Source organism: Astatotilapia calliptera, chromosome 1 (assembly GCF_900246225.1).
Source record: "Astatotilapia calliptera chromosome 1, fAstCal1.2, whole genome shotgun sequence".
Lineage (NCBI taxonomy): Eukaryota > Metazoa > Chordata > Actinopteri > Cichliformes > Cichlidae > Astatotilapia > Astatotilapia calliptera.
The window spans coordinates 2,609,067-2,730,962 of NC_039302.1; the positions used below are offsets into that span (position 1 = coordinate 2,609,067).

Below are 121,896 nucleotides of genomic sequence, written 5' to 3' on the forward strand. Positions count from 1 at the left end.
TCGCTCTCCGTTTTGTAAGATTTCAGGTTTGCTCTTTAGTTTCTCCCAGTTTAGGTTTCCGTTTGTAATTACTCGTGCTTCATTGCCTGTTTTTGCCACTACCACCCTGTAAATAAAACGTCATTCGTATCATCAGTTTGCTGCATTTTGGGTCCTCCTTTTCCTCCACACCACACGGCTCCCTCCCCCAGCCGTGACACATTCACTCTTTTCTGATGTGAATGTGTGTGAGGTGGTGTCCCTTATAATGTATAATGTATCCTTAACCACTCATACTCACACATAACAGGATGTGCTTTTCACTCACTTGCTGCCAGCTAAATAGTACTTAGCTCAGGCTTAGCTGTACTTCTTTTTTTTTTCTTTTTTTGTGTCCCGTTTGGATCTTTAGCCATCAGAATTGTTGTCTTAAGGCCAAGAAAGATGCCAAGCAGATTTATTTTACCAAGTGGATCATCATGGCCTTGCCATATTAGTCCATTTGATTGACCTTTATTATAATTATGAATTTATTTTATTTTCAGTTGCTACAAACGGGACAGACATGACTGGGGGATAGGACAGGGAGAAAGAATGAAAGAAAGAGAGGGAGAGAAAGAAAACCAAAGGGGGGAAGAGACGGTGAGAAGGGGGGGAAGAAAGAGAAAAAACAAACAAACAAAACACCTGGGTCACCTGTATGGAGGAAAAAAACAGAAGAGAAAGCAAACAACAAAGAGCAACATAGTAAAAAAAACAGCACCATCAGAATAAACTAGCTAGCAGTAGATAACAGTAGATACTAAATAATAAACTATATTGTGCAGCACGCAAGATAGACAGCGCACAATGTGCTTTGAGGCAGCAGCCAAGAAAGCTGTAGTCCGTGTCTGTGAATACCCGTGTGTACACCTGTGTGCATACCTGTGTGGATCAGCATGCTTGTATTCCAAAGGTTTCTCCATGTAACGATCTGCTAGGGAGTGTGGGGGAGCCACAGCCCCGTCCTCCAGGGCATGAAGCAGGTATGGAGGAGATCAAAACTCCAGACATCCAGAGGCCCCCAGAACACAAGAGACCAAGGAAGACCAACAGAGGGGCAGCCGCGCCACTGTCCCAGAAAGAGCTGAGGAGAGTCCCAGATGAGGGTTCACTCAGCAGCCACGGAGCAGAAGCCAGGGGGGGTTGCAGTGACGCGCCCGTGAGCTCCTGAGGGAGTCCGCCACTGGCAGGGGAAGTGGTGGTGGGTGGAGATAGGCCTCCAAACCTTGGAGGGCCTGAGATGTACCCAGAGAGGTGGCGTCTGATACCCAACCTGACATATAGACACAGACATACAGGCACACACAGATACAAACATCCATTCCCACCCTCATGCTCTCATATGCACTTACTCCACACTCAACCAACGTGGAGACAGACATAAAGAGACGCTGTACACACGATCACACTCCCCAAGCGTACTCTACAAACCGGGTCTAGGTACCCTTGCCCCTGGAGGGGGGAACTGCACCCAGACCCAGGTGGTGTTACCCTTTTCCCTGCGGTGGGGAGAGGCAGACCGCCCCGACTCCGCAGCAGCAGGGAGGCCCCACATTCCAGACCGCAGTCGGACGGCCAACTCCTCCTCCTAGCCCCCCCGCTCCAGCAGGCCGCAGAGAACGGGGGTGAGAGAAGACTCCAAACCTCCCTCCACCCGCTCATTGTAGTGTTGATGCATGTGTGTTCTAAGGTGCATTTAAAACCCAGGAGGGCATGGAGCTACCTGCCAGAGAGCAGCAGGTAAGCGCATAGTCCCTCCTGCTAGCCCTCAATGTCTACGTGTATTTAACATTGAGAGGTGGGCAACGACGCCAGGCTTAGCTGTACTTCTGCAAAGTGTTTTCCAGTTACTTACCTTAGCTTCTGCCTCTGTGGAATCCATCTGCGGAGTCATACTCACCTTCTGCCCACTCTCCGTCTTGTCCCTGCTTGACCCGTAGATGCATGACTGACTGGACACTACACACTTCCATAAGGGTCCAAAATGACCCGTCTTAGAATCAGTGTGTTTTTATGACACTTTTGTCATTTTGGTCAAGAATAATATTAATATATTATTAATAATTTTTTTGTTTTTTAACAAATTGGAAATTTAAAAAAAATGACACAAAATCAGTAGAACAATGTCAACATCAGTTTTGTGTGTGCGTGCACATGTGCAGGATAGAGAGTACATGCATGTTTGGGTAACAGTCAGGACAGTTTCTTGCTTTGTCTCCTCACTGTTTGGGGTTTGGACAAACCACCTGTTACTAGCTGTGATACCTGCACACAGGTACGCTGCATTTCCTGCACCGACTGCTGACTTTACATTACTTGGATGGGAAATCTTTTCCTTTCGTTGGCCTCGTCTGCTTTCTTTCTGTGGCAGGGTTGTGGCTTTTGTTCCCTCTCACCTTCTCATTGCTTCGGTGATCAGGGTTCACAGTTTGTGGTCATCTTCCATTTAATTCTCATATGTGTTGTGGCTCCTTTGTGTCACGGGCCTGAGTCTGTGGACTCAGTGTTTTTCTGTTTGTATTAGTTATCTTTGATTTCATGATGTGTTTTTATTCTCTTGGGTTTGATTTCTGTCGCTAGTATTCCTAACTCCCTAGGTCCTGGGCATTTCTTGTGTTCTCCTTCTTAGGTCGTGGTTCTGTGTTACTTCTGTTAGTATACAGTCGTCTCTGTCAGTGTGTCTCTTGTTCTGTCACTGTATCCCCTAGTTTAGTCCACGTCTGTTCAGTTTCCTGTTTTACTTTGAAAGTCTGTGTACTATGTCAATGTGTTGAGTTTTGCCTCCCCTTGTCTTGTCATGTCTGATGAGTCCCAGCTGTGCTCTCCTCCTGTTTCACATTCCCTAATCACCTCAGTATGTATTTAAGCCTTGTGTTTTTCCCTGCCAGTTGTTGCCTCCTCCACGTTTGTTGTGTGTGTATCCATTGTTGTCTACCTTCAGCATCTCCTGTCTAGTTAGTTTAAGTTGTTGTTTATGTATCGCCAAGGGTGACTCTCCACCAAATAAAGCTGTCGTTTAAGTTAATGTTTTGTAGTGATGGCCAAATGAAGTTTTCCGAAGCACTGAAGCTTGTATTGAAAAACGGTTCATTACTCGAAGCTGGACAGGTTCATACAAAATATTAGATTAGGCCAATTGTCCTATACATATTTTTGACCTAGGGGTGGGATTGATTGTGAACTGGAAAGGGAAAATGCTTAGGGAGCTGAGTACGGCTGCATCGTCACTGATTTGTAGAATCATTTTGATTCGATACAGGATCCGATTCAATTTGATTGGAATCTGGAAAGTTTTGCCTCAGTCAGAAATATTACAATTCTGGTCATTTAACAGTATATATCCATAATTTCGTATCTATTAAAAGAAAGCTGACACATGTGAGACTTAATTAGAGATGTAAACAGAGAGTTATGAAACCTGCAGAAGCCAGCGAAAAAAAAAGAGGCAAACACAGCGCGGACCCGACGACACACCAAAATCTGACTCTGACGCGTCGGGTCCGCGCTCTGTGTTCACGTTTGTATGCAGAATCCGTAAACCTGCTCCCAGTTACTGTTTTAGCTGTATGGTGTTTGACGACATGTTGTGAGGTTTAACCTGAGATGCTGGCGTTTCAGGCATAATAACGTTAATTTACAAATCGACACGGGATTTTAATGAATCAATATCACTTTATTCAATTTAGCATGGATTGTAATCAGAAAAGCGATAATCAAAACCCACCCCTAATCAAGAACTTGCAAAGTAAAAACATGCTCTATGTCAGGTAGCCCTTTTGTTATTTACATTTAAAAAGAGGATTAGTGTTACTGTGCGCTGGCTGAGTCTGTTTCTTTTCTTAGAAATAGTTTCTCCTGCCCTGGAGAAAATCCACTTGCATGGAACAAAAGAGGCTGTGGAGTGCAGGAACTACACTGCAAGCTGGTAGATATGCAGGTATTCCTGGGTCCTGCAGACTATCACCTAAAAACAATAAACAAAATGATTTTCTAAACTGTAGCAATGTAATGTACGTATAGTGTCAAATACATTGTTGTAGTCTTCATTAGCTTTAATTCACATGGAAGTGTTCCTAAAGTCATATGCTGTCATCATATTTACATTATGAAAACATGATTTTGGACATTTCAAGTTTTTCACTTCGGCAGATAAAATGAATTGAGCAAAATCAACTCAAAATATTCCCACACGCCAGAACGTCCTCTCTTCCTCGCTGGCTCCATATCTGTCAGTGGAATGATCACCTCTTCGCTATCTGTCACCATCAACACACTCCACGAATCCCGTGGATGATTCACTTCCTTATATCTGTTTGAATCAGGTACCGAAGCAGTTACGTGCGTAATGAAGCTTCGGACGTCACTGGTCACGTGACTTTTGCCAAACGAAGCAAGCCTCGACACAGTGCTTCTGAACAAGTGTGTTGTTTTTTTCGACACACGCTCCGGAGCGTCAGCTTCAAGCGGGCCATCACTAATGTTTTGTCTCCGAGTCCTGCACGTGGGTCCAGCCACTGACAGCCACACAACTCATCGTGACACTTTGAGAGCTCTGTGAGGAAGAGCAGTCATGTATTGGTGATACCATTCTTGTACTCAGGGTGCTGAGCCTTGAAAATGGTGTCGTCATTCAGGGTGGCAAGGCGTGAAGTTGTACCACAGCACCATGGGCCATCACTATGTTTTACACTTGCAGGTGTACAGTAAGTGCCATCCATCTGGTCCATAGTTTCCCCCCTGCCTTGGTCTTGTTGTAGAATGTCAACAGTTGGGCTTTTTTCCTTTTTTGGATATTTTCATCCATCATTTTGTCATGTCCATACATTGCATAGCAGAAGTGTGTATCACAAACCCTGAAGATCTTTAGGTCATATTTGACGGGCTTGTTTGGCCTCTGTGTAGAAATCTGAACCTCCCAGCTGTTCGTCCACAGTGACACAATTATTGGGGAAAAATCGCTGTCCGGTTGCTGAATGAAGGTTGTCTCTTATTTCTCGCTGTGTAAAATGGTCTTCTTAAACAGTGGCACTCTTTGTGGTCCACAAAATATATATTTCTGACAGTCAGAGTTAATAAGGATCAAATGCTCCCATGAAATTCAATAGGACATGAATGTGGCTCATTTTTGACACACTTATGAAAGTTTGGGTTATTATCACAAAAATACAAGCTGTGGAAGAGAGACGGAGATTAATAACAACTTGGAACTAAGTGCTGAGACTGAGGAGTCTACTAAAACATCCTGTGCTGGGGCTTAGTGTCGAGAGCAGTTTACTAATAAAAACAGAACCCCCACACTCTTTTAAGAGGTTGAAAAAGTCAAAAATCCCTTGTTGTGAGCTCAAACTGCTGATGGCCTGTATCATTTGAGCCTACATTGACTAGCACTCGAGAAGTAATGAATGGAAAGCATTTCAGCAGTGCAGGGACTTCATCCAGGATAAGAGGGACTGGGAGTGGCGTCTTGGAAACACTGTGTGACTGCATTAGAGAAAGCAAATATTTCTAACAATAGAGTCACCCACGATAGAAGTGGCTGGGAAAAAAGGGGGATAAGCAGGTGAAGGTGTGTGTGTTCATATAATACCAAAGAGCTTGATGTCGTAAACCACCGCCTCTAAGCGACCATCTTTGAACAGAGACGGTGGTTTACGACACCAACTGTCCGCCATCTATAATCTAGTTTTGAGATCCCTTCCCAGACGCCTTAACGCCCACTCACATCCTGGGCCATCTGACCTCAGGAAATCACATGATAGGGTGGGGCCAGGTTTCACAATGAGCTCACCCGAAACCCTGGCTGATTGTGACCCACACCCAGTTTCACACCTTGGCTCATGTGATTAGGTAGAGGATCATCAGGGGGTCCTTTTGTCTCTCTTTGGGGGGAAACTCCCACTGGGTTTAAATCTGGGACTCTCCACCATTTGATCCTTAGGACTGAAGAAGCTTCTCGGATGAGAGGTGAAACATCTTCAAGCAACTCAAAGAAGTCCAGACCAGGGGCGATTCTAGGATCAGAGCTTTGGGGGTGCTGAGCACCCAGAGAGCTGCCCAACCAGGCAAGATAAACCCGTCTCTGTCAGTTCCTGCATCCTTAAATGTTGTCCCGAGTTCTCTCTGACTGTCACTTTGGTGCATTTAAACCCCTGTACCTCCCCGTCCTTGTCGTCTGTTGTCTTCGTCTCCGTTATCAGTCATCATAATTTTACCATCTCTGCGTAAGTCTGCAAATTTCTTTATTAAATCATAAGATTCTTAAATTCATCAAGTCTCTCTGTGCCTGGGTCCTCGTCACAAATCATGACATCACTGTTTTGTGCATTTTAACACAATTTAATCCCACATTTGTGAAAGAAAAGCAAAACACTTTTTTGAAAAGTCTGTAACAAAACCATCAAATCTGATAAAGGTTATTTAAATGCTGCAAAAGAAGAATGGATTGGAATAGAAAAAATGCATATAGTTCCTTAATTACTAGGGGGAAATTATGAATGATGCTCATAGTGAGTGAAAAGTAAACTGAGTGCATTTTTTGGACAGAGATTCACTTTTAATGTGTATGTATAATACAATACAGATACATAAAAATACTCCCAAAACAGAATAAATTATTACAAATAAATTATTACAAAATATTAATAAAAACTATAAAAAATGGAGGCAACTTTGCCTGTGGTAGAATGTATACAATGTATGAAAAAATCTTTACTGCAGATGCTAATTTTACTAATTTAATAAGACTAATTTTGTGTTGTAAGATTTATGAGTTTCATGCTTTCATAGTGGTACTTAGGAGAGCTTGACATTTTTATCAGGTGGTCCACACTGTAAAAAGTGTGAGAAACACTGATAATGTGTGCTATTGGAAAACATTTACAGCTGCTGTACAGAATCTTTGAAACAAGCTTAAAACATTTTTAGAATATAAACAGAGCATCTGCTTCTCTTTACAGCTCCTGACTCCACCAGGGCTGTTTGGCGCTGATAGTGTGCAAATGTGATGTACGTACTGCAGCAGTCATACAGATAACTGGACGGTCCAAAACTTGGCCTACCTATTACTGGCTGAGGTTTTAGTAGAGTTGTGGCTGATTTTATGTTGGAATGTTGTTAAAGAGGGTCAAAAATGTTTCAACCCAGTTTGTTTTGCAGATTCTGTACAGCAGCTTTAATATAGGGAGGACACAACTTCCAGATTGTGAGTAAAATCAGGTTTTTTTTCTTTGTCAGTTTAACAGTTTCTGTTGTGCCTGTCACTGTTCCCTGTCTGTTTGCTTACCTGGTTCTTCCTGACCTTGTACTTTCTCCTCACGTTCCCTCTTTCCTCTCTCCCTCTTTGGACTGACAATCATACACAAATAGATTCAATTAGATGAAAAATTACATTAATATGAAAAAAATTCTATTAAGATCACTAACAAAAAGTCCTCTCTCAGTGTACTTTCAACCAAAAGGCAAATAACCAAACCACATGAACATCTAATAAAAGATATAAATATTGAAACACTGATCCAACATTAGTCTTGATTGATGGATCATTTGATTTTACACTTTTACCTGAATGTGGCTCCTTTTTTTGAAAAAAACTTCCTTATATCCATTATGAACCTGGCTGTCTCTCTGTACACAAACACACACACACACACGCACACACGCACACAACAGGAGTTATAAGGTTAATGGGCATTCAGTCAGTTAGCTAGTTAGTATCCATTTCAAACAGGACAGTGGCAACAACAGCAGGCTGCGGACAATCTGAAGTCTTAGATTTTAAATAGGCTGTATACATTTCAATGGGAGCAACAGGACGGTCAAATGTTGCTGATTTTACTACAGAGCAGGACGGATTGTAGGGTAGCAAACATCGTCGGAAAACACGTTTTCAACACTGCAGGTTACCTGGTGTAATGTTTTTCAGCTAAAAAGAAACATAGCCTGACTCCTACCAACTATATAAAGAGTAACTGAAGGTTAAATGCAGCTAATATGTCCTGTTTTAAGACAGGCACTTCCACCTCCGCTCCGCTGCGTCTCAGACACCATCGCTCTGGCAGCAAGAGCGCTCTTTCTTTCTCCCCTTCTTTCCCCCAGTCAAGTCTGTCCCGTATTCAGTAAGTGAAAATAAAATAAACAATAAAAGGTGAATCAAATGGACCATTATGGCAAGGCTGGGATGGTCAATTTGGTAAAATAAATCCGATGGGCATCTTTCTTTGCCTTTAGACAACAATTCTGATGGCAAAAGAGCCAAACGGGACAGGCAAAAAAAAAAAAAAAAGCAAGAGCGCTAGAGCCAGAGCAGGGGAGAGGCGAGCTGGAACAAGCCATTTTGGGAGGGGGGGGGGGGGGTATCTATACTTTTGTTGTTAAAATGTTACGTCTCAAACAAGTACAGTACTGTATGCTTTTTATATTTTTAGTAGTGTGTCACACAAACAGCAAATATTGTCAAAAAAAAAAAGTAAGAAATCTTTGGGGGTGCTTTGATTCATTTTTGGGGGTGCTGAAGCACCCTAACCCTGCTGAAGCACCCCCAAAAATGGGCTAAAATCGCCCCTGGTCCAGACGCTTTTCTTTCCAAGCTCCAATAACACATAAGCATTTTATATAAAAAGGTGAACATTACCAAATCCATATCCTACCCGTAACCCTAACCCTGACACCACATGGACTGAGAGGTTAGATAATCAGTAGGGTTTCTTGTTTTGCCTAATAAACTGATGAAATGTGTTTTTTAGCAGCTCTGTGTAATCTACTGCCAAACAGACAAATAGAATTGAAGATGCTTGCATTCTTTTTACACATCAGCATGTGATGTTTGACAGACTATTTGGCTTCCATCAGTATCACAACACATCAGTATAACTGGTAACAATTTATCTTTCAACGTATCCATTTTGAACATTCTCTGTATCTAAGACATTTTTCCTTCTCTTTCAAGTTCCTGACTACAAAGCTGTAATCTGTTCCTCTTTAACTTCCCTTTTGCGTCTAAAGAAGCTGATAAAAAAGCTTTCATGTTCCAGACTCTTTGTCTTCATTTCTTTTAAAGAGTTTTGTTTTGTTTTTCTTCACTAATAGATTAGTACATTATTGTAATTTTGTTTGTAACCTTTTGTTGTTTCTTTTCTTAATTTGTGTCTTTTCCAGAGTTTTTACTTAATTTTTGCTCCTGTAACTTTGCACTGTCCACTTTCTGCTGTAACAAAACACATTTCCCACGTGTGGGACTAATAAAGGTTATCTTATCTTATATCTTATCTTTGGGGAATTATTCCATATTGTTTTGTATGAATGTTTGCGGGGACCACCACAAAAACAAACTGGTACATCTCAAGGGGTTTATCCTGCACTCTTTGGAATAACTACACTCACTTTCTGTCAGGAAACATTCTGGTGATAGTTGGCTTGTGCTTTGTTTGGGGGGCCCTTATCTCTTCACTGTGAAAGAACACATAAACACATGTACAGGAAGATATGTGACGGTAATGCAGACAGGCAGCTGTGCTCTTATAAAAAGGTCACGGCCTTTGAAGAGCAGAAAGGAAAATAAACGAAACCTGTCCCATAAATGAAGATTTACTGTGCTTAATAAATTAGTAGTAATATGGATGCGGCAGTCCAATATGGCGGCCAGTCAAACCGGTTTGACAACCTGTTTAACAGGTTTCGTGCGTGTATGCATGCGCGTTCAGGTGTGCTCGGGGTTATGTGTGTTCATGTGTGGAAACACTCCAGTGCGACTGTTGGAGTTCATGTGTTTTTAACTGGGTTTTAATTTAGTCAAACCATAGGGTTTTTAATTAAACTATTTTTATCGCTTTGGCATGTCTCAACATGCAGACATATGTGTTCTTAAAAGCAATTTTTTGTTTTGTGTGGCGGAGTGGAAGCCGTTTTGTTTCACAGTGCACCTTAACAAACCTGGAATGGGTACTTGCTTTTTATTTGCATCTAGTCAAAAGTGTTACTAATTGTGTTTTAATCACACTAATTTTGTCATTCTAATGTCTCAGGATGCTGTGATGCAAGAATTTTATTTAAAAATGTTTCAAAAGGGAATTTCCTCTGTACAGGGTTTCATAGTTTCAGAGCCTGTTAGTTTTAACACAGCAGATGGTCACAAATAACATTCAGCCCCTTTAGAAAATAAACCCTATTGTGGTAGTTCTAAAACACGTTGCACAGGATCTTGTCTTTTGCCGCAAGCAGTCAGTATCATTCTTTCAAAGAAATTGCGTTTTAATCAGACTAATTTTGTGATTCTGATGTCTCAGCATGTATGATGCATGCATTTTTATTTTAAAAACGCCACAAATGGGAATTTCTTCTGTATGGGAAATTTCAGCCTTCGGGACTGTTCACAAGTATTTCTTTTAATCAAACCACTAGTTTTAATTTAACTAGTTTTTACGTATCTACTGGGGTTTCTTTCACGGGGTGATGCGATCATTTTATTTAAAAATAGAGATTTTGGAATGTTGAACTAAGAGGGAGACGAAGCCAGCTAGTTTTTTAACACAGTGGATGGTCGCAAATAACATTTGTAATTTATTTGAACAAATCTAGGGAGACATATCTCCTTTTTAGCTTCAGGGACACATATACTTCACACACCTTAAACTAGATGTTAATGTTCTTAAAGTTAACACGCTCATGTTACCATCGCGTATTTCTAAAACACAGGTATGGCATATGCCCTGCAGACTCTCAGATGGAAACACCAACAATCTAGATATTTACAAATATTCATCAGGCCATCTTTAACGTCTTAAGTTTTGTTGTTTTTATATTTTACATATATCACTTGATTAAATTAAAGTTTTTTAAACTACACAGGGATTTATTTTCTCATCTGATATAGTTGTCATATTGAACAGGCAAGTGATGAAAGCTAGAATATAAAGAAAAATAGTAAACAGCTGGCTAATTAAACTGTTCCTGTGACCCTTAAGCCCCAATCAGCCTTAAATCATCTTTTAATATGTTCGATGTTACAAATTTGAAGAATCACAGAAAAGATCATCAGAAATTAATCTAATCAGTTTCAGGCTTCATTCATATTGAAATGTTGAAATCTTCACTTGATACCACTGAGCATAACATTTTATTACAGCTATTACTGTATTAAATGGAGAGTCGTCTTCACACACACTGATGTTAATTATGAAGCTCCACGGGCTTCTGTGCCAAGACAGTTCTGTTTACATTATACATGCTTTAGAAGGCATAGCATACATTTTCACTGCTATGCAGATGATAACCCCTTTTATTGGTTAAACTGTTTGGATGTCTTAGATACATAATGAGCTTTAAAGCATGAAGTATATGTGTCCCTGAAGCTAAAAAGGAGATACGTCTCCCTAGATTTGTTCAAATAAATTACAATTGCTTTGCATAACTTTGATGCATAATACAAAAAAAAATGTACATGAAATAGTTCACATCAACTATGCAAGAGTTGTTCGGAATCTCAAATGTTAACGTACACTTACTGCATACATGCGCTAGTGTAGGTGCTCTAAAGACACCCTGACTGAAAAAGAACCGTTTGGAGAAGCTGTGCTGTCACTTCACATATTGTGAAGTTTTCTGTCTTTTCTTTGAGAAAACACAGAAGCCATATACTCCTTGCCATGCCGATATTATGTCTGTAATGCACACAGACAACATATGATATTGAAAAAAAAAAAGAAAAAGGAAAAGGTGAGCTTAACAGTTAAGGTACGGCCCCCCATACAGTCCATACATACATTGTCATAGATGTAAGAGCACAGAAAAAGGAGTAATAATAATAAATACAGCCGTAAATATTAATTGAGTCTTTTTATTTTTCTAAATTCAAAATTACTTTCTGTCCACCATGTGTGTGACTAACAGTCTCACTAGCAGGTGACTGTTGTTGTAATTTGGTATGTAGAAATAAAAGTGAATTGAAACTTCTGCTGTACATTTTAAAAGGAGGGCCTGTGATGGGACGCTGTGCAATCACACAAGAAAACAACTTAAAATTCTGTATAACCCTCCCTGGAACAAATCTAGCAAAAGCTACTTCTAACACGCTTTTTATTTCAGATCAGTGTCTAAAAGCACCATTAAATAAATTTTCTCCTGAATCTATAAAAGTAATTCCTGTTGTATAAATTCACACCCAAAAACCAAAATACATACCAGGGTGATAAACAGAATGAACACGTTATTGTCTGCAGGTTACCGAGAAGTTGTTCTGAACCTGTCTCCCAGAATACGGTATGATAGTGCTGTTTTATCTCGGATGAAAATTTGTCAGGTGAGTTGTCTAACAAGATCCCTACTCTGGTAGGCATTGCCTTGAGCCGCTGTTGTAGTGATTTGGCGCATTATCATTAAATTGCTGTGTGTAAACCTTAGATTGAGGGGTGGTCCAACGATCAGTTGTTAAGAACTATAATTTTACACCAATAACCTTTCATCATTCTTAAAGTCAATCATGGATATCATCCTCTTCTTTCTCATTTTATTCATTTATTTATTTATAGTTTGAATATCATTGTTTTGTATAGAGGGCAGTAAATAGTGACTTACTTAATCTGATGGTGAAATGCAGCAATTAACAGTGAGTCTCTGCCCTGCATTCTCTCTTTGAACCAGCTGATCATGTTTTTGTGGATGGCTTCACAGCGATGTAAATAAACCATTGAGCTCTGGAATGTGAAACGAGGGAACCTCGCATGAACTGATGCGTCCTCTTGGTAGAGTTACTGGTTTTTCATTCATCAGCATTTCTCTGGCTTGACATTTCACTGCACCCAGAAACACTGTAATCAAGTTCATCAGTGGACAGTAGCACGTGTAGTGTATGTACACATGTTTATGTTTTTAAAAACATCCATCTGTTTTCTGAATGAAGCTCAATGTGACATAAGCTAATTATAAAAGGGTTACCAGGAACTACCAGGAATAGTTTGTTTTTTGGAGATTTTTTAACCTTTTTTTTTTGCCTGTCCCATTCCCACTGTAGCAATCAGAGTTACCGTCTGAAGGCCAAGAAAAATGCCCAACGGATTTATTTTTCCAAGTGGATCATTATTGGTCCACTTGATTGATCTTTTTAGACATGACTGGGGGACAGGAAAGGGGAAAGACAAATAGACAAGAGAAGCTCAAGAAAAACAGAGGGGAAGAGGGACAGTGAGAAAAGACATTAAAAAGTCCACTGGATCACCTGCTGGGAAAAAAGAGAACATCACAGTAGGGAGACCACAGCAACAACCTAGATAACTATAAGTAACAGTAAATAATAATTATTGATGTTACTGAGCAGCACGCAAGACCAACAATGCACGGTATGCTTTGAGGCAGCAGCTAAGGAAGATATAGTTTGTGTCTGTGCACACCTGTGTGAACGCCTGTGTACATGAACACGCTTGTATTCAAAAGGCTTCTCCGTATAACTATCTGATAGAGGGTGTGGGGAGCCATAGCCCTGCCCCCCGGGACATGAAGCAGGCATGGAGGAGATGCCGGCCCCAAACATCTAGAAGCCCCTCAAGCCCCCCAATGCAAAATGATATTTTGCATTTTGCATTTTGCTCCCTTCACCCCAACAGTAAGGAATATTCTTTCTTCTCACATGTTCATCACTCCTACTCTCGTCTGGATTATTTTCTGGTCAGCAGCTCACTGCTGAGTAACATTTCAGACACTGAGATTCATCCTATAGCTGTCAGCGATCATGCTCCTGTATCTTTAACACTAATACAGAAAAATAATACTACACCAAGTAAAAACTGGAGATTTAATACATCACTGCTCAAAGACGAAGAGTTTAACAAATACTAAAGAATGGACTCTATATTTAGGCTTTAATGACATTCCTGGAACATCAGCATCTGTCCTCTGGGAAGCAGGGAAAGCCGTGATGAGAGGTAAAATAATCTCTTTCTCATCACATAAGAAGAAAGAAGAAAACAAAAATATTCAGGAACTAGAAAAAAACATCAAATTCTTAGAAAAAGCCTATGTGTCACACCAATATCAAGAAATATTAATCAAAATACGCAAGACAAAACTAGAATTAAATGAAATTATTAATAAAAAGACTAAATTCTTTTTTTCTTTTTTTCTTTTTTTTGTGTCCCGTTTGGATCTTTAGCCATCAGAAAGAAAGATGTCAAGCGGATTTATTTTACCAAGTGGATCATCATGGCCTTGCCATATTAGTCCATTTGATTGACCTTTATTATAAGTATGAATTTATTTTTTTTTCAGTTGACTAAAGACTAAATTCTTAGTACAAAGACTTCGCCTGCAAAATTATGAACACGGTAACAAATCCGGACAATTTCTTGCTAACCAGTTAAAAATCAATAAAGAAAAAACAACTATATGTGTCACGGTCCTGGGTCGGGTCGACCCAGCATTTTGAGTTTCTTATGTTTTGGTTTATTTTTGCATTATGGATTGGTTATTCTCTGGTGATACTGTTTTGATTACAATTATATTCTGATTCTTTAGTTATCTGATGATGATGTTGATGACGATGATGATTATGTCTGGTTTAGGTTTTGTTATCTTGCCCTTATGTTTGGTTTAGGTTGCCTGTGCTTGGTCTTCTCTGCCCGTATGTCCCTCTGTTTGTCCATGACGTCATTATGCCTGTTTACGAGTCTGTCTCTGTCTGGCGTGTGCTTCCTGTCTTATTTTGTAGGTCTGTGCCCTTTGTCAGTGCGTTCAGCTTTGTGCTCTCCCTGTCTCGTCAGTGTAATCAACGTCAGCCGTGTCTCCCAGCTGTTTCCTCTTTGCTCCGTTCACCTCTTGTATTTAGTGTCTGTGTCTTCCCCTACTCGGTGTCGCATCGTTAACGTCTGTTCACCCTCACTTGCTGCGTGTTTAGGATTTCCAGTCCTCCTGCATCTCTGTTTAGAGTTTTGTTTGCTTTTGTGAGTTTTATTTTATCTTGATGTTCTGCTCCAGCAATAAAGCTGCATTTTCTGTCTAAACCTCGTGTCCTGAGAATCCTGCATTTTGGGTCCACCACTCCTGCCTGCCTGCCACACAGCCGACCATGACAATATGTGCTGTTTGTCATGGTCTCCGCTCCTCGTCAGCTGACAGCCGTCAGGTGCTTTGTTTTTGTTTACCTTTCTCTCTCACCTGTGCTCTCCCTTTCTCTCTCGCCCTCTTCCATTCTCTCTTTCTCCTGCCGGGGCGGAGCTCAGTATGGGCTCCTGCCCCTGGCCTACGCACCTGGAGGTGATCAGCACATCTGTCGCTGATCATGAAAGATTGGAACCCTTCTTAAGAGGGCGAGTCTGCTCTACTCGTCGCTGGATCGTTGAGCCATCAGCGTCAGTCGTCCTGTATTTTGTAAAGTCAGTTTGTGAGCATGTCTAAACCAGGAGACTAATGTTTTTTTTCTGCCTGTGCATAGATTGCCTCTGGACTTATTCTTCCCCTGTGCCTGGCGACTGAACGGGAGCAAGAGAGAGGAAAGGAGAGGAGATGTGCTAGGACTGAATGGAAACCTTCCCTTCCTGGACTCCTGCCTCTTTCACTCCTGGACCCTGGAACCCCGGCCCCTTTTTTCCGTTGACACCATTATGTGTATATATGAATTCCACTGTAGGAAACACTGTAAATAAATGCACCTTTTGAAGACACTAGTGGTCTGCGCGTGAGTCCGATCTACGAAACTTGACAGAACGATCCAGCCACAACATGGACTCAGCAGATCAGAATACCATCGGTCAGGCACTGGCTGCCCAAGAAGCGGCGCTGACTCGCCACGAACAAATGTTACATCAGCTGCGAGGTGAGATCGCTGCACTAACTCAAGCTGTTTCCGGTTTGACTACGCCAGGGGGAGTACAGCCAGGGACCTCCCAGCCGGCTCGCCCTGCTCCGCAGGAGACACTCGCGGCGGCTACGGCCGGTCCCTCATCGGCAGCCACCCCATCCTCTGACGGTCCTCTACCTTCGCCTGAGCCCTTTTCGGGGGAGACAGAGAAGTGCCCTGGCTTTCTGGCCCAGTGTTCATTGATTTTCCGCGAACAGCGGCGTTTTCATAACAATGACGGGGCAAAGATTGCGTTTTTGGTACAGATGCTTCGTGACCGGGCTTTGAAATGGGCCCAGGTCGTGTTAAACTCCAACCCGGAGATCTCTTTTGAGAGGTTTGTGATTAACTTTAAGACTGTGTTTAATCAGGGCTCTGGAGTCGAGGCTGCGGCGCTCCGCCTCCTTAACTTTAAGCAAGGGAAGCGGAGTATGGCAGATTATTCAATCGACTTTTGGATTTTGGCAGAAGAAACCGGCTGGGGACCGGATGCGCTCAGGAGCACATTGTTAAATAACATCCGGGAAGATCTGAAAGATGAATTGATTATGCGGGACCTACCCACTGCTTTTGACGAATTGATGTCGTTATGTATTAAGGTGGATGAGCGGCTACGAGCTCGTCGGCAAGCACGGAACTCCAGTTCCCAGGAGGCCGCAGGGCCGCGAGGGGCGGAGGCTTCGGCCAATTACCGGTCCTCCCGGACATCAGGGGGCGCCGACGGAGAGGTACAGCCCATGCAAATCGGCAGCTCTCACCTAACTGCTGCAGAACGTCAGCGACGCATCACGGCCGGTGAGTGCCTGTATTGTGGTAATAAGGGACACATGATTGCCTCCTGTCCGTCGCGAGCAAAAGGCCGCGCCCGCCAGTGATGGTAGGAGTACTGGTGGGCGGTTTGAATCAGGATAAATCTCCTCCACGTTTAGCCCTGCCGGCTAAGCTTCTGGTCCACTCCGAGTGTCATTCACTTTCTGTGCTTATTGATTCTGGAGCAGAACAAAATTTCATTGACTCTGAACTAGCTAAACGACTCTGTGTGACTGTGGAGTCACTACCCCACGCCTTACGCGTCACGGCTTTATCAGGGCAGCGCCTCCCCGACATCACACACATCACTGAACCGCTCACCCTCACACTGTCTGGCAATCATTCGGAGGAGATTAGCTTTTTTGTTTTTCACTCCACTCAGACGCCGTTAGTTCTCGGTCATCCCTGGCTCCAGCAACACAACCCCACGATTAATTGGCAGAAAGGAGGCATCACGGGCTGGGGAGAGGAGTGTCATATGACTTGCCTTAAGGCTGCCGTACCTCTTAACAAATCTGTCACCGGCCCAGAGCCACCGCGGTCTTCCGACTTAGCAGATGTGCCGTCTGCTTACCACGATCTCGCTGAGGTGTTTCGGAAGGACCGAGCCCAGTCGCTGCCACCCCATCGGCCCTATGACTGCGCCATAGACCTGCTGCCGGGAGCTCCCTTACCGACCAGCTGCCTCTATAGCCTCTCGCTGCCGGAACGGGAGGCTATGGAGAAATATATAACTGAATCCCTCGCTGCCGGCATTATCCGTGCCTCTTCCTCACCCGTCGCAGCTGGTTTCTTCTTTGTGGAAAAGAAGGATAAGACCCTCTGACCCTGTATTGACTTTCGGGGACTCAATAACATTACGGTCAAGAATAAATATCCACTGCCCCTGCTCACCTCCGCTTTCGAACTTCTCCAGGGCGCCGTCATATTCAGCAAGCTGGACTTGAGAAACGCTTACCACCTGGTCCGGTTTCGGGATGGCGATGAATGGAAGACGGCGTTTAATACCCACCTTGGACATTTCGAGTATCTGGTCATGCCGTTTGGCCTCACTAACGCACCTGCAGTATTCCAGGCTCTGGTCAATGATGTTCTAAGGGACTTTATTAACCGATTTGTGTTTGTCTATCTAGACGACATTCTGATCTTCTCTTCCTCCCAGGCTGAACACGAGACCCAGGTCCGGCTGGTGCTGCAACGCCTTCTGGAGAACCGGCTGTTCGTCAAAAGCGAGAAATGTGAGTTTCATGTGCCCTCGGTTGCCTTCCTAGGGTACATAATCGAGCGGGGAGATCTTCGACCCGACCCTGTGAAAGTCAAGGCTGTTGTGAACTGGCCAGAACCAAACAACCGTCGCCAGTTGCAACGCTTCCTTGGCTTTGCTAACTTCTACAGGAGATTCATACGGGACTTTAGCAGGATTGCCTTACCATTAACCCAGTTAACCTCTCCCAAGCTTGCTTTTCAGTGGAGTGACGCTGTCCAATCAGCCTTTCAGGAGCTCAAGAAACGGTTTGCTTCAGCGCCCATCCTGGTCCAACCTGACACCACTCTTCAGTTCGTGGTAGAGGTCGACGCATCCGACTCAGGGGTGGGGGCCGTCCTTTCCCAACAGAGGGAAGGTAAGATGCACCCTTGTGCCTATTTTTCCCGTCGTCTCACCCCTGCAGAACGTAACTACGACGTGGGCGATCGGGAGCTCTTGGCGATTAAGCTCGCCCTGGAAGAATGGCGGCATTGGCTGGAGGGCACCACTCAACCCTTCGTGGTCTGGACCGATCACAAAAACCTGGCCTACCTTCAAACGGCGAAACGGCGAAACGTCTCAACGCTCGACAGGCCAGAAGGGCCCTGTTTTTCACCCGTTTTCACTTCTCAATCACCTACAGACCCGGTTCCCGAAATGTCAAGCCGGACGCTCTCTCCCGTCAGTTTTCCGCTGCTGACGAAAAGGCGGATCCGGATTCCATCCTGCAGGCAACCTGTACTATTGGGGTCATCACCTGGGAGATCGAGGCGGCCATCCAGGCGGCCGGGAGGCCCCCCGTTGTTAAAGATTTATCTGGGAATACAATATATGATCTTAAAAAAATAAACAAATTTTTTAGGGATTTCTATGAAACTTTATATACACCACAAATAAACCCATCTAAAAATGAAATTGATCAATTTCTCGACAACGTAACTCTTCCAAAATTATTAGACACCCAAGCAATGGCACTGGATATGCCACTGACGCCAGGTGAACTCCAGGAAGCTCTGATAAGTATGCCCAATAATAAGGCTCCAGGTCCAGACGGTTTTCCAACAGATTTTTACAAAGAATTCTGGACGATTCTGGCACCAGTTTTTCACAGGATGTTGCAGGAAATCAAAGAAAATGGTAGACTACCACCAAATATGAACTCTGCAAATATCAGTCTCTTACAAAAACCAGGCAAAGACCCTGTATTTCCTTCAAGCTATCGTCCAATATCCCTCATTAATGTAGACCTTAAAATAATCTGCAAAGCTCTCTCAAAGAGATTAGAGAAAATAACCCCCCTCTTAATTCATCCTGACCAAACTGGTTTCATAAAAGGTAGACACTCATCAACAAATACATGTAGATTACTTAATTTAATAGACTACTCATGCAGTAAAAACATTGAAACCATAATATTTTCTTTAGATGCGGAAAAAGCATTTGACAGAGTTAACTGGAAATTTCTATTTGCAACTTTACACAAATTTGGTTTTGGAAACTCTTTCATAAACTGGTTAAAAAAATTATATAATTCCCCAACAGCTTGTGTCAGAACAAATGACCAAACATCCTCCAGCTTCTCTCTTCTGAGGGGCACCAGACAGGGATGCCCACTCTCCCCTTCACTGTTTGCAATTTTTATTGAGCCACTAGCAGCAGCAATTAGACAGGCTACAACAATTAAGGGCATAAAATGTAAGAATGTAGAACATAAAATCAGCCTTTATGCGGATGATGTGTTACTTTTTCTCCAAAATTCACAAAACAGTCTCTCTGGGGTAATCGCATTGATAAATTCTTTCTCAAGTGTCTCAAATTATTCAATTAACTGGTCAAAATCAACAGTTCTTCCAATTAATTGCTCTTTCCATAATTCTTCTCCTTCCCCACTGCAATCTGGAAATATAAAATATTTAGGTATTAATGTCTCTCCTAAACTTTCAGAATTAACTAAATTAAACCACATCCCACTTTTAAAGACAGTAGAAGGCGACCTGGCTAGATGGAAATCTTTACCCATATCACTCATGGGAAGGGTCGCCGCTATAAAAATGATAGTCTTGCCAAAAATAAACTATTTATTTTCAATGATCCCAAATGAGCCATCACAAGATTGGTTCAGATCTCTAGATTCGTACATGTCCAAATTCCTTTGGAAAGATAACCCCCCACGTATCAGCTTAAAAACACTACAAAGGACCAAGGATAAAGGAGGATTAGATCTGCCTAACTTTAATCACTATTTTTTAGCCAACAGGCTTCAGTTCATCTCTAGATGGTTAAAACATACCCTCTTAGATGAACCTTGGATAGATGTAGAACAGGCACTATGTAATAACCTAGAAATTTCAGACCTACCATTTATCAGCTCAAACATCAAACGACATGAATGCTTTAAAAGCATCAATATCAGCTCTTCTCTGACAGCATGGTGGGAGTTTCTAAAAATGACAGAGTCTTAATTAATCCCATGCAAACGTACACCTATCTGGAACAATCTGGACATATTACAAAACAATAATATGATAAACTTTCCAGATTGGAGTTGCAAAGGAATTAAAGGAATTGGAACATATATTGGAAGGAACAGACTTTATTTCATTTGACAGACTAGTTACACAATATGGGATCAACAAGAAACGATTTTTGGAATATCAACAAATTAAATCCATAGTAAAAAAGAAATTTAATCCCAGTGAAGCTGAATTACAAATACCACCAACTGTGGTACAATTTTCTAGTCTAAAACCCCCCAAATTATTGTCTAAAATATACAGAACACTTTCTAAAATAGATGAATCAATATCCCTTCTATTGCAAAATGGGAAGCAGATTTATCAATCAGCTTAGACCCAATCCTTTGGTCTCAGATATCCTTAAAAACCTTTCAATGGATCAGAAATCCCAGTTTGCAATTAATACAATAGAAAATATTACACAGAGTGCACTATACTGGTCATAGGATGTTCAAGATGGGCTATACGCCTTCCAACAACTGCTCACACTGCACAGCAAATACACCGGACAATTACATCCACGCTCTTTGGTTCTGTCCACCAGTTCAGAAATTTTGGCGTGAGATATGTGAAGACTTATCAAAGTGTCTGAAATGTAACATTCCAGCCTCCCCTTTAGTGTGCTTGCTGGGCAACTTGGATGAGGTCACTGCAGAAATAAACACAGCCCACGTTGTTTTTACGGCCCTATGCATTGCCAAGAAAATGGTCCTCATTAACTGGAAAAATAAAAATAATCTTAATTCTAACCAATATAAAAACCATCTAATAGATCACATTAGTCTTGATACAACCTCTGCCATCACATTTGATCAATCCCTTTGGGCTCCTTTGATCGGCTTCATCACCTAGTGGGGGTGGGGGGTCATGGTTTGGTCCTGCCTTCGTTATTGTGGTTGATATGGGGGTAGGGCCGGCCTTAGGGCGTCTGGGGAGTCCCTAGGGACGTTTTCCCTGGAGGGCCTAACCTGGGGGATGTGGCCATGACCTGGTTAGGGGCTCTGGTGGCTCTTAGATGGTGTTTTCCTTGTGGCTGCGTACAGCAGAGATGGGGGAGGGTCTGTGCTGGTGGACGTTGGTTACTGGCCTGGTAGCCTGGCTGCCCCTGGGTGGGTCCGGGACGGGCGTGGAGGCTTGGGGGTCTGGGGGTGCTCCGCCCCCGGTCTGGGGTTCTGGCTGGGCCTTGGGGGCTTGGGTCCTGGCTGTTGTGTCGCCGGAGCTGTGGGCGGGTGGGTGCAGGGGGGCTCAGCCCCAGTGCAGGGGACCTCTGGTGCATCGGCCCAACTAGGGGGCTCTCTAACTGGTGGGGAGGTTGTTATATCTTTGCAGGTGGTCTCCTCACTACAGGAGCTCATTCTGCGGGTGGGGGAGAGATATAGGAGAGGTGGAGAATGAGCTCAACCTGGGTGTCTATTGTCTTGTGTAGTTTGGGAGATGATTGGATGATGGGGTGGGTGCAGTTTTCTCTGGGGTGGAGTCGGGTGGGCTGCCCCGGACTCTGTGGGGCTGGGCGGTGCTGCTGCTGCGGGCCCCGGTCCGGATGGACCTGGGATATAGAGTATGTTTGAGGAGTGCGACTGTCTGTGCAGTGTCTATTTGTGTCTGTCTACACGTTGGGTGAGTGCCGAGTATTTGGTTGTGTATATGGGGGTGGGAATGCACGTTTGTGTCCGCGTGCGCCTGTTCGTCTGTGTCTATATGTCAGGTTGGGTCTTAGACTCAACCTCTCTGGGTACATCTCAGGCCCTCCAAAGTACGGAGGCCGGTGGCTGATGCCCTCAGACGTTGGTGTGTTGGTGGTTCTTGTCGACTGGGGCTGGGCGCTCATGAATGTACCGGCTCACTCCTGGTGGCCGATTGGCGGGGCCTGGCGCCTGTGGCCCGGCTGGGCCCCTTCCAGGGGGTGGGGTGCTCTCTGGCCTCTGGGCCTGAAGCTCGGTCCTCTCTGGCACAGTTGGCTGCCGGCAGAGCCCGCGTGCACGCCACTGCAACCCCCTCTGGCCTCTGCTCCGTAGCTGCTGGGTGACCTCTCGTTTGGGGCTCTACTCAGCTCTTCCCAGGAGGGTGGCACAGTTCCCCCCCTTTGGTGGTCCTCCTCGGGTCCTCGTACTCTGGGGCCTCTGGATATCTGGGGCCTGGATCTCCTCCATACCTGCTTCATGCCCTGGTGGACGGGGCTATTGCTCCCCACACTCCCTAGCAGATCGTTACATGGAGAAACCTTTGGAATACAAGCATGCTGATCCACACAGGTATGCACACAGGTGTACACACGGGTATTCACAGACGCGGACTACACCTTTCTTGGCTGCTGCCTCAAAGCACATTGTGCGCTGTCTATCTTGCGTGCTGCACAATATCGTTTAATATTTAGTATCTACTGTTATCTACTGCTAGCCAGTTTATTGTGATGGTGCTGTTTTTATTATGTTGCTCTTTTTTTTGTTTGCTTTCTCTTCTCTTTTTTTTTTCTCCATACAGGTGATCCAGGTGTTTTGTTTGTTTTTCTTTCTTCCCCCCCTTCTCACCGTCTCTTCTCCCCTTTGGTTTTCTTTCTCTCCCTCTCTTTCTTTCATTCTTTCTCCCTGTCCTATCCCCCAGTCAAGTCTGTCCCGTTTGTAGCAACTGAAAATAAAATAAATACATAATTATAATAAAGGTCAATCAAATGGACCAATATGGCAAGGCCATGATGATCCACTTGGTAAAATAAATCCGCTTGGCATCTTTCTTGGCCTTAAGACAACAATTCTGATGGCTAAAGATCCAAACGGGACAACAACAAAAAAAAAGACATTTTTGAAAAATTATTGCCCCTGAAATCTAAAAACTGTTTGTGTCAGCTTTAGCAGCAAGCACTACAATCGAGTGTTTGAGTCCTTCACATTTCTGGGGAGGACTTCTTTACATAATTGTTTTAATTCAGCCACATTTGAGGGTTTTCCTGTATGAGTGGCTCATGCAAAAGCATCAAAATCTAATTTAAGCCTGGACTTTGATTAGGCCACTCCAAAACCTTTGGGGGGTTTGTGTTTCCTGTTTTATTGTGAAGAGGTCTGGCGTGTCTGTGTTCATCATGTTCAGTTACTCTCCCCCTGTGACGTAATTATGTTTATGTGTCAGCTGGGTTCCCATGTGTTGCCACTTCCCTCATCCTCCTGTGTCCATTTAGTCTGTGTGTTCTCAGTCATTCTTGTCAGGTCGTCCGTTGTACTGCTCCGTTGTCCTATGTCTCCGCTCCAGGTATCCCTGTCGTTTCGTTATGTTTAGAGTTTTGTATGTTTCGTTTTAGTTCACCCAGTTTAGGTCATTGTTTAGTTTTCATCGATTCCCTATTATTTTGTACCCTCGTTTCTTGCCTTAATAAACGGCTTGTTTTGTTATTCATACCTCATTTCGGTCTGCGCTTGAGTCCTTCCCTGCAACATACGGTCTACCTTAGCCAGACCGTGACAAATAGATGGATTGGAGAGTTCCCTTTTACTGTTACCTGCAAGAAGCACTAAAAACTCCTTGATTAGGCTGAGGGGCTGAAAACTCTTGGGTTAGGCTTAGAAAAAAAATGCAGTTTTGGTTAAAATGCACCCTTAGTGCTGCACTTTGAAAAAAGATGCTGAACCAGTGCATTTAAATGTGACGCAAAGGGTCTTTTCTAAGCATTTTTTATGACATGTTGAAAATAACAGACGCACTGAAGCAGAAAGCTGGTGTTTAGATGCTAACATGAAATGACACAGGCAGGGTGTTGTGTTAAGGATGATTATTACCATCTGGGCAATGAATCTGCACATTTACAAAGCATATGGATATCCATAAATACAGCAGACAAAGCTGAAGGCAGTGAAAGGGATACATAAGAATGAGACGATACTGAAGCTGAAGCGGTGTCCTTCTCTTTATTGTTATTTTTTCTCTTCTGAGTCTGTGAAATGTAATGTATGTCATGAAGTGGGTGAAGCCGTTTGCTTAGAACATTGCTGAGGCACGGCCATCATGAAAACTGCATCAGTAGAAAACTTTGCTTGTCCATGGCAATCAATCTGGTTGGATATTAGGAATTTTGATCCCTGATAAAATATGAGGGAAGAGGAGGGGACGAAAACTCCACCCTGTCGTAGAAAATCTGAAACATTCTGACCGTTTACAGGGAAATAACTACTCAAACTGTGTTTTAAAAGCATATGTCAGAAACATTAATCTACATTGTATGTTTGTGGCTTTTTTTTGTCATGGAGAAGAGCAGCGGTACCCATATTGAAATTCACAGCAGTCACAACGGCTGCAGAAAACCCAGCACAGCAAGACATCAAGTCCAAACATGCAAAATAATGTTTCACACCATTTCTGTACAGTAATCTACCTCTCACCAAGCAACTGCCTTGGGCCACAGAGCTGTAGGTCCATTGGGTGTTAATGGATCTGTGCTAACTTAATTTAGCAATGAATTTCAATCAAAATACCTCACAGCAAATCTGAGTGTAGCTGGTATTTTACCACAGCTGCAGACACACATTGAACACTGTTCGAGTACCAGAAACTGGGGGCTAAAAGGAACACAACAAATTCTACTGGAGGCTGTAGCAGCTTAATATGGATTATGTTCACTTGTAATTTTATACATACACACACATATATATATATATGTAGATATATATAGATATATATGTACTGTGATCTATAAATCAGTTGTTAGTAATAACCTCATCTGAGACTCTAACGGCTTCAGTTGCCATGTTAGAGTTGCATCTTAACAAACAACAAGATTTTTGAAACACTGAGATCAAATAATAATAATGGATTGCATTTATATAGCACTTTTCGAGACCCTCAAAGCACTTTACAATTCCACTATTCATTCACACACTGGTGGAAGCAAGCTACAGTTGTAACCACAGCTGCCCTGGGGCAGATTGACATATCGCACCATCGGCCCCTCTGGCCATCACAAGTAGGTGAAGTGTCTTGCCCAAGGACACAACGACTGAGACTGTCCGAGCTGGGGCTCAAACCGGCAACCTTCCAATTACAAGACAAACTGCCAACACTTGAGCCACGATCTCCCCAAAGTGGAGAGTTTTGGCTATAATACACAGTGCCATGTCAGCACAACTGTCCACTACCAAATTTCAAGCATGGTGAACAAGGGGTGACACCTCAGCATCTTGAACTCATGGAGTTACGTTAACTTTCATGAGTGGAAAAAAGTTAGCGTTCATCCTCCAGCTTCACTGTGTTTATGTTATGCTAACATAGCTGTGTAGCTAGCGATCGCGTTGCACATCATTATATACCAGCTAGCCCAACTTCAGTAACCCTACAAACGTCACTGCTGTTTAGTTTTCTGTCTTCATTTATGTTGGAAGTGATAGCAGAGCTGTACGTTTGAATTTTTCAGAAATCTCTCAGTCAGAACATGCTATATCATGTTTAGGTGGAAACTAGTGACCTAACTTCCTGCTAACCTCTAACTCTGTTACATTTAATAAATCCTGTTTTCATGGATGCCTGGATCCATCCATCCATCCATCCATCTTCTTCCGCTTTAGCCGGGTCATGGGGGCAGCAGCCTAAGCAGAGAAGCCCTGACCCCCCTCTCCCCAGCCACCTCCTCCAGCTTATCCGGGGAAACACCAAGGCATTCCCAGGCCAGCTGAGAGATATAATCTCTCCAGCGTGTCCTGGGTCTGCCCCGGGGCCTCCTCCCAGTGGGACATGCCCGGAACACCTCACCCAGGAGGCGCCCAGGGGGCATCCTTGTCAGATGCCCGAACCACCTCAGCTGGCTCCTTTCGATGTGGAGGAGCAGCGGCTCTACTCTGAGCCCCTCCCGGATGGCCGAACTTCTCACCCTATCTCTAAGGGAGAGGCCAGCCACCCTTCGGAGGAAGCTCATTTCCACCGCTTGTATCCGTGATCTTGTTCTTTCGGTCACTACCCACAGCTCGTGGCCATAGGTGAGAGTAGGGACGTAGATCAAACGGTAAATTGAGAGCTTCGCTTTTACACTTAGATCCCTCTTCACCACGACGGACCAGTGCAGCACCAATCCGTCTGTCGATCTCCGGCTCCCTTGTCCCGTCATTCGTGAACAAAACCCCAAGATACTTGAACTCCTCCACTTGGGGCAGGAACTCATCCCCGACCCGGAGTGGTCACTCCATCCTTTTCCGGCTGAGAACCATGGCCTCAGATTTGGAGGTGCTGATCCTCATTCTCATGCTTCACACTTGGCTGCGAACCGCTCCAGTGCGAGCTGGAGGCGATCATCTGATGAAAAATGTGCTTTTTTGGAAATCGAATTTCCCAGAGGAACCCACCCGAGGGATTAATAAAGTTCTATCTAATCTAATCTAATCTAATCTAAGCCAACAGAACCACATCATCCGCAAAAAGCAGAGATGAGAGCCACCGAAGTGAAAGCTCTCCGCCACTTGGCTGTGCCTACAAATCCTGACCATAAAAATTATGAACAGAATCAGTGACAAAGGGCAGCCTTGGCGGAGCCCATCACCAACCAGGAACGAGTCCAACTTATTGCCGAATGCCTGGATGTTAAACTCAATTGTTCCACCTGGTAAAGCAGCAACACTGATCATTTTATTAAAGATGAAAGAATTAGGACAGTTTTTAACTCTCAGTGTGCCACAGTGTTCGTTTGACTTTGGGACCTGCAGCGGACTTTGGACCCGGACACGGCTAATGATGACAGACTTAAAGACCAGATGGTTGAACTGCACTGGGGTGTGACATACATTCACTTGACCAATAGAAATACAGGGAGTGCAGAATTATTAGGCAAGTTGTATTTTTGAGGAATAATTTTATTATTGAACAACAACCATGTTCTCAATGAACCCAAAAAACTCATTAATATCAAAGCTGAATGTTTTTGGAAGTAGTTTTTAGTTTGTTTTTAGTTTTAGCTATTTTAGGGGGATATCTGTGTGTGCAGGTGACTATTACTGTGCATAATTATTAGGCAACTTAACAAAAAACAAATATATACCCATTTCAATGATTTATTTTTACCAGTGAAACCAATATAGCATCTCCACATTCACAAATATACATTTCTGACATTCAAAAACAAAACAAAAACAAATCAGCGACCAATATAGCCACCTTTCTTTGCAAGGACACTCAAAAGCCTGCCATCCATGGATTCTGTCAGTGTTTTGATCTGTTCACCATCAACATTGCATGCAGCAGCAACCACAGCCTCCCAGACACTGTTCAGAGAGGTGTACTGTTTTCCCTCCTTGTAAATCTCACATTTGATGATGGACCACAGGTTCTAAATGGGGTTCAGATCAGGTGAACAAGGAGGCCATGTCATTAGTTTTCCTTCTTTTATACCCTTTCTTGCCAGCCACGCTGTGGAGTACTTGGACGCGTGTGATGGAGCATTGTCCTGCATGAAAATCATGTTTTTCTTGAAGGAAGCAGACTTCTTCCTGTACCACTGCTTGAAGAAGGTGTCTTCCAGAAACTGGCAGTAGGACTGGGAGTTGAGCTTGACTCCATCCTCAACCCGAAAAGGCCCCACAAGCTCATCTTTGATGATACCAGCCCAAACCAGTACTCCACCTCCACCTTGCTGGCGTCTGAGTCGGACTGGAGCTCTCTGCCCTTTACCAATCCAGCCACGGGCCCATCCATCTCAAGGTTCAAGGTTCTTTATTTGTCACATGCATAGTTATACAAGTATAACACACAGTGAAATCAGTGAAATGTAGCCTGACACGCTCTTCGACATGTGCAAAAATTGGGAGGGGGGGGGGGGGTGTAGAGGAAGAACATTATATATATATATATATATATATATAAAAACACCCAGCACGCCCCTGCGGGCGGTTTATCCTTCAAGCTCGGGTCCTCTACCAGAGGCCTGGGAGCTTGAGGGTCCTGCGCAGTATCTTAGCTGTTCCCAGGACTGCGCTCTTCTGGACAGAGATCTCCGATGTTATTCCCGGGATCTGCTGAAGCCACTCGCCTAGCTTGGGAGTCACCGCACCTAGTGCTCCGATTACCACGATTACCATTTTGTCCGTCTGTATCTGGAAGTCCCACAGGATCTTAGCTCGGTCATTCTCCACCACCCTTGGGGGCATCTCCCATTTTGACCTCGGGACTTCCAGGTTATACTCGGCACAGATGTTCCTGTACACTATGCCGGCCACTTGGTTATGGCGTTCCATGTATGCCTTGCCTGCTAGCATCTTGCACCCTGCTGTTATGTGCTGGATTGTCTCTGGGGCATCTTTACACAGCCTGCACCTGGGGTCTTGCCTGGTGTGATAGACCCCAGCCTCTATGGATCTTGTACTCAGAGCTTGTTCTTGTGCTGCCATGATTAGTGCCTCTGTGCTGTCTTTCAGTCCAGCTTTGTCCAGCCACTGGTAGGATTTCTGGATATCAGCCACCTCCTCTATCTGCCAGTGGTACATACCGTGCAGGGGCCTGTCCTTCCATGATGGTTCCTCGTTTCCCTCCTCTTTCTTGGGTTTCTGCTGCCTGAGGTATTCACTGAGCACTCGGTCAGTTGGGGCCATCTTCCCAATGTATTCTTGGATGTTCCTTGTCTCATCCTGGACTGTGGTGCTGACACTCACCAGTCCCCGGCCCCCTTCCTTCCGCTTAGCGTACAGCCTCAGGGTGCTGGACTTGGGGTGAAACCCTCCATGCATGGTAAGGAGCTTTCTTGTCTTTATGTCAGTGGCTTCTATCTCCTCCTTTGGCCAGCCTATTACCCCAGCAGGGTACCTGATCATGGGCAGGGCGTACGTGTTGATGGCCCGGATCTTGTTCTTACCATTCAGCTGACTCCTCAGGACTTGCCTGACCCTCTGCAGGTACTTGGTGGTTGCAGCCTTTCTAGCGGCCTCTTCATGGTTCCCATTTGCCTGCGGGATCCCCAGGTACTTGTAACTGTCCTCTATGTCTGCAATGTTGCCTTCTGGTAGTTCAATCCCCTCAGTTCTGACTACCTTCTCTCTCTTTGTTACCATCCGGCTACACTTCTCCAGTCCAAACGACATTCCAATGTCATTGCTGTATAGCCTGGTAGTGTGGATCAGTGAATCGATGTCTCGTTCACTCTTGGCATACAGCTTGATGTCATCCATGTACAGGAGGTGGCTGACAACTGCTCCGTTCCGTAGTCGGTATCCGTAGCCAGTCTTGTTAATGATCTCACTGAGGGGGTTCAGGCCTATGCAGAACAGCAGTGGGGACAGAGCATCTCCTTGGTAGATCCCGCACTTGATGGTGACTTGTGCTATGGGCTTGGAGTTGGCCTCTAGTGTTGTACGCCACATCCCCACTGAGTTCCTGATGAAGGCTCTTAGGGTCCCATTGATCTTGTACAATTCTAGGCATTCCAGTATCCAGCTGTGGGGCATTGAGTCATAGGCCTTCTTGTAATCAATCCAGGCAGTGCACAGGTTGGTCAGTCTGGTCTTGCAGTCTCGGCTGATTGTTCTGTCTACCAGTAGCTGGTGTTTTGCGCCTCTGGTATTCTTGCCAATTCCTTTCTGTGTCCCGCTCATGTATTGACCCATGTGCCTGTTCATCTTAGCCGATATGATGCCTGACAGGAGCTTCCATGTAGTACTGAGGCAGGTTATTGGTTGGTAGTTGGAGGGGACCGGTCCCTTCTTGGGGTCCTTGGGGATCAGGACCGTCCGGCCTTCAGTTAGCCATTCCGGGTGTCTCTCATTAACTAGCAGCTGGTTCATTTGTGCTGCCAGATGCTCGTGGAGTGCAGTCAGCTTCTTCAGCCAGTAGGCGTGAACCATGTCGGGCCCTGGTACTGTCCAACTCTTCATACTGGAGACCCTTTCTTGGATATCTGCCACTGTGATGGTTACTGGACCCTGTTCAGGGAGGTCGCTGTGGTCTGCCCTCAGATCCTCTAGCCACTGAGCATTGCCGTTATGGGTTGCGTCCTTCTCCCATATGCTCTTCCAGTATTGCTCCGTCTCCAGCCTTGGTGGTGCTGTTCTCTTATTGTTCCCTTGCCACTGAGAGTACACCTTTGCTGGTTCTGTGGAGAACAGCTGGTTTATTCTCCTGCCTTCTATCTCTCTGGTGTACCTCCTTAAGCGGCTGGCCAAGGCTGTGAGTCTTTGCTTGGCAGTTTCCAAGGCCTCAGGTATGGACAGCTTGCTGTATTTCTTAGGCACCTTATTTGTCGCACCTTTCTGCAACTCCGTTAGTTGGCTAACCTCCCTCCGTGCTACTTTGATCTTGCCCTCTAGCCTCCTTCTCCATGGAGGGTACTGCCCCTTGTCGCTGTTCAACTTGTAGCCAAGCATCTCACTGATCACTGCTGCCGTATTGTAGATCAGCTTGTTAGTGTCGGTAATCGTGGTTGTAGGTATTGCCCGTAGTGCTGCATTAACATCATCTAGCAGACCTTCTGAGGGTACTTCACGTAATCTTGGTAACCGGCTACGGGGGATCCAGGTTTCAAGCTTGGCCATGATCCTATTTTTCAAGTCAGTTCCCTTCGCACTCAACGATCCTTCTCCTATCGCACTTGGGGCTATGTACCCAATCTCGGGTGGGGGTGATGATATCGCCCCCCTGACCTGGCGTCCTGACTCCTCCTTGCCGTAGCATTTGTGTTGTACCTCGTCAATCTCTAGCTGTGAGAGCAGTCCCTTCTTTCGAATGTTGGAACACTGAGCTGCTAGTTGTTTCGCCGTCATTGTGGATGTTGGGTATCGAAGAATCCATAGGTCCCTCATCCTATTCATGTAGCCCCTTCCGCCGGGGTTACTTGCGTAGTAGCATTCCAACAACGCCCTGTTTTCGTCTCTTGCCCACCGATGCCTTCTTGTTCCAGTAGCCCACTTTTCGTCAGGGTGCCCTGGTTCCTCAACACCTGACGCGGACCTTGTTGATCCGGGCGACGTCCGAGCCGGCATGCCTTCATATTTATTTGTCTCGCTCATGTCTGCGGTAGGCTCGCTTAGCATAGGGGTCTAGCCTTAGGACCCTTACTGGATACAGACGCCCCAGGCAGGAATCGAACTTGCGATCCTCTGTTCCAAAGGCGTGTAGTCTAACCACTACGCTATCCAGCTGCATATATATATATATATATATATATATATATATATATACACACTCAACAAAAATATAAACGCAACACCTTTGTTGGGATGTGCTTGACCGGCGTATACGACAGCGTGTACCAGTTCCCACGAATATCCAACAACCTCGCACAGCCATTGAAGTGGAGTGGACCAACATTCCACAGGCCACAATTGACAATCTGATAGACTCCATGCGACGATGTGTTGCACTGCATGAGGCAAATGGTGGTCACACCAGATACTGACCGGTTCTGGGTCCCCAGACCCCCAATAGCGCAAAAAACTGCACATTCCAGGGTGGCCTTTTGTTGTGGGCAGTCTGAGGTACACCTGTGCACTACTCATGATGTCAGATCAGCATCCTGATGTGGCACACCTGTGAGGTGGGATGGATTATCTCAATATAGCAGATGTGCCCACTACCACACATTTGGACTGATTTGTGACCACTGTTTGGCAGGGATGGTTATATTGTGTATCTGGAATGAATTTTAGGTCTCTACGTCCATCCCATGGGGAATGGGAGCAGTAACAAAAGTGTTGCGTTTATATTTTTGTTGAGTGTATATATATACATATAGTATATACACTGGGTGAATGTGCAGTAGTAGCAGCAAGCAGGTGAATTCTGTACATTTATATGAATAGACATCTGACTATTTTACAGGATAGACAATATAAACATATTTAAAATTAAAGGAATTTGAAATGTACATTGTGCCTTGGTTTAGTGTCTGGAAGAGTCCTGTCTCAGTCAATTATAGATGATGTGAGAGGGCGGGTGTGTGTGTTTAGGGCACGGATGGCTTGGGGATAGAAGCTCCTCTTGAGTCTCTCTGTCCTTGCCCGGATGATGCGGAACCTTCTACCAGATTGCAGAAGTTGGAACAGTTTGTTGCCAGGATGGGACGGGTCCTTCAGTATCTGCGCTGCTCTAGTCCGGCATCTCCTGGTGTAGGTGTCCTGAAGCGGGGGGAGAGCAATCCTGCAGCAGCGTTCTGCTGTACGGATCACTCTCTGGAGAGCTTTTTGGTTCTTCACACAGCTGTTCCCGAACCACGATGTCATGTTCTGTGTGAGGATGCTCTCCACAGCGCCTGTATAGAAAATCCTGAGGATCTTTGGAGAGACCCTGAACTTCCTCAGTTGTCGTAGGTGATACAGGCGCTGCCTAGCCTTTTTGGTCTGGACCTGAATGTGGGCAGCCCATGTCAGGTCTGAGGAGATGTGGACACCAAGATACTTGAAGGACTGCACCCTCTCCACTGGAGCTCCATTGATGATAATGGGCTTGTAGTCTCTGTGCTGTGCTGTCCTTGGTCTTGCTGACGTTCAGCTGGAGGTGGTTGTCCTGGCACCACGATGCCAGATTCTTCACTTCATCCATGTAGGCCGCCTCATCGTTGTTGGAGATGGCACCCAACACCACTGTGTCGTCAGCAAACTTCACAATGGTGTTGGAGCCATGGGTGGCCACACAGTCTGAAGTGTAGAGGGAGTAGAGCAGTGGCAAGAGGACACATCCCTGAGGTGCTCCTGTGTTGATGGTGATGCTGTTGGAGAAGCACCTGACCACCCTCACCACCTGAGTTCTGCCAGTGAGGAAGTCCAACACCCATGCACACAGACTGCTGTTAAGACCCAGATCCCTCAGCTTTGTGAACAGTCTGCAGGGCACTATTGTGTTAAACGCTGAACTGTAATCAACAAACAGCATTCGCACATAGTTACCCTGTTTCTTGTCCACGTGGCTGAGAGTGGTGTGTAGGACGTGGGCGATGGCATCCTCTGTGGATCTGTTGGATCTGTAGGCGAACTGCAGCGGATCTGTGGTGTCTGGGATGGAGGAGGAGATGATGTTCTTCAGCAGCCTCTCAAACACCTTCATTACTACCGAGGTCAGTGCAACTGGCCGGTAATCGTTCAGGGATGAGGGTTTGCTGTTCTTGGGCACAGGGATGATGGTGGATCTTTTGAAGCATGTGGGGACCACAGACTTCGCCAGGGACTCGTTGAAGATGTAAGTGAACACACCTGCTAGCTGGTCAGCACAGCAGCGCAGCAGACGGCCGGTGATGCCGTCTGGCCCCGCCGCTTTCCTTGTGTTCACTCTCCTCAGTGCCGCTCGGACGTCATGCTCCGCGATGCTGGTCACCGGTCTCTCGCTGATGACGTCACTGTCCTCGGTAGTCAGGCGGTAGATAGCATTAGCCGTCTGGCTAACCTCGAAACGGGTGTAGAACCGATTCAGCTCGTTGGTGAATGCAGAGTCGGCGTTGATCGGCGCAGTGTCCCTGGCTTTGTAGTCCGTAATGGTGCGTAGTCCGTGCCACATACTCCGTGTGTCGCCCTGGTGGAAGCGGGACTCCACACGTTCCCGGTACCGGTGCTTGGCATCTCTCACCGCGCACCGCACGCCGTATGAGGCCGCTTTGTAGGCGCTCATATCGCCAGTGGCGAGACCCGCGTTGTAGGAGACGGTCCTGGCGTTTACTGCAGTGCGGATCGATCTGTCCATCCACGGTTTCTGGTTTGGGAATTGTCAGGGTCCTGGGACTGGGCGACCCAGGATCCCTGAGCAGTCATGTATCATATTATTATTATTATGATTATTATATGTATTTTGGTATTGCTGCTGCTCTCCTCCATGATTGTAGATGTGAGTGTGTGTGTTTATGTCTGCGGGGATGCTTGGAGGATGGAGCTCAGCCACCTGCAGGCCTGAGGGGTGTGGCCCTGCGGAAGGACTGGCCACACCCGAAGCCACACACCTGCCGCTGATCAGGGCTCGTCGGGGGAGCTACTTAGGAGAGTCTTGGAGCTCCCACCGACGCGGGATCATTCCATGAGACTCCACGTTAGTCTTCTGCTTAGCTAAAGTCTGAGTGTATGCCTACTGGAATTAAGTGTCTTGACGGCTGCCTCTGTCATTTTCCCCTCAGGAGGAGCGTGGAACCTCGGAGGGCAGCAGGCACGGGGTGTGTGTGGACACACGGCAGTGGAGAACACGGAGCACGGACTTTTGGGAAGACACGACACGGGAGTCACGGGAGAGCACGGGGATTTACTGTTATTGTTTCCATCACTGTAAATAAACGCACTGTTTATACACAGAGGACCGCGCCTGGGTCCTCCTTCCCCACACATCCCCACGGTCTGCCAGCCAGACCGTGACAGGAATGTGGTGACTCTCGCAGTGGGGATAATCTCCTCCGCTAGCATATTGACGAAGCATACTGCTACTTCCGTAAACTCGTTGATGTCGACTGTGCATGCTCTGAACATGTCCCAGTCTACGTCGTTGAGTGCGTCCTGTAGCGTAGCTTCTGATTGGGCAGTCCACCGTTTTACTTCCCTCGTGGTCACGTCTTCCCTCCGTATGCTTTGTTTATACTGGGGAATGAGGAAGATGGCGTTGTGGTCAGACTTCCCAAAAGCCGGGTGTGAGACAGCTTTGTAGCCCTGCTTGTATGGCGTGTAGCAGTGATCCAAAATCCGATCCCCTCTCGTTGGACACGAGACATGCTGGTAAAAGTTTGGCATGACTTGTCTGAGGTTCGCTTTGTTAAAGTCTCCTGCTACAATGAGGGCTGCGCCCGGGTCCTTGTTTTGAAGCGAGCTCAGCACATCATGTAATTCGGACAAAGCCATACCTGTGTCCGCTTGGGGTGGGATGTAGACCACCGTGGCGATGACCGAGGTGAACTCACGGGGCAGATAGAAAGGGCGGCACTTAATACTCAGGAACTCCAGATGTGGCGAGCAGCCGCTGGAGAGAGTAGAAATGCTCCTGGCATCACACCACTTTCTGTTTACCATGAAACACACTCCTCCACCTTTGGTTTTGTTCGACTCTGCCGTTCTGTCCGCGCGGAGCACAAAGAATGAGTCCGACGGAGTTACGGCCTGGTCCGGCACGGTGGGGGTCAGCCATGTCTCCGTGAAGCACAGAATATTGCAGTCCCTCATGTCACGTTGGAAGGTGACCCTTGCTCTTAGGTCATCGAGCTTGTTCTCCATGGATTGTACATTGGCCAGTAGGATACTGGGCAGTGGTGCGCGATGCGCCTGCTGTCTCAGTCTGTTCCTAATACCAGCGCGTTTTCCCCGGCGCTTCTTTGTTCTGCGCCTCGGATGAGCGGCCCGTCTTTGTTGTTCTCCGCGCCGCGTAGAATCTCTGGCGGCCAGGAAGGGTCAGGTTTAAAAGTGTCCAAGATTAGATGTGCAACCTTGGCACCGATGTTTACACGTGATCCGCTGTCGTATACTATAAGACTAGAGGATTTTGGGATGTAAACCAGAGCAAAAAATAAGTAAAAAACAAGAAAAGTGGATAGTCGGAGCGGAGCGGTCAGGAAGGCGTCTGGACGTGGCCGCGCCATCTTACATCTGGCCCATCAAGACTCACTCTCATTTCATCAGTCCATAAAACCTTAGAAAAACCAGTCTTGAGATATTTCTTGGCCCAGTCTTGACGTTTCAGCTTGTGTGTCTTGTTCAGTGGTGGTCGTCTTTCAGCCTTTCTTACCTTGGCCATGTCTCTGAGTATTGCACACCTTGTGCTTTTGGGCTCTCCAGTGATGTTGCAGCTCTGAAATATGGCCAAACTGGTGGCAAGTGGCATCTTGGCAGCAAATAGTAGACCGGTAATCAGCTGATCGCCATCAGCTGATCGCCAACAGCTGTGTGAGCCAAGGGTGGGAGCCAGCTGTGAGCTCCGCCCAGGCAGAGAGGTAGGGGAGAGAGAGAAAAAGCAAAAACACAAGTGTAGCCTTGTGAGGCCGGCTGGGCAGGCACAGGGACCATGACAATCTCACTATTTTTGACTTTTCTGAGCCTGTCAAGTCCTTCTTTTGACCCATTTTACCAAAGGAAAGGACGTTGCCTAATAATTATGCACACCTGATATAGGGTGTTGATGTCATTAGACCACACCCCTTCTCATTACATCACCTAATATGCTTAATTGGTAGTAGGCTTTCGAGCCTATACAGCTTGGAGTAAGACAACATGCATGAAGAGGATGATGTGGACAAAATACTCATTTGCCTAATAATTCTGCACTCCCTGTACAAAAGGACAGTGGATGGGATATTTAGAAGTAGAATGGGAGACAAAGCTTTCAGGTTCCTCTTTTGTGGAACCAGCTCCCAGTTTGGACAGACGCCATCTTTACTTTCAAGATTAAGCTTCAAACTTTCCTTTTTGATAAAGCATATAGTTGGGGCTGGAACAGGTGACCCTGAATCCTCCTTTAGTTTTGCTGCAATTAAGATGTTATGATGCACTAAGGTCCTGCTAGACCTCAGTGCAGCATTCGATACTGTCGACCATAATATCCTATTAGAGTGATTAGAGCACGCTGTAGGTATTACAGGTACTGTGCTGTAATACCTACAGCGCAGTATCTATTAGATAGATAATTGGAGTCTATTATCTATCTAATTATTATACTGCTGATTTATAAGAAATACTGTTTTCAGAGCATTACCTTGGCCTCCAGTAACACTGTGAGGAACCTTGGAGTCATTTTAGCTTCCAGTTTGGATTCAGGAGACAGACACTATCTCTACTTTTAAGATCAGGCTTCAAACTTTGCTTTTTGCTAAAGCATATAGTTAGGGCTGGACCAGGTGACCCTGAATCCTCCCTTAGTTATGCTGCAATAGACGTAGGCTGCCGGGGATTCCCATGATGCATTGAGTTTTTCCTTTCTAGTCACCTTTCTCACTCACTATGTGAGTCGCCTTGAGGTGACTGTTGCTGTGATTTGGCACTATATAAATAAAATTGAATTTAATTGATGTTATCCCTTACGATGTTTTGCCTTGTCAGAATCAAGCATAAAGATTTTTTTTTAATTAATAAAATACATATGTAGTAGATATCCATCTACACTTACAGAGAACATTGCCATCAAATTTGCTGTTTGTGCCATAGCCAATCAGCTGCTCAGCAGTGACACCTCCAACACTGATCAATACAGAGAGGAGAATCCTCTCCAAAAACGTCAGTAGTTATGTTGCTGTTTACCAATGGTCTAATTGGATAACTCCTGCTGATCTGATGTTTGCTATTCTGTTCTGCCTTTCTTTACCTTGCTTGGTGTTTCTTACATAGATTAAACAAATGATGTGCAGGTCAGAACAGTGATTTGATTTCCTAGCTGACAGCTTCTTTTTGTTTGTCAGGTTAGATTACTTGGCAGTCTGTGTGCATGTGCTGACTGTCCAGCTCTGTCCATCCAGGTATTTTCTTTTGCTTTGATCTCCTATAATTGCACAACAACCGGACCTGCGGCTAATTTAGAACCACGCATTAATCCAACGTGCGTGTTGTTGAATTGTGTGAGGATGCTCAGACAGGCACATGCAAACTTCACACAGCAGGCTCCTTGCCAGAAATTAGGGATCGTCTTGCTGTGAGCCAGCAGTGCTGCCCATTATGCCACTTTATAGTTGTTATTCTAAGTAGAGGACATTACAGTGCACATGGCAGCGATGAGTCTGAGAAATTGTGGTAATAACAGGTCATTTGGAAAAGTGATTCCACTTCAAAGGAAGCAAATCCAAAGTTAATTATGGCATCTAACAAGTCACTTTGAAGACACTGCATGTCAGTAAAATGTTCACAACATAGACTAAAATGACCTTTTCTGACAATAGCAGATATTTTTGTGACACATAAAGAAATAATTGAGCAAATTATTAGTTCTTTCAGACACCTGAATAAAGCACTGCCAGAAATGCAGCAGATCAGCCGATCTCATGCATTGTCTGATTGCTACCGAACACCAGCTGATAACTGCAGAGTTCAGATTTCCTCCTTTTTACATTTGCATTGCTTTACTGAACACAAGCCAAAAGCAGAATTACAATTTCAGGAAGCAATATTTCATTACAGGTTCAGCCTTTTCAAATTTCCTTTGTGCACATAAACAGTCAAGGAAAAAATAATTGCAGGAATTGCCTCTGACTGGCTCTCCAGCTGTGGATACTTTTGAAATTCATCCAGTCGGCCCAGTTTACAGCAGCTGATGTCAGAACAGTGCACAGGTGTGGAAGCTCCAGCAACACTTGTGACATAAAGATCAACTTTATATCTCAGTTTCCAGCCTGTGGCCTTCGTTTGCTTCGTGTTCTGTGTGTTTTCACACCAGTGCAGGCTCTACAGGGTCACCACCAGCTCTGTGTGGTGCATGCAGGCAGCTCACTCTTCAGATGACTCTGATATACAACTGAAAGCAACGTTTTAAATATGCTGTATAATTAACTGCCAAGTACTTAAGTAAAAGTGCTTATGTGTCACTACAGTTGGGTTTAGTCATCAGACGCACTCATTTTGTATGAGTGCAGTTAAAGTACATGTATTGTAGTGTTTGCAGAACGTTGTACAACAACTCTTTGTACTATAACCATGAGATGAGAATAAAACTATGAATTTAAAAAATGTAGGGATGCTTAAATTCTCTTTCAAACAACTTTTCTGCTGATGAAAGATGGAAGAAGGTACTGTAGGTAAGATGGCTGATGCCACGTTCTGATATGGTCTTTGTAATCCATTGTTTCAGTTATAAATCTGTTTTCTAGTCTCTGTGATTTTGGATATTCATTCTTGGATTTCGTCGTATTTCCTTCTTGTTGTTTAACGAGCGTTTTCCCTTTTCATTGGCTTCTTGTAACACCCCCGGCTGTTTGTTTGAGTTTCTTCTTTGTTCCTCTTTCCTTTTTCTTCGTACTTTATTTTGAAGCTTCGTTCTTCATGTGCCTTTCAACATTTTTGGTTCTGTCCTTTCTATTCATTGTTTCCTTTTTCTCATTAGTCTCTTATCGGCTGCACCTTTTCCTTCTCCTTGCCTTCTCTTCGCACAATGGAAATTGCCCATGCATTTACATTGTGCTTCATTTCCTAGGTCAAGTAAGCTTTTGTTTGCCCCAGCGTCTCACACTAGCTCTCTCTCACACACACATTTTAAAAAAACTGTTGCAGAGCTCATTGAGTTTTAAGCTTGACTGTGCTCTCTAACGCCTTACAACTTTGGCATTTAATAAAAGCGATTTTCACAGAGGCCATTGTTGGAGTTCTTTACCTGGATTAATAATCATACCATGTGTAAAGTACTTCACCTCACCTCTTCAAGTAGAACAGTCTACCCAATGTCCTAAGACATGTTTTTCATTGCAACAGCCAAAGAACTGACTCTTTTGTTATTGTTATTAAAATTATTATTATTATTATTTAGGAAATATAGTTAGACTTTCATGTTTAAATGTCCAATGCACCAAAACCTTTTTCATGTGTATGGCTGATTTCTAATTTTTATAACTGCAAACTGCACAGGGATGAATTTGTTTATCATTCACTCATTTAAACTGTATTAATGCAAAACATTTTGCATTATTATAAGTGTTGCATTGAGTGACTGGTGAGTGTTGTTGTGTGGATGGACAAATTAGCAAATTTGAGGCTTCAAACCAGTTGACAAAATCATAGGAATGTCACAGTGCCTGTGTGTAATTATTCTACAAAGTGTCGTCCCCAGTTTGCCCCACCTGAACCTAAATTGTATTTGCGTCCCCTTGTGTTATTGCTCTAACCTACTACCCAGCCTAGGATTTATGTAAAAAACAATTTCTTTGAGAAAATATGCAAAAATCTCTGCTTTTTTCTGGCATAAGATTAATCACTGTATGTTTGAAATACCTTGGGAGCAAGCAACTGTGCTGCAAAGATATAAAGCAGTGTATAATAGTCCTGCTTTTCTCAGATCTTATCTCTAAAATCACTGCTGTCAGCACGTTTACGTTTTCATCTGTGTATAAATTTCTTCAAGCACCGAGGACAAAGAGCAGACATCTGGACATGCTATATGATGTACGGTTGGATGAGTTGGGGGTCTTGAGCTCATAGCCAGAGAAGACCATGTTGCTATGGTAACTAATTAACCACACTGAGAGGGAGGTCATGCATGTAGCATTAGATCTCTGCTAAGATGCTTTAGTGGGCCATTTCAGTATTTGTAATAAACCAACTGTTAGAGGAGCACAGCTTCTTATACAGGACGTAATAGAAAACCAAGGTCAGAATGGAGAGTTATTTAGATGACTGGATCACAGGTTTCTGTGTATAATGGGACTGGTGACTTGTAGTAGAGGAGGTACACAAAGGGAAGCAGAAGAGAAAGAGGAAGAGTTGAGAGAGGCATGACCAGCTCTCGAGAGAATGGCAGGCGGGGTGTCTGTCAGGACATGTCTGCAAGCGAACCCAATTTCACATGCAACTAAAGGCAGTCTGAAAGTTTAGAACAGCGCGAGGCTGGATCACAGATGACCTGACAGACACACACACGCACGACAATCTGCAGCACAGACGAAATCTCCATCTAGCTGTTCCTCTCTGTACAGCAGAAGCAGACCTAATTGCAAAGTGGGACATTATATAGGGCACACTGGAAAAAATGTTGGGCTAAAAAGAGAATAGGAGGCAAGCGGGAGCGGTGCAGTACAGTCCTACAGAGTCCAAACAACACAAGCACTCTCACTCACCCCTGACATTTACAGCGTGGGCCCAAAGGTGCTCCATGGTGTCAGCATCACTGTCATTACCATTATCATCAAATATGATGCTGTTAGGGTTATATTGTTGGATTGTCATTTATGCTTGGAAACATATACTCATTTATGCTTTGAAGTATATAATCGTTTGTAGATGGAAAGAATGTCTCATCCTAGGAGGTCTGCAACAACCCTGTGTACCGTGAAGAGGGGAGTACGTTCACTCCTCTTCAGAGGATCACACGCTTCCTAGGGTCATGAGAGAGGTTGTATCTTCTCTTTTGATATGTGGTATAGCAAACACGCCTATATCTGTTTGAGTGTAAGTGAACTGCTGGACTCCCTGGAGCCAGCAGGTCTGGGGAGTCTTCACAGGGTCACATCTGTGACACACACACACACACACACACACACACACACGCACACACACCTACACGTACATACAGACTATACTTTATATGCATGCCTGTGTAAGATGTCATATGTTAGTATACTCATGCATATTCATGCATCCACAATAAAGAGCAGTGCTATGGGGGAGCATACTGAGAGTGACTGGGGTTCAAGCGTCAGGAACAGCGCTCGTCAGTTCTCTCCCTCGTGCACGAGATTACCCAAAGAGTTCAGCCTGGTGTCTAATGCTTTTGCTGTTGTAGTAGAATTGTCTTGGTCGTTCCAGCAATAGGTCTGTGCCAGCAAACCTATCAGATGCACATTTAAAACTCCCTTTATCCTGACTGATTGGTTCATAAATTGCATTAATGTGTTACTTCAAAACTAGTAAAAATCAGCCTGGTATTTCTGCATTATCATTTCATTATTAGTTAATATGCAGGTCTCATTTGTTCATTAGACAGAGGATGTCCTATTACTCCTGTTGTTGTTTTTTCCAGCTTGATATGTGGTTGATTGCTTTGATTGACTGCCTGCGAATTAAGTTTCCCCCGCAGGGACGTTATTGTCTGAATTACACTGATGACTGATCTGCTTACATCACAGGAGTCGTGTGTGGGATTCTTCTCTAGGAGCATAAATTATAGTTTTTTAAAAATCTATTTAAAAAAGGTTAGTTGATGTTTAAAAGCTTGGCTTTCAAATTTAGCTTGTAATAACTGACAAAACATGACAACGATTATAACGGTGTAATCGTACTCATAAAACGATGATGCATTATGTAGAGAGAGAGTAGATTTTTTGAAAGACCCCTCCAGTCACCAATACACTAATGAGGAAAAGAAAAAAGGAAAGCATTACAAACACTTATAGTGCTCATGGTTTGAAGACAAAACATGACTTTGGAGTCGTCTTCCACGTCACAGCGTGTCCAAATCCTAAATAAAAGAAACTGGACTCGCTCGAGGTTATTCGAGATCCTTCACCTTACCTTTTCTCCAATAGGCTCCTTCAGTTCTGACTGGTGAGGAGTCTCCAAGCTTTAATCTTCTCCTTGGGTGGTTTGAACCTTAAGATTTGCTACATCTAAGTTACCAAACCACCCAGCAGTGTCTGAACTGCTGCAGTGAAACTGAACTTTTTATGCTGGATTTTTTATCCGATGGTTTTCTATCCTGATACTTTTTGATCATTTATATTTATTTCATTTACAAAAATCAAATAGAAAACTAGGAGGAGATTATTGTCATGTGCTAATTATTATAGTGGGCTTACACGGCATACCAGAAAGACCTGTCACCAGTACACTTCACTGTAGTGTTAACACAGTACTGCTAGCCTAGATCAAGTGTTACAGTCAGATGACTCGAGCTGTGAAATGGTCCACAGTTAATCTTGACTTTTTAAACTCAACAAACCTGACAACACCCGACTAAAGGTCAATGAAAGTAAACAATTTAGAACGGAAACAACTTAATAGGTAATAAAATCATTAAAACTATTCAAATCATCTATTATCTATTCTGTTGAAAATGTTGAAATTGTAAAAAAAATAAAACATTTTGAAGGAGATATTAATGACATTTAGAAAAATCCATTTTTGTATATATAAAGGAATAATAATGATGATAAAGTTTAAATGACATTTTCACTCGGTTATTTTATGAATATAGCTAAAGGTGCTGAATTGGCAGATGCTACATTTACAACGCGGATTTGATTTGTGAAAAATATTTGGTGTAATATTGAATAAAATAATGAAAGTTGTTGTATGAGTTTGTACTGTTTCCACATTTAATCTATTTGTACATATTAACCGGCTTCTGTGTGCGGACAGCAGAGAAAGTATTTCATTGTACAGAGAAATGTTTTTTCTTTGCATGACAATAAATGCTTTGAATCTTGAATTGACCCTGGTCTGGATCACTTCGAATCCATTTGACAAAACCGTCTTCAAACTGTAGAACACTTTAACGATGTTGGTCAGAGGAGCAGTTATTTAACGTAAATCATTAAAACTGTTCCATAAGCTTATCCTGGTTGAATTGTCAGCATGAACCGAGGATTCTGAGGCACAAGTTTTTTCTTTGTTGTAAGCTTCAAAGATCACTCAATCCTCAAAACATAAAGGCTACAGCAACTGTTTATTTAGCCAGGAAATAAAAGTAGTGGACGATGATGACTCACAGCAGAAACATACTGAAAAAGATTTCCCTAGATATCTTAACATCATTGAGATTTGGTTAAAAAGGCAAAGATGAAAAGTCATCTCAGGTGACACAAAAGACATCCTGAAAACGTATGTCCAGACATCTACACGGGACACTTTCCTTCTGTGTAAACTCTTCAAACTCCTCATATCGTGTTGCTGTAGCACACTCAACAGTAAATGGTAAATGGCCTGTATTTATATAGCGCTTTACTAGTCCCTAAGGACCCCAAAGCGCTTTAGATATCCAGTCATCCACCCATTCACACACACGTGATGGCAGCTACATTGTAGCCACAGCCACCCTGGGGCGCACTGACAGAGGCGAGGCTGCCGAACACTGGCGCCACCGGGCCCTCTGACCACCACCAGTAGGCAACGGGTGAAGCGTCTTGCCCAAGGACACAACGACCAAGACTGTCCAAGCCGGGGCTCGAACCGGCAACCTTCCAATTACAAGGCGAACTCCCAACTCTTGAGCCACGATCGCCCCAGTACAGAAAAACACAACTTACTTGTACAATAGAATAAACATGATTTTTAAATCTTTGATTTAATTTAATTTAAACTTTAAGAATTTATTTTTAAAAATTCAGTTAGACAAAAGAAGGAGCTCGGTTAAACAGAAATACAAAAAAGTGAAAAGCTTAATAGCCCAAACCCAAATGTGGTGCAATGAGGAGTCTAACAGCTCAGACAGACAGTAGTAGGGTCAGGATCCAGTAATTATCCAAAGCCATTCACCATGTCACAGTTATTTTCATGGCCTCTAAATCCAAACAGCAATTGATCAGTTGATCCAAAATTCTGCAGCAAGGATACTGATGGTGACTAGAAACAGAGAGCACAGTTTATTGAATTGTATTTTAAATCCTGCTCCTCACATACAAGGTCTTAAATAATCCGGCCCATCTATCAGAGCACTTCGCTCTCGCACTGCAGGCTTACTTGTTGTTCCTATTTAAAAGTAGAATGTGTTTATACACATTCACACCCTAAGTGATTAATCATGGTGATTAATCATTAGTTAATGTTCATTTTTGGCTCTCTTACACCACGTATCTTTGGCCGCCCCTCCCTGAGCCTGGTTCTAGAAGAGGTTTCTTCCTGTTAAAAAGGAGTTTTTCCTTCCCACTGTCGCCAAATCACTTGCTCATCGGGGGTCAAATGATTGTTGCAGTTTTCTCTGTTCTCTCTGAATTACTGTAGGGTCTACCTTACTAAAGTGCTTTGAGGCAACTGTTGTTGTAATTATATATATATACAAATTGAAGTGAATTGAATATGGAACCACTGCGAAGCTTTAAATTTGAAGTCTCTGAAGAAGTGATGCTCCAGGTTAGCGTACTGTTCGTCAAAGGTTTTATTAACATTTGGAAGAATCAGAATTGAATCGACCCCTTTCTTTGTGGTGCCATTGATCTTCTGGTATCAAGAGGATAAAACCAGGGTATATTATAAATCACTGTCGTACCTGTAGAGTCATTGGGGCATTCACATTTCTGCCTTAATGGTCATCAGAAAACACACAGGGAAAACAGGCAAAGTGGAGTTCTTATCCAAGAAAGAAAATCGCCTGATGTTAAGCTATCACTCTGACTTTGCAGGTATAATTCCTGCTGAATTGGTGAGGTAACAGCATCACCATCAACACAGGAGCACCACAGGGGTGTGTCCTCTCACCACTGCTCTACTCCCTCTGCACTTCAGACTGTGTCACCACTCACGGCTCCAACACCATTGTGAAGTTCGCTGACGACACAGTGGTGTTGGGCGCCATCTCCAACAATGATGAGGCGGCCTACATGAAGTGAAGAATCTGGCATCATGGTGCCAGGATAACCATCTCCAGCTGAACGTTGGTGGACTTCAGAAGGAGTCAGCACAGAGACTACAAGCCCATTATCATCAATGGAGCTCCAGTGGAGAGGGTGCAGTCCTTCAAGTATCTCAGTGTCCACATCTGCTCAGACCTGACATGGGCTGCCCACATTCAGGCCCAGACCAAAAAGGCTAGGCAGTGCCTGTATCACCTCTGACAACTGAGGAAGTTCAGGGTCTCTCCAAAGATCCTCAGGACTTTGTATACAGGCGCTGTGGAGAGCATCCTCACACAGAACATCACATCGTGGTTTGGGAACAGCTGTGTGAAGGACCAAAAAGCTCTCCAGAGAGTGATCCGTACAGCAGAACGCTGCTGCAGGATTGCTCTCCCCCCGCTTCAGGACACCTACACCAGGAGATGCCGGACTAGAGCAGCGCAGATACTGAAGGACCCGTCCCATCCTGGCAACAAACTGTTCCAACTTCTGCAATCTGGTAGAAGGTTCCACATCATCCGGGCAAGGACAGAGAGACTCAAGAGGAGCTTCTATCCCCAAGCCATCCGTGCCCTAAACACACACACCCGCCCTCTCACATCCATAAGTAACTGAGACAGGACTCAGGACTCTCTTCCAGACACTCTAAACTCAGAGGCACAATGTACATTTCAAATTCCTTTAATTATAAATATGTTCATATAGAATAGAATAGAATAGAATAGAATAGAATAGAATAGAATAGAATAGAATAATCCTTTAATTGTCCCACAAGGGGGAATTTGGTTGTAATATTGTCTATTCTGTAAAATGGTCAGATTGTTTATTGTTATTTAATTCACTTAATGTACAGAATTCACCTGCTTGCAGCATACATGCCACTACTGCACATTCACCTAATCTATATATTATATATAATGGTGTCAGGTTTCATTTCACTGTGTGTTATACCTGTATAACTATGCATGTGACGAATAAAGAACCTTGAATTACTTTTATGCTTCACAGTTTCACATGGATGCATTAAAATGAAGATAGGATCATTTATTTGTTGAGCGTACCTCACCAAAGCCTACTTGTTCTCTCTCCACCATCACCACGTATCACAGGTGCCCTTGTTCTGCTCTCTCTCTCTCACTCTTTCTCTTGCGCTTTCTCACTCTCTCACTCACTCCAGCTCTGAAAGCACATTAATCATAGCAGTCTCCCACATGTTTTCACCTCTACCTCCTCCCCGCCCCTTTTCTCCTACTCCTCCGGTTCTCTTCCTCTGGTGCTGTAGGCAAGTGGGTCACCGGCAACTGGAGGACTGTTTTCACTCTGGCTGAGAAAGACAGAGATAGGGAGGAGAAGGCTGCAGGAGCAAAACCGAGATGCAGATTTCCTTCTTTTATTAGAACATGGTCGGAGCGGTTTCCTCCAGAAGCCACGAGATTCAAACCGAGCTGACTTTGTGTCAGTCTGACTGTGAAATTTCACCGTCCAGTCTTTAAACGTGGAAATGAATGAGTCATCGTCATCAGTATCAAAATGAAACGTCTACCTCAGACGGGCCACATTTCACATAAAAAGACAAACGTAGTATTACTAAGAAATGTGTCTCTTCAGTAATGAAAAATCTGCAGGAAGGCAAAGAAGTGTAATCCCTCTGTGATCAGTGTTGTATAGAAGAGCACAATAGCGGTCGTAGATTGATGTCGCACTGAGAAAACTTGGTTCTCAGTGTGGTCCACCCAATCACATATCTGGCCCCGTGACTTAAACAGGACACCGCAGTTTAAAAGATGAGATCCTGTCACAAAAGGGAAGAAAGGGAGAATTCTCCATGAATATTTATGAGACTGGACAGGCCTTCCAGGCAATAAATTAGCCACAGTATTGTATTCCACAGCTGAAATAACTCCAATAGAATGAGGAAAATGGGCCAAATTCATGAACAATGGCACATATAAGGACAAGATACAGAACCCACCTCTCTCATCCGTCCCTTCGTGGTTATCTCAGATAATACCAAAGTACAGCGCAGTTACATAAAAGGGTTGTTCTGCACCTTAACAGACTTTGCCATCTAGTGGCCTTATGTTCACATTACATCAAACATCAAAAACGTAAATGAAGAAGCCTGCAAGCCATTGCTGTTAAATGTTACATTCACCATCCACCTTATCAGGTACATCTTGCTAGTACTACTGTTAAGTCTTTTTCTTCAAGAACTGCTTGAATTCTTTATTGTCAGCAGCCTGACTGCTAATGCAGTGTGAGATAGAATGAATATTTGCTTTCATGTTCACACCAAGTTCTGATCCAGCCATCTCTCTGTCACTGCGGGAATCAAGACTCAGACCAGGTAATATTTCCCCAAACTTCTGCTGTCCAGTGTTGCTGGGTCCACGTGAACTGTACCTCAGCATCCTGCAGGAGAGCCGCACAGAGAGCTCTGCTGCTGCTGCTGTAGCTCATCAGTATGGTACCTTGGGAATAATGAGTGGCTGTTTGAGTTACTGTCTGGTTTTCAGCCCATTCTCTGTAAACCCTACAGATAGTCGTGTGGGAAAATCCCAACAGATGAGCAGCTTCAAGTACTCAGACCAACACGTGGGACCAAACCATGTCTGAACAACCATTTAAATACCATTTCTTCCTCACACTGATGCTCAGTCTGAACTTTTAACCATGTCTACTTGTCAGGATGCACTGAGTTACTGCTGTGTGATTGGCTGATTTGTTTTCATGAGCAGTTGAACAGGTTACATAAAGAGTCTGAATAGTTTTCAATTCTTTTAGACATATTTTCAGTTATTTTATTTTATGTGTTTTGGTTAAATGAACTAATTAATAAACAACTATAGTAATCAGTTTACTTTGAGATAATTTCAAATGACTTTTTTTTATAGCCCCACAGCCACAGTCATTTCATTGCACACAGTACAATGTTAGAGACATAACCACAGCAATCAGGTGATACTGTGAGCAAGCATTTGGCAACAGTGAGCAATACCAACCTCCAGAGTTGAAAAACAAATTCAACACTGAAGTGCCAAAACTTGCAGTTTGGCCCCTTCGAGCTGGCTCCAAAAGTCCCCATGGACTCCATGTTAAATGTCTACATGAACAAACCCAGTGTGGCCCGTTACAGGAATCCTAACACAGGCAGCTGTAGCCAGCTGGTGTGTGCTAAGCCTCAGCAGCCTCAAGAAGCCTGTGCTTCAACTGCGTGCACGTTTTATCAGTGCAGCTGGTTAATCAAGTTAGCTAGTGGTGGATGATAACGCGGCACTCCACTCTTAGCCAAACATTGTCACATCTGACTGAAAACCTAACATGGGGGGCAAATAAGGTTTCAAAATGTGCATTCAAAAACCAGTCGGTGGGCTTCACAGCAGTCGTCTTTCTGTGGAAGCCTGTTTCCGCCACTAAATAAAAACAAAAAAGCTAGTATCCATAACTCGAAATTTCGAGTTATTTTCTCGAAATTTCGACTTATTAACTCGAAATTTCATCCATGAGCCAACCCTCATTAGAAGAGAGGGACTCTGCCTCCTGAACCCAAAGCAGGTGGTGGTTCCAGACAAGAGAAGCCTGATAGTTAAAAGATTTTAACCTTTAAATATATTGACCCCTCCACTTCTTGACTTTGTTCCCAGGCTTTAGAAAATCTAGCATGTGATAAGACATTACATGAGCTATTATGGCCGATTTTGATCCTCTAGCATGTAAAAAGCATGGATTAGATAAAGTATGGCAAGTAATTCTAAACAGTGTCACTTAGTTGTTTTAGTAGCAGTAGTAGACTGGCAGCCTGCTCTGTGCAGTAAGATGCTGCCTTTAAATTATTCCTACTCTCAGACTGTGGATCTGCTCCTTATCAGCAGTGAATTAAGTTTCAGTGAAGCATTGTTCCTGGTTGGCCAGCAGAGGCTTGCACCTAGCATACATTACCAGCCTATACAGTAACTGAGTATAGGATCTGTAATTCAATTCAATTCAATTTTATTTATATAGCGCCAAATCACAACAAAAGTCGTCTCAAGGCGCTTCATAGATACAGAGAAAAACCCAACAATCATATGACCCCCTATGAGCAAGCACTTTGGCGACAGTGGGAAGGAAAAACTCCCTTTTAACAGGAAGAAACCTCCGGCAGAACCAGGCTCAGGGAGGGGCGGGGCCATCTGCTGCGACCGGTTGGGGTGAGAGAAGGAAGACAGGATAAAGACATGCTGTGGAAGAGAGACAGAGGTTAATAACAGATATGATTCAATGCAGAGAGGTCTGTTAACACATAGTGAGTGAGAAAGGTGACTGGAAAGGAAAAACCCAATGCATCATGGGAATCCCCGGCAGCCTACGTCTATTGCAGCATAACTAAGGGAGGATTCAGGGTCACCTGGTCCAGCCCTAACTATATGCTTTAGCAAAAAGGAAAGTTTGAAGCCTAATCTTGAAAGTAGAGATAGTGTCTCTCTCCTGAATCCAAACTGGAAGCTGGTTCCACAGAAGAGGGGCCTGAAAACTGAAGGCTCTGCCTCCCATTCTACTTTTAAATACTCTAGGAACAACAAGTAGGCCTGCAGAGCGAGAGCGAAGTGCTCTAATAGGGTGATATGGTACTACAAGGTCATTAAGATAAGATGGGGCCTGATTATTTAAGACCTTGTATGTGAGGAGCAGGATTTTGAATTGTGGATTTAACAGGAAGCCAAAACAGGAGAAATCTGCTCTCTCTTTCTAGTCCCTGTCAGGACTCTTGCTGCAGCATTTTGGATTAGCTGAAGGCTTTTCAGTGAGTTTTTTGGACATCCTGATAATAATGAATTACAGTCGTCCAGCCTGGAAGTAATAAATGCATGAACTAGTTTTTCAGCGTCACTCTGAGACAGGATATTTCTAATTTTAGAGATGTTGCACAAATGGAAGAACGCAGTCTTACATATTTGTTTAATATGTGCGTTGAACGACATGTCCTGGTCAAAAATGACTCCAAGGTTCCTCACAGCGTCACTGGAGGCCAAGGTAATGCCATCCAGAGTAAGAATCTGCTTAGATACCATATTTCTAGGCTTTTCAGGGCCGAGTACAATAACCTCAGTTTGATCTGAATTAAGAAGCAGAAAGTTAGCGGCCATCCAAGTCTTGATGTCTTTAAGACATTCCTGCAGTTTAACTCATTGGTGTGTGTTATCTGGCTTCATGGACAGATAGAGCTGGGTGTCATCTGCATAGCAGTGTAAATGTATGCTATGTCTTCTAATGATGCTGCCTAAGGGAAGCATGTATAATGTAAACAGAATTGGTCCTAGCACTGAACCCTGTGGAACTCCATAATTAACCTCAGTGTGTGAAGAGGACTCTCCATTTACATGCACAAACTGGAGTCTATTAGATAGATATGATACAAACCACTGCAGTGCAGTACCTGTAATACCTACAGCATGTTCTAATCGCTCTAATAGGATATTATGGTCGACAGTATCGAACGCTGCACTGAGGTCTAGCAGGACAAGCACAGAGATGAGTCCACTGTCAAAGGCCATAAGAAGATCATTTGTAACCTTCACTAAAGCTGTTTCTGTGCTGTGATGAGCTCTGAAACCTGACTGAAACTCTTCAAATAAACCATTCCTCTGCAGATGATCTGTTAGCTGTTTGACAACTACTCTTTCAAGGATGTTTGATATGAAAGGAAGGTTGGAGGATTGGCCTATAATTAGCTAAGACTGCGGGGTCTAGAGATGCTTTTTGAGTAAAGGTTTAACTACAGCCAGCTTGAAGGCCTGTGGTACATAGCCGATTATTAGAGATAGGTTGATCATATTTAAGATCGAAGAATTAATTAATGGCAGGACTTCTTTGAGCAGTTTTGTAGGAATGGGGTATAAAAGACACGTTGATGGTTTGGAGGAAGTAATTATTGAAGTTAACTCAGAAAGATCAATTAGAGAAAAAGAGTCTAACTTAACATCAATGGTACTAAGAGTAGCTGTAGATAATATTACATCTGTGGGATGGTTATTGGTAATTTTTTCTCTAATGATAAAAATTTTATTTGTGAAGAAGTTCATGAAGTCATTACTAGTTAACGTTAAAGGGATTGTTGGCTCAACAGAGCTCTGACTGTTTGTCAGCCTGGCTACAGAGCTGAAGAGAAACCTGAGGTTGTTCTTATTTTCTTCAATCAGTGATGAATAGTAAGATGTTCTGGCTTTGCGGAGGGCTTTCTTATAAAGCAGCAAACTATTTCTCCAGGCTAAATGATGATCCTCTAAATTTGTGACACGCCATTTCCTCTCCAGCTTACGAGTCATCGGCTTTAGGGTATGTGTTTGAGAATTATACCACGGAGTCAGGTACTTCTGATTTGAGGCCTTAGTTTTCACCGGAGCTACAGTATCCAGAGTCGTACTGTAAGACTGGTACTGTCATGTTTCTTTGTAGAGGAAATGGTAAAGACTGCACATCATAAATATTATTAGATATTTTACTCCTTACCTGTTAGAAGACAGCGTGCCTTTACTCTGTTTATTTCAATAAAATGTCACATTAGGGTCCAAAACAACACCAAAGACCAGAGGCAGTGCTCAGACTGCATCTTGCTACTTCAAAGCAAAGTGGGATCTGTTCTCAAGACTGCCACAATTTGAATGTTTTGCTCTTTGACGTTCGACTATCCTTAATTTGGATGGTGTCAGTGGCCATGTCCATCTTTCATATACAGTCTTTGGGCTGATTTAGTGAGTCCTTAAAGACGCAGGAGAGCCTCTAATGTGAAACCAGAAGATATACAGGCTACAAAGTGGACTTTGACATGTACAGTACTCAACACTCAAACAACAGCACTGACTGGAAATGTTAGAATTGATACTTCTGCTATTGTTAAGAGGACGCATGCAGTGAGGGCTTTGGCGTTTATTACTCTGTCTTGATTGTTAACTCCACCTTTTGTTATTGCAGTGGTCAAATCACCACAGATTTAGTAAAAAACAATTCATGTGGGCAGAAAACTTCAATGAGCTTTATTAAAGTCCGTTCTAGATGGTGAAAGGCGATCAGAAAAGGTTCTCCCCGACACAGTATTGCATGACGTCAAGCCTCATGAGCCTCAAGGCCAACTGCTTTGCTAACGTTTAAAAATAGAGGCAGTAGAGAAAATATGCCATCTGAACATTTTTCAGTAGTTTACCTTTTTATAAATAGATTTCGGTCACTGTTCGTTGATTGAACCCTTTATATACAGATACTTATAACACAAACATGTGCAGAACTGCATTTTTCAACAAAAATGCATCAACTAACAAGCCAGAAAACAGATCCTGACGCTCATTTGCACTGTTTGTGTTTTTTTAGTTGAACCCACACAAAGAGAATTCTGGCTTGTTAGTCGAAGTTATTTTAGAAAAAAAAATTCTTACCAACCTGTTTTTAACCTCTGAACAATCAAGAAGAAATTTACAGTCAATAAACATCAAGCAGACAGGATAAAAATCATATGTACAGAAATGTGACATACTGTACAGCGTGCATGTGTGGATGCAGACATAAATACACTTAAATACAAACAACTCGTACCTGCTACTGCGTTGCAGTACAATTTCAATGGCACACCATGATACTGGCGTTAACTCGAGAATATTATGTCTCCCACTAGCTTTTACAGGCATGAGGGTGCTCGCCAAAGTAACAATACAGACACCTTTGGCTTTACAGTTTAAAGGGAACAGAGTGGGAGAGGTGTAGTGCTTCGGAGCTTCCACAAAATGATTACAAACACATTTGGAGTTTCAGTGCATAGTTTAAACTCAGCATTTTGATTATGTGATCATGTGCAACACACAAACTCAGGCAAACAAGAAAAGCAGCAGCTGGTGTGTGCAGGAGATTTCTTAGTGTTAAGTACGGGTGTATATGGCTTTCTGCAAACTGTGCAGCTTTTCCCCGAGGGTCACATCAAACAAACTCTTTTCTCGTCTCCTGTCCAGTGTGGCTCTTAAAAAATGAAAGAAAAGAAATTGAAGGCAAGCAAAACCAACGGCTTTAAGGCTTGGTCTACTTACAAACATAAGAAAACTTAAATCAGATGCAAACAAACTGTCGTCCCCGCCCCCCCATTACCATTACATTTAAAAGAGAACAACGTGTCAGTTTCAGGTTTTACTGTGTATGCACAAAGTTATTCACTGAAATCTCTGTTAGCTTTCATATGTACCCTTCAGCCAGTTTGTGTTTAGTCCAGGAACGACTTTGCCTACAGGGTTCCAGTGAGGCACATGAGAACGAGCACATGTACGGTGAACAAGTAAGCCAGAAAGAAATATCGAGAGCGAGTGCGACTCGTCAGCAGCCTGGAGAAGTAAAGGCTCCGGCCTCGGAGCCACCGTCGACACGCCACCATCCCTCCTTTCATCTGCGAGGAGAAACAGAAGCAATCAAAGAAATGCTTACATTTGCACTGGAGAAGCTCCAAACACGGCTTTAGTGCACTGGCCCGAATATATGGTGACCCTAATTAAAAGACTAACAAGACTTATTGGGGGCAAGAGTCCTCGTCATTAAGCCTTTTCTGTAATGGGCCACTGTAGGCAAAGTAGAGCAAAGAAAAATGTATCTAAAACTCTTTATTTGATCTCAATGACGTTCTAAAAATTCTCAGTCTCAGACAGTTTGATCCATATGTACTCCATTTTCTTATTTGTTTTGCATGTGCAATAAGTGACAGTTTTCACATCGCTGTGGAGGAATTTGTACTCATCCTCAAACCACACTGGAGAGTTCGGAGCATAATGGCCGGTTTATGGTCACGGCAAAACATCCCAACTGAATTTGAGTCCGGACTTTAAGCAGGCCACTTCAAAACTATAACTCTGGTTACTTTTTTTATTAGTTTTATGGTGGGTACGAGTTCACAGGGTCGGGTAGGATAATAAATGTAATCACCTTTTAAAAACTGCATTTTGTATTTACTCAGGTTATCTTTGTCTAACATTAAAACTAAGCAACCGGGAATGGGATTCATATTTTCCACAGCACATCCATACATTACATAGCTACATACAAATAAGTTTCCATACTTTTCTTTCATAATAAAAAGTCTGTCACACTCACACCTGTCAGGCTCACTTTTCACTGATCTTTGTGTTTCATTATCGCTGCACAGACCTAAACAGCCACTATGAACTTGTTTTCTCACGTCATCGATTTATATGACTACTCCACGACAGCAGTAAGGTTACGCTGTCAAACACACCGTTCTGCAAAAGCCAACTCGAAAAAGCTGTGTCATAGATTCACGCTGGATCTGTACAGTAAGCAAATCAAAGGAAAATAAAGTGTACCGAGTACCTTTCGAGTTATGAGAGGCTGGTTTGGGTTGAGAGTTAGAGCTTCCCACTCCTCTTCAGCTTCCATCTCGATGCTGAAGTCTCTGTGACTGTCCCTGGACAGACTGGAGGCAGCACTGCACAACAAAAAAACTCATTAAAGATCTGCTGTGTTGACGAATAAGAGTCAGGTGTACGGCTGAGTGACTGCATCTGGCTCCAACCTCTTTACTCTGTCCTCAGCAAGACGCAGAGCCTCCTCGGCCGTCTCTCTCCTGGCTCTCTCATCTGCCAGACTCAGCTCCACCTCCAGCAGCCTTAAAGACAACCACACCCAGGGATAATGTTAGCATGTCTACGACTTCAACCGACCGTACGGATCTCTCCAGGACAATGTGGAGATTTTTGCAGGGATCCAAACTGAAGGCTGTTTGTTTTTTTCACCTTTCTCTCAGCTGACTGGCTTCAGCACTTTCACTTAACATGGAGTCGTTGCTCTTCTCCTGTGGAGCCCCTGGTGCAACTTCAGTGTGAAGTAAACCCTGGTAGGAACGAGTGCAGGATTACAGGTATAAACACGAAAGAGCATACAGAGACAACGCAACTGGATTCAGTGGCAGCTCGGATTTGAGTTTTTAAAGCACATGTATATAGAGCTTTACCTGCACCCGGCCTTGGCTTTCCAGCCAATGACATCGATTCTGGGTGTCCCTCAGAGTCTGGGAAACAGCCCTTAGCTGAGCTGTAACAGCAGCTTTCTCCTCCACTGCCTCCTGCAACTGTGAGTATTGATAACCCAAAGAGGAGGGGCAGATGGCTGTTTGACTGTTTTGTACATTTAGAGTTATTCAGCATTCAGTTGCTTTTATATTTGTATATTATTTTGTAGGAAATGGGAAACAAAAATCATGAAATCAAACCTTGAACATTTGAAGTTTATTGTAGTGTGGTTTAATTAGACAGCTTGCCTACACTGTCTGTATCCTCAGGACGTTTTTGCCTGCTTACAAAGGGCTAGCTGAACTCTGATGGGTTTGGCTTTAAAGGACAGTCACCTGAAGCGTTTTCATACCTTTGTGTTGAGCTGCTGGAAGTACTGGTCTCGCTGCTGAATCTCATACATACAGCGCTGCAGATCTCTGTGAAGCTGCCTCCTCTCTGCATCCAATCGACTCACCACCTCCTCCAGACCGCTTTCCTGCTGTGTCGGAAGGAAGAAATGGGATCGTTTGGTGTCACAACTACCAAAGAGAGAAAAACTGGTTTATCAACCAGGATATCTAAACAGTTTAACTTAGGTAGGATTTCCTGTTCTGTGTGCTGGTTATTGTTTGTTTACATATGCAGATACATTTTTCAAAACATACAAAGTCAAATCACAGTCAGACATTAGCCAAGAGTTTTCCCTGCTTTGCTCTCCTCTCTACTAAAGCTTAAATATGACTCGTGAATAAAGAGCAATGTCTACAGATTCTACATATTCATATGCAGATATCTGTTTATGATTAGTCTCGGTCGTTGTGTCCTTGGGCAAGACACTTCACCTACCGCCTACTGGTGTTGGCCAGAGGGGCCGATGGCGCGATATGGCAGCCTCGCCTCTGTCAGTCTGCCCCAGGGCAGCTGTGGCTCCAACTTGTAGCTGCCTCCACCAGTGTGTGAATGTGAGAGTGAATGAATAGTGGAATTGTAAAGCGCTTTGAGGGTCTCGAAAAGCGCTATATTAATGCAATCCATTATTATTATTATTATTATTAAATTCACTGTGACCGTGAAGGTCAAAAGCTGCACAAGTGCATCCGTGAGTCACAGCCTCCCAACAAAGGAGGACGACTGAGAAGTGTAACTTACTTTAACTGGCAGGTCCTTCGGCTCAGCATCAGATCTACATAACAAAAAATGTGTTAAAAATTGAAGTAAAATGAATTTAAGCTGTGTGCATAACAGAGCTGCAGTCAAGCTTTCAAGCCTTCACATAGATGGAGGAACTTACTTAGCTTACTAGCAAATACAGTAACACACATTTCCTGTTTCTGCTGTATGGAAAAACCTTTGAGCCGGGCAGCTTTGGGAATACTTTTAAAACTTGAATAGGAAACCGTTTTCCTTCCTTTACCTCTGATCCACTGTTGCTTCCTGCTGGCTTCTCACTTCTTTGTGTGCCATTTGTTGCAGTTCGTCCATCTTCTGATGTATCCCCTGCGATGACAGTAAACAGAAAGAAAATGCATCATTCACAAAGACAAACAATGCATTTAACATTTATGTTATTGAAGTGAAGTTTTAAACAGACACCACAGCGTGAGTATTTAACAAAAAAAACGAAAAAAAGTATGCAAGTCATACCGATGGGATGTGAAACCAAAAACACATCTAAGCTGACCCTGCATGCTGTTTGAACCACAGAACCACAGCAGAGAAAAGGAAGTGCAAGCAACAGCCAAACTTGACTTACCAGCCCATCTGACTCAGTCTCCAAGGCACTGACACCACTTCCCTTTGACTTTTCCACGCTCGCCGTACCGACAGTCTCTGGGCTCGACCCTTGCCTGGACTCAACCACTCTTTTAGCCCCGGCCAATTCGTCCATCAGCCGTTCACGATCGTTTTGGAGACTGGCCATGGATCTGGAGAATGCTGACAGTTGCCTGCTGTAAGTGTTGTTTTCCAAAATGACTTTTTTTAGTTCTCTTTCCTTTTCTGGCAAGACCTCCGTCAGCTCGTCCAGCAGCTTGTTCAGCTCTGCGTGTGCGTCTTTACTCTCAAAGGCTTTTAATTTGCGAGTAAGGATGTCCCTCTCTTTGGCAAACATGGCCAAATCTGACGTGGTGTCCTGCAAACTGCGCTCCACCTTGTTTAAGGCTGCCCGAGTCTCTCTGAGTTCTTCATCGTATCTCTGCCTGAGGACCTTGAAGTCCTCGATGAGCTGGTCTCTGTCATTCTGCAAAGCAGCCATTGCCTTGCACAGGGATTCATTCTGAGCCTTGGTATCTTTGCTTTGCGATTTAGCCTCTGATAACTGCTGCTCTATTTCTAGTAGGTCTTTTGCGAGCTCTGCCACCCTCTGATCGGCAGTTTCTCGCTCATTCCTCATCAGCTCCACCTCGCGCTCAAAGGCATCCAGCTCACTGTTGTACTTTTCCTCAGCTTCTGATAATTTTTTGTCCGTTTCATCTTCCAGCTGCTGCATTTTCCCCTGGAGCTCATCAGTTGAGAGCTTCTGAGAAAGAAGTTTTTGTTGAAGGTCATTACATTCAGATGCTTTGGCTGTAACAGCTTCCTGCAAGTCAGCAATCACCTTGCCCCAGTTTGTTGACTCACTGTCTTTTCTCAGAGTTAACAGTTCCTCCTCCAGCTTGGACGCACGAGCTTTAAGTTTAGAATTCTCTTCCTTTAATGCATTGCTTGCTTCTTCTTCCTTCTGGACGTCCAGCTGAGCCTCTCTGTGTTGCTTTTCAGCCGCAGCTTTTTGGGTTTCGAGGTTTTTGATCACCTCCTGTTGCTTCTTTAGCAATACTTTCAACTGGTTGTCCTTAAGGGACAAAACCTGATTTAAATCCTCCCTGTATCGGACCAGTTGAGCCCTGAGCATCGCGTTCTCAGAATTGAGATCATCCATCTGATGTAACAGTTTTCTAATTTCGTGTTTAAGGCCTTTGGCTGCCCCACCTTCCCCATCGGGAGAGCCCTCTTTGCCCTTTAACCCCAACTGACTCTTTGCTTCCAGTATTCTGTATTCTGACATCAGCCGTTCCCGTTCGCTCTGCAAAGACACCATTGAGTTCTTGAACGACTCCATCTTTGCTTCCATCTGCTCCTTTTCCTGGATAGATCTGTTTACTTTAATTTGCAGACTTCGGACCTTGGCCTCAAGCGCTCTCAACTCCTTGTCTGTCTTTTCCTTTTGGTATCGTGAAGACGTCAGCCTGTCCTCATAAACGGACACCTGGTTACGATAGTTAGCCTGCAGTTGCTCCAGATAGCCTGACATTTGTCCATCTTTGCAGGACAGTAGAGAGGAGATCTCAGCATCTTTGCTCTGAAGGAGCGTTTTGAGCTGCAGACAAATTCCCTCCTGCTTCTCAAAGTCAGCTTGAGTTTTGTCATTTTGAGACTGCAAAAGGAATATCTGAGCTTCCATGTCAGCGTTTATCTTCTCCACTTGCTGTAGACTGAGCTGCATTTGGGAGATCACGTCTTCTTTGTCAGCCAGCTGTCGTTTCACTGCGTTTTTCTCTTGCTCTGTTCTTTCCACCTGAGCGCTGAGCTCCTTCACCTGCACAGTCATGAGCTCTGCGCTCTCACTGAGTTCAGCATTGCTTGCGCTCATAACAAACAGCTGCCTCTGATGCGCAGCGGCAGCTACAGAGTATTCATTCAGCGTCCTCTCCAGTCTCGACTTGGTCACCCGTAACTCATTCACCTCTTTGTCTTTCATTCTCATATCTTCCAGGAATCTTTTAATGATGAAACCTTGCTCAAGGAGCTGATTGTCCTTCTCATGTAAGGTTTTTTGGTACAAATCATTCCAAAGTTTGGTAGCATTAGCCCCGTGTGGTGTGGAAGCTAACGCAGACAGCTTTGCTTCTTGAGTCTCAGCCGCTCTCTTTAGAGTATTTATCTGCAGATCTCGAGAGTCTAGCTGCTGCCTCAGCTCATCAACTGTTTGACTTTCTTTCTCTTTCAAATCCTTGAGATCATCTATCTGCCGCTGTAACAAAAACTGATTCTCTATGTAAGAGTTGATTTTTGCTTCTTCTACATTTTGAGGTGTCAGATGTGATTTCTGATTTTCAGACTGTTTATTTTGCTGTGACACTTGAAGAGCCAGCTGGTCTCTTTCAGACTCGGCACGCTCAATCTTTTCTTTGGCTTCCCGGAGATGACTCTTGTGCATAATTAGCTCAGCTTCAGCTTGTTTACCTCTCTCCTCTAAATCTGCAATCTTCTCTAAGTTTTTCTTCAGTTCTTTCTCCAAGTGCTCACACGTTGATTGTGAGCTCTTCAAAGAGCTCTCCAAATCTAAAATCAGTTCCTGGTATTTGATGCAGTTTTGCTGCAGCTGATTTATCTCCTGATGCTTTTCTTTGAGCAGCTCTTGCAGCTCTTTCTTCACGTTCTTCGAACCCTCGTTGCCTCTCTGAACTGTCTTGAGTTTCTCCTCAAACTCTTTGACCAACTTGAGCTGCTCCTGTTCTTTTTCGTGACGAATCTGATCGTTCATCTCCTTGCTAGCTGCAAGTTGAGTGGAAAGCTGCGCAGTTTGGGACTGCAGGGCACCGACGGACTCGGTGAGTTCGTCGATCCTTTCCGAGTTCTTGAGGATTACAGTCTCCAAATATTCGTTTTCACTCTTCACCTTGTCTGAGATCTCTTGAGCGTTCTCAAGTTCCTCTTGCAGAAGTGACTTGTCATCCTCCAAAATTCTCACCTTCTCATTCAGGTTAATAGTCTCTTGGCGGTGCCTGGTGATAATGTCTTTGAGGTCCTTAACTGCGTCATCTTTTATTCCCAACTGCGACTCATAGTCATTCTGTATGTTCTCAATTCTCTCTGAAAGAGTCTGCTTCTCCCTCTGCACCAAGTTGTTGATTTCCATTTGAGCAACAAGTTCAGTTTTCTGAGCTTCAATCTGAGCAGTCAGTGAACTATTCAAACTGAGTGCTTCGTCAAGTTTGTTCTGCATGTTGCTTGTGTATGTATTGGATTCCAGGTTCTTCTTTTCCAGCAAACAGGTAGCTTCTTCCAGCCTTTCTGCTAGCTGGATATTTTCAGCTTCCATCTCAGTAAGTTTCACTCTCAGAGCCTCGAATGAGTCCTGAAATGGGGCAGTCTCTGCCTCCAGTTGTTGGTTTTTATCATTTAGATCACACATCACCTCCATCACCTGTTTCTTGATTTTCTCATTCTGCTCCTCCAGCTCCTCGATTCTCTGCCTTTTCTCTTTGGAAACTTCCTCCACTTTTTCTTTCATTCTTTTATTTTCTTCCTCCATCTCTCGGACTTGCTTCCCCAGGATCTCCATCTCACTTTCGTGCTTGTGTACTTTTCGGAGGGCTTCCTGCCTGTCTCTTTTAGCTCCCTCCAAAAGCTGTCTCATCTTGTCCATTTCACTGCTGACATTTTCATACGCTTGCAAAAGCGACTCGTACTCTTGCTTGAGCTCTGCGTGTTTCGACTTCCACTTGGTCAGCTCCTCTGTTTGAGAATCTTTGAGCGATTCGAGCTGGCACGAGAAGGCTTGTTTCTGCTGAGTGATGCTTTCTATAGTTAGTTTCAAACTTTCGCAGGCTGCAGATAGGTTGCGATTCTCGTTAAGGATGCGGTCGACTTCAGTGCTCATTTTGTCCTTCTCTTCGGAGAAACGTGACACAGAACTTTCCAGGTCCGTATTTTCTTGTTTGAACTTTAAAAGAGATGATTGCAGAGCAAAGTACTCTGTTTCTTTTGCTTCGTGTTTGGCTGACAGATTTTCTACTTCTTCCTTGAGCGCTGCATTTTCCTTCATGAGTTCTTTCCTAGAAACCAAAGCTGCTTGAAGTTTCCTTGTTAGAAGGGTAACTTTGTTTTGGTTATCCGGATCATTCATCCTGGCACCCTCATCAGGAGATTTCTGAAGCTCACCACCCTCTCTTCTCATCTTTTCAGTAGTGGTTTCAAGCATTTTGCTTTGCTGTTGTAGCTGAATTTCAAGGGCAGCAATTAGTTCCTCCTTTTCTGAAACTTGAGCTTGAGAAACTAACAAGGCATCATCTCGCTCCTTTAGTTTTGCTTCAAAGATTTCTGCACATTTGCAAGAAAAACAGACCCCTTCTTTGTTATGACCCTCTTGTTCAACGGGTGCATCGTGCTTCTTCAGCAGCTGCTCTTTTACCTTCTCTGACTCCTTCGATTGCTTTCTCAGGGAGGTCACCTCATCCCTCAGTTCATTAAATAATTGGACAAAATGTTCTTTTTCCTGCTTCAGCGAATCCATATTCCTCTGTGTTTCAGTAAACTGCTGCTGCAGATGTTTAAGCTCCTTAGCCAAAGATCGGTTGTCCTCAGTGAGCTGCTGCTCTGTTTGTTCTAATGTCTTCTGAAGGGTCAAAACTTCAAAGGATTTCTGCGAAACTAAATCAGCTTTTGTTTCAAGTTCTGCTTTCATCTGATTACTTTGCTCCAAAACAGCCTCCTTTTCTTTCAATAAGGTTTGATGCTTCTCTTCATTTGCATGCATATGTTCCTCTAGTGACGATTTTAGGATGCACAGTTGAGTCTCTAAAGCCTTGTTTTTATCAAATAAAGACTGTTTCTCCTGTTGGGTCTTAACCTCAGCAACTCTGACTGCATCCCGATATTTGTCAACCTCTTCAATTTTCTCTCTTAATTCGTTCTCTACGATGTGCAGTCTTGATTTCAAAGAATCTGCTCTTTGCTCCATGGCTATGAGAGACTCTTCTTTATTGGCCATCTCAAGAGAAATAGCCTCTAATCCGGATTTAGTAGCTTCAAGTTCTGTTTGCAGGCTTGAGAGAGAATGGCATTGGCTCTCTTTCTCAGCCAAAGACATCTTTAAATCTTGAAGAGTTTTGTCTCTCTCCTCGACGAGCTGTCTCAGAGTTTGCAATTCATCCAGATAACAAAAGGAGGTTTTGTTGAGTTCCTCCGTTTCTCTGGTCTTCTCATCCAAGCTTAACTGCACTGCGTTTAGCTCGTTCGTCTGCTGGCAGTGTTGCTCCAAGAGCGCCTTGTAGTCATCTTTTAGTTCAGCGAGCTCTTGAGTTAATTTCTTTTCATTTTCTTGAGCTTTCTTTATTGATTCTTTGCGTGCCAGCAAGGCGGCCTGGGCTTTCTTCTGTAAGGTCACCTTTTCTGACTTTACCTGTGCAAGCTCATTTTCTAAGTCAACAGCACTAGCAGCAGAGGAAGACTTGTCCTTTAACTCATCTTTGCATGTCTTGATTTCATTTTGAAGCTCTTCTAATTTCTGCATCAAGCCCTTCCTGTTCTGCTCAAATATCTCTTCCTTCTCGACAGCACTGGACTGCAGCTGCTCGACTAGTGAGTCTTTCTCACTGAGCATTTGTAATGTTTTTGACAAATGAGCTTCTTTATCATTTAAGATGGTTTGCAAACTCTGTTTTTCTGACTCTAGCTGTTCCAAAAGTGTTTTGCTTTCGGTGTTATACTTAAGAAATTCTCCCTCTTTCTCGAGAGTTTTCTTTTCAAGTTGGGAAATATTTTCTTTATGCAATTCTGCTGTAGCTTGAGCTTGACTTTTGGCTTCCTGCAATTGTTCATGCAACAGTGAAACCTCAGTTTTACTGCTTACGCTCTCTTCTTTTTGGTTTTCATATTCTTCAATCCTCCTTAACAGATCTTTTCTCACAATAAGCACAGCTTGCAGCTTCTTCTTCACTGCATCTTTTTCTTTCGATACTTTTGTGAGTTCACTTTGTAGCTCATCCTTTTCCTTAATTAGCATGAGCTTCTCTAAATTATTTTTCTCAGTTTCACTTGAACTGTGCGAAATCTGTTCTTCTAACTGTTGCAAAATCTCTTCATGTGCTCTCTCCATGCTCTTTAATTGTGCCGAGAGCGAGTCATTTTCCTCACCAAGTTTCATTCTCTCATTTGAGGCGGACTCCATGACCTGGGCAATGGATGCATCTTTTTCCTTTATCTGCTGAGTAATGCCAGCAAGCAATTCCTTCTGTTGACTGATCTGAATGCTCATGCAGCTTATTTGCTCATCTTTTGTTTGCAATTCATCATATAAAGAAGAGTGTTTAACAGTAGCTTCTTTCACTCTTACTAACTCGGCATTAAGCTGAGTCTGTAAATGCTCCACAGCCTCTTGCAAAAGAGCTATTTGTTGACCTTTCTCGCAACTATTCTGCTCTCTCTGATTAAGTACAGTCTGTGTTTTTTCCAATTCTGCAACAGTTTTAGCCAACTCGGTTTGCAAAGCATCTACCTCACTTTGATGACTTTCTTGTAACCATTTTATCATGTCCTCCAAAGAGGCTTTTTCGTCATTCAAAGCAGAAGATTTCAATAGAGAGGAAACTTTGTCCGTTTTTCTCACTACCAGTCTTTGTAACTCGTCTTCCACAGCTTTGAGAGCCTGCTGCAAAATATGGTTCTCGTTCTCCTTTTCCTGGATAGATGCTAACACATTCTCAAGCTGAATTCTGGATGCGGATGCCTCCAGCTCTTTCGTGCTCAGTTGATTAGAGCCCTCCCTAATGGCAGAGGAAGCCTCTGCTAGTTTCTCCTGCAAGTTGTCCATGTCCTGTTTCAAAGCATTTACTTTAACATCTTTAGATTTCATCTCATTTTCAACACTTTTCAATTGTTCTGCAAGAAGGTTCTTTTCCTGCTTTTCTCTATCCAGAACTAAAAGCCACTCTTTCTCTGAATCCTGCAGAATTTGTTCTATTTTTTGAATGTTTTCGTTCAACTGAGAAATTTCTTCATCTTTGGCACTAACCTTTGCTTGAAGGCTCTGCTTCTCGGACGTCATTCTCTCCACGAGTTCATTCACGCTGCTGGATTTCTGCTCCATTTGAACCTGCAGCTCCGCCAGCGTTTGTTGACGTCTTCTTTCTAGCTCTTCTTTCTCTGCAAAAAGTTTCCTAAATTCCTCTTTCAAATGTGTGTTTTCATTACTGAGAGCAATGTGAAGTTTCTGATTCTCTTCCTTTGACAATCCTATCTCCTCATTCAGGCTCTTATTCTGCTCTTCCAACTTCTGCATTTCTGAAACCAGCTGAGATGCATGTTTGGCCTGGGCGCTGTACTGACTATTGATTGCGTGGAGAGCCATTTCTCTCTGCTCGAGGTTTTCTGTCAGTGCATTCATCTGTGCCACGACCTGAAGATGCTGTGATTTGAGTCTTTCTATTTCGACAGTCAACAATGACACGCTCGCTTGATGCGAAGCAAATGCGTCATCTTTTTCCTTTGAAAGACTGGAGTTCAAATCCTCAGCTTTCCCCAGTTTCTCCTGGATCACATGCAAGTTACTTTTCAGTGTCTCTACGGTGGTCTTTGCAGTCTGATATTCGTTATTAGAATCATGCAATGACATCCGGAGCTCAGACACCTCATCTGTCCTTTGAGAGAGTTGCTTCCTCGAGTCTTGTAACTCTTCTAAGGTGGCAGCATATTTCTCCTGCAGGTTATTGAAGGCACTTTGGGTTTCTTCTGCTGTCTTTCTACATTTTTCAGACTCAGTGGACAGTAACTGCATTTGACTTTGCAGCTGTGATGCCAACTCTGTACTTTCCATGAACTGAGTTTTGAACAGCAATGCTTCGTCTCCTCTTTTCTGGAAGTCCTGGAGAGCTTTCGCTTGTTCCAAAAGAGCTGCTTCTTTTTCTTCCAAGGCCATTTTGAGGTTTGTCACTTCAGATGTCTGTACTTCCAGGTTGCTGTTGAGCTTTGAGACAGATTCCTCAAGGTGTGATATCTTTTCTTTCAAGCTCTCACATTCTGCCTCTTTGGCTTGTAGATGTGAAGTCAGACTATCAAAGGCAGCGGAAGAAGTACTTTGATATTCAAGACTTGACTCCTCCTTTTTCTCCAAAGTATTCTTTAGTATGGAAGACTCTGATGTCAGACTGTCAACTTGGCCTCTGAGTGTACACACAGAATCTTCAAGCTCCAAAATGGTGCCTTCTTTCTCTTTCAGCAGCTCCCCCCGCTCAGCAATCTCACTGTTGAGCTGCTGGATCGAATTCTCCTGCTGTTTCAGGGCGTCATTTATTCCTTGGATTTCCAAGTTGAGATTTGCAGCTTCTTCGTTTGCTTTGGCCAGCTCTGCCACTGCTTTCTGAAGTTCAGATTTCAATCGAACATTCTGTTCACTGAGGGCTTGAATGTTGTCATGAAAATCAGTTACCTCTGCTTTCCTCTGGCCCTCGTCCTGGATCAGCTGACAATTTTCTGCAGTGAGTTTCTGCACAGATGCCTTCAGGTTAGTAATTTCCACCTCCATCTCTGAAGCGCTCTCATTCATGGCCCCAAGCTGAGCACTGAGCGAAATGACAGATTCATTTCGTTTATTCAGCTCATCTTTGTGGTTCTGAAATTCGTGTGTTGCTTCTTTCAGTGTTTGTTCTTTCTGCTGTAGTTGTTGTTTGGCCTCCACACATTCTTTCCTGAGCAACTCTACCTCAACCTGCATCTGTGATGCGAGCTCTTTCTGTAGCTTGACTTCATTCAGAGATACACTACATTCCTCAACTTTCTGCTGCAGCATGACATCTTTTTCCATTAGTCCTGACTTTAAAACTGATCCCTGCTCCTGAAGCATAGATACAGTATCCTGAAGCTGCAGCAGCTGGTCCTGCTGGGCCATTATCTGTGAAGTCTGCTCTGACACAGTTTGGTCTTTTTCAACCAAGGACATGCTCAGCTGATCGACCTGCTCTTGTAAACTCTGAAGCTGTTGCTCTTTCTCCCTCAGATTTTTCAACAGATTAGCACATTCGTTTGTTTTCTCGAGTAGACCTACAGAGATTGCCTGTTTGCTTTCCTTGAGGACCTTTTTTAATTCATCTGTTGCTGCAGCGAGCTCCTCTTTCTCCTTCAACAGGCTAGCAACTGTTTTTTGACTATCTGAGATCTGAATTTCAAGGTCCGAAGTTTTTTCTTGGAGAACAAGTCTCTCAGCAGTAAGTTCGGAAACTGATTTCATGTTCTGTGCCAACTCTTCCTGTAGTCTTTGATTATTTTCTGTTAGACTGCTAATCTTCATGCTAAAGCTGGAGTTCTGGTCAAGGGTCGCTTTAAGCTGCCCATCAAGGTCAGACAGAAGCTGCCTTCGTTGTGCAAGCTCCTTTTCTTTGGATTCACATGCAGCACGAAGCTGGCGGTTCTCCTCGGACAAAGCTTGGGTGTGGCTTTTTAAACTAGCCAATTCTGTTTTGCTCTGATCAGCTTCACACTCAAGCTTTCTAGCATTTTCCTCCATGACACTGACTCGGTCACTTAGAGACCTGATAGTTGTGTTTTTGTTATTCAGTTCATCTTTGTGCTTCTGACATTCCTGAGTTGACTTTTTCAACATTTCGTCTCTCTCTCCCAGTTGCTCTCTGAGTTGTGAGCGTTCCTCAATGAGCGATTCCGCCTCAGCTTGTAGCCTGGACGCAATATTTTTCTGGTTTTCAGTTTCCTTCTGCAAACTCTGGAACTCCTCCTGCTTCTGTTTATACATTGCATCCTTCTCCAATAACCCAGACTTCAGACTACTTTGTTGTTCCTGAAGCAGAGACAGAGTTTCCATAAGCTGTGCTTGCTCATTTTGTTGGGCCTCTATTCGTGCTTGAAGTTCAGTGACAGTCTGCCCTTTTTCGGCGATGTCGCGCTGCATTTTGTCTATCTTAGACGTCAAGCTTTGCACCTCTTCCTGCTGCTGGGTCACTGTCTCCTCTCTTTCCCTGAGTAGCTGCTGGAGCGAACTACATTCATTTGTTTTTGCCAACATGATCTCAGAGGTTGAATGTGTGCTTTGCTCAAGAACTCTATTTAGCTCAAGAGTTCGAGTAGTTAGCTCCTCTTTATCTTTTTGTAGCCCTTGAATAATTGTGTTACTTTGTGAGTGTTGCATTTCCAATTCAGATATTTTGACATGCAAGGAATCCATCTCGGCTGTAGCCTGTGAAATATTTTTGACATGCTCAGTTACTTCCAATTCAAGCCCGTCTCTCTCTTTTGTAAGGACTTGCACTTGATTCTCCAGACTGCTGTTGAATTCAAGAGCAGATGTAACCTTTTCATTTAGCTCTTTTAAATTCCTACGTTCGAGTTCAAGCTCCTCATTCAGCCCCTTCAGGTTTTCTTGGAGCTGCTCTTTTTCAGTCGTCATGCTTTTTAAGAGATTTTCAAGCTTGGAGATATTTTCAGATCTGCTTTGAAGTTCATTGCACAGTTTCTCATTTTCAGTGTTGAATTTCTGCCTCTCGTCCTTTAGCTGGTTTTCGAGTGATGCCATCTTTTCCACTTTCTCTTGCATTACTTGCTTGACATTCTCTTCACTCAGAACTTGCTCGTCTAATTGCTTTGATAAGGTCTGAAAGTCATTGTTATACTTCTCCACCTGTGCCAAAAGCTTATTCTGTTCTTCCTTGAAAGACTTGAGCTCCTTTTCATACGTCTGCTCTTTGTCATTAAGCTCTTGCTGTAGTTTCTCATTACTTGCATTTCTATCCTTAAGCTGCAAAACAAGTCCTTCTGACTCCTGTAGTTTCTGTGCAGATATTGCCAGCTGTTCCTTTAGTGAAGTGATGTGCGTTTCACATTCAGAAAGATGATTATGATGGCTCACATTCTGCTTCTGGATTTCTCCTCGAAGGTCCTGAATAGTCGTCTTATCCTTTTCAGCCTGCTTGATTAAGTGTTCCACCTCAACTCCTTTAGACTCTCGTTCATCTCCGGCCTTGACCATCTCCATCTCAGCTTCCTTAAGTTTCTCCACCAGCTCTGTGATCTTATTATTAAGGGCCTGCTGGTCTGAACTCTGTGATTCTTTCATTATATTAGCCTCCCTCTCTGCCTTACTCAGTGCATTTTCTACTTGTACCAGGCTCTCCTCTTTGAGTTTGATCTCTTGTTTCAGTGCTGTGACCTGCTCTGCATACTCAGCCATGTTCCCAACAAGAGTTGATATCTCTTTATCCTTTTCCAGCAGAGCATCTTTAAGGTTATCGATTTCCCGCTCACAGCTTTGAAGGTCATAAATGAGCTGGGCTCGTTCCTCCAAATGCGAGGTGTTCAGTTTGTCCAGCTCCTCGTTTGTCTGATCAAGGTCAGTTTGTAATGTTTCAATGGTGACATCTTGTTTTTGCATCTAAAGAAAATTAGGGAGGAAAAACACCATTGGCACCTTTTTCTTAATCTTTACAGGCAAAACAACGAAAATCTTAAAAAATCTTTATCTTTTCAAGCATACCTTCTCTTTCAGCACACTCAGCTTTTGTGTGAGATCCATAACTTCTGCTTTCAACTCAGAGCATTGTTTCTCTGATGTAGCGTATTTCATGGAAATGGTCTCAAACTGAAAAAAACAAAACAACACATTTAAAGACTGAAAAATGGCAAATCATAACACAACGAAAAAAGGAGCCCAGCTCTTACAGTGTGCTCCGTCTGAAGGAGCTTGTCAGACAGCTCTTTGCACTGAATGTCTTTTTCACTCAGTGATTGTCGAAGGCTGCTGATGAGCTCAAGTTTCTCAGATGTCTTGGCCAAAGTATTCTCCTTCTCAATCAGGGAACTTTGCAGGCACTCCTGTGTGTCAGTCAGCCTAAAGAAAAAAGTGACAATCGATTGAAGGAAGTCTTGAAAATAATTAAAATCTTACGGTTCATATATTAATGTCTTGTGATCTAAACCATCACAAAAGACCAAAGCCATACTCTAGCCAAAACGTAACCATAAAAATAAAGTCTTTAACCCCAATGAAAAACTCATTCACTCATCTTGACTCTTTAGATGTCTGCAACCCACAACCCGCCCAGTCTAAACAACCATGTTTTCCACAATCATTTAGTGAGTGCATGTTCACAGCAGTCCTTTTCCAAACTAATAACTTTATGATTGCCGACATGGCAAAACATGTACTACAAAAATGGATTACACTCTATTTGAACATTCAGTGCACTAGCTTATTGTTAAAAAGTGAAATCCTCTCATTAATAGCCATAAATTAGACTAAATTAGATGATGTGAAGTAAGAGCTAGCTTGTTGACCAAAATTTGTCTGAACCATCTGACCCCAATTTAATCAAGTAGCCACTTAATGGTTTGGTGTAATAAAATCCTCTCGAATAACAATGTTGAACATAACCCAGAAACACCTCCTTTTACATTTACTATCTTTTGTTAAAAACACTTGTTGGTGGTTGAGCTTTATCGGCTAAAACTGACTGTGGACACCATCTGTAACGGTGGTACTAAAAGTATTTGTCAAAGCACTTAGGCTACGTTCACACTGCAGGCGAAAGCGCATCAAATCCGATTTTTTTGACCCTATGCGACCCATATCCGATCATGGTATGACAGTGTGAACGGCACAAATCCGATATTTTCAAATCCGACCTGGGTCACTTTCGTATGTGGTACTGAATCCGATACATATCCGATGTTTTAGAAAGCGACTGCTGTTTGATGGTCATGTCGCATTAAATCCGTCTTTTACGTCACCGACAGAAGACACACTAATTATCAGCACCGGAGAAGACATCGCGAACGCTTCCTGGCCATACGGTGAAACTGCTGGGAAGACAACGTGAACATTTTATTTGTACTGTATAATCTGCAGATTCTGACAGAAATCTGCAACTATCCTTTGAAGCACCGCTCCTCTCTAAAACAGCAATAAGGATCATTATTAGGTTATTTACATTATTATGTAAATAACAAAATAACTTAAAGCAAAAATTGGGAAACGTAAAGTCCGAAGTCTTTATATTAAGGGCCATCAGTCAAACAATATTGTTTGCTTTGGGTCTAAACAGAGCGCGTTGTGTGTGACGTCTTCTTTTGCGCATGCGGGCCGCTTTGAGCGCTCACACTAGAGCGCGTTTGCTGTCGCATTTTAGTTGTAGTGTGAACGAGCAGACAAAAAAAAATCGGATTTGATCAAAAAATCGGAACTGAGCATTAAGACCTGCAGTGTGAACGTAGCCTTTGTGGAATTACTAAGGCGGGAAATATCAAGGCAAAGCAGTCTTGAAGAAAGAAAAAAACAAAAAACAACTTGTTTCGCCCAGTTCTCGAGCTCGCAAAGCAACTGGCGTTTGTAATTAATACACTACATTAATTTAATCCTAAGTTTAAGGGTACTGCAAATTACCAATATTACTGAATCATTTGATGAACATCAAAAATATGTACGGTTGTTTACTACTTTATTAGTTCTATCTGTTCAGCTGCTCATAATGCAAATATCTAATCAGCCAGTCACATTTCACATTTCGTAGGCGTGGTCAAGACAACCTGCTGAAGTTCAACCTGAGCATCGGAATGGGAAAGAAAGGAGATTTAAGCGACAGACAGCCTTTATTTACAGATTTTACCCACACGACCATCTTTAGTCTTTACAGAGAACGGGTAAAATGGGCGAGTGAGCCTCGACTCACATTTGCGTTCAGTTTGTAGGCAGCCTGAATGACCCACTGAGTACCGAACCTGTTGGTTTAACAGTCCTTGTTTTACTATCCGACTCATTGCAGCCAAAACTAAGTACAGGTTATTCTGGATGCTTTAATGTCGTTTATACACTTTGTTGGTGATATTACATTTTTGAATTATTGGTTATGCAACCCTGCAGCTACCTAATTTACCGTGCATTGACCTCAAATAATTTATATAACACTTTACTTCTAACAATTACAGCACATATCACATACAGTCAGATGAACACTTCAGTTCCTTTTGCATGTCAAATAAACATAAGTAAACATTTCTTGGTCAATGAACAGATGAAGAATTTCGATGTAGCACTGTAATCACAGTGAAGGGTTATGGTTTGAATAGTTAACTTACCCTTTGAGCTGTTCATTGAGACTGTTAACCAGCAGCTGATGCTTCTCTGCCTCTCTGCTTTGTTGACTTCTGACACTTGCAAGTTGGCTCTGCAGTTTGTCTGACTCGTTCTGCAGCGGCAGAAAACCAAACATCAATAAATAACACAAAGATCGTCACTGGATGAAGACATCTGCACTGCACACAAACGTGGATGACAGCAGACCTGCTGAAAACAGCAGAACATGAAATCTGTTACTGCTATCATCAGTCATCTATTTGTGTGGACCACGCACGTGATGCAAAGGAACTTTGTAAATGTCAAAAGATCAGCAGTGTGAATACAGACAATCTGTGAGCTTTGTGCTTTGAACGTTACTTGACAAACGTATCCAAGGTTAAATAAGCACACCACACCATTAGCCATCACCGCCAGAGGTGCTCTCTAACGCACACAGACATGAGTGACCCAACACACCTGAGAGACCCAATTTGGCTGCTCATCTTCATCTACATCAAACGTCACCTGTGTTAGAAGGTTTTGTTACAAAATCCCATTCCATGCAGTTCACTCATCGTTTACTCAACAGTTGGTATGTTATACAAATGCTGCTGTCAGTTAACCCTGGGATAGCACATATGGTGTGTTGTTGGATGGAGCTACCTGTAATGCCTCTATACGGGCCTGCAGCTGCAGTCGATCCTCCAGGTCCTGGCAGCGCTCCTCCAGGCTCAGTATCTGCTCCTGTAGTTGGTTTCTTTCCAGCTCCAGCTCCTCCACAACAGACCGCAGGCCATCTGGAATCAATAGGAGGGAGAATAAACACTAGGTATACAAAAACAGGCTGGTAAGGTACAGTTAGCTGTAATGATTCACAGGGTAAATTCCACCGCTCTAATTTTAGCAGCAGAGCAAACTCTAAAAGGAAATGCAATATTTTAATCAATGCATTTTTGACATTTATAGAAATACTGTTTTCATTCACTTATTTTTTCCTTTTTTAAATTTCTGATCAAATATTTGAAACAATTCAAAGCCTAACCCATCGTTGCTAACTAAATTTAAAAACTCTGCTTTAGTGGGAAAGCTGGGAAAAAGAAGGGATGCCCCAGACCAATATATCTGATCTTGACCAAACATCAAGCTGAACTGAGTCTCTCTAGCAAAGGGCTGATTGCAGAGGCAGGAAGCATCCCTGACAGGTTAATAATAATAATAATAATAATACAATGCCACTATTCATTCACTCTCACATTCACACTGGTGAAGGCAGCTACAGTTGTAGCCACAGCTGCCCTGGGGCAGACTGACAGAAGCGAGGCTGCCATATCGTGCCATCGGCCCCTCTGGCCAACACCAGTAGGCAGTAAGGTAAAGTGTCTTGCCCGAGGACACAACGACCAGGACAGAGAGCCCGGGGATCGAACCGGCAACCTTCCAGTTACAGATACGCTTCCCAACCCCCTGAGCCACGGTCGCCCCAAGTTGCCAGTCTATGCAAGGTTAACAAATCTGTTGCTGAGAAATTCCAAATAGTGAAAAAGTTCCTGCAAAAGAGCACAGGCGCGCACTGACCTCGCTTTTATATACAACCAGCTGAAAAACAGCAGATTGAATCTCTTATTACAAAGAGATGAGTCGCCAATGAGTTGTGCTCATCAGCACAGACTGACTTAGATTGATTGCAATGTATGGCAACAAGGTATTTAAAAGTTAGCTAAAATGGTTTTAGTTTGGCTTTGACAACAGAAATAAAACCAAGAACTCGACTTTTGGTTGGTAATTCAGACCAACAGAATACAGCGGTCTTACCCTCTAAACGGGTCTACACAAACAGTAACGAGTACAGCTTCATTAAATACTGGCATCAGATCAGTACTATCAGCCCAGGGGTCCGTACCATGTGAGAACTGGAAACAGTTAGATTGGTGCATCCCTTGGAAAAAGGAGGATTTTCTTCTTATAAAAAAGAAGAATCCAGAAATCCAAAATTTAAAATTTAAGAAAACTGCATCTCCTAAGAGTATAGAATAATTCACTGACAACTTCATTTACTGCAGGGTGTGAAATAGAATTTCAAATAGAATTTCAGTGCCTATCCACAAACAACCAAAAAAGACACCAGTCAGTTTTCCAAAAGTCCTCAGTCATTAATTTTAATCTTCATTATAGTGCTTTTACTTTTGGGTGATCTTTTTTTTCCCCAAATGCTGGTGTATTTTTTGGTTTTATGACAGCAACAGTGCAGAAGACAGGATGGAGAAGAATTAAAGAAAAGGAGGTGATCATGCACACGACCAAAATATAAAAATAAAACTTACCACAGATGGAAAGCATCTTGCCACCTACATTTATATCATGTCACAATCAGTTCATTAAGACACAAACACTAGCCAGCTCAACCAGCATGCACATGTCCCCAAAACACTGGAAACTGAGTCACATGAATGAGAAGCAAAATATAAAAGTGAAGGTGCTCAATGTCAGGTTTTTCTTCATAAGGCGGGAATGAACTTAACTGTAGCTTTCTGTGTAAGCAGAAATATAAGCAAGCTAATCCCTGTTCCTACAGTCACAGCAGTCGGAGGTTAGACGACAAACAGAATAAACCAACCAGCACCAACAATCCAGTGCTTAATAAACTAAGTCATGGTGAAAACACAAAGACAGCTCAGGCCTCCCAAAGTAATGTGCAGGTGACTGTGTGCATGCCAGTGGAAACTGTCCAGCGGGTCTCACACCTGTGTCAGGAGTACTGTACTCGGGCCACCAACCTCCCATGTTCTCCCCTTCCATTGGAGTGGTACTCTCTGAGATACTTCGAGGATCCTGAAACGGGGCCTGCCCATGGAGCTCAAAGTCCTCCTGCCAGTGCAAAAGTTTGTTGTAGCAGGGGATTAGATTTTAAGCATTTAGGAAAAAAAGGCAAACTGTTTTTGCAAGTCTACTGTGTACGAGGCAAACAAGATCAAGCAGGCAGGTAGCGAGATTATTCTTCCTCTTTGAATAAAGTAAGCTTCTTGTTCTCTGTTATTAACCAAAAATAGAAAACTGGTATCCATCCATCCATTTTTTTAACTATATATACATTTTTAGACACTAGTAGAGACTAGTCAAGCACAATCCATAGTTGAAAAACTGATCCGTATTTACAGCAGACCTTGTTACCCTCAATTATTTATTTTAGCTCCTTTTCCTCTCCTCCGGCTTATTGCTGAGGTCTGTGTGCTGCTCACATTAGGGATACCTGCTCTCACTGACATCAAGAGCAAAATGTGAAGAAACTGGGTGAAAAGGGGAGATTATGCTATTCTCAATGAAACTCAGACCAGTGAATATCTTTTGGTGTTTAATTGCAGTTAAATAAACTAAAACTATTATTTTTGTTTGCCTTTCTAAAGGATAACGCTCATTTTGCTGATGATTCCATGCATGTAGTGTTCAGCTCCCTGTAAAACCTCGTATTAATGTTAACATGAAAAACACTTCAAAATAACAATCGCAAAAAGGATTTTAAAAAGGCTGTTGTGAAACTGTTTTTTCTAGAAGGTCTGCCCTGAGCTGCAGGATTTGATCTGAACAGGATTTATTTCATAAAGAAAATGTTGCAAGACTCAGCTTCTGAAAATAACTGCAGACTGGTTGATATTAAGCTGTACAGTTAGCCCCGCTCATTCTTCAGCAAATGTCTGAGGCTGTGCTGGTATAACCATGATACAGCCACAGAAACGTCTATAATAAGAGCCGCCTACCTGCAGACTTCGCTGGGATGGAAGCGCCAGCTTCTTGGCCCTGTGCTGGTCGAGCCCCCGAGCTTGAGCCAACTCCTCCTCCAACTCCTGCTGCCGAGTGACCAGTGCTGGATCGGAGCAGCCAGGAAAGAACCAGTCATCCTCAATCAGTTTTGTGCCACAGGGAAAGGGGAATGATGGGTTGGATTGAGGGTGTATTTACGGATGGGAAGTGAGTTTAAAGTGGACTAGACAGAATTATCATAGTGTGGAACAGGATAATGTTTTTGAAGACAGGATGACAGAGATGGAGAGTTGACAAGAAGTATGATGGCATGAATGATGCTGGTGGTTTGGTGAGACACTTTCAACACCACAAACATACTCTGTGACAAAAAAACAGTTTAATCCAATAGTATAGGCAACGGGAGCGACAGTAAGACTGCAAGAGAAGTACAGCAATGACAAGAACTGAGGATGGAGAAATGGAAAGTTACTCCAGGTGTTTATGCACTTGTGTATTTGCATAAGGTAGTGAACCTGAGAAACACTTCAAAAGCAGCATTCTGGTCAGAGCCATGCACACCTAATTTGCATAGCAAAGAAACACACATTTAAACAAGTGGGAAACAGGGAGGAAGGAGAAAACCCATCTTTATGAGTCACATTCAAAGCGAGTGCTTCATCACTCTGTCTTCGAAATGAAGAGCAGACAGAAACACCAGGCAGGTACATATCTGAGGGGACTCTGATGGTGCTTTGACTTGTATTTTCATTTAGCAGCAAAGGATTCAAGAAGGGCAACGTCAAAATGATTACAACTAAACATGTTCCCATCTGTTTTGTGACGACAGGCCAATTTTTGACACGTTGGGAGGAAAAAGGGGGGCAGCTCGTAGCAAAGGGTGGGGCAGGAAAAGGAAAGGAGTTCTGTGTGTTAACCGCGGTCAGTGTGGGTTCAGTGCACAAGCAGATTTAAACTAAAATGTATCAACCTAATTTTAACAGCGTAGCCAAAACAATCATGACCCTCTGCAGCAGAATAGAGCCAGTCTGCCACATGCTGGGCATTTCACCCACACTGACTACAGCAGAGCAGATTACAGTAAAGCACATGCAAGTTCAGCAGAAACGTGAGCATTATGCATGATTATGCATCAAGTCAAAAAAGTGCTGTGAAGTCTTATTACTAAAAATCAGCTGGTCTCAGGTCGGCTTTGTTTCTAGTGAAAAGCTGTGAAAAACATCAAATTCATCATTTAATCCATAATGTTAAGTAGTCATCTACACAGAGAGCTATCGATGTGAATATGCTAGGTAGGATTTTTTAAAAAGTGAACTTAACTCCCTAATATTTCACAGCAAAGACCTCTTTGCTGTCAAAATCATTGTGCATCATAATCCAACGTTTTAACAGCATCATTGACCCACACAGTACTGACTAACGTCTGCAGCAGACTTTAATCTGCACTGGTGAGCTGATATGTGCAAGTATATAGAAAATCAACTTGCAGATCGTCTTTAATGGGAGATTGGCCAATTTGAAATCTGGTAAGACCTTTTCACATTAATGAGTTAATTCATGGAACTTAACGATCTCACCCTGTAGCCGCTAATAAGCATCAAGTTTGATACTTCTTAATTCAAATACATGAATATGAAACCAACATCACAGCAAATCACAGAAGACCCGCTGACAAAGGAGTATTTGCAGCTCATCATGAGTTAGAGCGCATGCTTCAATAGTAACTTTATCTGAATAAAATGACCAACATTACACCAGTGAGCAAGACTCAGATGAACTCTCTTTAAACTCAGTATGAAAAAGCACAAATTGTTTTCCTAAAATTGATTTTGGTTTTCTGTCACACATGGATGAAATGTCAGTGAAGTGGAACACGCGGCTCGACAAAACTCAAATTACCTTTTTTGCAGGGTTTTTATTGATTTATGAGGTTGACCCTTATTATTTGAGATCACGTCATTATTGTCAACTACACTTGATTGATTCATGAAACTAATACGCTGTGACACCACTAATCAAAATCAGGAGGAACAATTAGTACGTAAGAGACCATCAGCCATTTTTCTTTGAGTATGATGTTGGCTTCATCTAACTAGGATTAAAGAAGACTCTCATTTGCATGTTTACCACTGTGATAACATTCTAGATTATTCAAGCAGCGCTTTGGATTTTATAACAGCAGTATCATGTGATAAAACTGCATTAAAAAATATATACTCCCGTGTTAAAACCAAAAAAAAAACCTGATACGTTTTGTAATAAACGTTTCCAGATTTACAATAATGAGCTTAACTGAAGCTTGATTCTTATTGCTGACAAAAATCCAGCCTGTAATAATGAGGCTTGTGCATATTTTAAAAGCTAACTAACATTTTAGGATCACTCACTTAAAGATAATACCTGCTATGTCTGTCTCTGACAAGCTGAGTGGGACTATGTTGCTGAGCAGTAATACAGATGTTTCACAGATGTTTCACATTTCTGAGTATGAAATGTGCCATCTGAAGCAGAGGTGGCATGCATATTTTCACATTTAAAAACAACAACAAACAAACAGAAAACAAAAACAAAACAAATATCCAAATCCCCAAATTGAAAAGCACAAATACCTACACAATGACCGAGTATCTGAGGGCACTTGTGCATAGCTCTACTAAGCCAGGTGTGTCTGTCTGTATGGAGGATAGGCTCTGGTGTCAGCCTTGTAGCTCTGATGAGGTTATATGCATTAGTCTTTTTAATAGGGTTAGTGCAAACCTACCATCCCACCACAATAGAGCAGCAATTTTCTTTAATTATATTTGAGACCAGTTCATTATTGTTGGTGATTTCAGATATCTTAGCACACCAGAAATCAAAAGTTGAGAAGAAGAAACAGAAAGACAGAAGAAAACAAAAGGGTAAAGAATGGAAAAGAACAACACGGGACAGAGAAAGGAAGAGACTAAACTAAACAGCAGACTCGAACGTGCAGCATGACACTGTACTGCCTGTCGTTTCCACCAGCAAATGCAAAATTCAGGGAAACTCCAGGCAGTACAGTGTGCACGAGCTGCACTGGAGGTTTGGAGGAGCCTGCATGCACAAAACTGATGGGAAACTGTTCTGGGTGGCTGCTCCCATCCCTGGAGCAGGGGCTGGACAGGGAGAGTGGGGAGGGGGTGGAGGTCCATGAGATGGGAGGCAGCACAGAGTAAACCAAATCTCGCCAATGACAACAGTGAGGATGGGGAAAAATGAAGAAAACAAAGTACTGTTCAGTCAAACAACACATGACGAAAATGGTAAAACAAGCTAGCTCTATGAGAAAAACAAAGTGTGTGAAATATATTTGAAATAATTCCAATTAGTCCAGTCCTCTCCAGACTGAAGTTGACTCAGAGTTGATCAAACATTAACCCTCTGGGGTCCAGGGTATAACTGGCTGTTTTTGACTACTTTTGATTTTACGTCTATATTTCACCTTTAAACACGGTTTATCTTGCCTGTTTGGCATCATTCTTTTCAGCAATCTACCTTTGGAGGCTTTTTTGGAGCAACTGTGACATTCACTAGTAGAACTGACACACAAAACAAAACAACGACTACACTACACACTAAGTACACACTAACTATAGCCTCCGAACACGCTAAACATCACAAATCTCTCACATGTGAAAACTCGCTCTCTCTCCTAAAACTTCCCCCTCTTCCTAAACAACCAAGTGCCACATGTTGCCATATAAGTTTTTTTGATTGGTCAACATGGTACACTTTAACACCAATAGAAAAGGGGTGTTTTTACTTTTTTTTTTTTTTAATTTTGCTCGCAAGCAGAGAGTGTTTGCTAGCGCTCTCCTTAGAAAATGACATTTTTACCGTTCTTTCCCACAGTAAACTCCACTGTAGTTTTTATCTTAACTCTGGTTTTACGTGCCCTATCACCACAATTTAAAAACTGGTGTATGGTTCTAAGTCTGCACTTTCGACCCAAGTGGAAATGGAGACTGTGGGTCGCTGCATCTGAACTGAACTAAAGTTTCCCCAAAACCACAGCTACCACTAAGGTAACTTGACTCTGACAGAACCCCGTGATCCACATTTGTGTTAACAAACAAAATGCCAAAAATGTAGACATCAGAGTTTGTGTTTTATAGTAACACTAAGTTCCTTTTTAGATGCTAACAGAGGATGTGTACTCTGATATACTAACGGGTTTAAGAATGACTAAATAATTAAAGTCGAATTTTGAGGAACAGAAATACAGAACAACTTTAAAGTATTAAAGAACAGGTTTTACTACTGTCGTATTAAGTACTGCGAGTCTTTTCTTGCATTTATGAAAAAGTTTTGTTTTTAGGTTCCTCACATATATGAATGTCAGCAGACGTGTGTCGTTATTTCACACTGGCTGAGGATTTATGAGCAGATTAACTGTGACTCTGATGTTCACCCTGCTTCTACCTCCTAGCTATAACTGATCCCACCATCATTAGCTAGTTTGATCTAAATGAGTTTGACTCATCCTCCAGTAAAAGTCTTACCCTCTCTTTCCTCCTCCATGTGGCTGATACGGAGGGACAAGGCAGCCTTCTCCTCCCTGGCCCGGTCTCTGGCACTGACCACCTCAGCTACCATCTCCTGCCACTCCAGCACCTGGCTCTGAGTGTCATCAGCGCTGCCTGATTCACTTGCCTACGTTCAGCAGGTGCAAAAAGGGATAAGAGACCATCCGTGAGTATTAAATGTAAAACAAAAGCAGCAGGTTTAAGAAAGCGTTTGGGTGCTGGACCTGAGAGGCAGCCCTCTTGGTGAACTGCTCCAAGTCTGCCTGTAGTGTCCTCTGTTGCTCCTCATACACCACCAACTTTGCCTCCAGCATTTCTAACGATAACATCGAACAAAAATAATGTTCATTTTTGAACTGAGGATTTCCCTAAAGCATTTTCCAGAAAGTTTAATTTTATTACCGTTTTTTGCTTTAACCTCCTCGTATTGCTCCACCTTCCAGAGGTTTTCTTCTCTCTCCTCCTCGAGTGCAGTGATGCGACTCCGCAGGGCAGTCAGGTCTGGGGGAGCAACTCCAGCCTAAATAGAGTCAAACGTGTCTGTTTACTTGGCAGCTTTGCTTACCAAAGGACTTTCAGCATTTTGACGCGTTTTCGATTTTCACTCTGGATAACAAACTGAAAACGGCGTCCTGCAGACGATCGGCTGATATAAAAGGAAAACGGATAACGTGACGGATGCTGCATCAGCTTTATGGTCATGACGAGCAGCGCGAGCAGTAACGAGCTCAAATCTAAAAACAGGTATCGTTTTAACAACGCCAAAGAGAAAGCGATCTCTCTCCCTACAACTCAGAACAGTGTCATATCCTGTAAGACACAGTGTTACATGATTTAACACTGTGAAATGAACTCTAAATCTACAAACAGTGGTCCCTCGCTGGTTCTCCTGTCGCGGCTTCGCTGTTTCCCGGATTTTTTTGTGCAATTTTCCATGGTTTTTAATTTATTTATTTATTTATTTTTTACAGCGCTTTATGTTCTGCGTCCTGATTGGCTGTAGACCACTGTCAATCACTCTCCTCCGTGCTGTGTCTCCTGTACTTTACAGAACGCGTTCAGTTTGTCAAATCTACATAAATCTCTGATCGCCAGCAGTGTGGCTCTGAAGTGCTGGACTTTTTGTTTGTAAGTTTTCTCCCCAACAAAAACAATCTCGACGAAACGCTTTGGACCGTCAAAGGCAGCTGCTGTTGGTTTCGTTCTATAACACTGGACTTATTTTTCTATGAAGGTTTGAAGTTTGTGTTTAAACAAGAGAGAAAAGTGTGAAAATGTTCATGCCTGTCTGAGAAAAGCGTATAAAGTGTGTAGTGAGGGGTTTAAAACAGCTATAATAATTGTAAAAAACATAAAGTTGGCTACTTTGCGTATTTTACCTGTCGCGGGTTATTTTTAGAACGTAACTCCCGCGCTAAACGAGGGAGCGCTGTAGTATAGTACACCATAAACATCTACATTTCTATGTTTTATTGATAAAGATTGCATACAATTGTAACATTTATACTTGAATAACTGCTGGTTTTATCATTCATAGCTCAACAATTAGTGGCTTCTCTTGACTGCAGGAGTTATTTTCTTCAGCAGTGCTGTGCAAACGTTTTGAACAGCCCTTATGTCTTTATGTTTCATGTATGTTTGACCAAAACAGAGTTGTACAAGCCTGAAACCTGATATCTGGACATCTTTATTCAATACAGCCTGACCTCACTTTTCTTGTTCTGTGAAGGTCACGCCATGACGGTCTTCCACTGGGGGTTTTTTTCCCCTTTTACTGCACTGGCAGTGAATTTGGGATCTTTGCCATAAGCACAGCACAAAAGCACAAAATGCTTTGTTCATCCGACTTGGACAACTTGAAACCCTCACCTGGCTTCTCTTCAGTTCCTCCTCCAGCTGTCTGATTCGACTTTTAGACCAAGCTTTCATTTTTAGGAACTTGGCCTCTGATCTGCTGGCTTCATCTGTTTTCTGCTTTGCTTGTGCTGCAAAAATAACAAAAGAAAAGGTTTGAAGCACTGAAAGAATTTGAAAATGTCCTCATGTTCTGCTGCATTTTGTGAACAAACTAAAAATTCCCAGGATGTACATGGGAAAACGACACAAACTGACCTCTGAAGGAGTTCAGATAAATCATCAAAATGAAGAACCAACCTTCCAGCTCAGCTATCCTCTGGATGGAAGCTGAATCTGTGAGCACATTTCCACTTCCTGATGCCTCCTGACTGGCAGGTGGTGCTGCTGCCTGGGCTCTCCTCAGGTCCTCCAGCTGCCTCATGAGATCCTGTTGGGTTTGATCCAGCTGTGCTTGATGCTGCTCGGTCATTCGCTGCACCTCTGCCTGCTGCTTCTCCATCAGGTCACGGAGTTGTGCTCGCATCACATGCTTCTCTGCCTCCATTTTGGATTCAAGGCTCTCTCGCTCAACTTGTAGCCTCTGCAGCCGCTCTGAGAGTTCCTGCGTGGACAAAGTATTTGTTCCACATAAGTTTCAAGGTGTCATTATTTCAAGAGAGGTTGAAGAATGTCTACGAAACAACAATAGAGAATGTTCTATAGGCTGAATGAAAAGTGTCTGTCTGAAAGCTGTTTTAGCCCCTCCCCCTGAGCTCGCTACATGTAAGCAACATTAGGGATATTTCTTCTCTGGTCTGAAAACGAGTGTTTACAACAGTCTGAAGCTGCGTTTAAGCTCAAAGACATTTATTAAATATGGAAATTGATCTTTTTGACAGAAAACAAGGAAAAACACCAACGTCTTTATTGAGACGCAAACAGGAGCGGCGAGTCTGCTAACCTTTATCTGCTGATCTCTCCCGTCCACCTCTCCCTGGAGAACATCAATGACCTGAGTTTTACCCAGCAGCACTTCCTCTTTCTCATGAAGCTTCTGTTTTAGAGCCTTCAGAAGCTGAAAAGGAAAGCACAGATTCACAAACAACACAAAAATTCCAACTTCTTTTAGTTGCATGAACTCCTGACTGTCTGTGTTACCTGCTCCAAGTCTGCACTGGCATCTGACTTGGCTGCTAGCTTGAAGAGCTCCTGTTCATGCATCTGGTTGATCTCCATCAGCTGGCTGTCCTTCTGAATGATGATGTCTTTGAATGTCTGGATCTATAAACAAGCACACGACTCATTGTGAACCCGAGACAGCTAAATTCTACAAAAGAAGCTGTATTGTCCTCTTTGAAAACCTACATTCTGCTTGTACATGCTCTCCTTTTGGCTGTACTGCTCCTTCTCTGTAGCCAGCAGGTCTTTGAGGCTGTCTGTCTGCTCCTGCAGCAAACTGTAGCGCTCCTCTGCTTCCCCCACTTTCTTAGTCAAGCTCTGTACCAGCAACTGCAGCTCCTGCATCGCCCCGCCGTCCTCAGCCTGGGGGACAGAACACATGAGTGACAGTGACCACATCTCTGAGAAAATGCAAGACATCGCCTGTTGTGACTCAGCTGTAATCCATTTTCTTCTACTTTTCTAACTTTGTCTGCCTATTATTAACACGTGCAATATTTAGAAAAAAGCAGTGAGATGATTCTACATGCTCAAAGCATTTATGACCTTCTGTGGTGGTGCAGGTGTGATGGGCTGATCTCCAGCCAGCGCTGTTTGCAGGTGGACAATGTAGGCCTCTTTTTCTGCCAGTTTCTTGTCCTTCTCTGTCAGCATAGCGTCCATTTCTTCACCACGCTGCCGCTGAGACTCCAACTCCTTCATCTACACAAAGTATTGGTCAGAAAAATTAGATTTCAAAGTGTAAGCGTACACCTAGGGCTGTTCGATATAACGATATATATTGGATGACGATATAAAAACGTCTGTCGTTTGATTTTACGCTATCGTTTGTTTCGTGGTGTCGCAAAATAAACTGTTTACGGTAATATTTCTTCATGGTTCTGATGTCACTGTAGTAAAGTTCTCTCTTTCTCTTATATTTAATATAACCACACTACGGACGGACAAGCGCCTGTTTTTATGCGTTGTCGTTAGCAACAACGACGGTAAAACCATCGCGTGTCCGCTTGTTTATGTTCCACATAAACCTTTCAGAATAAAGCTCAAGATCCTGTTGAGACTTAAACTGAATCACGTGAAAGAGCAGAGTGTTTACGGATGAGAAGTAAACAAAGAGCCGCCAGGTGCTAAAAAATAAACCTTAGACTCAAACGTTAGAACAGGCTTTCCCCCGCAGCACGCCGTGTAATAAATACTCACAAAGAAAACGGCGCCGTTACAACTTCTGTCTAAAAATGTGTCGTTTCATGCATCGGTTAAAACACTCGACTCCAGCTACATGACGCGCAGCTGGAAACACTTCACGCAAGTCGAGATTCACAGAATTGACAGAAAATGTTACATTTCTGTGATTTATATCGTTATCGGACGATAGAATTCTTATATCGGGAGATGAGACTTTGGTCATATCTCACAGCCCTACGTACACCTCAGGATATGTCACAACAGAAAAAGAAATGAATACATCCGTTTGCTCAGTGGCACCATTGTGGGTGCGCATATTCATGGAGAGGATGATTATTCTGTAACTACAAGAAGAAATGAAGAAAAAAATATGGAGCCAGGAAAAGTAGAGTAAACTGGATTCATTTTTCCATAAATGTACTGGATTCATCTCTGTCGATACGAGCTGCGTTTCCTGCGGCCATTTCTTTGTTCTCTGCTGAAATTAGCTGCCGTTGCTGTTCTTCTGTTGTGATTATAATTCAAATTAAGAAAGATAAATGTAATTATAAAAAAATAACTTCAAATAATTAAGTGGACGTGGTGGGGACACAGGGTAAGGCTAGTTAGGCCAAGACTAGCACATGTGTGTGTTCCAACAATACTCCAAGTAACATCAGTGGGAAATATCTCATTTCCCTTTATCTGGTAGGCATCAGAATCAAAGTATGCTTTACTTTGGTTTCCAGTTCCACATCTCTTTGTCCAAGCTGCTGTTCTAGTTCATCAACCTTCTTCTTCAGCAGGACAATCTTGCCTCGACTGGCTTGCTCTCCTCCTTCTGATGAACCCTAAACATGAAGAAAGCACTTTAACAACCCCAATGGAAACAGAGCAGAAACATGATTCAAATGGGATCCACATGGCATGACTGTGTCTGAGCTTATAAAGCCAATAGTGCACTGAATCGCTGGAAAACGTTTAGTATTTATTCATTTCTACGTTTAACCCTTCAGTTCTGGATGTGTGTGCACATCTCCACCTTTTTGCCGTGTGTTGGTGTGCTCGGCCCCTGCTGCTTCTTCAGCTCCTCGAGCTGTGCCGTCAGAGACGTCACCTTGGCCTTGTTCTGCAGACGCAGTTTGGACAGTTTGGCTTCACAGGCCTCCTTCTCAGCCTGAAAACACAAAGAAGAACTTTAACTCCAGTTTAGTGCTTCGTTACGTCATCAGACCAGATGGTTTAACTGTAATATTTTAGGACACGTTAATAAAAAGTGAACTTTGGCAGCTTTAGATGTGTGTGTGTGTGTGTGTGTGTGTGTGTGTGTGTGTGTGTGTGTGTGTGTGTGTGTGTGTGTGGAAGCACAGCAAAGGTTTACAATGCAGGAAATGCTTGCACTCTCCTGTAGCGCGGTTGCTAAATCAAACACATTCCTGTCTTTACTGTGGATTGAAAGGCTTGACTGTTTAATATTTAACACAGTTGATGTTTCTCACTGAAAGATCCAAGTCAGAGAGCAGCTTTAAAAACAGTTTTGACCAATTGTGCCTGCCTCAATATTCCATTTCCCAATCTATGTGATGACTCATAGGATTGAATAATTTAAGCACAGTCCTTATAAATCAAGGAACACCATGCAGAGTCCTGCACACTGGAAAAACTTACTCATAGACTTAATCTTTGAAAAATGTATCCATCTGTGTACCCACATCCCCTTTTTTTGCTTGATTTTCTATCAAAAACTGAACAATGTTTACATTTTTAGCTATATCTGCACGCTACTCAAGAACACACTGACAGCCCAGCTGAGGCCACCATTTATAAATAGCACGTGTCAGTCTCTATTTAAAACTAACAATTGTACCTTTAGAGGTGGAATTTGCAAACATTCATTCAGAATTTGCTTCTAATCTGATTCTAATACAGTTACAGTTGAGTGTTTGGACAATGGCAAATTTGCCTCTGTGTGCACAGGGGATTTTTAATCAAACAACCAAGATGAAACTCAAGATTTTCAGCTTCAACTCGAGGTGTTTAACCAAAGTCTTGTATCAACAGTTTAGGATTTACAGACATCTGTTCCCTCATCATTCCACGAGAAAGTAAGTAGATAAAAGATATGAAATTGAGTGAACTGAGCACTAAGGTTGAACTTGTATTGTAAAGATTCAATAAGAGAAAGCAAAAACTAAATCGATAAACTGGTACATTCAGCCAATCCATCAAAGCCCAGACATGTCCACTAGCCTATCCAGAGGAACACAGACTTTTTCAGGCCGGCTGAGAATCTCTCCACTGTGTACGGGGTTGACCTGAGGGCCTCCTCCAAGTAGAACATGTACAAAACACCTCACCCAGAAAGCATCAGGTCAGATGCCCAAACCACCTCTCAATATAGAGGAATAGCAGCTCTACGCTTCACACTTACCTTGCAGCAGCAGATTTGAGCAGGCACCTGTCTGCCCAGCCTTCTTCAGAATGATGTCAAAGTTCTGCTGGAGGTGGGAATTAAACTTCATGTGGACCCAGGCCACTGCAACATGCTCCCAGCTAGGGCTGGGCCATATCATACCGTTCACGGTAATACCGGTATAACGTTGGGCAACGATAAGAAAATGAAATACCGCGATAGAATATGGGTAAAACGCACATGCCTTTGTTTACACATGGCGGAAAGAGCATGGCGGCGACGGAGAATGAGAAGGGTGAAAGTGGAACTGGTTTAGCTTTCGTCCGTCAGATACACAACAAAGCACTATTTTTAGTAGCGCATGCTAGCGGGCCGTCGTTATTACCGTGTTGTATGGAAAATACGGCGCACTTAAAATCATCCTTTGATTTTTCTGAAAGTCGACAGAGCCCCTTATAATCCCGTGGGCCTTATGTATGAACTCTGGTTGTGTTTACTGACCTCGAAACGGTTTTATGTGCACGGCGCTTGAAAATCTGTCAAATGTTTTAGTGCGACTTTGCTGAGCTACGAAGCCGCAGCGCTCGATGGATTGTTGGAGCATTATGCTATCGTAGGCGTAGACGTACTGCACCTCAACATGATATCACCGTATTGTGTGTGTATAACCTCTTTTTAAGTGTTGTGGATATTATACATGGTTATGCTGAGGATATGTCGGCCAGTTTCCACTGGAAATGCCTTTTGGTTAAACTGTCAGCGAGGAATTTGCACTGTTACATTTTTATATAACTTTAATGGACATAAAAAAAAACAGCTGCTTGTTTAAGTGAAAATACACTGATGGTTTTTTTTTTGCACTAATAAAGTTGTGGAGTCATAAAGTATTTTGTCTAGTGTCAGTTATATCGTCAGTTATATCGTTTTCAAATGTATATCGTGATAAATATTTTTGGTCATATCGCCCTGCTCTACTCCCAGTACACCCTCACTATGTGTTTGGGTGTGTCTAGCCTTTTCAGCACCTTCTGCCAAATCACCCCCAGGTGGTGAACAGGCGACAGTTCAGCTCCTCTCTTCACCCAACTGTCTAACAGTGTAATTCGGTGCATAAGCATAAAGGACAGTCAGGATCCGTTCTCTGACCTGAATACGTAAGGAAATGACTCTCTCGTCCGAAAGACTGTTTCCAAGCCATGTGCTGGGGAGACCCCAACTATATCTAGCTGGTATTGCTAAACCTCACGCACAAGTTCAAGGGGGTTAGGCTATATTCATCCAGGCACCACAAGCTGAGGCCTGCCTAACAGGTTGGGAACCCAGTAACTCGGTCTTGGGCAGAGTGAATCCAACTATTAAAAGCAATCCTTGCATTAAAAATTTTATAAGATTGTCCAATTACTTTTAAACCTGTGAAATGGAGGATGTATGTATGTGTATAAAAATAACTAAATAGCTATAACTGCTACAGTAATGCAATACTTTTGTTAAACCCTTGAATCATATATTGATGGTTTAATTTAAATTCCACTCTGATGATGTTAGGCAAAATTTCAAGAAATATATAATTATCAAAATACTAATGGACCTGACTGTATGATAACAAAAGCTAGCACATGTTTTTCATGGTTTAATCAGAGAAATATGATCCCAGTTTGGCACAACTGGACAACACTGTCCTACCAGATGCACAGCTCTTTATTGAACTAATATTGTAGAAGAAATTGTCCCCACCTTCAGCTGGTCATCTTTGGAGCAAAGAGCTGCATCTTTTTCACGAATCATCTCCTTCAGCTGAGTGACAAGCTGCTCAGTCTGGGTCAGCCTCTCTGCCATTTCTTCCACAGGAATCTCTCCGCCACCAGCATGGCTGGGTGGAGAGCCCGAGCCCTGAGAAGAGACGGACGAGGTGGTGAGTCAGTGAAAGGAACACTGATAATGTTGCAGTGAGTGCCCTCATGTTTATTTGCAACACAAAATGCTGCTTTGTTTAGAAACTGTGTAGAGTATGCAGAGACTGAACATATATATGAGTGAGAAGTATTAGAATGATAATGCAGTAATAGTACTGTAATATTATAATAGAGTGCAGAAAATGTACAATATGATTTGCAAATTGACACTGATTACATCAGTTAGTCAGAACTAATCCGAATGTCAACATATGAGCTATAAAGCAAAGAGGATCCAGATGTGAGGAGCTTTAAGCTTTAACAGTGACTCCGCGCCCTCACAGGCAGCCAAGTCAAAGCCAGCAGTCCCACTGCATAGCTTACACCAGGTTTCCTTTCAGCTAATTTAATGCCTTTTATATAATAATGACACCACGTGAAATGACATGAAATGATTCATCACAGTGTGAAAAATGCTGTCAGGTACATAGAAAGGTTACTCTGTAGCAGCTGTGGTTTTGAAAAGGTGATGGAGGCAAAATCTGGAAACAGTCCAGTGTTCCAGTGTGCCAAAGTCTAGCACTTTAAGGGCTTAATGCTTGTGTAATCTTTCAGAATATAGTTTGTTATCGGTGATAATCAGTGATTACTGAGCCTTCGAGGAATGGGAAACGAGCACATGTGTACTTACTCCAGAGCCGGGCTCTCCCTCTTCACCAGAAAACCATTTAAGCATGGTTACTCTTGGACCTGAAACATCAACACAAAAAGTAAATATTCACGGAGTAACAATGTGTCCTCTTTCAGTTCTCTTCAGTGTGTTACAAGAAGAAAATCTGCATGTATTATTCATCACATCTTACGGCACACACCTCTACATCCCATCCCATCTTTTTTCACTGCTATGGTGAATATTCATATTCAACAATTTGCTCAGTGTAAGTACAAATACTCCCAAGAGGCAGTTTTGTTTTGGTTTTTTATCTTGGTTCTGTATAACGGCAATGAACAGATATTTGTACCATGGTCACCTCGGGCACACCGCTCTGATGGTGAGCCTAAAAGCCCCACCCACCTGCTGTTCAAACTTCTGTTTACAAAGAGTAGAAGAAGAAGGGGTGAACGGGAAGGAGAAGTATATCTTGTTTCAGATAGGATAAAATGAGGGCCTGCATTAAGGCTCAGCAGAAGCTAAATAATGCTTAGATGGAACTGTGAATCATCCAAAGCAATATGCTGGGCTAATTATCTCATTTCTTTCATATCAGCAAGGATTTTGGCATCCAACAACTCTCAAAACAAAACAGTCTAATGAGGATAAAACCATTTCTTTGCATTCACTCGTCACCTCTCTTACAGTGGTGCACTTTTGCCTCTTCAGACTCACTTTTGTTTAGTTCAGGATGAGCCAGGGTGACTCAAAGTCAGCCTTTGTTCAGGAAGGACTACGTGGAAGAAGTACAAGTCATAAGATTTCACTAAGTAAACCTTTAGAAGAACTATTAAAGCCTTGTGGTGATGCAAGTGAGTCAGCTGCTGCCTAGGGTGTGGAGATGGTTGCCCTTATGAAACGGGCTTTATGTCAGAAACGCCATTTAATCTGAGCCTAAAGTTCTCTAAAAAAATGTTTATAATTGACAACAAAAGCCTATAATAATGTAAATGAATTAGAAGGTCAGCGGTCACAGCATTACAGGCAACACAAGACTGTGCTCGCAATGTCCGCTCTTAAAATATTTACTAGCACTCTAGAATATCAGATTGACTGAGGAGTGCAGGAAGGTTTTCAGGTCACCTGAGCTAACAGGATAAAGCTATGCCAAGTCAGACAAGGGGCTGTTTGGATGGTGACCAAGGATAGATTTAAATATAACTGTAAAGACTTTCTAACTTTCCAAAAGGCCATCAGCTGATTTGGAGCAACAAAAGGCATGTCCTTCCTTAAACCCAGACCGACAGGTGTTGATCTTCCACTCAAACCACTGCAAGACTAAATGTAGGCTTAAACTGACCACGACTCGAGGCCCTGTGCTTCACATAGGGCACCAACAGGGTGCATGATCAGCCAAATTCATTCAGCTCGCTGAACCGTCCAACCCACGTGACGCAAGGTGGAAATATCAGGTCAAACTGGTTTTCCGATTCATGCCACAGTGTAGCTTTTCATGAATTTCAGGACTTTTTTAGGTTTCTGCGAATTATACCTACAAACACAAGTTTCAAGCAACAATGAGCCACAAGCAAGAAGAACAACTGAAGTCTGCATGAAGTCTATAACGCAGAATCATTCCCGGTCAGACTGGGAATGTGTGGTATTTTATCCTTAAATCCTCCTAGTGTGCCTAATATATGGAAATTAGGAGCACGGTTTAAGCTACTGCAGGCAAACATTGTTGAAACACAAGCTCGCGTTTATATGGTAATTATACACACACTAAATTCATAATAGAATCGCCATGTTACAGGAGGAAAAATAAGAAATGTAGCGTCTCTAACGTTTGCTCGACATTAGCCGAGCTTGAGTTAGCAACCGGGATCAGCAATTCTTACAACTGACCGTCCCGTACCACAAGTCATCCGACCTCATAACGCTTCGCACTTCGTTCAGCAGCAGGTCTTTAGGGGCTGCCCCGTGCAGGTCGGTCGGGTTTTTTTTTTAAATGACCAGTTATAGCTAACGCTAATCCAACCAGCTAACTTAATCTTGTCAGCTATGCAGCTACATGCTAACATAGTTAGCTCTGAATTTCATCTTGGCCGCACGAGAAATTCGCTATGTCATGCGTCTTATACCCGGTAAAACATTACTTTCAACAGCTCACCGGGTTCACAAAGTCATGAAGAATCCACTTCAAAGATCGCCACGTTAAACAAATCCTGCAATATTACATTTTTATTCTTCTTGACGACTAAAGTGAAACGGGACAGATTGCTCACGTTTGTCAATAGACAATTGGGATGACAATGCGCATGCGCATTTCTGTTATCTTTGCGGGAGTCCGGAGGGTACCCATCTGTGTATAATTATTAACGAGTTACACATTGCATATAAAAATAATGTATTTGTCCACAATAAAGGAGTTAAGTCTTCCATTAGCTAAACATTTAAATTTAAACACTGGAATAGGCATGCTGTACTCTCCAATCCTTATCAAAGAGAAACCAGCGACCAAGAGAATAATCGTCATACCATTTCCGCTTTCGTTTAAACGGCCCTTTGCTGAACCCTAATTTTGTTGGCAAACAGTGTGTCACCACAATAGTTTTATCAAGCACCACTTTCAATCTGATATTTCTTTTTTTCTCCTTTTTTAAACGATAAAAACTAAAATGACTCTTTGCTTTCTCTAAGTATTTCAACAGATTTCTTTCTGTATTTCAAGAAATCAAAACAACAAAATTCAAATTGTCATCACCTTGCCTTTCTCCCCCCAACCGCTCAACCTTGGTATTCACGTGGTTTGGAGAAAAAGCAAGAGAGGTAAGGTTAGGGTGGTTTGGTGCAGAGGAGTAATAGTGGACATACTGGACAAAGGATGGCGCAACTAGTTAAGAAGAAATAAGGAAGACCAAAGAGAAGATTCATGGATATAGCAAAGAAGGACATGCAGAGGTTTGGTATGACAAAAGAGGAGGGACAGGATATGTTGGCAGGATATCCACTATGGCAACCCTTAAAGGGAGCGTGTTGTTAATAATCATTTTTTGGTTTTTTGCGACTAACAGTAAGAACAATACGTTTACATTACATATAAACATACATATAATGTAGGCAGTATGCTGTAACGTATCCAATGCTACATACAACTGGCTATTTTAAAAATGACCACAGAGGTGTGCAACCTTTTTAATCTGCTTAACTCTGCATTTATCAGTAAAACTCTTTTGGCTATTAACCATTGGTTACAAATTGAGTACAAACACCCACATGTACACAGCGTAGATGTGTACATGTGTACAAACTGCTGACCTGAGTGAGTAACTAGTACAGTATGAAAAACGAAGAAAATGCAACATGATGTAAAAAAAAAATTATATATATATATATATATATATATATATATATATATATATATATATATATATATATATATATATATATAACTATTAAAGCCTTGTGGCCACCAAGTACCTGCAGAGGGTCAGGCAAGTCCTGAGGAGTCAGCTGAACGGTAAGAACAAGATCCGGGCCATCAACACGTACGCCCTGCCCGCGATCAGGTACCCTGCTGGGGTAATAGGCTGGCCAAAGGAGGAGATAGAAGCCACTGACATAAAGACAAGAAAGCTCCTTACCAAGCATGGAGGGTTTCAACCCAAGTCCAGCACCCTGAGGCTGTACGCTAAGCGGAAGGAAGGGGGCCGGGGACTGGTGAGTGTCAGCACCACAGTCCAGGATGAGACAAGGAACATCCAAGAATACATTGGGAAGATGGCCCCAACTGACCGAGTGCTCAGTGAATACCTCAGGCAGCAGAAACCCAAGAAAGAGGAGGGAGACGAGGAACCATCATGGAAGGACAGGCCCCTGCACGGTATGTACCACCGGCAGATAGAGGAGGTGGCTGATATCCAGAAATCCTACCAGTGGCTGGACAAAGCTGGACTGAAAGACAGCACAGAGGCACTAATCATGGCAGCACAAGAACAAGCTCTGAGTACAAGATCCATAGAGGCTGGGGTCTATCACACCAGGCAAGACCCCAGGTGCAGGCTGTGTAAAGATGCCCCAGAGACAATCCAGCACATAACAGCAGGGTGCAAGATGCTAGCAGGCAAGGCATACATGGAACGCCATAACCAAGTGGCCGGCATAGTGTACAGGAACATCTGTGCCGAGTATAACCTGGAAGTCACGAGGTCAAAATGGGAGATGCCCCCAAGGGTGGTGGAGAATGACCGAGCTAAGATCCTGTGGGACTTCCAGATACAGACGGACAAAATGGTGGTGGCTAACCAACCGGACATAGTGGTGGTAGACAAACAGAAGAAGACGGCCGTAGTGATCGATGTAGCGGTTCCGAATGACAGCAATATCAGGAAGAAGGAACACGAGAAGCTGGAGAAATACCAAGGGCTCAGAGAAGAGCTCGAGAGGATGTGGAGGGTGAAGGTAACAGTGGTCCCCGTGGTAATCGGAGCACTAGGTGCGGTGACTCCCAAGCTAGGCGAGTGGCTCCAGCAGATCCCGGGAATAACATCGGAGATCTCTGTCCAGAAGAGCGCAGTCCTGGGAACAGCTAAGATACTGCGCAGGACCCTCAAGGACCCGAGCTTGAAGGATAAACCGCCCGCAGGGGCGTGCTGGGTGTTGTTTTTTATATATATATATATATATATATATATATATATATATATATATATATATATATATATATATATATATATATATAGTTTGATGGCACCAGGTGCAAAATAATCTCCTGTCCTGTCCTATGTCCTCCCACATGTACAGTATGTAGTGTAATTTGTACATAAAGTGACAAATCCACAGATAATTATACCAGTTTTAGTATCTCTCAGCTCCTTGTTTTGGTTAGTTTTTTACCGTATTGCCTGGTTTCATCAGAAAGTTTCTTTTAGTCTCTCTTGCCAAATGATAAAATGGCAGAAATACAACTTGCTGTGAACAAAATATGTTTTATTTTGCTGTAAAAGGGCAAAAGAAGTTGTTGTAATAAGTTTAAATGGATACATTATTACACGTGACAAAGATTCCAAGTGCAACAAAGAAACAAAAGTCATGCTCACATTCAGTGTTACGCTGCCTCCTTTGGCACACTCCTGCATGACATAATACAGTGTTATTGTTATCTGTTATTGTCTTTTCTTTAATAATGTTCTTAGACTTTCTGGCAGCACTCTTAGGTGGGAAAAGTTGCATCTGAACAAACTAGACTTCCAGAATGTCCTTTACATATATGACACTAAAGTGGACAAGTTTAACCATAACATACCTCACCGAAGAAGAAACAGCACAGCAGAAACAGTCTATACCAACTGTCAAGCACACAGTGGTGGAGGGGTGATGATTTGGGCTTGGATCACTTGCAGTCATGGAAAACTCTGTGTTCCAAAGTGTTCTAGTGTCAAATGTGAGGCCATCTATCCAAGAGCTAAAGCTTGGCTAAAACTGGGTCATACAACAGAACACGGATCCAAGCACACCAGCACATAAAGGCTAAAAAAGAAGGTGTCAAAGTTTTGACTCAGCACAGTTAAAATTCAGACCTCAGTCTGAGTGAACTGCTGTGCATAAATTATTTACTTGCAAACCTCAATCAACACTATTGTAAAGAAGTGTTGGTCAAAATCCCTCAACAGAGAATGGATAGATTGATAAATTCACACAGTGAATAATTCCTTGAAGTTATTGCTGTGAAAAGAAGACCCGCCTGTGCCTCAATTTTATTCTGCAACCTAGACATCCACATTACTCACACTCTCACATAACACATACATATAGGGCCTTGGGGGTGGGCACATTTTACAGCATCCAGAGGATGGTCGGTGTATTCCAACCCACCTCTGGCGCTGGTGCCCTACCCTCAATTTTAAATGCATATAGACACTGAGGGTTTTTGGGAGGAGCCGTGCTGCTCTCTGATAGGAAGCAGGAACCATGCTCTCCTGTGTTTTAAATGCACTTTAGAACAGCACACAGCAACACTACATATGAGCGGGCGGGAAAAAAAAGAAAAGAAGACCCGCAGGCTAACAATGACTCTATAACTCTACAGAGTCCTATCAGAAATGTCTTTTTCACATGACTGTAAGTATCTTTCATTACATTACTCTGATGATTGAACACTACCAACAGAAGAGGTTCATGTATAATGTCCAAATCAAGAGTATACAGCCTCAGGGAGATGAACGTGGAGACAAAGGCAAACTTTTAAAGCTCAGGTATGTAGATAGCACCACTCTGTCGGCCTCCAAATACATCATGTGGCTGATTCCAGTCTGCCGCAGTTCTGAATGACCCAGCCGGTGGCGTTGACATCAAGCTTCAGTAGGTCCATGACCCATTCGTCCTTCTGAGCTCCCTCCATGAACTCCAACAAGGTTATCTCACCTGTTGGGCACAAAAACACGATCCACACTGTTGACTTTATACCACGGCTTCTATGATGTTTGGGGAAAAGTCACATTTTTGCAGTGTTACACCATTACAGGCAATTTTACATTAAATAATCAAAATGTAACTGAGTTGCAGCTTTAATTCAAGGGGTCTTATTTTATTTTTTTTTTTTGCATTAAATGTTTAAGAATTACAGCTTTTTCTAGAAACAGTGCCCCAGTTTAAAGGCTCAAAATGAATGGGACAATTGACCGACAACCACTTTCATGACCAGGTACGGTCTGCCTCCTTGCTATTTAATGACAAATGAAGCAGACATGATATCTGAAGTTGAATCAAAAAGTAAAATCTGTATTTTATTTGAATTTATAAGAATGAGTGCACAGCTCAGGAATAAAAACTGAAAGAGGGCAAGGAGAGTGCACGATGGCAGAATTATTTCTAGTTAAGAAGAACAACTTCACAACAACTGCTGAAACAATAAAATGTTCTGACATAAAAACAGATTTTAGTTACTAAAAACAAGCTTATTAAGGGTGGATCCACGTCAGACTCTATTACTGTCTGAGTCACCACCACAGATCCATCAGCGAGCCATGTTCTCTCGTTGCTAATGTTCAGTGTCTGTCACCTACAGTTTGTCCTGTCAGGTTAGAGCTGAATACTCAGATTTCAATATCTAATATAAATTATGGCAGTATAAAGAAATGTACATATTTTTTAATCAGATCTTTATTCTGTCTATGACAGTGACAGAGTGAACAAAGCTCATTTAAAAATCCTTGCTTTATATGGCCCACAATGATGCATTCATATTACACAGTCCACTGCATGAAGATTGAAGCTCTGCTCTTTTTGCCACAGTGAATCCAAGTATCAGAGCTCCAGTGATGACGATATACTCAGAGATGATTAAAGAGGCTCTCAGAAGAAGCTCCAAGACTCCATCACCTCAGAGTTTATGATTAGATTCATATTTTACTACACCTGCTTCCTCCTTAGAAGAGACAACTGGAACATCTAAATACTTAAAACTAAAAGTGGGTAGTTAACGATAAACTCGTATTAGGTTGTGGTGATTTACTATTTTGGATGCATTGAAATGAAAACAGAACATATATGAAGTCAGTATAGGAACAAACTACAGTGACATGAGACCATGAGACATGTTACGTCTCATGTCTAAGATATTCAGAACAATCACAGCATATTCACAACATAGTGCAGTGGTTTACACTCACCATCATTATTCTGGTCAACCAGCTGGAAGATTCGGTCACAGATTTGGGATGGAGTCATGCTTATGTGAGTCTTGTGGAGTTTGATTTTGTAAAGAATCTGCATGAGACACATGAAATGATGATCAAGCACACTCACATTCAATTTAGATCTAATCTCCTAAATATACAGTGTGTTGTCCTCCAATATGCTGACAGGAAAGTTTATTCTGTTCTGACAGGGTCGACTCTGCCAAAGTTTTGTTTCTTTGTGATTTGCTAAATATGATGCATAGCTGAAAAAAGATCCAGGTGCAGATAGCATATTGTGTTGTGGTCTGACACACACACACACACACACACACACACACACACACACACACACACACACACACACACACACACACACACACACACACGCACGCACACAAACACTAAAAAAGGCTAGCTGTATACACACTTGGTCTGTTTGCTCACAAATAAGATTGTTTTAACATCAGTTAACAAACTAATGACTTAGAATTACTAAGATTTGTTATTTCAAGAAGAAAACAATAAAAAGTGTTTAAAGTTTTCTTTTACCATAAATGACCAGCATTTATGTCTCCAAATTTAGAAGCTTCTAGTAAATTACAACAGCAGCCTCCCAGAATGGCCTCATTATGTGTTCATCTAATGTCCCGTGAGGCTGCATTACATGACCCCTGGGCCTAATCTGGTGCACAGGAGTAGTACTTTAAGCTGTCTTGAAAAGATCTGTGTTATGAAACCAGGTAACTTCTCACAGTTAAGACAGATTATACACAGATGATCCTCCTTTTCTACAAATCTTCACTCTTAACATACTGTTCAAAATGAAAAGAAAACTTTGAATCACACAGTTTATCTTACCCTGACAAGCCGTTTCACCTCCGTCCTGTCCAGCCTGCCGTTTCCATCACTGTCATACATCTTGAAGGACCACTTGAGCCGATCTTCAAGATTACCTCGTAAGATCAAGTGAAGTGCTGCCACATACTCGAGGAAATCCAGTGTGTTATCCTGTTTAAAAATAACAAAAAGGTACATTTACAGTGAAGTTGTACATTTATTTTTACAAAGACAAACTGTTCTGTCTTTTTACCTTGTTTGTGTCGAACGAGTTGAATATTGTTTCTATGAAAAGGGACTCCTCTACAGAGCTGCTTGGAACTCCAAAGATCTTCTTGAACTCATGCAGGTGCAGGGCACCGCTCGGACACTCCTTCATGAAAATGACACACAGCTCATGAATCCTTGCCAAGTCCATCTCCTCATTGTGACTTTCTTCTTGTCCCATGGCCTCTGCCAGCTTGAAGGAAAAAACCCCAAGTGTGTTTGTATGGAAGTTCTGCAGAAATGACTGCAAGGCGTCTGCTTGCACAGTCAAACTGAAGAGCTTTGGACTGCTGCTTAGCCTCGCTCTCACTAACCTGACAGGGCGTGGCAGGTTAGTGACACGTTAATCTTTTAATTTGCTAATCTCTTGACTTTTAATCAGCAACATCTTGTTATAACACGTCTGAAAGTTTGGCATTGCATGTCATCAATGTGCCAACAGCAGTGAATACTGTGGTGTCTACTTAATGGTAACTTAGGTGGTTAATTAAACCAGCTCTCTTTGATATTAGCAGCCTGTCTGTCATTAGATATGTGCTGCAGCAGAAAGAAACATGGCACTCAAAGAACTGTAAATAGAAATTCTGTAACAGCAGGGAGATAACTCATGGTGAAGGGGTGGGGTTAAATAAGTGTCACTTCTTCCCACTCCTTTTCCATATGTAACTGAATCTGAACAGGTGAAGTAATGTTCGAATGCCCATCCATCCATCCATCTTCTTCTTGACCACTTCTCTGGGGCCGGGTCGCGGGGGCAGCAGCCTAAGCAGAGAAGCCCAGACCTCCCTCTCCCCAGCCACTTTGTCCAGCTTGTCCAGGGGGAACACCAAGGCGTTCCTAGGCCAGCCAAGAGATATAATCTCTCAAGCATGTCCTGTGCCTCCTCCGGGTGGGACATGCCTGGAATAGCTCACCCAGGAGGCATCCTTATCACATGCCCTGACCACCTCAACTGGCTCCTTTTGATGTGGAGGAGCAGCGGCTCTACTCTGAGCCCCTCCTGGATTGCTAAACTCCTCACCCTATCCCTATCTCTTACCTTACCTTATTGTGGTGGAGGGTTTTCTGTGTCCCAGGGATCCCAGGGGCTATGTTGTCCGGGGGCTTTTGCCCCTTGGTAGGTTCTCCCATGGCAAAGACATTGCTCATGACAAAGAGCGATTCAGAAGACCCCTCTGAGTGAAAGGCTAAGTTCACCCTGCCTGGGATATGGTTACCGGAGCGCCAGCCTGGAGCCAGGCCCAGGGAGGGTGCCCGAGGGCAACAGTCTGGTGGCCGGGCCTAAGTCCATGGGGTCCGGCTGGGCGCAGCCCAAAAAAGGTACATGGGCCCATCCTCCTGTAGGCCCACCACCCGCAGGAGGCGCCATAGGGGTCAGGTGCATTGTGTGCCGAGCGCGGCCAGGAGCGGAGGCCCTGGTGGACTGATCCCCGGCTGCCGAGGCTAGCAATTGGGAAATGTTGAAATGTATTAACTTTATTTTGTGTTGCATTGTTTTCTTCTTTTCGTTGCTAAATGAACTTCTGTATCTTGTTCACGTGTTTTGTAATGTTACATGAAGGCTGTTACCTTGACTGTGACATCTACATGTACATCGATGTCCCCGCTGCACATTATAAATAATACGTTTAAGGCACTTTCAATGATTTCACATATCCAGTTTCCCTGATACGTCATGTCTCAAGTCCAGCTGATGCTATAAGACCTATAGATGATGGGTTTCTTTGCGGTGGTTGTGGCAGGAGGTCATCTACTAATAACAATGATGATGGTTCGATCGCTGGCTGCTCCAGTCTGTATGCCACAGTATCCAGAGGTTGGTCGAGTATCCAAAAATTGTACTCAAGTAAGAGTAGCATTACATTAAAATATTAGTCTTCAAAAAAGTTACTCAAATAAGAGTAAAAAAGTACTTGGTGAAAAGACTAATCAAGTAGTGAGTAAAAGGTTATAATGTCCTCTGACAGTATCCTTGGGCAAGATACTGAACACCGACCGGCTGCTGATGTGTTTGTTGGAGTGTGAATGTCATTTAGAGGGCTTAGAAAAAAGTGTTTGCATGACTGTGTGTGAATGAGACATGTTGTATAGAGGACACTGAAGTAGAGCAGCATTATATAAGAATGAGTCCATTTACCATTTCTAGAAATAGTGTTGTTTGCTCCTCACTCCACCAACACAATAATGTGACAATAATGTCCTTTTGAGCACTCAAACAAAAGTTATTGTTCTCCTCTCATGGCTACATCTCAGCAAGACTTACTTCTTGAAGGGCTTTGACGCTACCATGTAGTCAAATGGACTAAAGATGGTGGAACATGATGAGGCTACCCTGAAATATTTATGAAAAGATGACCTCTTTTGTCATTTTTCTCACTTCTACACATTTATGTCAATTTATTATTTACAACCAATGCATGTTTAATACAAATAAACTGGACATGTCAACTCACAGGCCAGTGCCAAAATATTAGGCTTACCTGACAGGCACAGACCTCTCAGTTCAGTTTTGATTTCCCAGGGGAGTGCTTGTCTACACAGACTAAAAGCTTTTGAGTGTCTACGTTCTCTACTGACAAAATAAACATGCCTGAAAAAAACATATAAGAACATGTAATCATAACTGGATTATTACATATGCCAGTGTTCTTCTGGGACTGGCTAATATGTGCTTTAAAGCAGTTTGAGTGCTCCAGTAGAATAAAAAAGCACTGCGTAAAAACTAGTCCAATCCATTTATTATGAAGACATTTACATTAACTTTCAACATTCAGTTAAACCTTCAGCAAGCTGTGATTATTATTCTGCTGTCATAAATTCTGTTTATAAACATTTTTTACTTGCATGTATGAACAGCATAGATAGATAGATAGATAGATAGATAGATAGATAGATAGATAGATAGATAGATAGATAGATAGATAGATAGATAGATAGATAGATAGATAGATAGATAGATAGATAGATTCCTCTGAGGTCAAGGGAAAGCTTCTGGTCATAAAAACATAATATCAAAAAAAATGCCATAAATAGTTTTTAATTCTCAAACATTTTATGAAATACACTCAAATACCAGGTCTCCTCAGCACACTTGCAAATAGTTTTTGATGAGTGGCAGTTAGGCTGTTCAACAACTCAGGATGCTCGGGTTCGTTGCCATGGGCAACAGGTTTAGTGGCAAAATGTTTGCGACCCATGTGTAGCAGGGATTAGTTATCGGCTGTTATACACTTAAGCCTAACATGTCTTATTTCACAAATCTTAACATGGATTCAGTTGTTTTTCTTCACATTAATCTACACAAAGTCCTCAGCAAAGACAAATCTGTGGATTTATTAGCAGTAGGCTGTTAAATGTTAAATAGGGTCCTTTAAATTCAGTGCAAGTTTGCTTGATTTTGTTTTGATAGTTTACAGATCTAAGGTTCCACTGTTTCCTTTCTCCATTTACAGTAGAGTTACAGAGGCTCCATATGACCCTGAGACTGCCAAGCTCAGAGGATGCTCCTCATCCTCTCATTAGGAACCACAGAGATGTTCCAAACATTCACACATGTCTGCTGGTGGGTTTAGACGACGCCAAACTGAGCCAGGTCGCTCAGCTCCATGTCACCAAAGGCCTCCCAGGGACAGACCACTGCAGAGTCTGCAAGGTAAGAAAAATAAAAGCCAAGCATAAGATTTAAACATAAAACAGCTTCATAATAAACATAATAATCACACTCACCTCCAGGCTCCTCCATCCCTGGGACATCATTGTCAAAGCTATTGGAAAGGCAGATGGAAAGTATTCAAAGAAAGTACAAGAAACTGATGTATAAGTGTAAATAATTACTCAACTCACCCCTTCTGTCCAGGTTTGGGAGCTTTGCTCTTAAACTGCCGAGATCCCTTCTGCTTGAACTTAGGAGGAGCAGGCTTGGAGCCCTCCGCTGGCTCGGCTGCTGTTGCATTCATCTTTAAAAAGTTCAAACACGAAAATAGTTTTATCTCTTTTTTTACGACTTCTGTATGCTAATAGTCTCTATTCCAAAACTAAAGTCAAAGGTCAGCTATGACCCATGATCGTGAATCAGCATGCAGCACCCAGGGATCAAAACGTGCCATCAAGTAAAACCTGTTTCAATTTTCAAAGGTGAGACTGAGCACATTTAGCTCCTGATCAGGCCTCATCGCTCCCTCATACTTACGTAAATGGCACAATAAATACAGAGGATTGTTTTCCACCCTCACATCAGTCATTTATTTCACGAGGAACCTTCTGTACCTACTGGCAGTGACCAGCTTGGACGACAGAGCACTTTCCAGCCTAATGATATCTCCAAATCAAACACCATAGCAGGTCCCTCCACCGTTCAGTAAATCTGTGACTTGTATTATTCTTCAGTCACCGACACTGCTCCAGCCACAGCATGTCAGTATCAGCAATGCTGCTGCACTGCCTCTCAGATATTTATACAACGATGTGTAGAGTATAACTGGACTATCATTCACTGTTCTTTAAGTCGTTGCATGAAGTCTTGTTCTGAATTTTTAACACTTTCAAGAGTTATTTTACATCAACGTGAGGATTTATGAGTGTAATCTGAAGTTACATTTTAACACATCTAAAAGAATAAACGCACACTCTTCTACACACAGTTAAACCAGGAAAAGCTTTCAAGATGTTAAAAAGTACTTTCATAGAAAGGTTTTTGCTACAGTGCGTGCTCATGTTTGCTGCCAGCTCTTACCCTGTTTCAGAAGAAGAAGAAAGAAGTGCGGTCTCAGTCATGCAGCCACTCTCCTCACAGCATTTATATACTGGCTGTGGTCATAACAAAGCTGTAAATAGAGCTGCGATGGTTTTTTTGAAGGATAATCTCATAATCCTGAGCCGTGTGTACCTGTGCTGCAATGCCCACTGTCCATGCCAAAACCTTCTGTGGGTGTTCACTAAACAGGAAGCATTTCGGGTCATCATGAACTAAGGGCTCATCGGTTGTGTTTGTGGAAGGAGGACAAATCTGCACAGGATGCTGGATAAATAAACCCAAAGAACAACACATCTGTTTAAGGCATGGGGCCACAGGGCAAAACATTCACTCTTAATCAGTGTGCTGCTTATCATCATTAGACTGAAATGCTCAGAGAAAGCAAAAATGTAAGAATACACTGAGCTAACACCTGAAAACAAAATCGGGTTAGCCTCCATTCCCAGAGGGTCTGTGACGATCAATTATTCTGTTAATGAAGCGAGTCCGACTCTGTTCTGCAAACCTCATTGAAAACTGAAATCACACTAGGATGCATCATCATAACCCTAAATACTTGAACATTACGTAACACAAATGAGATATTTCAGAGCCGTTTAGCTCACTCGTTATTTTCAACCAAAAACCTCCAATTTCTTTTGTGTTGTTTGTTTTTTCAGAAGCCCATCGAGGGTCCTCAGGCAGCAGGGCCATGTGAGGACTGCAGGGACACTTGCAGCATATGGAGGGAGCTGGTAAGTGTTAAAGTGGATTACTCTTAATCCCCTGAACTAAATCCACATACTGTACACTTACACAACATGTTAACTAACCAGCAACAAATACTTCATGATCAAAAAGAAATTAATTTACAAATTCAGTCAAATCTGAAATCAGCCAGAAATGCGAACCAGATCAATCCGCTGGTTAAGAGCTGAACACTAAACAAATGTAGTTTGTGGTTTTTTAATAAATACAAATGGATGCTGTGGTCAAATAATTTGCATAATAATTGAATTGATGGAGATGACTCTCGTTGCTTTGATTGATTTGTTTTGTTGTGATTTGGTTCTTTATAAATAATTTGAATAGAATTTAAAAAATTATCCACAGCAACAAAGCATTATTTGTTTCCTTTCTTTACATAATCAGCTTAAAAACAGGCCGGAGAAATAACACAACGCTATGATCCATGTAATGAGGTCTAATTAGGAAGTGAAGTAAAATAGCTGCATTTACAAGCCTGACAGCAGGTTGTTACACCAAAAGTCTGAGTAATCATTATACATGTTGATGAAAGACAAAGAAAACTGTCACCAAGCAAGCTCTCAGCCATCAACTACATTCACCTCAGCAACAGGTAAATAAAGAGCAGGAGCTCCATTTTAATCCAGGAGGCTGAGAAAATAAACGTGTGTCAGTCAGTTTAAAGATCGTAGACAGAATAAAATGAATTTTTGAAGCTGGACTCTTACCTATTTTTACCTTTAGACTCATGATATGAAGGATCATACCTACACTGCCAAATGTATTCACTCATCTGCCTTCACACGGATATGAACCTGAGTGACATTGCTTTCACAGTCTGCAGGGTTTAATATGATGTCTTTATGGACGTTGCCTCGTGCACCGGTGTGCAGTCATGTCGGTACAGGAAGGGGCCATCCCCAAACTACTCCCACAAAGCTGGGAGCTGAAATTGTCCAAAATGTCTCAGTATGCAGAAGCATTAAGAGTTCCTTTCAGTAGAACCAAGGAACCGAGTCCTGAAAAACACCCGCACACCATAACCCCCCCTCCACCAACCTTTACACTCGGTCAGACTAGTACCGCTCTCCTGGAAACCTTCAAACTCCTCCAATGGACTGCCAGATAGAGACGTGTGATTCGTCACTCCAGAGAACACGCCTCCACTGCTCTACAGTCCAGTGGTGACATGCTTTGCACCACTGCATCCAACAATGAGTGAAATTCAGGTCAAATGGAAAATGAATTCATGAACTGAGCTGAGCTGAACTCTGAAACGATCATTCTACAACGGACCGTGGATGGAAACGTATAAAAGCTGTAAGGAGAGTCTGTGTTCAGGAGGATACGAGTGGCAGGCTTTCCTGCTGACAGCAGAAACTGGGACCATTTCTTGAGAGGTTTTGTGGATGTTTATTGACAAGAGTTACAAGGAAAACTTTTCAGAGATTTGTTTGAATAAAACCAAGGAGAATCTAGATCATTTTCATTTTGTACTGCATTTGTACACATGGACGACTCAATATTATTCAAGTTTGAGTCCATAAAACACTGACGTTGAAAAGGGCCACAATACAACACACTGTGCATGCTTGAGCCGATTTACACAAACACACAGGCCTCAGCTAAAGAAGCAGCTATAAATTATAGTGTAAGTATAACAAACTCTCTTATTTTGGACGACTGTCTGTGGTATAATTCCACTGCAACAAGTATTAGTGCATTCAGTTCAAAAAGACTTGTGCCTCAGTAGTCAGCACTGCCTCACAGCAAAAGCATCCTGGGTTTAAGCAGCAGGGCTCCTCTGTGTGTGGTTTAGATGTTCTCCTCGTGCTTTCTCAGGTTTCTCCTGCCATCAAAAACACGCTACAGCAGGGCCGACTGTCGCAAAACAGCCCAAGACTTTCACTTCCTAGTTAAATACAAAACTTACTGTAAAAATCCACTTCATGTGCCAGAGTATGATTTTCAAGAGGAAACAATATCGATTCACTTCAATTTTATGAGAGAAGACAACCGCATCACATTATGACAATGACTTTACATCCCTGAACAGGTTAATGACATTTTTACTGCACGTTTACTGCATGTGTTCCACATTCATTTACATCAGGAGCAAAACAACGAGGAGCGTAAATGAGAAATGTTGAGTTCATGGGAAGTTCCAAAGAATCCTGAACCCACAGTTTCACTTTCAGCTCTACATCAGCAAAACTGAGGGACGGTTCTGCCGCGGCCCTCATTACAAGCATTAACTAAAAATTTAACCGCTCCGAGACTGGGAGCAGGTTCCACAGACACGAACGCTCTGCTCCCGTTCTACTTTTGACATTTCTAAGAGACACAAGTAAAGCAGTCTGAGAGCAATGTGCTCTACTGGGAAAGTATGGTACCATGAGACTTGAACATATGACACTTAGGACAAACAAAAGTCTTAATTCTGGAAAACATGGCTTTGGATTTGCTCTGCCCTGTTTAACTTTGTGCTCTCTAGAAAGACTTTGGTTAATAAATGGTTATTAGATAATTGATTTTTAAGTCTCAAAATTCACGCTGATCTCATGTGATTATCCCCACCATGACTTCACTAATGTCCCACAATTTAGCAGCCAGTTCCTGATCCGTGGCTTTGTCCAAAAGAACCTGAGGCTGACAATCTGCAAAGCACTTTCCTTGCACATTGTCAACATCCGGGCTAGAAGCTACATAGACGGATGTCTGAGCTCCTTCTTCGGGGCTCCTAAACAAGCTTCGGGACAGCAGGTCAAAAAGCGGCCTAACAAACACAGCGATGTGAACGTGCCTCCCCAGATTAGTCCTCACTATGCCCGGAGTTACAGCATTCGCTGTCACTCCGCTGCCCTCCAGGCGACGGGCAAGCTCACAGGTGAACAAAAGGTTGGCTAGTTTGCTGCGACTGTAGGCAAAAGCTTTGTCATACGACTTCTCGCTGCTTAGGTCCTCGAAATTTATGTAACCGTGTTTATAGAGCTTGGAAGAGACCACCACTATGCGGCTAGGAGCTGATCGTTTCAGAAGGTCCAGCAACAAATGGGTGAGCAGGAAATGTCCCAGGTGGTTGACTCCAAACTGCATCTCAAAGCCATCCTCTGTCCTGGTGTAAGGACACTGGTAGATACCGGCATTGTTGATCAGCACATCTAGCCGAGGTTCCTCCTGTTTAACAGCAAAGAGGAGAACAGATTATTTCGTACACGGTTTACTTTTACTACTAGAAACACACTAGATATAAAACAGGTCTGTGGCGCATGTGCACACTGCAGCATAAATGAGCTTCCTCCAAAGAGTGGGTGAGCTCATTCAGGACCAGCTCAGACGACAGCCGCTACATACTTAGAAAACCAGTGACTTATTCCCACACTGCAGAGCTGCTCCCAATTTTAGGATGCCGCCACCTGCCAAATATTTTTCCACCAGGAAGAAATATAAATATTGTTAATTAACAAGCATTCAGTGGTATGTAAGCCAGTACTGTGGACTGTCCAGCCAGTCGGGTGACACACTGTATGGATATTCAGCAATGCTGAAGGTTTTCTCCATCTGAGTCTTTTCAGCGTGTCTCAGTTCAGTCCTTTGCATGTTTTGGACTCTTTCACTTCCACAGCTGGTCCACTGTGTTCCATAAGATTTCTTTAATTCAACTTCTGTTGTGTTTTGTGGGTTTTTGCTGTTGAGTTTTCTTGAGTTGCAGTGGGTTTGACCTCTCAGGGCCACGGGCTGGTAGCCTCTTTCTGTTCCAGCATGAGTCTGCACCAGCGCCCAAGGTCTATAAAGGCATGACTGGTGTGGATGAACGTGACTGGTCCACACAGAACCTTGATAAAGCCTAAAGAAAGCCTTTTCCAGAAGAGTGGAGGCTGTTTGAGCTGCAAAGGGTAGAGCAGCTCCATATTAACGTCTTGGGATTTTATATGGAAAGTCAGAAAGGCTCGTTTATGTGTTATGTGTACATGGCCCAACACTTTTGTCCATTTAGTACATGTCAAATAAAACGCGGGTGGCGTGTAATCCCAGGTTTGGGGCTCTGGCGATGACACAAGTAACAAAAACAACTATATCGCTACCTTGATTATGTCTTCACAGAATGCGCGTACAGATGTCAGTGAAGCGAGGTCCAGCTGTTTGACCACCAGCTGTGTACTTTCTGCACCGGTGCCTTGCTGGATGTCCCGAGCTGCCTCCTCAGCCTTGTCCAAGTCTCGGCAGGCCATTATTACACGACCCTGGAGCTTCACAATGCCGGCTGCTGTGGCCTTTCCTATCCCGCTGTTAGCACCGGTCACAATAACCGTCTTTCCCTTCATCATTCTGCGGATTTAAGTTGGTACAGGACTCCAGAGTTCAACTAACCAACCACTGCATCCCCCAAACCAGCAGAAGCCTCAAACTAACAACATGACGGCTTCTTTTGGGGGGATTTTTGCGGTTGGCAAACCAGCTAAAAGGTGCGTCAGCACCACCTACTGGACTGGAGTGTGGCGTGCGCCTACAGGAAGGAAAGAAAAACAAGCATTTAAATTCTTTCTTTATTAAACCTGTCGCGCTCACAGATATCATCAGTTGTTCATAATCCTGTGACATTAGCTTTCTAAGAAAGGCTACGAAAGTAAAAGGAGTCTTAAGCTAATTTATCTAGTAACAAGGAAGGTCGCCGGTTCAATCCCCAGCTCTGTCTGTCCTGGTCGTTGTGTCCTTGGACAAGACACTTCACCCCACCGCTTACTGGTGTTGGCCAGAGGGGCCGATGGTGCAATATGACTGCCTCGCTTCTCTCAGTCTGCCCCAGGGCAGCTGTGGCTGCAACTGTGGTTTGCCTCCACCAGTGTGTGAATGAATAGTGGAATTGTAAAGCGCTTTGAGTGTCTAGAAAACCGCTATATAAATACAATCCATTATTATTATTATTATTATTATTATTGTAAAGTTCCTATTAATGCCTTCTTTCCTGATCACAGGCCCAACACTACATGTTGGACAGCTGTTTGTTTGTGTGCTTTTTCTGAGATGAAAGATGTTATTTCTTGTATTTGTGCGTTCCATCACAAACATGTTTTTGAATATTGTATAGATCCCTTCTTGTGTCGTTGACATCCCTTCTTCTGCCACATTTGTTGGATCTGGCTGCTTATAATTCTTTGAACGTGAGCGTTGCAAACTTCCACCTTTGCTTAATGGTTTTTTGTTGTCTGCATTTTCTTTTTTATAAAATTGGTCTTATGGAGATCCCAAGTGCTCCCCTGTCTGTGTACTATTTGGCTGATGATTCCTATTGTTCTCCAAACAGAAAATCTAACCCCACTTGAACAGTATACCTCTTAAGCTTAGCTTGTGCTCTTTTGTAAGTAATAATTGTTTCTATTCAGCGGTGCTTTTACTATGTCTGCTCTTACCTTGCTACACTGCTCATTCCACCAAGCACTCCTTTGAACCCTGCCCCCCCTCCTTGTAATTGTTTTTTCTGCAGCCTGTATCCTTTTCAAGCTTTTTGTTAAAAACCTCCACACTTATATTCTCCCTAAGAAGTTCTTCACACCAAGTCTTGCTTAAACTGCTCCACCAAAATTCAATTCGTGCTCTGTGCAACATTTCTTCCTGAATTTCTATACCTACATTAATTTAACCTTAATATAAGGTAAGGGTCGTTATCAGTGTTGCAATATCTTATATTTCTAATGATGTCAATGTTACATTTTTTGTGCTTTCCAGTATTTTGTAAACTACTATATACTCAGCAAGAGCCATTCAGTTCATCACTGCCCATATTCTATCTAACTGACGGCCTGTTCAGGGTCTACCCCTGCAATCTTTAAGAAAGGGGATACTTTTTATTTATAGGCTCGGCTGAGCACAGTTGTGTAATAGCCTGTGGCAGTTCCTACAGTCTTTGATGATCCATTCCTGTATGAACACTAATTACAAATGCATGTGCTTTGCTTTCCGAGTGAGCGCAGCCTTGGCTGTTGGGGTTGAAGATCTGTTCATGGATGAGCCTTTGGGGCCCTCTGGTGGAGCAAAGGCAAACAGTGACACGAGATGATGAAGAAACACGTATTAATAACGTAATTAGAGTCATGTGATTGAATACAAACAGTAGTTATAATCAGTGGTATCTGTTTATGCTGAGTCTGAGTCTGCAGAGGGTCCCGGTGATGTGGAAGACATCATGCCTCGTCCCTGTACCAAAGACGCCTCGTCCCAGTGGCCCCCAGGATTACAGGCCCGTGGCACTGACCTCCCACATCATGAAGACCCTGGAAAGGCTCATCCTGGACCAGCTGCGACCCATAGTAAGACCACATCTGGATCCCCTTCAGTTCGCTTATCAGCCTCGTCTCGGAACAGAGGACGCCATCATCTACCTGCTCAATCGTGTCTACACCCATCTGGACCAGCCGGCGAGCACTGTGAGGGTCATGTTTTTTGACTTTTCCAGTGCTTTCAACACCATCAGGCCGACCCTCCTGGGTGATAAGTTAGCAGCGATGCAGGTGGATGCTTCTCTGGTGTCCTGGATTGTTGATTACCTGACAGGAAGACCACTATATGTACGTCTCCCACAGTGTGTGTCTGACAAGGTGATCAGCAACACAGGGGCACCACAGGGGACTGTCCTCTCCCCCTTCCTCCCCTAACCCTCTACACCACAGACTTCAGCCACTGCACGGAGACCTCCATCTTCAGAAGTTTTCTGATGACTCTGCGGTGGTTGGATGCATCAGCAGGGATGATGAGACAGAGTACCGGGCTGTGCTCGACTCCTTTGTCACGTGGTGTGAGCAGAATCATCTGCAGCTCAACGTGGCAAAGACCAAGGAACTGATCGTGGACTTCAGGAAGACCAGGAAACACTTGACCCCTGTTTCAATCCAGGGGGTCAGTGTTGACATTGTGGAGGACTATAAATACCTTGGAGTACACATTGACAATAAACTGGACTGGGCTAAAAACACCACAGCACTTTACAGGAAGGGCCAGAGTCGTCTCTATTTTTTGAGGCGACTGAGGTCCTTCAACATCTGCCAGAAAATGCTGAGGATTTTCTATGAGTCTGTGGTGGCCAGTGCGATCCTCTATGCTGTTGCATGCTGGGGGAGCAGGCTGAGGGTCGCAGATGCCAACAGACTTAATAAACTGATCCGTAAGGCCAGCAATGTTATGGGGATGGAGCTGGACTCCCTCAAGGTGGTGTCGGAGAGGCGGATGCTGTCCAAGATAAAGACAATGTTGGATAACACCTCCCACCCACTCCATGACATGTTGGTCAGTCACAGGAGCTCGTTCAGTGAGAGACTGAGATTACCGAAAAGCACCACTGAACGACACAGGAAATCATTCCTGCCTGTGGCCATCTCCCTGTACAACGCATCCACTTAACACACTGTTTGCTGCTACAACTACACATGTTTCTTTTCCAACTATTTATTTATGAGTGACTTATGTATGTATGTATGTATATATATGTATATATTGTACTATTCTTAGTTAGCGTATTGTCTGTCTTGTCTTAATGTTGGTTTAAAATGGAGCACTGTAACAAAAAATAATTTCCCCCAGGGATCAATAAAGTATTCTGATTCTGATTCTGATTCTGATCAGCTTTATTTCAGACACTGGCAGTCAGAAAGAAAGCTACTTATGTCTCCTTCCTTATACACAAGTAATCACGCCACATATTTGACTTGGCAGACTTTTACGCCTTTCTGACAGGACGCCCGAGGGACTTGTGTCTCCTCCACATATTTACACTGTGGAGCCACGAGTGTAAATATTGGCAGTTACACATACAGAGGCATACGAGTGACATTTTTGAGGTCATGTATTTCTTACAGTCTATGTCCTGCAGATGAAAGTGAAATACCAGGGTCAGATATCAGCTATATTGGTGGATGTATAAGGTGTTTTTCTACCACATTTTAGAGGAAATGTGGTACATTTGACTCCAGCAGTCATGTGACAGCTTAAGTGTTACATTTTTGATTAGAATGAGCTTTAATAAAAGTCAAATCTCAAAGACAGGAACAAAGGCCTGGCTGGAGAGATGTGATGATGTGTGACAAACTGACTGAAAATACACTCAGGGTGGGAACGAGTTGCAGATCGAAAGGAGTGAGATGAGGTACCAGGTGTGGAAGGAAATACTTTTAAAATAAAACAGGAAATAAATAACATATAAAAGTCCTAATAAAATCCAACATCGTGGCAATAAATTTACATTAAATATGGCACAAACATAAAATGGTATTGTAGACAAAAGATGTAATGTCTCGTCTTCTTCTTCATTTTGTTGCAGTCGCTGGAGTGAACAGCTCCCCCTCTGTTTCTACTCCCTAATGCCAGCGTTATTAAGGTAAACATCGTTGACTGGTAGGTTTGTCTGCTCCGTCTGTGAGGTCACACCGGTCTGCTGGATGAACTGCTGCAAGTTACATTGCCTCAGCTCTTTGTTCAGCTCCTCAATAATCTCCAGTCTGTCCTAGAAGACACAACAGGTATTATATTACCGGAGAACATTGTATCCACGAGCTGATATATCTTACTGTTCTTCAGGGCTGCATCGTTGCCTCCGCTACTAAAAATACAGCAGTGCATCTTTAGTCACACCTTTGCACCAAATGAGACACATTTCAAAAGAATGGAGTGATGACCTGTCCTCCTCCCTCCCTGGAAGGCATTGCAAATGCTCAGTACCATCCCAGAGCCAGAAGCATTATCCAAGACCTGTTTGACCTGCTGCCCTCAGCAGGCACTACAGTCGTCACCAGCTTCTTTCCTAAAACGCTGTTTGGAATCAACTCAAACATCCAAAATCCACATGGCTCTTAAGCAACTTTTACAGTCTGCAGTAACATCACTGGTTTAATAACTAAAACTTTCAGCTCAACAGTCAGTTTCTTAACATTATACTGATCAATTAAGACTTTTCCTTCATTTGAGTTAATTAAAGTCCTTAGTTTTTGTTATCAGTGGCTCCACAGAGTACTTCTTAATACATTCGACCAACATACAAACAAATTCCTGGGAGAGTTGTGTCAGAGAGGGAATGTGGTGTAAAAACACATGCCCACATTGAATTTGCAGATTAACCCTTTTGTTTTTTGGTTAACACCAACTACTTTGCAAATGTGTTAATTACTGCTTAAAAGTATTATTTCAGTGCTCTCATTTCCACTGTTTCAGTTTCTGTGTGTGTCTGATCTCACCTTGTTACCGGGTGTGGTGAGGATTATTGGAAAAGTGTGATCCTTTTCAGGCTATTATTCATGCATTCAGAAAAAAGCAGGAGGACGGAGGATTAATGCAAAGACCAACAAAAACCTGTCTGTCAGCTTTAGCCTGCACTTTCCCATTTACAGCGTCTTTTGCCAGTTGGGCGTGTCTGGAAAGTTTCAAGTGTGCAGTGGCCAATTTTTCTCATGTCAGCTATAATATTACGCAGCATTATGTATCATACTTTTCTTTCATTTCATCATCTCATATTAGCTCTATAATGGATCTAGCTCATATGAACCCTGATGTGCTGCTGAAACAAGTCTTACAGTAGTTTTTGTGAGATCAACCCTTCAGTTTAGGTAGAAATGATTGAAGAATTATACCTTTACCCTTTCCTCAGCCGTTTCCATCTCCTGCTGTAACTCAGCCAGTCTTACATCGAGTTCTTCTCCTAGCTGCAGGCGGTTGTGGAGCTCCTGCTTCAGGGACTTCAGGGACTCATCTTGCTGTGCTGTCAGAGAACTTTGCGTTTGGACTCTGACTTGCAGGTCCTCTTCTAGATGTGCAGAACGGGTTTGGAGTGTAGTGATTTCGTAACTTTGATCGTTTATGGATGAATGAATCTGATCCAGGCGCCTGTGCATACCTGTTGATAACAGTGTTAATGGTTTTTGTTTTAGAAATGCAATCTGGAATGCACCAAAAATGTTGGGAATGTAAACAGATATGAGCACATACCTTGTTCTCTTTCCATCTCTGCCTGTAATGCTTTCTCCCAGTCTTCCGTCTGCATCAGCTCTACCTCATTCTGTCTCACTCTCCACTGCAGTTCCTCCAGTTCTTCAGCAAAAGCCAGAGTTACTTCAGGAGATGACCACTTCTGCTCCCATAACTCAGTCTCTCTTTCCAGATCTTGAAGCTGAATCTCCAGATCCTGTAGTCTTCTCTGTTGCTGCAGAATATCCCTAAACACCTCGTCTTTGGGGTAAGAAGGATTTGTCTTCATGGAGTTCACAGGGTCTAGGAAAGATACCGGTGAGGCCCTCAGTTCTGGTGAGGATCTGGGAGATCGAGACCAGTCCTTCTTTGGTTTATTCCTTTTGGGAAGTGTTGAGGGACCCAGACTAAATGTCAGAGCCTTTTGTGGCTCTCTGCGTTTGAGGGGCTCTGGTTCTGAGGGTCTGGAAAGTGGAAGACGTCTCTCGTTGGCGGGGGTGTCTGGACCCTCGCTGAGGCTCGGGCCGGTCCTCCGCAGAACGAACTGGACCTCTGTGGCCAACTGTCCCAGCTGAGCCAGGTGCTGCAGTGGACAATCATCAGCAACCAAGTGTCTCTCATTCCCTCGTAACTTCAAAATGAGAATGTAACGACCTGTCTGACCTGAGCAGGGATACATAAAGGCTTAGTTTTTAACTGATCAACATATTGCTAATAACATGAAATGCACATATCAGCTGAATGTGGTGCAGAGTGTAATTTACATTTTTTAGTCCTCCTAAAATGTCTGTATGTAATGTTTGTAGTTTGGTGTTCACAACTGCAAACACCAAACTAACACCATTCTGATAACAAAGTAATTCGGTGAGCGTAAAATGAGAATTTTCATTGTTAGTCAGACTGAGAGACTTACCGATTGCTTGTGCGAGAGCTATGACGACATCCTGACAGGAAGTGTTTAGTGATAGGCCACTAACAACTCTGACCACACCCTCCACCCACACCTTCAGCTCCATTGTTCACACGCAACACCAACTTTTACCTACAGGGTGACACATAAACACATCTGTAAACTACACCAATAAACAGTCAATACATTATAAAAATAAACAGTTGCAGTTTGGCAGTAATGTCAGGCTTCCACAAAGATTAAATGTATAAGTCTGCTGTCAGAAATACATACGGTAGCTTTGACCTTTATTTGCTACATCTGCTCATAAGGCAAAGTTGCAAACACTGAGTTTGTGTTTTATTGTGCTTAGAGTCTAATAAGTACAAATATCAACAGAACAATTTTCTACATTGTGTTCTACATTCAAAACTGTTCATAAAGATACTTCCAGCAGAATGATTAATCCATCAGGTATGCTCCCATCCATCCACCTGCTTAACTGCCTATTCAAAATATTGCAATATTTTTCTATATTTTTATGTATAAATATATTTTTGCACTATATATTTGTTAAATTGCAGTTACACTAATCTAATTGTAGTTCTATTTATATTTTATAAGGAACACATGTAACCAATAAAAATAGCAAATCTGCCTTCTCCTATAATCTTTAGAGCACAAATTTATTTGTATGTATCTATTCATGTATACAACATGTTGTATGTGTTTGGTGCTTTGTTTTTGTACCTGCTGAAGGTCTGTTTGACTGAAATGTTGGGATTTAATAAAATAATTGTAGGCAAGATCTATTTTTCTCTCTGATGGACAATTAAAACACTACTTTTTGAAGTATATGAAATAACATACAAGTGGCTTACGACAGATTAATATTCATTGTTACATATTTATTTTCTTATGGTTTTATTTAAAGTTGTAAAATTACTTATTATTACCAGTACGTTTCACTATGAATAGTTGAACTTGATGGACTTTTCCTATTGCAAAACTTTGCTGCCAGTCTTACAAAACTGTTGGAAATGATACCAATTTTGTCCTGTTTGGAAGTTGTAGGTAGTCCCAAGTCACAAACAACAATTCTCAGAAAAATGATGTTGAATTTTATAAGCCAGCACTGGAGGTAACTAGAGGGGTCTGAGACTCTGAGGTGGAGTGCAGGAGTCTGTGGAGAGTGGGCAGGCAGGTTTGTGTCAGCGGGCTGCAGGAGGAGAAACAGGACGACTGTTCCTCCTGAAATCTTGGCTGGGAGCTGGAACCAATTTCACATGGACAAACTGATACCAGCGCTCGGGTTTTCTCACACACTCTGCAATTTTTTTGCAAGAACAATAACAACAACAAAGGCTTTGTAGAAGAGCAGCCAGAAGAAGAGTAGCCTGTTTAAAGGTATCTGACTTATATAGCAAATAATTCTCTGTATTTCCACTGACACTGAAAAGGCCAGTTTACACCCTAATGAGACATTCCTCTTATGCTCTAAGACAAATGTAGGAAATACAGACCATTAGAACACATGTTGCTTTCACTTCCTATCACCTGGTAAATGGATGTGTTCGTATATAGCACTTTTTCTACTCGACCTGAGTATCTTGCTCTAACCCATGCAGGAGCAACAACCAACCACCTTTCGATTAGCAGATGACCAGCTCTGTGCTCTAGCCACCCCCGAACCCACCTGAATATTAACATTTTAAATCATTCATTTAAAAATCCGTCATCAATAAGATCTACACAGACACTGTAAGCTTACCCAGATTCTTTCCTGAAAGCAACTCGTTTGAAATGTAATTGTTAAAAATGCACTCTTTCATGTTGATATTATACAAGTGGTGATCAACGCTGTCCCACTGCTGAGTGTATACACTGTATTTTCTCTAATCCTCTGTGGATCGGAGAAAAAAACATCAAACTTGTGCACTCAGCGCTTTCTGTTTGCTGTACAATCCTGGAGAACAATTCAAAGACATCATTAAAAGCCCAAAGTTACCATGACATTTATCTCCACGATGTGTGTATGTAAACTTACTCCCAGTTACAGTTGATGGAATTCTACTCAAACTGTTTGTTTTTATCTAATCAGATCAGGGAATCTTTTGCCTCGTAGCTTTTTGCGTCAGTCCTCCTCCATGCAGGTTGCTCAAAGACGTACTGTTCTGCAGAGGTGTGGACTCGAGTCACATGACTTGGACTCGAGTCAGACTCGAGTCATTAATTTTATGACTTTAGACTTGACTTGAAAAAATGTTGTAAGACTTGTGACTTGACTTGGACTTTTACACCAATGACTTGGGACTTGAATTGGACTTGAACCGGTTTACTTGAAAAGACTTGATATTTCACCCCAAATATAAAATTTAACATGCATATTATATAGAGATTGAAAATGTGACGTCATTCACGGGTAGAACCGCAAAGGATTCTGGGAACTCGTGGCAAGCGGTACTAGCGCACGCAGGCTTTCAATTAAAATCAGTTATACAGCGATAAAAAGAAACACAAAAATGTCAAGAAGCCGTTGTATTATTAACTGCAATAGCCGGTCGCATGACAGCCACGGGAAGCCGACGGGTAAAGAGATCGGTTGTTATCGGATTACGTCGTTGAAGAGAAATTGTTCGAGCCATGTTTCCGAAGTAACAAAGACGCGACGGATGGTCTGGATTGCAGCCATTCAAAGATCAAATATAACGTCCCAGAACACTCCAGCTCACAGGTTAGTCTGCTCCAAGCATTTACACGAAGGTCAGTCTGCTGTTGTAGTTAATGCGTCATTTTTCTTAACATAATTGGTGATATAGGTTACAAGCAAGTCTGGCGCTGAACAGAAATTGTCGCGCTATGCTCCTTTATTTATTGTGCATAAATAGTGAATTGTCCTGACACAATATTGCGTTTCGCTTCTGTTATTATGGTACATTGACAAAAACATATACTTTTATTCACAGGATAAAACAGGTTTTTTGTATCACTAATTGCCCAGTACGATTACAGCATACAGTATTATTGTCACTGCTACATTTCTGTGATGCTACCAGAAATTATTTCCACTACTAATTAATTACCATTGAACTCAAAGGTCCTATTAATAAACGGTTAACGAATGTGTATTTATGAAGACGATTTGTGAGACTGGTAAACTTATGATACGTACGATGGTCTTTACTTTCTACACGGTGCATTTCAAGGTCCTGTACCCATCCGTCGGTAAACTGTACCTGGGCTTGTTGCAGTGTCCTGAAGTTACTAAACTTCATGAGTGTATGCACTCACTCCAAGAACCGTATGATTATAAATATGCATATAAATATGCTAAGATGAGATAGCTGACTTCATCTAACTAGCAAATGTTGTCCAGGCTACGTTGGTGATACAGTTTTTTTTAATGTGTATGATATTTTTGTCATGCGATTTTAAAGCTGGTCCTACAACCGCATCCAAGAATAACATGCAGCTTATCTCAGAACTGTCGGTGAAAATTATTCTTGGAGCTAGGTTTAATTGAGCTGCATTTTAAAGAGGTGCAATTTCACAATTTGTGTATATTTTCTAAGTTCACTATTTTGTCATGTGTTGAGAAAAACACAGATTTTAAAATTACATGGTCTAATATTTACATTTAGCATAACTGCAACATTATTTTTTCGTTTGTTTTTTTTAAAGACTCGAAAGGACTTGAAATTCAAAGTTTCAGACTTGTGACTTGACTCGGACTTTTACACCAGTGACTTGAGACTCGACTCTGACTTGCCTGACATTACTTGAGACTTGACTTGAGACTTGAGGATAAAGACTTGAGACTTACTTGAGACTTGCAAAACAATGACTTGGTCCCACCTCTGCTGTTCTGTAACCTTTCTTTCACCTCTCCATCCTACTTGCTTGGTTATCCAGTTGGTCTAGGCGGCCAATGTTTTTAAGACTGCCTGTTCCAGACTTGTTTACCACACTGCTCTGCAAACACTCAGAGCTCAGTCTTTGATCTGATGCACAATGTAAATTCTGGGACCTTGTATAAACAGGTGCAATGGTTTTTTAATTATGTATAGAAAAAACCATCTAAATTATGACTGGTCATCTGTCTCTGTGCGTTAGCCCAGCAGTGGACTGGAGATCTATCCAGGCAAACTACCAAATGATTAATATTCCTGCTCCTATGTCTGTGAAGGTTCTCAGTCATCCAGGTCTAAGAAGTCTAAGAAGCTTAGAAAGAAAAACGTCTGGACTTTTTTGAAGACGTTTCACCTCTCATCCGAGAAGCTTCTTCAGGTCTAAGAGCAACTGGTGAGGAGTCCCAGATTTTAAGCCCTATTGGGGTGTCCCCAAGGGGGAAATGGACCCCCTATTGAACCTCTACCCAATCACACGAGCCAAGATATGAAAAAAAAAACGGGTGTAGGTCACAATCAGCAAAGGTTTTGGGACTCTCCACCAATTGTTCTTAGAACTGAAGAAGCTTCTTGGATGAGAGGTGAAACGTCTTCAAGGAAACTTAAAGAAGTCCTTAGACATTCCTGGTCCGAGTAAAAAGATGTACTGGGTGGTTTTCGGGTGGTTTGTCAAAGTAGTGTGTTGCTGTACCTCAACAGAAGCTGTTGTTTGACTGATGTGGGAATATCTAGTTTCCATCAGTTCTTGACGAACTGCATATTACTGTAACATTACATGCCATTAGTGTCAGTTCAGCCAGGAAATCCATAAAAAGTTAATGTCAGTAAAGCCTTTTGTGTTGGGATTGTAATGAGACCGAAAAATCTTCAGGGGGTTTCTGGAGTGACAACAAATATTTTTGGTGAAAATGGGCTGATTTAGGATTGTTAATCCATCATCATCACCGATATTCTGTCACAGGTCAGTTAATTAGACAAAGACCAGCCTTGCAGCCAACAGTGGTGCTTCCCGGCACATTCAGTGAACATTAGAGGGTTTTTCCTGGCTAAGATTCCTGTAACGTTGCAAATATACATGACTGGTGATTGATACAAAATTGAGTTCCTTACTTAAGACAAGTGTGATAAACTGAAGTGTAATCCATACTAGAGCCAGAGGGAGAGTTTTTTTAAACGACTCTATTCTTGTCATATTTTAGGGGAACCCTCAGAGTGAGCAGTTTAACATATGTGCATACTTACATTTCAAACAGGTGTTTGAAGTGTGGGGAGGTTTGTGTTTGTGTCATGTGTTTGCTGGGAAAGACGCGCGGCCTCACTGAGCAGGAATGAAGCAGAACATGTTGACATTCCTGAAAGAGTCAGACTCCTCCCACACATACTCCAGTCTCTGTTTACTAAATTCCACTGCCCAGCATCAGTTTCAGTGTCACCATCATTAAGAAAACAGTAGGTGCTATCACGCCCTTAAAAATACCATGAAACTGATTTTCTTTATGTGGAAAATGCTGATTTTCACTTTTATAAGACCTGTTGGGTCTTGATGGGTCACAAATAAATTTTTGCCTAAAGTATCAGCCTCTGTGTTACCTTTTTACCTTTTTTTGTAATGATTGACATTAAATTTTAGTCCACATCCGAAGATTTTGTTCTTGATATAGGATTATTTTGGGGGTCTTTTCAAGCTATTTTGCTTAAGTTAACCAAATCACAGCTTTGTCTTTGATTTGATAAACATGACAGGACATTTTATGCAAAACAATTTCTAATCCACGGATACAGTTAAATAAAGGAAAAACATTTAGTAGCTGAGTGAGGTGATGATTTCAGAGCCTGTTGGCACTCTCCTCGAGTCTGTAATCCTGCTGAAATGATGGAACATCGTCCTTTCACAGATATTACCCCATTAGCTGTTTTGATGGTGGTGCTGGACAGCACTGTCTAACTATAAATCTCCCACAGGTGTTCAATTTGGGTCGAGAGCTACACACTATAAAGGACATGCCAAATGATTCCCAGCAGTTTTCTCCTCATCAAACCGCTCAGTGAGCTTTTCTGTTAGTTTGTCTCTCATCTGTGTTTCACTTCATTGTTAGTCATTTCTGTATGGGTAATCTAAAACACTTTATGTGTAATGCTTTTTAATAATTCAAAACTGAGAGATAAGCAGAGACAAATGTTGTACACTTACCTTCTATTTCAGTTTCTCTCTGTTTCACTGAAGGTCCCGCGGCTGTCAGTCTGTTTTGTGGTCGGCCTGCTGAGCAGCTGAACGGCTGTGACTCAAACACACCTACGGACTCAGCTGAGGAGGAGGAGGAGGAGAAAGAGGAGTGCAGCTGTGGAATGCAGCTCTTCTGGGTGTGCTGCGTGTAATGTGATGTCACTGTGAAAGTACTCGGAAGAAGTAAAGTGCATTTACTGTAGCGGATTTTTTTGTGCCACAATCATCCTGCAGGAAATCACCGGCTTTTGTTCTGAGCTTGTTATCTTTTTCTTTTCAGTCCTTCGTGAAAATGCCTCAAACCACCACTACAAGTTCCCACCAGACAGGTCCACCTGTGCTTACTCATTATTCACTTTTTCCCTAAATTCTACAGCCTGCATCTGCCTGATTTTAACAAAGTCATGTTAAACCCACAGCTTTGAGTTGCACTGGTGTGATCCTCTGTTGCAGAGAAAAAGTTTCAGTGCTTTTACTCCAGCCTGTGGCTCCAAGCAGTGATGTCACTGTGATGCTGAAACTGGGCTCCTCCCACTAAATAGGAGATAAAAACAGAGAGGAGTGGCTCCTCCCACCAACTTGTTCTTTCTGCACATTTCCAACATTCCACTTCGAGGTATTAGTCTCTCCTTTTCTCCTTTTGTCCTTTGCTCTGTTTCCTACTCTGTGTTTCAGTGTGTTTCAAGTTTTATTGTCATGTACAGATAAACAGTGTAGCCACGTTTATCCATAATGCATTTTCTCGTGCTCCTCAGCCTTACATGAGCATATAGAGAGTGCAGTTATATTACGAAGAAAATAACAGAATTTAGCAGTTGTAATAATAATGATAATAATAACAATGAAAATGAGAAAAGGAGAGAAAAAAGTAATAAATATTAGAGAATTTAAGACCAGTTGGTATTTACAAGTTTGGACAGGAGTATTTACAGGTTGAAATGGTTTTGTATGCGTCCTTTCAATGCAGCTGGTTACAGCACCAAACCAACAGCAAACATCAGCATCAGGATGAAGATAAATGAAGCTGAAGTCGTGCTTCCATGTAACGTTTCTTTTACTGAAGTTATTATTTTGTGTGGCTCTACTGTATACCATTTATACACTGACTTTGTGAATTAGGTCTAAAGATCTCATTCAGTTAGACTGGAAATGTTGACAATGGGAGGAAACCAAGTAAAAGTCTTTCAATCTCTCATCAGGACAAACACAAACTGGTTTGTAGTCAGGTCCCATTGAAGACTGTGCTCAAACACAGAGGCCAGTTATTCATGTGAATTAACATCTTGACATCTCCCTCGACTGGTAGAAAGATGAACTGGAAATATTCCTTTTTATGGATGGACAGAGCTGCTCTTCAGCAGTGAAGCAGCACTGTACCACAAACATGTTCAGTGGCTCATTTTACTCAAGGTCCGGTTAATCCACAGTTGCAGAAAAAAACAGGACAATGAAATCTTGCTAATGTTGTGTGAAATTGATGAACCATTTATTTATTTCCCCAAATTAAATTTTTTGTGCCTCGAGATCTCTTGGCCAATCCCATTTTTGATGTTTGTGTTACTGCGAAATGCCTTAGTAACCTGCCAAGTCCAGAACTCATCAAACACCAGTATCATAGAATATCAATGATACTTGATCTTCTATGATACTGGTGCATGATACTGTATCATACACCAGTATCATTCATCTGCCTTTTCATAATTCTACACCTATGAGTTCCTTAAATCCATAACCCTCCCCCATTTTTCTTATGATCAATTCAATATCTTTGAAAAACTTCATCTCAAGACGAATGATTTTGTCAGTTTGAAATTACGTGGACCGGATGGTTTCCCTGCTGAGCTCTGCAAACATTTCTAATAACTTTTTCCCTTCTATTTATAAGAACGACTTCAGAATGTAGCT

The 121,896-nt window shown here is 42.8% G+C and overlaps 5 protein-coding genes across 13 annotated transcripts; all 5 read right to left on the bottom strand.

The window, feature by feature from the left end:
• Positions 1-52,479: 52,479 nt before the first annotated feature.
• Positions 52,480-91,116, bottom strand: LOC113006342 (golgin subfamily B member 1-like). Of its 4 annotated transcripts, XM_026142371.1 has the most exons (30): positions 90,931-91,115; positions 88,800-88,858; positions 87,951-88,106; positions 84,846-84,980; positions 84,541-84,654; positions 83,186-83,341; positions 82,826-83,002; positions 82,619-82,741; positions 82,422-82,535; positions 81,779-82,082; positions 81,494-81,609; positions 80,027-80,144; positions 79,849-79,940; positions 79,601-79,751; positions 75,074-75,180; positions 74,063-74,186; positions 71,985-72,118; positions 71,342-71,451; positions 68,930-69,098; positions 68,745-68,849; positions 57,261-68,642; positions 56,922-57,004; positions 56,657-56,690; positions 55,878-56,006; positions 55,468-55,584; positions 55,250-55,347; positions 55,030-55,122; positions 54,828-54,942; positions 53,695-53,892; positions 52,480-53,474 (listed from the first exon to the last, which is right to left on the bottom strand). In XM_026142371.1, the coding sequence occupies exons 2-29, from the start codon at positions 88,842-88,844 to the stop codon at positions 53,734-53,736; spliced, it is 14,760 nt and encodes a 4,919-aa protein (XP_025998156.1). In that variant the 5' UTR covers positions 88,845-88,858; positions 90,931-91,115; the 3' UTR covers positions 52,480-53,474; positions 53,695-53,733. The 4 variants fall into 4 exon arrangements, with proteins under 4 accessions (XP_025998156.1, XP_025998233.1, XP_025998310.1 ...); XM_026142448.1 differs by having other exon boundaries at positions 52,480-53,892; positions 55,878-56,003; positions 90,931-91,116; XM_026142525.1 differs by having other exon boundaries at positions 52,480-53,892; positions 74,096-74,186.
• Positions 91,117-94,664: 3,548 nt separating this feature from the next.
• On the bottom strand, positions 94,665-98,291 carry guca1g (guanylate cyclase activator 1g). Its single transcript, XM_026194556.1, has 4 exons — positions 97,530-98,291; positions 97,298-97,447; positions 96,431-96,527; positions 94,665-95,183 (listed from the first exon to the last, which is right to left on the bottom strand). The coding sequence occupies exons 1-4, from the start codon at positions 97,722-97,724 to the stop codon at positions 95,053-95,055; spliced, it is 573 nt and encodes a 190-aa protein (XP_026050341.1). The 5' UTR covers positions 97,725-98,291; the 3' UTR covers positions 94,665-95,052.
• A 2,273-nt stretch (positions 98,292-100,564) lies between these two features.
• LOC113006638 (retinal cone rhodopsin-sensitive cGMP 3',5'-cyclic phosphodiesterase subunit gamma-like) lies at positions 100,565-102,357 on the bottom strand. Of its 2 annotated transcripts, XM_026142753.1 has the most exons (4): positions 102,276-102,357; positions 101,387-101,499; positions 101,270-101,307; positions 100,565-101,188 (listed from the first exon to the last, which is right to left on the bottom strand). In XM_026142753.1, exons 2-4 carry the CDS (start codon positions 101,497-101,499, stop codon positions 101,112-101,114), a joined length of 228 nt encoding a protein of 75 aa, XP_025998538.1. In that variant the 5' UTR covers positions 102,276-102,357; the 3' UTR covers positions 100,565-101,111. The 2 variants fall into 2 exon arrangements, with proteins under 2 accessions (XP_025998538.1, XP_025998616.1); XM_026142831.1 differs by lacking the exon at positions 102,276-102,357 and having other exon boundaries at positions 101,387-101,571.
• Positions 102,358-104,415: 2,058 nt separating this feature from the next.
• On the bottom strand, positions 104,416-107,515 carry rdh14a (retinol dehydrogenase 14a). The gene is made up of 2 exons (XM_026142640.1): positions 107,108-107,515; positions 104,416-106,199 (listed from the first exon to the last, which is right to left on the bottom strand). Exons 1-2 carry the CDS (start codon positions 107,348-107,350, stop codon positions 105,582-105,584), a joined length of 861 nt encoding a protein of 286 aa, XP_025998425.1. The 5' UTR covers positions 107,351-107,515; the 3' UTR covers positions 104,416-105,581.
• A 3,117-nt stretch (positions 107,516-110,632) lies between these two features.
• On the bottom strand, positions 110,633-120,422 carry LOC113006753 (ras association domain-containing protein 8-like). 5 transcript variants are annotated; one of them, XM_026143093.1, is made up of 5 exons: positions 119,959-120,422; positions 113,884-114,012; positions 112,992-113,633; positions 112,643-112,899; positions 110,633-111,516 (listed from the first exon to the last, which is right to left on the bottom strand). In XM_026143093.1, exons 2-5 carry the CDS (start codon positions 113,984-113,986, stop codon positions 111,364-111,366), a joined length of 1,155 nt encoding a protein of 384 aa, XP_025998878.1. In that variant the 5' UTR covers positions 113,987-114,012; positions 119,959-120,422; the 3' UTR covers positions 110,633-111,363. The 5 variants fall into 5 exon arrangements, with proteins under 5 accessions (XP_025998878.1, XP_025998733.1, XP_025998811.1 ...); XM_026142948.1 differs by having other exon boundaries at positions 112,637-112,899; positions 119,959-120,421; XM_026143245.1 differs by having other exon boundaries at positions 111,423-111,511.
• Positions 120,423-121,896: the final 1,474 nt, after the last annotated feature.

Bases quoted from the DNA above. Each gene is read 5' to 3' on its own strand.
- LOC113006638 (XM_026142753.1), bottom strand. From the start codon at position 101,499: ATGAATGCAACAGCAGCCGAGCCAGCGGAGGGCTCCAAGCCTGCTCCT. The intron at 101,308-101,386 runs GTGAGTTGAGTA...CCTTTCCAATAG, and splicing joins CCCAAACCTGGACAGAAGGG to CTTTGACAATGATGTCCCAG. The intron at 101,189-101,269 runs GTGAGTGTGATT...CTTACCTTGCAG, and splicing joins AGGGATGGAGGAGCCTGGAG to ACTCTGCAGTGGTCTGTCCC.
- LOC113006342 (XM_026142371.1), bottom strand. From the start codon at position 88,844: ATGCTTAAATGGTTTTCTGGTGAAGAGGGAGAGCCCGGCTCTGGA. The intron at 79,941-80,026 runs GTAATAAAATTA...TGTTATCGTTAG, and splicing joins GGAGGTTAAAGCAAAAAACG to AAATGCTGGAGGCAAAGTTG. The intron at 55,123-55,249 runs GTGAAAAAAACA...GTTGTCTTTAAG, and splicing joins GCCAGTCAGCTGAGAGAAAG to GCTGCTGGAGGTGGAGCTGA.
- guca1g (XM_026194556.1), bottom strand. From the start codon at position 97,724: ATGGGACAAGAAGAAAGTCACAATGAGGAGATGGACTTGGCAAGGATT. The intron at 97,448-97,529 runs GTAAAAAGACAG...ATTTTTAAACAG, and splicing joins ACTCGTTCGACACAAACAAG to GATAACACACTGGATTTCCT. The intron at 96,528-97,297 runs GTAAGATAAACT...TGTCTCATGCAG, and splicing joins AGGTGAAACGGCTTGTCAGG to ATTCTTTACAAAATCAAACT.
- LOC113006753 (XM_026142948.1), bottom strand. From the start codon at position 113,986: ATGGAGCTGAAGGTGTGGGTGGAGGGTGTGGTCAGAGTTGTTAGTGGC. The intron at 112,900-112,991 runs GTATGTGCTCAT...TGTTATCAACAG, and splicing joins AGAGATGGAAAGAGAACAAG to GTATGCACAGGCGCCTGGAT. The intron at 111,517-112,636 runs GTATAATTCTTC...TGTGTCTTCTAG, and splicing joins CGGCTGAGGAAAGGGTAAAG to GACAGACTGGAGATTATTGA.
- rdh14a (XM_026142640.1), bottom strand. From the start codon at position 107,350: ATGATGAAGGGAAAGACGGTTATTGTGACCGGTGCTAACAGCGGGATA. The intron at 106,200-107,107 runs GTAGCGATATAG...GCTGTTAAACAG, and splicing joins TCTGTGAAGACATAATCAAG to GAGGAACCTCGGCTAGATGT.